This window comes from Megalops cyprinoides, chromosome 4, assembly GCF_013368585.1.
Source record: "Megalops cyprinoides isolate fMegCyp1 chromosome 4, fMegCyp1.pri, whole genome shotgun sequence".
Taxonomy (NCBI): Eukaryota; Metazoa; Chordata; class Actinopteri; order Elopiformes; family Megalopidae; genus Megalops; species Megalops cyprinoides.
Genome location: NC_050586.1, coordinates 30,102,501 through 30,213,978, shown reverse-complemented (window position 1 = coordinate 30,213,978; position 111,478 = coordinate 30,102,501). Strand labels below are relative to the sequence as shown.

At 44.2% G+C, this 111,478-nt stretch overlaps 10 protein-coding genes across 15 annotated transcripts in view; 5 read left to right on the top strand and 5 right to left on the bottom strand.

Annotated features, from left to right (window-relative positions):
- Positions 1 to 653: 653 nt before the first annotated feature.
- Positions 654 to 19,835, bottom strand: LOC118776263 (zinc finger FYVE domain-containing protein 16-like). Of its 3 annotated transcripts, none has more exons than XM_036526456.1 (18): positions 19,653 to 19,835; positions 17,656 to 17,755; positions 15,091 to 17,327; positions 13,883 to 13,979; positions 8,314 to 8,490; positions 7,314 to 7,453; positions 6,866 to 7,109; positions 6,431 to 6,553; positions 6,142 to 6,297; positions 5,716 to 5,940; positions 5,111 to 5,193; positions 4,713 to 4,817; positions 4,081 to 4,231; positions 3,366 to 3,446; positions 2,909 to 3,071; positions 2,513 to 2,618; positions 2,198 to 2,374; positions 654 to 1,780 (listed from the first exon to the last, which is right to left on the bottom strand). In XM_036526456.1, the coding sequence occupies exons 2-18, from the start codon at positions 17,723 to 17,725 to the stop codon at positions 1,619 to 1,621; spliced, it is 4,497 nt and encodes a 1,498-aa protein (XP_036382349.1). In that variant the 5' UTR covers positions 17,726 to 17,755; positions 19,653 to 19,835; the 3' UTR covers positions 654 to 1,618. The 3 variants fall into 3 exon arrangements, with proteins under 3 accessions (XP_036382349.1, XP_036382351.1, XP_036382350.1); XM_036526458.1 differs by having other exon boundaries at positions 15,091 to 17,324; XM_036526457.1 differs by lacking the exon at positions 19,653 to 19,835 and adding an exon at positions 18,246 to 18,290.
- Positions 19,836 to 22,190: 2,355 nt separating this feature from the next.
- ccdc125 (coiled-coil domain containing 125) lies at positions 22,191 to 31,227 on the bottom strand. Of its 3 annotated transcripts, none has more exons than XM_036527557.1 (12): positions 31,046 to 31,227; positions 29,497 to 29,860; positions 27,345 to 27,403; positions 26,787 to 26,873; positions 26,431 to 26,508; positions 25,932 to 26,017; positions 25,255 to 25,337; positions 24,863 to 24,978; positions 24,430 to 24,543; positions 23,864 to 24,026; positions 23,384 to 23,499; positions 22,191 to 22,795 (listed from the first exon to the last, which is right to left on the bottom strand). In XM_036527557.1, exons 2-12 carry the CDS (start codon positions 29,804 to 29,806, stop codon positions 22,496 to 22,498), a joined length of 1,512 nt encoding a protein of 503 aa, XP_036383450.1. In that variant the 5' UTR covers positions 29,807 to 29,860; positions 31,046 to 31,227; the 3' UTR covers positions 22,191 to 22,495. The 3 variants fall into 3 exon arrangements, with proteins under 3 accessions (XP_036383450.1, XP_036383452.1, XP_036383451.1); XM_036527559.1 differs by having other exon boundaries at positions 23,384 to 23,496; XM_036527558.1 differs by lacking the exon at positions 31,046 to 31,227 and adding an exon at positions 30,877 to 31,021.
- Positions 31,228 to 32,204: 977 nt separating this feature from the next.
- rad17 (RAD17 checkpoint clamp loader component) lies at positions 32,205 to 41,490 on the bottom strand. Its single transcript, XM_036527434.1, has 17 exons — positions 41,368 to 41,490; positions 40,521 to 40,621; positions 40,043 to 40,300; positions 39,789 to 39,872; positions 39,518 to 39,680; positions 39,034 to 39,170; positions 38,465 to 38,517; positions 38,016 to 38,141; positions 37,752 to 37,821; positions 37,057 to 37,168; positions 36,337 to 36,528; positions 36,007 to 36,092; positions 35,661 to 35,807; positions 34,972 to 35,118; positions 34,388 to 34,508; positions 33,239 to 33,296; positions 32,205 to 32,801 (listed from the first exon to the last, which is right to left on the bottom strand). The coding sequence occupies exons 2-17, from the start codon at positions 40,560 to 40,562 to the stop codon at positions 32,537 to 32,539; spliced, it is 2,061 nt and encodes a 686-aa protein (XP_036383327.1). The 5' UTR covers positions 40,563 to 40,621; positions 41,368 to 41,490; the 3' UTR covers positions 32,205 to 32,536.
- Positions 41,491 to 41,533: 43 nt separating this feature from the next.
- On the top strand, positions 41,534 to 45,801 carry ak6 (adenylate kinase 6). Its single transcript, XM_036527441.1, has 5 exons — positions 41,534 to 41,785; positions 42,366 to 42,458; positions 43,126 to 43,184; positions 43,889 to 44,034; positions 44,423 to 45,801. Exons 1-5 carry the CDS (start codon positions 41,749 to 41,751, stop codon positions 44,610 to 44,612), a joined length of 525 nt encoding a protein of 174 aa, XP_036383334.1. The 5' UTR covers positions 41,534 to 41,748; the 3' UTR covers positions 44,613 to 45,801.
- A 1,186-nt stretch (positions 45,802 to 46,987) lies between these two features.
- On the top strand, positions 46,988 to 55,086 carry marveld2b (MARVEL domain containing 2b). Of its 2 annotated transcripts, none has more exons than XM_036528116.1 (8): positions 46,988 to 47,198; positions 48,581 to 48,624; positions 49,204 to 50,372; positions 51,380 to 51,415; positions 51,882 to 52,021; positions 52,537 to 52,708; positions 53,133 to 53,183; positions 54,393 to 55,086. In XM_036528116.1, exons 3-8 carry the CDS (start codon positions 49,221 to 49,223, stop codon positions 54,510 to 54,512), a joined length of 1,671 nt encoding a protein of 556 aa, XP_036384009.1. In that variant the 5' UTR covers positions 46,988 to 47,198; positions 48,581 to 48,624; positions 49,204 to 49,220; the 3' UTR covers positions 54,513 to 55,086. The 2 variants fall into 2 exon arrangements, with proteins under 2 accessions (XP_036384009.1, XP_036384008.1); XM_036528115.1 differs by having other exon boundaries at positions 48,581 to 48,657.
- A 2,240-nt stretch (positions 55,087 to 57,326) lies between these two features.
- On the top strand, positions 57,327 to 67,544 carry oclnb (occludin b). The gene is made up of 9 exons (XM_036527723.1): positions 57,327 to 57,423; positions 58,927 to 59,039; positions 59,512 to 60,190; positions 60,621 to 60,785; positions 63,705 to 63,826; positions 65,249 to 65,437; positions 66,027 to 66,198; positions 66,843 to 66,884; positions 67,007 to 67,544. The coding sequence occupies exons 2-9, from the start codon at positions 58,984 to 58,986 to the stop codon at positions 67,103 to 67,105; spliced, it is 1,524 nt and encodes a 507-aa protein (XP_036383616.1). The 5' UTR covers positions 57,327 to 57,423; positions 58,927 to 58,983; the 3' UTR covers positions 67,106 to 67,544.
- Positions 67,545 to 68,914: 1,370 nt separating this feature from the next.
- gtf2h2 (general transcription factor IIH, polypeptide 2) lies at positions 68,915 to 74,173 on the top strand. Its single transcript, XM_036527117.1, has 15 exons — positions 68,915 to 69,048; positions 69,300 to 69,377; positions 69,809 to 69,845; positions 70,204 to 70,290; positions 70,389 to 70,439; positions 70,537 to 70,591; positions 70,783 to 70,888; positions 71,271 to 71,361; positions 71,558 to 71,645; positions 71,762 to 71,869; positions 72,269 to 72,332; positions 73,122 to 73,225; positions 73,654 to 73,756; positions 73,873 to 73,912; positions 74,007 to 74,173. The coding sequence occupies exons 1-15, from the start codon at positions 68,993 to 68,995 to the stop codon at positions 74,115 to 74,117; spliced, it is 1,179 nt and encodes a 392-aa protein (XP_036383010.1). The 5' UTR covers positions 68,915 to 68,992; the 3' UTR covers positions 74,118 to 74,173.
- A 1,813-nt stretch (positions 74,174 to 75,986) lies between these two features.
- erap1b (endoplasmic reticulum aminopeptidase 1b) lies at positions 75,987 to 85,499 on the bottom strand. The gene is made up of 19 exons (XM_036526941.1): positions 85,461 to 85,499; positions 84,422 to 84,984; positions 84,021 to 84,159; positions 83,539 to 83,673; positions 82,990 to 83,110; positions 82,294 to 82,448; positions 81,719 to 81,832; positions 81,197 to 81,328; positions 80,971 to 81,102; positions 80,538 to 80,621; positions 80,118 to 80,275; positions 79,733 to 79,812; positions 79,088 to 79,271; positions 78,613 to 78,769; positions 78,185 to 78,369; positions 77,527 to 77,688; positions 77,044 to 77,184; positions 76,823 to 76,904; positions 75,987 to 76,388 (listed from the first exon to the last, which is right to left on the bottom strand). Exons 2-19 carry the CDS (start codon positions 84,931 to 84,933, stop codon positions 76,209 to 76,211), a joined length of 2,853 nt encoding a protein of 950 aa, XP_036382834.1. The 5' UTR covers positions 84,934 to 84,984; positions 85,461 to 85,499; the 3' UTR covers positions 75,987 to 76,208.
- A 3,026-nt stretch (positions 85,500 to 88,525) lies between these two features.
- On the top strand, positions 88,526 to 97,899 carry naaladl1 (N-acetylated alpha-linked acidic dipeptidase like 1). Its single transcript, XM_036526811.1, has 19 exons — positions 88,526 to 88,734; positions 89,413 to 89,585; positions 90,687 to 90,808; positions 91,473 to 91,592; positions 91,803 to 91,995; positions 92,341 to 92,434; positions 92,595 to 92,699; positions 93,217 to 93,302; positions 94,111 to 94,230; positions 94,751 to 94,836; positions 94,973 to 95,036; positions 95,411 to 95,478; positions 95,930 to 96,021; positions 96,129 to 96,222; positions 96,383 to 96,464; positions 96,886 to 97,059; positions 97,280 to 97,367; positions 97,468 to 97,560; positions 97,722 to 97,899. Exons 1-19 carry the CDS (start codon positions 88,526 to 88,528, stop codon positions 97,897 to 97,899), a joined length of 2,241 nt encoding a protein of 746 aa, XP_036382704.1.
- Positions 97,900 to 102,003: 4,104 nt separating this feature from the next.
- Positions 102,004 to 111,478, bottom strand: part of LOC118776659 (protein FAM214B-like) — a 16,687-nt gene continuing 7,212 nt past the window's right edge. Inside the window, exons 3-11 of the mRNA XM_036527139.1 lie at positions 110,416 to 110,589; positions 109,507 to 109,702; positions 106,946 to 108,897; positions 105,620 to 105,678; positions 104,158 to 104,257; positions 103,657 to 103,815; positions 103,392 to 103,460; positions 102,977 to 103,176; positions 102,004 to 102,835 (exon numbers count right to left, since the gene is read on the bottom strand). Of these exons, the coding sequence (XP_036383032.1) occupies positions 102,682 to 102,835; positions 102,977 to 103,176; positions 103,392 to 103,460; positions 103,657 to 103,815; positions 104,158 to 104,257; positions 105,620 to 105,678; positions 106,946 to 108,703 (2,499 nt within the window). The 5' untranslated portion in view covers positions 108,704 to 108,897; positions 109,507 to 109,702; positions 110,416 to 110,589 and the 3' untranslated portion in view covers positions 102,004 to 102,681. The remainder of the gene's footprint in view (positions 102,836 to 102,976; positions 103,177 to 103,391; positions 103,461 to 103,656; positions 103,816 to 104,157; positions 104,258 to 105,619; positions 105,679 to 106,945; positions 108,898 to 109,506; positions 109,703 to 110,415; positions 110,590 to 111,478) is intronic.

Here is a 111,478-nt window from a genome sequence, read left to right as displayed (position 1 = left end):
TCTAGGAAAAACAGCTAAATTCTCTTCCACAGAGAACCAGACAATGATGTTGGTATAATCTCTCACCTTGTGCAACTTTAAGCATGTTATGGGGTGCTTCTCTATTGGTGACAGGTGTGATTTAGATAAAAATGTTCCGGTACCCCAATCTGGTAATGCAGCCTAAGCCAAATTAAGAGTCCTGAGAGGTGAACAATGGCAAAATCTTTCCAGTTTATGTCACACATAAAAAGTAGTGTTTTTATGGGATCTTAGGTCCTATTGGAGTCAAATGAATTTATTTCACATCAATTCTATTTGATCTGGCAGTCAGTTCCACAAGCCCATGGACACCTGCATTAATTTAGCATATTAATTAATTCAGTTACCTAATAAAGAGCTCAGATGGGCAACAAACCCAGAGCATCTCTGACACATGCATGATTATCTACCTGTACTTTAAAGTGAGCACAACAATTGCAGTTTCAACTTGATTGATTCAAACTCTTAAACTGTTGCTAGCACCTTAAAACTTCACAACAGGCTTTTAGGCTTTTCAATTCCATTTAACAATACAAAAAGTCAAATGAATTCTATGCTTTGTGAGCACAAATGAACTAATAAAGACTTTCAACTGATTTAAGAGACATTCTGAACACATAAGCAGTGTGCCCTGTCACTAGGGGGCACCCCAGTGTAAGTGAAATAGTGTTTATGTCTTGAAGAGCAAGGTTGCAGCAACTTTAAAATGATTTCACATCCTATCAAAAATATTCATTTTCTTTAATGCACAGATGTTTTGCAAAAATAGGTTTCAAGCTCCTTATGAAGAGCTTTATATAATTTCTCTTAGGCTTACATTTTCTGTAGTAATCACAAAAATAACAATACTGAGAAGCGTGTCAAGGCCCCTATTATTAGAACAGGAAAACTAATGATAATAGTAATAATAATCATCTTTGTCACGATCATAATAATAAATATTGTATTTTACCTGAAGAAAGAACAGTACATAAAAATATTTCTAAAATCAGGCTTAAATAACAACTTGCCACCACATTACGTAATATGCTGATGACAGTCTTGATTGCATTTCAGAACAAGATACCCAGCATCTCAACACTAATGGAAATATTCATAAAGAGTTGGTATGTAGCTTCTCTGTAAATCCTCTACCATTTTAAAGTGTACATTCACATCCTTGTTTTACATGTTTAAAAAGTAAAAAGCTAGATTCGCTGTTCCACACAATCATTGTTGAGTGCAGGTGAGCAGCTTGCACAGTGGCTACATTTGAATTACTTTCTCAGAATTTTCCTGTGAATGCAGCTGTACGTTTGTCAAAAGGCGAAATCCCCACCACCCACCGAGACGTCAGACACATTCTCCACTCTCCAGCCCTGTTAGGTTTTGTAGGGGAGAACTGTGTCTCCTCTGTGCAACATCAGAGTCAGGTTAATGTGAGGAAGCTCAATGCAGTCTCGTCTGTGCCCCTGCAGGCTGACCTCTGGTCAGTGTGTGGGGCTTTAGGCCCTTCCTGTCTGGCCCCAGCCTCCCTGCACGGCCTCTATGTGGGCCACCCTGGCAGGGCGTCACCCTTGGGCGTAATGTGTGAATGCGTCCCCCAGGATAGCTGGGCTCAGCAGAGGATCTCGGTGATGTAGAAGGTGAGCTCCATCTCTGTGGGCTCCTGCGGGACGCTGGCACTCCCCCCGTGGATCACCGGGATGAGGGAGCTGTCCAGATCATTCATGTAGCGCTGGGGCAGGAGACGGCCCCCCGAACCTGCCTGGTACTCCACCTGGGAGCCAGAGAGGGAGGGACACACACACACACACACACACACACACACACACACACACACACACACACACACACAGAGGGTTCATCACCACGATGGGCTGGCTTAGAAAATAAATTATAATAATAACCCATACTGAGAGTCAGAGAATTGACTCTGCAGACGCACAAAGTAATACCCAGCAATTTCAGCCATGAACGGAGGCATTAGATATTAAACCTGGGAATGTAATTACTTTAATTTTATCATTTTCAAAGTATGTATTCCTATCCTGATTTTGTACTTTGCTGCTTTTAATTCAGCTGTGAGTTTTGGCCCTGTATGAGGGCCTCAACTACATAAGCTGTCTAGGACACGAAGGTCAGACACACAGACAGACAGAGACAGACATCTCGACTGTCCCGTTGTCCTGGTTACCATGTCTGCGTCTGCGGAGACGCGGAGGGCGAGGCGGTTGATGCCACTGTCCTTCAGGACGGTGAGGTTGGGGCAGAGAGTGGCGCAGGCTGCCGTGGCGATCTCTCGGGGGAACTGTCCGTCAGGGGGCGGCGCGGCCGAGACGCAGCCACCCGGGTTCCTCAGCAGGTAAAACACCTGGGGGAGAGAAGAGTCAATGGGGGGGCAGAGTCTGTGTGCCTGTCCTTTTGCAGAAAAGCTGACTTCTGTGCGCTACAGCAAGAACATATGTACATACACGTGCGCGCACACACACACACACACACACACACACACCTCAGTGCACTTGATGACCTTTCCGTCCATCTCGAACTCTGCGTCCTGCTCCATCCGGACCCTGAGGGCCCCCTCCAGTGACCTCCCATCCACAGGACTGGACATTCTGTTGGACAAACGCATGTGATTGACTGCTTAATCCCGAAGGCTGGCAAATGGGAAGGAGACACAATTCCATTCCAGAACCAGATGAATGCACACTTAGTGATGTCGCACCCTCACGCTGGTTTGCTCTCAGTGATACTTACTCTAAAGCAATGTATGCAAAAGCAACCCCTACCTTTACGCTATTCACAAATCACTGATCAACCTTTATATTTAAATGAAAGAAGCATCCACTGGGTGACTAAACAGGCCGACAGGGTGCTGGCTGCGTCTTTTCTCGCGTCGCCGTACCCGCTGTTGGTGAGCAGCGGTCGGTCCACCCAGCATACGTTGATATTTTCCCGTGCCTCCTCAGAGTCAGCCCTACCGCAGGGGATCTGGAAGTCCCTCTGCTCCCGAATCGCCTGCCGCAGGGCCTCCATGGTGTCCGGCGGGATCTGAACCATCAGGCCGTCTGTTCAGAGAATTAAAAACCATAGACAGAACAGATAACACAATCTGTTCACATATAATAAATTATAATAATCTGTGCCGTGGCAGCACACTCAGATTATGCACAAATCAGCACATGTGGAGATCAGCAGCATCACATGCCAACATCGGAGTCGCATGCATGTTACACTCCGAGATGAGCAGTGTTGCAGAGCTGGTTATCAGAGCAATACAGCAGCTCTGCTCTTGTTTCAACACCGACACAGGGCTGATGCAAACAGTTTCACTGTCCTTTTTTTACTTCCCCACTCCTTACCTTCAACAATACTGGACTTGGCGATGAACCCTGAGGAGGCTTTTAGGGCCCCGTTGAACACCACAAAGCTGGCCCCTGTCACTGGAACACAAAAGAAAACGAAAGAAAAATGCTCCATGAGTCTATCCCTGGACTAGTCAGAGTGTTAGGGAAGAGACTGGAGAACCTGCTCCTTAAAGCAGGTCTGATTAGCCAGCCTTTCTCTTCCCAGGCCTTCAGGTACAGCAGTGCAGTGCAGTGGTAATTGCTCGTTCGACCCCTAGGTGGGGCACTGATAGCTACTTAGCTCTATATTTACTCAGGCAGTTCAAGTCATCTATATTGATAGCATTGTAGGCTGTGTAAGTTGTAGATAAGAGTATCTGCTAAGCAAATGAAATACAAGTTTTTGTACTTGTCTTTTTAAGTTGTAGTTGTTCTTTTTAAGTCACTCTAGAGATGAACATCTGCCATATAACAAAATAAAAATGGAAACATAACTGTAGTGTAATCTTTTCTTGTTTTATTTTTGAATCAGATGCATTGATGTGAATCCACTGTTTTCCTAGTGTATAAATATGTCAGATGTCTCTTTCTTCGTTATCTTCGTTATATAATCATTACCACAAGCTTAGTGCGCACCCCTATCCAGGCCAACACAGGCTCCTCCCAGCTGACATGTCACATTAGCACAGGTGAATTACCAAAGGCACACTTCCACGCTGTGCCCTCTTACCTTTCCTGGTCGTTCCCGGCATGCTGTTGGCTTGGGTCTGGTAGTTCCCATCGTCATTCTGGAAACAGACCAGGTGGGAGTCGGCCTCCCTGCTGAAACTGGCGCCCACACTAATCACATGCTCATTGGCCGAGTTCACCACTTTCAGCATCTGATACACGCACAAACACACACCTGGTTAATACACAGCTCTGCCTTATCAAGCCTTCATCTATATGGCTGAAAGACACAAAGGCAGTCAGAAATTCAGCACGACTATTTATGGGAAGTCTGAACCCCTGTGATACTGCAAGAACTGACGTGCTAGTTTTAGCTGGTGCCCCTAGAGGGTCAGCTTATCGCTCATCTTGTGACTGAGTTTGCTTTTTTCCATTGTTTCATGGAATATGCTGACCGCTGGCTTAGAGCCCCCCCTGGCTGTTAAAAGGACAGTCACATGTTGCTACCTCCCTGGAGGTCCATTGACAAATGGCCAAAATAAAGCCTTCCACCTCATTATCTACCCTGGTGGATTTAGCCATAGAGCAGTGGAAAGACCCACAGAAACCTGGACAGAGCCACAGCAATGTGCTGAAACGTAGGCAGGCCTAGGGGTGGGGTGGGGAGGAGAAGCAGGCCTCACTGCCCCTCACCTCAGTGACCTTTGCCTTGGGGATGTGGATGTAGCTGTTGCCCATCTCCATGTGTATGTGCAGACCTTCCACCACCGGCAGGCTGTACTGGTAGTTCCTGAGATCCTGCAGATGGAGAGAAGGTTTAGTACTGTCCTCACATACACTACCTTACAGCAACAACCACAAGAGCAGCAGCCTCAGTCACACCTCTGAAATATATCCTGTACAGCATTTGTACCTGCGGTAAACACAGGTTAACACCTGGCCTGGTTAAACCTCAATGAGTCATGTCTGTATGTCTTCCCTATGGAATATTCTCTCGGGCCACTTCAACGCAATTTGAATCCTGACATAATATATCCACTTCCGGACAGGAAGTGGTCAACGCTGGTCCGCCCGTAGCACGTGTCACTCACAGCGAGCAAGTTCATGATGGTGTGGCCCGTCTCCCCGAACACGGCCCGGCGGGACCTCACGCTCAGCAGAGGGCTGGGATAGGCTGTGGGGGACAAGGGGACACGAGGCGAGGGGTCACGTCAGGTCAAACGGGTCTATTGGGCTGAGTGCAAGCACAGGGTGGAGGAAACAAGATGTCTCTGGGGCGGCACTGTAGCACAGTGGTAAGGAGCAGGGCTCATAACCAAAAGGTTGCTGGTTCGATTTCCCACTAGGGCAATGCTGTTGTACCCTTGGGCCAGCTACTTAACCCATATATATCCCAGGTAAATATCCCGCTGTTTAAAAGGACAACATGCAAAAATTGTAACCTATGTAAGTCGCTCTAGATTAGAGCGTCTGCTAAATGAACGTAATTGAATGTAAAGACAGCAGAGGGAAGTCCATAAAATTAGAACTTAATTGTGCTTACAGCACTGATTATAGATATACTCAGAAACTCAATAAGTATACTTGATTTTTCCACAGCATGGGCTGCCCTCTTTTGTCTTTCTGATTGTCCTTCTGTTGATCAGGGCTCAGCAGGTCAGAGTCTGAGTGTGGAGTGACAGACGGTGACACCCACCGCTGTATTCGGCTCCTAGTCGGAGCAGCAGGCGAAGGGGGAACACTTTGGCCCAGGGTACCTCCAGTTTGTGGACCAGGACCCCACACAGGAAGGGGGCGGGGGGCACTGCGAGGCCCTCCAGGGGCTGGAGGGTGGGGGCGAAGAACAGGAAGCCGCCGTGCTCCCTGCTTCCCAGAAAACTCTCAGTGAATGTTACGCTCCCCAGGTCCTCCACAAACCTCCCTGTGAAGGAGAAAGACCTACATCTCAGATTCCCTCTAAAAGAAACTCCTGGAGCTCGGTCGAAGGTCGAAGGCAACAAGGAGTTGCATCATAAAACACATCTATGGTAACATGAAAAACTCAACCAGTTTATTTCCTACTCTGGCTAGGGGTTTGGGGTTCAGGAGGGGGTCTAATGGGTCCACTAGGATTGCTGCTTACCGCTCTGGGCGTCCTGATAAATACGGACATACAGGCTGAAGATGTCTTTGGGGACAGAGTTCTCTTCTGGGAGGCACACGATGACAAAAACCAACTCCTGCTGTCCCACTCCTTGTAGCCCACTGGAGCTGAAGCACCAGCACTTCCTGCCACAATCTGACACACAGGAAGTTACAAGAGCAGAATCAGCTGACATTCATGCATTATAATATCCCCTGGCTTACTTGACGTAAAAACACTGGAGACATATACCAAGTACACGAGGAAAGAAAACAATAGAAAAACTCACAGGAGACCAGTTTGATGTTGACCAGCAGGTTGGCACTGAGGACAAAGGTCAAAGGGCATGGCCCCCCTTCTTCTAGAAGGAGAAGGATTTGGTTGGGGGAGGGGCGTTCTTCAACTAGCACATCTGCAAGCACAGCACACACACAAACAGGGGCTGCCTCAGTTTTACGCTCACAAACCCGTGCTCTTGTACAAACTCCTAACTTTGCGTGCACACGCACACACACACACAGATGCATTCCATTTAGCAAACAATTACATCTGCATTAAAAAAATTCAGAGCATAATACCAACTGAGAATAAATCTGATCTGCTCTGATTGGACCAAAGGCGCATCCCTTATGATATTCCAATGATTCCAACCATTAGACTGCAGAGTGTACGTTAGCATGCAGGGAGCTGATTTCGGAAGCAGTCCTCCCAGCCCCCAGCCCACCTGCTCCACCGTCCTCCTCCGTGATGATGAGGAGAGGGGGCAGGCCCTCCTCGTCCTCAGGCAGCAGGCTGCCGGCCTTCCCCACACACCCCGCCACCCTGCACAGGAGGCTGTAGTCCCAGGGCCCGCTTATTGGCGGGCGGGGCACCCCCTCCGGGGCCCCCGCCGACCTGCCCGGGGCCCCCGCTGCCTCTGCACGGCCTCTGCGCGTCTCCGCCGGAAGAGGGGCCAGTTTGCTCTTAACCTGTGACCAAAGAGATGTGAATTTACTTCCCAGGGAAAAGGCTCCCAACAATGTTAGTTATAAATGAGTCAATAAAATTAGAGCACCACAATAAAAGTTATGAGTACTAATTATCCACCAAAAACCACATATTAGTTAAAACAAACAAGGTCAATAACTGATTCCTTTACAGCTTTCATTTGAAAATACAGTTCCCACTCTCACCACTGGGGGATCTAGTGTGACAGAGCTGAGATCTTGAGAGCCCCTCTTGCCCCCCGTGGAGAGTCTGGCGGTATCTGCGAGTTCCCCGTTCGGCAGAAGCCCGTCGGCGAACCATACACGCCTCTGCTCTCGAGGGAAACCTATGGTGGAAACAGTGACAGGAACAGGACTTAGAGAGCAAACACTGATGAACATGTCCTAAGATGCAATGCTTTGGCTGTGGGAAAACTCTACAATAGGCACACCATATTCTACACTGTATACTGTACTGTAGACTGCAATATACTGTGTTCTACTTCACACTCTACACTACACAGGCTGCGTTCTACACTACATTTTACATTTAATATACTGTATTACACATTACACTCAACACAATCAGTAACATCTACACTTTACATATCTTCATCATGGGTTGATAGTGTGGAGAGCTGAACCTTAATCATGGGTGGACCACTGATGTTGTAAGCAATGTCAGTCACCCAAAATAAGTAAGGCAATGTAATAACATGGCATCACTGCTCAACATGCATGTTAACACATGCTGCACATTTATTAAAACTACATAAGATAAATTCACATATTAAATCTACATTAAACACCTTCTGCATCTACATATATGCACTATGGAACAAGCCGCAGCTGTGAGGTAGTGTGTGAAGGAGTCTAATCTTACACTGCTAACACACTACACACTATTATACACTGCTACATTTAATCTTTATTAAACATCATATATATGGGCTATGGCAGTCTCCAGGGGTGAGGTGGTGTGTGAAAGAGTATCTTATCTGAATATATAGTATTATACAGATCTACACTTCACAGCCCAATCTATATTAAACATTTTATATATATGTGCATAAGTCTGCAGTATGAAGGAGTATAATCTCGTCTGAATACACAGTATTATAAAGATCTACAGTAAATCCACAGTAAGCATTACACATATGTGTCTACAGCTGTGAGGAGGGACGTGGGAGGTGTGAGGGGGGCGTACCCTCGCTGCCGGGCTGCTTGAGGACGGAGACGGGCACCATGACGGTGGGCGGGGGCGAGTTGAGGGTCCCGGAGGCGCGGGCCTGCTGCATGGGCGGGATGGTGGAGCAGTACTCTGACGGGACGTTGGGGTTGGGGCTGGGGCCTGTGGGGCTCATCATTCTCTCAAAGGCCTGGACTACAACACACAGCAGCGGGAGACAGGACGGTCACAACAGGGGCGGGGCGGGGCGGGGCGGGGCGGGGCGGCTCTGCATTAAGGGTGGAGATGGGTGAGGAGATACGCCTCATTTTGCTATGACAGTGGGACAGAGGGGGAGGAGAGAGGGTACTGAATGCAGGACTGAGGAGGTTTTTAATATATTATGAGGGTAAGACTGGGGGGGAGTTATTATAACTCAATATTTAATAAATGCAGAACTGCTGGGGTTATTATTACTCAGTATGCAATGCATACAGGACTGGGAGATTATTGTAACTCAGTATGTAATACACTGCACTGAACTTCGCCGCACAATGAATGCAGGACGGGTGCAGCAGCTCCCAACATCAATGGGTGAAGAGGAAAAAAAAAACAGCTCTTCCCGTAACATTTGATAAAAAAATCCCAGGCTCACCTTGTTTCCCCAGTACTGAGCAATATCATGTTGCAATATCGATCTCAGTATCATGATCCAAGCCTATTTCTGTTGCTCCCAGGAGACAGCTGCACAGAGAGGGGAGGAGCGCGGCATGGTGTGGGGTCTGAGCCCGGACACAAAGAGAAACAACTTGGGACTGATCACATGCCCTTGTGGAGCCAGCTGTGACTGTGATGAAACTGGACTGTGATGACAATTAATGCTACTGTTTCCCCGACAATAACAGCTCACAGAGTGTGAGGAGACAGACTGACAGGGATTTAAAGCAGCTACAACAGACATCACAGTGCTCTCTTAGCCAATGCTGATAACATGCTTCGAGCGACCAATTCAAGGCTGTGCCATCCGGCAACAGGCAGCTGTGTGTCAAAGTAGTCAGTTATTAGGACTCGCAGCCACAAGGTTATGCGTTTGAATCCCCGATGCATAATTTCTATTTCACCCCGAGCAAGACAACCTGAATGTTTCAAGAAAATATCCAACGGTATAATTGGACGCTGAAATGCTAGTGGTGCGAGACACCCTGGAAAAGGCGGTTTGCTAAAGCAAATGGTAGAAACGACATTACCGCCAGACTAGCCCTCCAGGCTATGCCCTCTCCAGGTCCCAGTGCTGCCCAAATTTAAACCTGGCCTCCAGCTCCTTTTTTGCCATATTCATGAGCACGGTCTTAATTTGGTGCTGCCAGTGTTCGGCACCACAGCACAGACCGAATATCCTGCCCTGCCACACCCACAGGCAGGCTGAACATAGAAATTAAGATCTGACGGCACAGCCGAGGTTCCCTATCCCAGTAGCAACAATATCTGACCTAGTTTGTTTTCATTCCCCACCCTGGTTCCAAAATCATAAACAACATTGATCACAAAGGCTGTAATATACACGTTCTAAACACCTCTGCCTCGGCACAGACAGACACGCAGAGAGGCATGCGGCTCTCTCCCATTCACAGATCTCTGCTCCTTACCTTATCTCTGTCCTCCCTCACCCAGCGAGGGTCCGGTTACAAGTGGAGTTTTAGCTGCTGTGTTATCTATGCAAGTGCAGAGAGTGAGTGCTGCCAGCCTCCCCATACTAATGAGAGGAAAAAAAGAAAGAAAGGGATAGAGGAGAAGGGGAAAGAAAGGAGACACAGAGACAGAGAGATGAACAAAGACAGAGATGGAGACAGAGAGAGGTGAGGACAGAGACAGAGGGAAATAAGAGAGATGGGAACAGAGAGATAGAAACAGAGGGGGACCCTGTCCTGGTGTAATGCTGCTCAGCAGATCTCGCAATAGTAAAGTGCTCCCGTTTAAAGCAATCACGACAACGTCCCGGTACCGACAGAGAGAGAGACGAATCTGCCGTCTGCTGTGCTGGCTGTGACCGAGCAGACGGTGGAAGAGATTCTGTGGTGCGTGCACGCGCACACACACACACACACACACACACACACACACACACACACACACAGACACACATACAGAGACACACACACACACACACACACACACACACACACAGACACACATACAGAGACACACACACACACAGACACTCACAAGTTTCAGGAGCCACAGAGGATCCAAGTTCATTCTGCGCGGCTGGATGTGAGTGAGGCAGAGTCACTGTGTGTGTGTGTGTGTGTGTGTGTGTGGGGTTGATGGTGCGTGTGATGCACAGAGGGTGGTGGTAGCATGTGTCCTTGGCCGAGGGGAGTGTCTGTGTGGCTCAGTGCAGAGTCTCACCTGGTGCTGCAGGGTGAACACACACACACACACACACACACACACACACACACTTTATTTGTGAACAGTCAGGGGGATGGCATCGCTGTGACACACATTCCTTATAATATCTTAGTACATTATCATACCTCTAATATATCAACACCTACAACCATAGATATTCATGAGCACTTCACTTAATTGATTTTAGGTTATAATTACATTCAGACAGCACTACTGCTCTTCAGATCCTGCACAGTCCACAGGATAAGGTATACAAAACACTGGTGCCTTTTGTAATGGGGAGTCTATTTGACATATACAAATACATATATACAAACACATCCTTAGCAGTACATACATGACATACAAACAGACTTCCAAAGGTACCCTTGTTTTGGTTTATCTCTCAGCCTTACAATTCTCTCAGCCATCCAAGACAGAGGCTTCAGATGTGCGTGTGTGTCTGTGTGTGTGTGTGTGTGTGTGTGTGTGTGTATGTGTGTGTGTGTGTGTGTGTGTGTGTTTGTGTGTGTGCGTGTGTGTGTTTGTGCGCATGCGTGATGGGAGGTGGTGCAGCAGACACTCAAAAAACAGTCTACAGCTGAAAATATCCAATGTTTTTGATACCAACATTCACCTTCTTATAAATCCAATGCTTTTGCTATCCCCTGATCTACAAACTGAGTGCGCAACGATTCACTGACCTGGATGCAGCGCTTGTAATGAAGGTACATACGGGTAAACAACAGCCTGACAACCACTGGAATTGTTTGTGGGGAAGAACCATTAGTAACATGTACAAACAAAACACACAATAACTCCTCTGATATAAACGCGTCTGCACAGAAAACATATGCCAGAAGAATCAAAGCGCCATGACTGAGATTAACCCATACAAGCCCATGTGACTTAAATAAAGACACACTGAAAGCAGGATAGCTGTAATGTGCTGAGTGGTTGGATGGGGCACCCCTGTCCTACACTGACCCCTCCGTATGATCACATAACACAGACTGTGTCAGAGCGCCCCAGAGGGGGGCCAGGAGACAGGATGCTTGCCATGGTCCCACAGACAGCTCTGACCGTGTTTGTGCCAGATGGTCTCTCCCCAGAATCCTTCAGTGTGTCAGCAAAGTCTCGCCCCAAAGACTATTTTTATACATCATCACAAAGCCAGGAGTCCTGAGACTCAACACCAACCACAGCTGCAACCAGACACACGTCAATGGGCTGCGTCTGAGCGCATCTGAGGATTTCACTGACCACCGCACGCTGAGAGACGACCTCAGGCACAACTGGCAATCCCAAAATTTGGTGTAAAAAGAGCGATAAAACTAAGGAGAGATTAACTGGTTGGACTGAGAAGGCCACATCATCAACTTTGCTCACAACAGCAGCACATGGGATCTGGAGTTGGGACTGCAGTGTAATATGGGATTGGGACCGTAGTCTGATACTGCCAACGACCACACCTCTTAAAGCACAGTGTTCCCATCACCCCACTGATGCATTGGCGTTGCCTCGGCTTTCCTTCAAGATATGGAAACACAACACTGCTGTTGAATTCAAGCCCTCCACATGTTCCATGATATTTGAACATGCGGAGGGCTTAATTCCATGACAGTCCATGATGTTCCAACCTTTTAAGGACTGTTGAAAACTTACGAACGCAAACACATTATTTACAAAGAGAGTCACATAGCGCTTGTGACTGTCGTTAAAGGTTAAAGCCAACCACATCTGTCTCAGAGTAATACAGCGTGACTGAAACATCAGGCCAGCACTGAGGCTTTCAGCGGGGAAAAAAACCCCCTTAGGTAAAACCATCAGCCTTCTTGTTCAAACATGACAGCTGCAGTAATGTGATGAGCTTGGGGGATTCGTTTGAAGACGCCACCCCCTGGAAGGTATAACAATGAGTGAATGAGTCCACAGAGCTCAGGAATGCCGCTTGGCACGGCCCGGTTTGCGTCTCTCGCTCTCTGATGTGAGCGCCCGGCGTCTGGAGCTGCTCCTTTTATCAGAACGCAGGCAGGCATCTGGACCACAGTGACGCACGTTATGACCGCTCACAAAGACACCCGCACAAACCACCCCTCCCGAACCCGCAGACACCAGCCCCACAGAGCAGCATTACTGAAGTAATCACATTTGAAAGGCACTTACAAAATAGGTTAATAAAACTGTGACCCAGAGTCCATTCACCCCGATTATTCCTGGGTACAAACTGTATGGTCGGTACTGAAAAAAATAAATAAATAAACGCTTTAAATATAATTTCAGTGAGATGCCTCCCCGCTGTCCCTCAAACTGTGACAACTGTAAACAATTTTTTTTCTTTGTTGAGAAGATCGGAAAGCATCAGAAATCAAGCATCATAGTTATATTCTTGGAAAGTTTGCGATTTCCAATTTATCTGCATTTTGTCCGTGAGAGTAGGACATGCATCTGTTTGACCCTTCCAGGTAGAGTACTAGTGTATTATCTAAATTAAGAGTTAAAGAGAGCCAGATTCAATCCATCCTGCTCTGTAATTTTTCTTTGACCTTGAGGAACAATTTTAGATCTCCTACATTTTCCATTACTGAGAACTTTTTTTTTGTTGTTCAACAGTTTTTTTTGAGTAGCACAACATTATAACCCCTATTTAAAATGTGTTATTCAAAGCTGAGAGCCTAAAAGCCCAAAATGGGACATTTGCATCACAGAAGTCACGAGCCTTTTAAATGAGAAACAAGGTGTTTTTTCTGAACTGTAAACAGTTGGATTACAACATCATAGCGTAGAACACTTTGTAAAACCTCACTTGGCTGATTCCAGGCCAGCTTTACAGCGTGTGAGACATGACTGCCCCTTTCAGTACTCCCAGTGGAGGGGGGGGGGGGCAGCACATTAGAGATGAGTTTACACATCCCTGCCCTTGTCCTCATCTCGAACTCATTCAAGGCTGCGGACGAGATGCCGGCAGTTAAAAACGCAGCATTCATCACTCCCTGCGCTGGCCGTGAAAGACACACTATGAATATGACTAAGAATGAACTATGAATAACCACAGAAGACAAGAGAAACAGCGCAGACAAGTCTGTACCAATGACTAATGTACTACATAACAATGATCTGACGGCAAGCTCAAGAACCACATGGTCAAACGCTCAGACCGACGCTGGTCCTGGGATGCTGGGAGGCGGCGGGAGCAGAATGACAAGGAAAGCCTCACCTCTGTGAATGGTCTCGTAGCAGACGACGCAGACCCGGGCAGTCCTCTCCAGGTACTTCAGCCGGCACTTCCGGCCGCAGCACGTGGTGCAGTACACCTGCCGGGTAAATGCATGTGAGGCGACGTGAGAGGTTAAGGGGGCAGTTTCAGCTCACCTGCACAAACTCGCTTGCGCCTGAAAAGCCGGGCCGAAAAACTGACCGGAGCCGCTTCAATTCGGGCGACTTAAGGACACAGCAGGACCCTGCCTTCTCGGTGCGCACAGGCCTAAGCGGTAACCGGGAGCACCCCTGGCACGCCGGCCTTCGATCATCGCCCCTGAGTGCCTTAACTACAGCACTGCGGCTCAGCACTTCTTCTGTGAGAGGTGTGAGCGCAGACACACGGGAGGCACTAAAAATACCACCTGCTTAGTAAGCCTATTTTTACCCACCCGGCTCCTTTAGAATATTAGCTGCAAGAGAGGAACGATATAACACACGACTTCAGTGCCACAGAGAGGCGTGACGTAGGGGCCCGGCGGCCCCCCGGCTGCACGTAAATGCGCAGAATAATGGATCCGCAGCCTGCCAAGGCTCGGCTAAAAATAGCCTTGCCTGCCCGGCACAGCAGTGAACTACAGCCCCGCTGTCCGTTCACACAGGTGAACCCAAAGCAGGGTGCAGGGAAAATGGCATACAGTCTGATAATTAGGAGAATGAATTAATTGATTAATTTACTCACGTGTGCATGCATGTACCTTAGGGATGTTTTGAGAAAGAATTCTAAAAACTCTGGAAAAAAAAAAAAAAAAAAACTGAAAAAAAAAAAAGTTTTCTCCATTTTCTTTTAACAGGCATTTGGATACTGATCCATCAATGACTTCATGGTAAAATACCTGAAAAATCAAAAATTCCACTCTACTAAGAGCCCATTGTTGGGCTGTACAGTTGGCTTACTTTTGCCAGATAACTCCTGACACTACTCACACAACATTTAACGACACATTTCAGCTAACTCTAGACACATAACATTATAGAAGGCCTGAAAAGTGACTACGGTGTCAGCTCATCCTCTGTGTTAGAATGAAACAGTTTATCAGGACAACTTAGTTCTAACCTCGTAACCTCATAACCTAAGTAGCTAACATCATAAACAAATAGGAATCTGCATTTACATCTAGTTCTGTTACCTTTAAAAGGACATGTGAGTAATGGAAATGGAATTACCTTGCCACAAGCCCGGCAGTGGTGCCTCCTCCTGGTGAAGGTGAACCTCTGCGTGCAGTTCATGCAGTTTGGAGCCTCTGAGTCAGGCACCCAGGAGGGCGGTCTCGACCCCACACCTTGGTCGTCACTCACTGGCCAGTCCAGGGCGGCGGTCTCCTCCCTCACGGTGTCCTCCGGGGTGCAGGGGGAGGGCGGGGGCTCTGAAACCTCTTCACAGTAGAAGCTGTTCTTGTAGCGGTCTTGATGAGCGTGACTAGGGCTGGTTGCGCTGTGGCTGGAGACATCTCCACCGAGGACAGCAGCAGGGGGCGGAGTGTGGACCTCATTCGCTGTGGCCTCATTGACCGCCGGACCGTCCAAGTTCTCGCTCCTTTCACGGCCGTCAGATTCCCTGGTTGGTGACATTTGAGGAGGCTGGCTGAACTGAAGCTGCTTGGGTCTCGCCCCTCCGAAATAGGGGTGCTGGCTGGCAACAGGACGCACCTGGCCTGGAGAGCTACAGGACTCCTTCTCCTGGTTGCTCCTGTCCAAAAGTTCCACTTCACAGGGGCTTTGGTCCAGAGAAGGAGAGGAAAAGTAGGAGTCTTCATCGCCCGTCGCCTCTGATGGAGGCTTTGCATCAAACCCTTCAGCGTCTGATCCTGTGGCGTTCCTAAACTCCCTCTTCTCGAAACTGCTGTCCTTGTAATCTGGCGACAAGTCACGTGATTCCTCCAGGTCTCCGTTCATTTCTGAGAACCCTTCATCTGCGTGCTTCTCCACGGGCCTCCCTGAGGTGTCGCTCTCAGCCTGCTCCTTCAAGAAGCCATCCAGGTCCTCGTCCGTCACCAGCACACGTGCTCGCTCGCTTTCGGGCAGGGAATCGTCCACGAAAGCGAAGTCTGGCAAGGGTTCAGGACTCAGGGACCCATCTGGGGGCGAAGACCCCTCCGATTCCACCTTTTCTACCAGAGACAAACAGGCCTTGGGGGTTTCAAGGGATGTGGGGGTTGGGTTGAGGTGGGAAACCGGTGTCACTTTGGGGCACGCTTCAGAGACTGATTCATCTGCATTGCTTTCAGGGGCAGCGAGGACTCCAGCATGGCTCACATTGTTCACAGCATCATCCACAGAAAAAACCCTCTGGACCTGAACCTCTGTAAGAGAGGAGTCTGCCACTAAACAGGGGTCAGAGGCCACGCCCTCCTCCTCTTCTCCCATCCCCATTCTCTCAGCAGAGTCAATGAGAGAGCCACACATGGACACAGCAGCAGAGGGGTAGGATAGGATGCAGTCCGGTTCTTTGGGAGGACATGAGGAGGGAATACACGAATCCTCCAAGGGTGCGCTGGGTGATGGGCTGTCCAAGCCGCCCCCATGGCCCAATCGTCTGCCCTGGTTCAGCTCCTGCTGCTCTTCATCACTTTTCTGCTCTCCTGTCTCCTCTGCCCCTCTGTGTTCAGGTGTGTCAACCACACCGTCCCTCTCCTCAACACCTTCGCCTTGAAGGTCTAGGCTAACAGCCTCTGCACTGGGAGGCACCCCATCAGCCTCAAGATGCTCACCGTTTTGGAGAACCTCTACCTTCTCCTCCTCCTCCACCTCTTCATCCCTCTCAGAAGATCCCAAGGCTTCCGATTGGCTCACTCTGGCCACATCCTGAAGTTCACCAACACTTTCAGCAGTTGCAGTGGGCAGAATGATATCGAGCAGGCCGAGGGAAGCCAAATGCCCTTCAGTGCCAGCATGGCCATTTCCCTCTTCTTGGGACGCTTGTCCCAGCCAACTCTCTCCAGTTTTCAGAGAGTCCACAGACGGAGACACCACCGGGGAGTCAAAGTCCACCAGGAGCCCCTCCTGCAGCTGTCTTTCAGCAATGTCCAGCTCCTTGAAGGCGTCATGGCCGTTGGCTTGGAACAGGAGTGAGGGGCCAGTGTCACTCACCAGGTCACACACAGGCTTTTGGGCCCCGTCGGGGCAGGGTGGCACGCTGCCGTTAGCCGTCCTGCAGTCAACGGAGGAGAGGAGGTCAACGCCCGTCAGACGCTTCCCCTCCGCCTCCTCTTCTCCGGGGTAGAGGCTGCAGGTTGGCACGGGATCAGAGTATGTCACCGAGGAGCCGTACCTCAAGGAGTTCACGTCAGGGACAGCACTGGGTGGCGAAGAAGTTTCAGGAACGAAGCACTGAGAATTGTGGGATGGGCCTGGGAAGACGGAGGAACACGGTATTGCTGCTGTTGCTCTGCAGTTGAGCTCTTCTGAAAGCGAACAGAGAAATGCAAAAATACAGAAACAGGCTGAAAATGTGGAACAGAAAGTTACATCTGCTAATGCGCAAGCATTCCCATACTGCAATATGTGAACAAATAAAACAATTAAAAGCATAATATTTGTTATCTGTGTGTATTTAGGTTTACTGATTTTATGGTGGTTATTCATACTACAGAAATAGGTGAAATGTTGCAGAGGCATTTTTTAGAATTGCTCCCTTGTATGTCACTTCCTGCCTTACCTGTTTTCACAGCTTTTTCAAATACATTTTTCTCAATGCAGCCATAGCATTCCCTTCCTTCTGAGAACTCCTACCTGCATTCTGCTCAAAGTCATCCAGGAGCCTGTCCAAGTCGCACACGGCTGCCCTGAAGAACCTGTCCATCCTCACAGGCACGGGAGACTGTGCTCAGGCCTTTTTGTTGCACGAGGGAAAAAAACACCGGAGATCAAATGACCTTTCACCTCTGCCTATATAAGACTTCCAACAGGCTAGATTCCTTTCAGGATGGAACCAAGCAGGAAGTGTTTGCTTGTTGTTGGCTGCTGTTGTTGAGTCTACTGCACTCAGAGGAAACGCGGACCTCCCAAACCCAGCCAATGCACCCGCCTTTACTGCGGCAGCCTCCTTCAGTTAAAAATCCCCTACACAAGGTTTGCCAAAATATCTGTCTGTTCACTACCATCAGTGCAGGTGCTGTGTGGATCCTCTAATTTAATAAGCTGTGCCTACTGTCAGCCCATCATGATAACATAAAGATCAGTGGAGCACCAGCTCTGAACTGACGCATGTGACCTAGCAGCATATCGCTCCCATTGCTGGGCCAACGTTAGCCACAGTATTTATGAACTAAACAAAAGTACTACAGAGTTTTACAGTTTCTTTCAACATGAATTATACTCACTCGTTCCGTCCGCACAGAATTGGTAAACAGATTGGTGAACTTCCAAAAAACACAAAAGGTGGAAAAAAATAAAATAAACAGGCTTACTGTGGATAAAAATCACTAATTCCTCCCGCTTTCCCCACATCTCAGGGGACCGTCTGGTTCGGCAGTTTGGCACAAATTTGCCTGCTGACATTCTGAAAAAAGGAGCTCTGCTTTTCAGATTACGAAGAACCGTAATCAAAGCTCTGTGAAAACAAGGCTGAGTCACCAGACAATCAGCAATGGGATCAGCTATAGGCCAGGGACTGACATCAATTCAACCTGACAAAAATTTTTCGCTCATGACGGAACAGCCCGACGGGTAAAAGCAGGGCAAAAGACCAAGAGCTACAACAACTTAAACTTAAATGTTTAGCTAGCCATGAAGCGATTGCTGGTGACTTATCATTATTTTATTGCTAAAGCAATAGATTGCACCAGGACAAAATTACACTCCTTCCCATCTGCTAATGTAACGATTTATGCAGAATTTGATTCTTCTGCTACTGAGACACTATTCCCTTCATTTAATCAATAAATGACTCACAAAAGTGACACCTGCTCGACTTAAACTCATGGGCAGCAAAGAACAGAATACCCCGTAGTCTATGAACATTAATCCCAATGGGCAGATCACATCCGTAAACAGCAAAACTATAAAGTTTAAAAACAATCACTGACACGTTTAAAAAACGCGTGAATGTGAAAACGTAAAATGATTATACTGTGTCCGCTGTACCATTATATTTTAGTAACAACGTTATAAAATAAATGGGTTAACTAATTTAGTTAGCTAATCTAGATGTAGTTTCGCGCACTGTATTGTTTCATCATATAGCTAAATTACTGTTCATGCATTCTCATCTAATTAGCTAATCCGAGTATATATTATATATATAATATATATATATTAAACGCTAGCATCTTAACCGGCATTTCTACATTATAAAAAACGAATTTAAGTATGACATTGTAAATTAAATTATCTAAAGGGAATTATCAAAAGCAAATCCCGAGAAATGTTACAATATACGGAGAGGCTACCAAAACCCAACAGCACTAATGACTTGTTTTGATTTTACCTGGCTGTGTGGAAACTTCATTTTCATAGCTAACTAGCGTGCCAGTCTACATAAAATATCCTATCTAATAAAGTTAAAGAGCCATGGTAGAGACGTTATTTAGACTAAGTTAGCTATCTTACGTTAGGTGTCTTCTAAAGCGAAAAACGAACGTCAGAAAGAGGAAGAAACTGATATGGCGTATATCGATAATCTGTTATCCCTAGTCTAGTTAGTTAGCTCACTGGCTAACAATCGAGGTCCAACTAACCGCAGCTAGCTTGCCACTTTTTAAACAAAACAAATGTACTGATTAGATTACCAGAAATTGCTTCATTGTCTTGGTTTCTTGTTTCGTCCTCGGTTTCCTCAGTCTTCAAAATATAAGGTCAGATCTGTCAGGTTTTCCTCCCTGATTTAACGTTAACTAGCTATAGTGTTCCAATGACAGACTTGGAGTTTTGCTTAAATCCCCATGATAGCTAGCTAGCTAACAACCATCTTGGATGTGGTATGTCAAACCGGCGAAGTTAAACAGAAAACACAGTAGCGCCGTTCTTAAAGCGACAGTACACTACTTTTTTCCATGTGAACTGACACATAACCGTTAGTAACAAATCCTGACTTTATTTTGAATTCTATAAGGTTGCAAGATAGCTATTTGAGTAAAACCTTAATGAAGTCATTTAAGATGAGTGGGACATAAATCATGTGGCACACACATCATTTGTTGAGTCAGTCACAGTTAAATGATTGAAAGCAGTCAGTATGACAAACATAACAGTATCAGAATCCTTACAGTTTCTTTTCCATAAATATATAGGTTACGGATTCCCCTTCTATTCTATTGCAACATACACGTACTCATACGTCCGCGGACAGGCTTAATATAGGCCCCCATGGGAGTCCATTAGTAACATGGTCTCTTAGAGCGTTGTTTGATCTCCGCAGTAAATCAATCCTGACAGTTTGCTTTGTCATGAGCCATGGATTAAAAACGGGCGCTAAGCAGATCCACCAGTCTTAATTTGAAACAGATAAATCAGGCTAGTCATCGATTACAGTAATCAGTCCATACATAAACTGGCACCCCAAAGATAGTCAGGTCTGCGCAGCGCTTACTATGAATTGAGGCCCATTAAAATAGGTTTGGAAAATACACTCTCTAAGGTCACGAGGGTTTTCAAAACGTGACTTTTTTTCGTGCCAATCTGCAGTAAGCACCAAACTTTTTTGCGACCCTGATCGTTTCAGAATGTGAACAGAGGAAAAGTGAGGATAATCCTGAAGAAAATCCTTAGTTTTCAACACTTATTAATATATTGTGGAGGTTCTTTTGCACTAAATTAAATTATAAAAGCAACTGATAATTTTTTCATACGCTTTATCACATGACATTTCATAACTTTCTTGCGTGGTTCCCATTTTTTTCTAACATGACGTAGGCCTATTTTCTATTTTCAGGGATCATCTGAACACACGAAAGAACTTCCTATTTGTGATTCCCTTACGAAGGATTTGTGCTAATAATAACCACAATATTCCGAAACTAGCATATAAAGTTTTATTGATGAACCGACCAGTCAGACACACATACATTACACATATCAAAAACAATACTTGACTCAAATGAGAGGAACATACATAAAGTCCACTTGATTTCTCTTTTGTTTGGCTGTTTTTTTTTTTTTATTCATTTTAATATGTACAGTACATTCCCTGTGTCTCTTATATGAAATTTCACTTAATTTGTTTTTAATCTTGTCTTAAATGTCCCCTGGTTAGTGTTAACATTGAGTTCCAAAACAACAGCAAAGACCACAAATATTGTGAACCCCCAAAATCAAATTAATGATGCTGAAATAAATGAAGTATGAACAGGCAAGGTTTTGGACACAAAGAGATTAATTTCATATAACTTGTAGGCAATTCTGTCTTAGGCAGTAATGTGATGTAGTGGTAAGGAGCATGTTTGTAACCCGAATGCTGCTGGTTCAATACCCTGGTGGGCCACTGCTGTTGTACCCTTGTACAAGGTACTTAATAATATATCCCACTGTATAAAAGAATAATGTCAAAATTGTAAAATATGTAATTCACCCAGGATAAGAGCATCTGTTAAGATAATGTAATGATCACAAACTACACATGTTCATAAACTGATCAGAGATCAGTTGTACTTCATGGCTTTTATCATTAATGATCTCATTCCATTCACCTTGGTTGTGTTGTTGTGTCACCTTTATTGAAACTGTTTATTCGTCCTCCATTCCATCCAGCACAATCAAAATGAGCAGACACAGAAATGAGGATGTAATATCATAATCTCATTAAAACAAGTTGTCAAAACCAAAAAGGTAAAATACTTTAACACATCAGCAGGAATGTTCAAATGCAGGATTTCCAAAGCTATATATTTTATAATATGCACCATGGTTAAGGAGAGGGTTTACAGTGTCAACAAGGATTTGTATTTTCAATCTACTTTTTTAACTGGCACAATATCTGTCTTATTTATAGTTTAATCTTAGTCCAGCTGGCAAGATTTAAGAACTGAAATACATCAGGAATGCCCTTGTACCAAGGAAAACAAGTACCATTCAGAACCATATATCAAGAAACAAAGGAGCTCTTGGTTCACTGAACAGAACCTAAAACACTCCACAATTGTCAGACACTTATGCAAAGCTTTTTGATTGTGGTCAATGTGAAATGTGAGTAAAGCTTTTAAATACCAGTTTAAAATATTAACATCTTTAAAACACATAATGACAATTTTTCAACCCACGAAAAAACAACAAAAAAACAAATATGAAAATGGATGCGTTAGATACATGGCTGTCTCGACCACCCGGGGGGGGGGGTGTGTATAGCTGTCATGTGATGTACCAGGCGGCGTGGGGGCAGAGCTGGGTAGCTCTCTGCGATCCTCCAGAGACACCTCCCACAGCTGACATCTGTTGCAAGGTAAGAGGCAGCACAGCGGGTTCTGTGGTGCGCTCACAGCTGTCACTCTGTAGGAAGGGGTAGAATGTGTTCCTGAGCACACAGAGGTATAAATAGCAGCCCTTCAACCTGGCTCGCACTTCTGTTTCTCCTTCTCCTCCACTGCTCCACCATTGTCCCTGAGTTGTCAGGAGGAGGTCCTCGAACCCGCCATCACCCTCAGCTTTCTCCTCCGCACGCAGTGGCGGTGGCCGCGCACTCCACGGGCGGCTCCCCTGTTTCTAGGCATTGCGCGTGGGCGCCCGTGTCCTCTCCAGGGTCCCCCTGGGCGTCTGGGGTTTTGGAGGGCGGGGTGCGCGAGCCGCCACCGCCCTGCCCCTCTTGCCTGGTCTCCTGGCCGCGTGTAGCGCAGTCCTGTCCTTTGACCTGCAGCAGACGCCGCTCCAGCTCCTCCGCGTTGCGGGCCAGCATGTAGCTCACCTTCCTCTGGTGGGCCAGGGCCTCCTCCTTGTCATTCAGCTGCATGGAGAGGGAGCCCACTCAACAACCAAGCCGGTACACCAAGGGAATACCAACACACAAATTTTACAGGCCTATCAAACTCTATACTTGTGAAAAATGTGGGAGAGAAGAGATCAATGTTCTGAATAAATGAGTACTTCTCTATTATTTCCTTTGTTATTCAAGGACAAAATATGCAGAACATGTGCCCATAATTGGAGTGGTATAAATATTAAATGAATCTAGTTATATACAGGGGATCTGGACAGTGACTGTAATATAGCATCTGGGATTCAGGTAATTGTCATCACATCTTCTGAGCCCTGCCTGCTGCTTTGTAGATTAGAATTAAGAGCCCAACCCTCAATTATGAATTCATAGCCCTATACACTACTCAGGAGCTTAGTTTAAAGTCCTAACCACTAACCTGTAGTTCTGGTTAGGTCAAATCCCAACCTAGCATTCCTCAGTGCTGAGTTTAGAGCCAAATACACAACTCACGTAAAGCTCAACACACTATTCCACTCTTTAGAGCAGAGCTTGAGGACTGCATCTTACGGGCTCATTGTACTATAGTTTGGAATGGTGAAATACTGAGGTACACACCAGGTCAACCAGGTTGTGCAGCGTCTCAGCCGGGTCGTCTGAAATCTTGACCCCGGTGTTCTGCAGCATGCCCCTCAGCCTCTGAGCCATGCTGCCCGAGCCCCCCTTCACCGCTGCTGAAGGAGAAAGATTTCACTGGACCAACACTCACAGCCGAGTGTTCTCATTCACACATTGTCAGTGGAACAGACACTCAAACAGTTATCATCTCTCACACACCCGCATGCTGCCGCTGTCCTGAACTCTCACACACCATCACACATGTGCACTCTGACTTCTTATGCACTCACAAACACACACACACACACACACACACACATGCATGCACACACTGGCACTGGCACACATACTCACACTGTCACACATCATATACTCTCTCACCCACTGTCACCATAGGGACTAATTAGGATCCATTTACTCTGCAGATGCAGTAAATCCATAACAGCTTCATTCACACAGCTGCACTGCGTCTCTGCCCACCTTCCTCCTTGCGAGCCTGGGGCGTGTCCTTGCGGAGGTACCCCTCCGTTTCGGCCAGACGCAGGACGTGCTCGCTCTTCCTCTTCAGCTGCTGCTCGAAGGCGATCCGGAACGCGTCGGCCATCACATAGGCCTCCTCCTTCCTCCTCCTCTGTACCTCCAGCTGCAATGCATAGACCCTCAAAGGTTAGGATCTAAATCAAAGGTTGCCCAAACAAATCCACTCTGTTCCAGTGCAGTTCCCACCTCCCTGCACACCACCTAGCAACCCTCCCCCCCTCCACACTCTCACCACTCCAAAAATGTGCACACTTTAAAACAATGCTATCATCAATATAATCAGATGGAAACAACTAAGGCTATACTGAGATATCTGTGCACAGACTTACATTCCAAATTTTCACAAAACTTGAGTAATGCCAAAAGTAGTACCATGCGGCATATATCAGCTATTTGAAATAAAGGGGGGAAAGATAAAGAAGAACACAGCAAAAATATTTCCTATATATTTCAAGTTGTTCTGGAACAGATGTTTGGACATCAGATGCGGGGCTGGGGAGTATTACCTCCTGTTTGAGCTGCAGGACCTGTTTTCGGCTGGCAGCTGCAGTCCTGGCACAAGGACAGGGGCACGTGTCTCTCACGCTGGCACTGCAGTGGCACGCCCCCAGCACTGCCAGCTAGGGCACAGAGAGGGGGCATCACACACGCCATACATCACAGGATGACTGAGACTCTTCAGAGTGCATACTGATTGGGGCCCAGGGACAGCTAGGTTGTAACAGCATGTTAGTGTTATAGCCCTTTCTGTCCCTAGTTCTCATTCATTTTCTCCATTCCCATTTTCTTCCCCCTCTGTCCACCCATACTTCCTTCCTCCACTGTCATTCCTTTTGCTTTTTTCAAGTATATTTTCATATTTGCTGCCAGGGCCCAGCTCCAGCAGTACTGCTCCAGCAGCTGTGTGACATCCCCCCCCATCCTTTATGTTCCTCTCACCTCCAGGGCTGTCCCATCTCTCCCCAGGTTGTTGCGAGGGGGCAGGGACCCCTGAAAGGCCTTCTGCTCCGGAACACTCAACATGGCTAAGAGCTCTAGGCACTGCTGACTGAGGGCTGCAAGACCCCAACCACCCCCCCCCATACACACACATTACTACACATCTTATATCTACAAACAGAGAAATTATGTAAGATCTTTGAGCATGTGGGCCTTTCACGGTTAGTAAACTCATAATGCATAATCATTTAGGATACAGCAGCATGACATGCCCCAAAGTATGCCTACTTTAAAGACAAATGAGAATTATGTTACACATGCATTTATGCACAGGTTAATCAGCCTGAAATGCCACATGGTGGACAAAGCATGCAGAGTCTTGGGACACCTACAGGAGTTTTCTGATCTCAGCTCCTGCATTTCTCTCGCTCTGTCGCTGACCGTGTTGCTAAGGGCTTTGTTTTCGCTGCACACTCTGTCCCACGAAAAGACAACAGAAGAACACAGTGAAACATACAAGTGCTTGAATACGCAGTTCAGATCATCAAAAATGCAAAGGGCGTGCAAACTTTGGGTGGGTTGCCTGAAGAAGACATCAGCTAAACAGACTGCCAGCTCCACAAGCCAGTTCATATCTGTGCTGTTTTTACATTGTGGTGCACAATGTACCAAACTCACCAACTTAACATGCACCTCATAATTAACGTCTGTTGAAATGCAAAGGTTGCCATTCCTTCTGTATTTTCAGGCAAAGCAAAGATCAGTCAAGATCCTCACTGATGTTTACCTACGGCAATGTTCATCACTTAATTCAAGCTATTTCACAAAGCCTCAGTACATATTTTCCTTGAAACTAACTCTTTTACTACCAATCAACTAGTGAGTAGTAACCTAAAATGCTCCTAATGCTCCATGTAACCTAAAAATCTCAACCACAAAAAAAAACCCCCAATTGCATTCATCCACTTTCTCAGAAATGTTTCCTGATAATCTGGCAGAATGATGGTGAAACAACAGCAGTCTCAACAGTCTGCTTTAGGGCTCGACAGGTCACTGAATCGAAACGCACCTGTCATATTTCTCCTTCCAGGACTGCTCAAAGTTCTTGAACTGCACCTGGTTGAAGGTGATTTCCCACTGTAAAGCGTTCACCTCCTGAGGGAGAAATTAAACCTGAACCAGGAGCGATAGGTTGAATACATTTACGGGCTGTTTTGACTAACTCTTTTTACTATCTGAGGTCAGCCACGTAGCTGTATGTTGAGTGAAATGAATGCAGGTCTTGCACTCGAGAACAGCTAAAAAGGCAGTGTTCATTTGGTGACTACTTACAAGAAAAAAAAACTGTATTTGTAGTTTTACAACTATCATTGTTCAAATAATTCAAGTAAGAAATAAAGCATGGTAAACAAACATCAAGTGAAAGTAATCAAGCCCTTGTTTGAGCTATGTCATTTAAAATGACAGCTCTGCAAAGCCCAACCCCTTTTGCAAACAAAAGAAATGACATAGCACAGCAACACAGCCATCTCCTCAACACCGTGTCAACGTTACAAAAAGGCAATCACCTTTTCTAGGGCCTTGTTCCTCTCCTCACTCTTCTGCAGGAGAGTTTTGGTGTGAGAGGTTGCTTTGTCAAACACTGCCTTCAGGGCAAGGAGTGGAAGAAAAACAAAAACATGATCAGTTGAGCTCACAACACATGCTTCAAGAAGAGCAGCAATGTCACATGGTTGCAGTGGCTAGGGAACTGGACCTGCAGGTTCAAATCCAGTTTGAGCCACTGCTACTGTCACCCCGAGCAAGGTACATTACCTGATTTGCTTTAGCACATACTTAGCTGTATAAATTTGTCTGTTAAATGTAAGAACAACAAAACGTAAATGTTGCAGAGATGTTTGATTCCATTGGTGAGGTAACGTACTCGACTCTGCAGGATCTTCAGTGCTTCATGCTTGCCCTCCAGGTGGCGCTGTGTAGCCTCCAGTTCACAGCGCAGGAGCTCCACCTCCTATCAGACAGGAGGAGTCAATCAAAAACAAACACCTGCAAATGTACCTTTTTAGTGACCTTTACAGCCAACTGCTAGCTGACAGTTGTAAAGAAAACATTGGGCATTAATTGTGTTTACCATCACTCGATTGAGATAGTTACATCACTTGTAACTGGCTTCTTATTACAAACAAATATGAAACACATCATTTTCACACTGAGAGTCTCAGAGTCTCAGGAGGCACCAGCTGGACTGAGGTTATCATAATTCTCCACTTTGGCCATGTGCATAACTGCTTAAACAGATAAATATGAATCCAGCACAGTACAAGCACCAGCTAGCAGTAAAGGTTCTGCTCTACACTACCAGACAGCAGTACTACAACAAGGTCACAATGACTGACGTTCAACTGAGAGCCAGAGCAAATGAGCAAAGCACACCTCTGGTTCTGTTTTTGTCATACAGCAGAAAGGTAGTCCACATGCTCACCTCTGTGACCTCCTGAACTCTCTGCCTTAGTTCTTCATTGGAAAGATCACTGAGGGATTCTGGGAAAAAAGCAGATATGAGTAAATGGATGTTTTTTTTAGTTTGATACTTTACCATTCATATGTACTTTCTTTTGTACCTAAACACATTCTTCTTGCACCTCTTACTGTATGCAGTACTTTATATCTTGAGGGCTTTATTAGTCACTCCAGATGAGTGTCCATGAAATGAACAAATAAGAAAAATAACAAATGTTAGAGCAATATGACATGAAAGTGTGGCTCCAAGGACAAGGGTCTTAAACCAAAACCAGAATTTGTAGTTTAAAATGTTTAAGTCTGAAATCATATACTGTAAAATGTTACATTTGCGTTGACGTCCACCGAGTTCTAAAGTCCACAGCCTGCTGGCACAAACCCACAGAGCCGTGCTGTTGCTAACAAAACAAGCTCTTTCTAAAAGCCTTCTGGTTAGTGACTGGCTGCCGTGATGACTCAGGTGGGTAAACAGAGGAGCTCCAGCAGAAAGGAGACTGAGGAGGAGAGCTGGGAGACAGACAATCTTCAGATCCTGCCCTTAATTCAGACAGCAGAGAGGCTAGTGATGGAAACGATGTTCAGTAATAGATAGAGACTGCTGTTGTTGGTGCTTGTTTTGGTAAGGCATGAAGCAGCACCAAGGTTAGATATTGTTACTAAACAAACTGCAAAGCAAATAGGGGTAACAGGATCTACAGTCAAAATAACTTCTGATGAAAAAAATCTGACATCTCTGCTTCAGTATATAAAGGTGCCTTTGGAAGTTGGCTTAAATGATGGAAAAGGTGATGACAAACTGCTGTTTAATAGTTCTTTCATGTCAGACACAGCTGTTCAATGTCAAAACAAAGAGAGGGTGAGGAACAAAATGTCAGAAAAGAATAGACTGTGTTTTAGGAGCAAACAGTGTGTGATTGAACACTTAGCAATCAGCACTCAAGCATAGACAAAACCATGTTTCTTAAAAAGGTGTTTAAATCTGCCTCTTTCAGGAAATCAGTGTTTTTTTTGTAAGATCATTAAGATAGATATTTTGACTGTTCAGGATTCTGCAACTACACAAAAACACACACTGCTGCTTGCTGTAGGAGTCTCTACCTGTTCTCCATCTGCATACCTGCACAGTAGCTGCTTAAATAAGCACATCCACTTGCTCCACTTGAATGAACCTTATTATTAATGAGCGATAAGCATTGGTCACATGGTCAGGGAGGTATCAGTCATTACAACTGGACTTGTGGACTGAAATAATACAAGTAGCATTCATGAATCAGTTTTTAAATACATTTCCCTGTTTTGTAATGTGTCATGCAGTAATGTAATATAAAAGGTGTACAGACCTCTCCTGCTCTGTTTATTTATGAGAGGCGTGTCACACAGTGTGCAAATGAAAACATGCCAATTGCTCATTCCACAGTGGCACAGAAGACACTCCTGCTTCTGCTCAGCCCACCATTGCCTGAGTATGGTGCTGGGTGGCGAGATGAGAGAGGCAGATTCTAGACCAGGCAGTGGGAACATGACTAAAAACCCAAGCTACAGTGACGAACCCAGGCCATTGTGAAAAACACCATTAGTAAGTGCCTGTGCTCAGCGGCATGGATAGTCGTGCTACGTAAACACACTGGCGTTTCCATGGTGTCTGGGGTGAGGCAAGGCCAGCTGTGCTGTAACTGGTTTGCTGCTCAGCAGTCAGGGACGTGGCACACAGTTTGACAAGTCGTGGGAACAAATGTCAGAAACAGCAGTAATGACTCCATGCTAAGCCCAAAGTGAATGAAATTATTCTGACTGCATTAAAGCTAATACAATCCGAGAGCCCATCACATTCTAAATGCTGAGCTGAAAAAAAATTGTTACATCTTTAGCTTTGTCTTTGGTCACTGGTCAATGAAGAGGTGGCCTAATCGTGACAAACAAGCCATTAAAAGATTTAAACCCTAAAGCAAATAAAGTGGTTTGTGTTTGATTTGTTCGATCAGTCGCAGAACATCACAGGAGTCTTCCACTCTTTCTAAGAGGGGAAAGCCACACATCTAAATCCACCTACAGTCGCTGCATCCTTAGTGATTAGTGATTGATGACTGCATTCGGCCAATGGCGAGGCAGCCTACCTGCGCTGCTCAATCTCCAGGAGGCGCGTGGTCTCTCCGCCTCTAGCTCCTGCCGGAACACTGTGTACAGGGCACTGCAAGACGTCCAGGAGAAGGCCACGCTGCCATTGTCACTGGCCCTCTTCAGCAGCCCTGGTGAGGGCAGCCTCTCCGGGGCCTCCCCCCGGGCCCCTCCGCTGCGTGTCCGCCGCCTCCTCTCGTACAGGCCCCCCGGCTTCCTGCCCAACCCGTCCCCCAGGTCCCCCTCTGCCATGTCATCCTCAGGTGTCCTGCTCATCACCTCTGAGACCTGCTCGCCGCCAGCATGCATGGTCGGTCACTCTTTATTCCCCAGCGGTCTCCTGGAAAAGGCCACTGACAGCCTCTGAAACATTTTATTTCAATATGAATAATAATAAACTGAATTACACGCTCAGATGACAAAACAGAGCTGTTGTTTAAAAACGCACATTGGTTTGGTTGCAAACAAAGCAGTTGCACTAATTGTGGATAAAAGTGGACACACTGTACACAACAGCACGCACAGAGCCATGGTCAACTCAATAAATAATACACTTAACTGAAACCAACACATACTCTTGTTTTTTTTTTTTAGTTCTGAAAACTCAACCATTTACACAGGCACTCCATGAAAACAACATGTCTGTCATGTCCTTTATGCAAATCTCATCAACGGGGCATTTCTCTCTAAAATGTGTCCTTTACCTGCCTCTAGCTTGACTAGTTTCTGTTGCCTTTTATACCCTCTGTCTGTATCTCAGCTATGGCCTGACTCAACACTGAACAGACATTATACCATGTATAGCATACAATTTCCATTCCCCTTCTGGTTCTACAAAAATATTAAACCCTACGATTTAGAATATAGACCATGTCAACAAACAGGATTGTCAGATCGTCTGTACTACACCATTTAATATTAAACTAATTAAGTTGTAATGGTATTTTTTTAAGATATTAGTTCTTATGACAGCATATTATTGTATAATATGCGAGTTACTGTGCTATATGCGAGTTACTGTTATGTACGCTTCAGTTCTATGCAAGAACAGCAATACGGCGCTAAATACACAGCTTTCCTCTGGTCGAAAAGTGTGCGTATACAATTATTCGCCATTTTATCTCATCATGCATTGAATAACAGCATTTACGTTATGTCGTTCATATATTAACTCTGACAGCCACTTCATGCAGAGCTAACGGGTTTTTAAAAATTCAGTCCACATTGAATATGCTTGCATGAAACAGCCGCACCTACTTTGGCTAAAACATTCATTTCGATTTTAGTATCGGACACATTCGGAATAGGCTACATCTTTTTTTTTTTTCTTTTGGAGATTATTTTCCTCAATCAAACTATCAGGAGCGACAACCACGTACTAGCTGTACTTTACCCATTTCGCTTCCCCACAGCAAGTTAAGTTTCCTTCGATATGTTTTTGCGTTTTCATAGTTTTGTCATAGTTTGAATACTACTTGAGCGCGACAGATTTTTATCTTACACCCACCTGTCCTACGTGTCAAGCAGGTAGTTGAACTATCTGCTTACCTGGCGCCCCTTCAGTATTAATAAACCACAAAGCCCAAAGTTTCCATTTTTTCGTGAAAAGAGAAACCCCGAAGGAAGGAACTCGGTGCCGGTTTAGGTACGGTAGACCCTACGGAAAAAACACCACCTTTCCGGCGACTGGACTGCTTATCCACTCCGGCACAGCAGCAGGCGGCAGTGCTGGCCTTTCACGTAGAGTAAATGAAAGTCCGTGTTAGCCGCAGTTGCAAACCCTTGACGTACGTGTCGCCCTTGTTCCATTGACGGGTCAGCTTGGACAATGGTCAGGAAACTTGTTTACGTTACGCGCTGTTTATCCACAGCAAAGTTATTATCAGTTATTATTACGTTAATAATAAAGTTTTTTTTTTCATTACGAAGATAAATGTTGCGAGCTGTAGCCTGGCCATTTTATTAAAGCTGCTGTGCAGCATTTCTGAATTCCTGCTTTCATATATTACCATCGCCGGGACAGCAACACATGGCATTATGTAACAGGTAAATTTAACAAAGATGTGCGCAACAGCAGACAGACTACAGAGTAAAATGTCATCTTTGAATAGAGATAATGAAATGAGATGTACAGAAAGTACCAACAGGGCAGTCTGCGAACTAAACGGAATGACTGAATACTTAATGATTTACTTTTATATGTATGCCCTGCAAACACCGAAAAGCACCATTTAACGCTTACAAACAGTGCACTTTTATCACATCTCAAATTACCTTCAAATGATGTCAGAAAATAAAAATATTGTGTTATGAATTTTCTTCACAGGCAACCCTTATTTCAAGCTGTGAGTACTTTTTATGCATTTGCAGGGGCAGCAACAGAGCTTAAACATGGCTGATCATATTTCTTCCTCAAATGAAAAACAGTTTATTTACAGACAGACAGGTACACTGCTTTTAACCTGTGACCCAAGAGTCAACACAGAAAGAGACATTAAAAGCTTTAAACCCTAAAGCAATTAAAGTCATTCTTTATATCATTTGGGGAACAAAAATAGAAAAACAAAGGTGAAATTATTAATATAAAACACTCTCTTCAACAGTCCCAGAACATCACTGGAATCCCCCCCCCCCCATTTCAGAGAGGAAGGCCACACATCTAAATCTTGTTTTTCCATCAGACTAACAAGAAAAAAAGACAAGCACTTGGCAGAAGCACAGAGAACAAACATAAATACTGTATTTGCAAACCTAGAAATATTCCCCCCCGAGTCTATGTTGACAGGCAGCCAACTACCCTAGAGACACACCTCGTTCTGCATCAACTACAGGGATTCACAGTTTTTTGTTGCCTTACAAAATGTGTGCCTTCACAGGAGCATCTAAGTAATAATTATCAAACACCCCCCCCAATCCACCAAAATAATATTGCTAACAATCACAACTTGGGAAATGGCTATGTGTAACATCAATGCTGGGGGAAGTGGAAATGGCAGAGTCTTTGTGCTTGGCTTTTTTTCAGAAGGCACTGTCAGTCAGTTAGTCGCTGTCGTACTCCTCGATGACAAACTCCTCGCTCTCCAGCAGGGCTTGGGAGGTGGTGGGCTGAGGCTGGCTGGCTGGCAGGTCACCCGCTGCGCCCTGGCTACCGGCCAGGGCAGAGTCGTCGGAGCCGTCTGGCTCCCCCGGCCCGGAGCTGGAGGAAACGATGGGCGCGAGAGGCGGGACGGCCGGCTCTTCCTCCTCCTCGCTGTCAATGTCCAGCATCCCCGGGTCTCTGTCAGTCAGTGCTTCAAGCTTCAATCTGCAGAGAGAGGCCAAGAGAGCAGCATGCTCGTGGTTAGCTTCAGGCCAGATGTGTTGAACGAGCTCTGCTCTCATTCATTTCTGTTATGTCAAATTATTGCTAGCAGAATTAGGCAAACTGACGCTTAAATTGATTTAAAGTAAGATTTACTACAAACTATCACACGGACGTATTTAAATTCAGTTAAGAAAACAGAAAGTTCAAGCCAAAACCATCAGCAGATGGTGTTGCCAAGACTTGACAAAGAATTTAGACTGGGAAAGCTTTCTTAATAACATCTTTCACTTCAGTTTGACTTATGTCCTAAGATTCATTAAAAGCAGCAAACTCCTCTCATCTGTGTGTTGTAGCACCACAGGGCCCTGCATCATCATAGGATAAGGCAGCACTGGACCTAGTCTGTGGCAGGTCTTCACACCTGCTGTTCCACATACCTGCCAGGATATCTCCTGAGAGGAAGGCGTCCCACGTCCTGAATGAAAGCAATCTGAGCTGCTCGAGAGATAGTGAGAGAGAAAGAGGGGGGACAGACCCAGCTGACATTAGCTACACAGCCCAGCAGTCTCCCACCAATAAGTGAACTGCTTTTACAGTATTGTCTCACCCGCAACCGACTGCTGAGTTATGTGAGCAGAAATGCAACCTAAGAAACAAACTGTGACCTCAAGAATGAAACGTAGGTGAGGTGTCCACGCTCTTTCAGGATAACAGCACATTTCACACAAACGCCACCAGCCCAGTCCTTCTCAGTACTGGCACCCATGACTGCAGCACAAGGCTGGCATCTACAGTTCACTGATTTTCTCTTGCCAGGATTAAGTGTACTGCTGGAAATCATCTGCATTGTGTGTTGATAAGATCAATGTTCTGAATCCACCAGTCAGGAGCTGCAACAAGAAGTTAGCTTGAGCTTCCCATAGCATTCCGATGCAAATCTAAGCATTTCTGTGCTGTCAACTAACCTGAGGCTGCTGCCAGCTTCCATGTTTTGAATATGATTTCCATTAGATAATCGGGAGAAAAAACACTGCAGTACTAGTTTTGGAACTGGAAATTAACCTTTGCATTTGGAAGATGAGATCTATTTATGACTGTGTGACAATTACTTGTACATTTGACCAGGTCCCTGCATAACCAACGTGCTGCATTGCCTCTGACTTTTGAAGATGATATGATATTACAGGCATCTCTCTTTGATCCTCTGAACCACGGCATGCAACTATAGGATGTTTCTACCATACAGAAAATTCCTGATATTCTAGAGATTGCAACAGAAACTGATGATTACTGCAATATGCTGGCACTACAGACCAGGGGATTTCTGCATAGCACAAAAACAAGCAGAGTTTGAGTATAAATTCAAGATAATCATAATCATAATGATTTATGTGTATGTATTTTAATAATTTACAGAAAAACAAAGTGAAATAATAAAATAAAATAAAACAGTAAAATGATAATTCATAAAATAATGGAAAGACATTAAACAACAGCACAGGTGCTGGAAGGGGCATTCATGGTTTCCTGAGGGAGATGGGTGACTGGATGGGAGGAAGTGGGGAGGGCCACTGAAGGGGCATTACCTTGGTTCCTCATGGGGTTGGTGAGCTGGGCGAGGTATGGCAGCAGCTCTGTGTGAAGGCTCAGCGGTGTGAGGCAATAGCTGTTGAACAGGGACTGGGCAGCCTGGCAGTTCTCCCGGTACTGTGACATCATAACAGGTGATGCGGTCAGAGACACACAGCATGCTTTAAGAGGTTCTTGTGACTGTTTTCATCAAATATACAATATTTAAAGCTACCAATTGCCCCTAAACATAATTAAAAAAATCAGCGAGTCTCTTCTTGGCCAAAAACACATGAAGAGATCATATATAGGTCAGAATTATAATCAAAGTGTACAATTGTGTAAAATTTATACTGTCCCAATCACAGACTGTGGTCCTAACCTAACTGGAGGGATTACAGCTGTAAAACCTCATGCCCAGTCTGAACAGCTGTGTCCCTGAACGTCAGCATTAGGAGGAAGACAAGACAGACACTATTTGTGTAGCAATCGAGGATACCTGCCAAATGCACACATCCACTGTTCCACAAATACATTTATGCGGCATTTAAACATTCATCCATGCCTGTGTGTGGGTGTGTGTGTGAGTAAGAAACCGCACCTTCTTATCGACCAACAGCCAGTGAGGCTTGTGCAGAGGTCTGAAGCCTATGGAGCCCTGGCTGTCAGCTCTTGCCCGGGACGAGTTGGAGTGAATCAGCCCCCTGGTGGCCACGGAAGAACCATACTCCCTCATGGTGGAGCGAGACTGCAGAGAGAACAGCAGCATGAAAAGCTTCTGTCCCAAAACCACTGACCTCTGACCGGTATTAAGCTTATATACTGAATTGTTTAGTTTATGATAGGAGCTGATCCTGGATTGGGACTGGAAGTGCCCTCCCCATGTGCACTATGGCCAAGTCTCCAGGTAAGTGTGACATGACAGGCCAAACAGTCACCTTTGATGAAAGCAAATAAATAGCATTATGTAATACATAAAGGAAATGCATATAAACTTTTCCCGAGAACGAATTCTGTTTAATTCTACCAAGGGAAACTTGGCTGATTTCTTGAAAGTTGTTATGCTGAAATTTTGATTGGGGGAAATGTCTGGCAGCTAGAAGAAGCCGTGAGATGTCATATATACAACCAGAGCAACTCAGCAGTTTGAATGCATTCTTTAATATGATGCTGTGTTTATAATGTAGTTGTATATTTGTAACTAGGATTTGCACAATTAAACAATCAAACTGCTAATGGACGATTCTATTCTGCAGGGAGGTTGGAGCCGGGGGGTGTCGGGGTTCTTACGCTCCAGTCTGCTGTGAGGAAGTCAGAATCGGACAGGTACTCGCTGGCCCGTGCCACATCATCCATGTCAGAGAAAAAGTCTAGGTAGTTCTGCTGCAGGTACAGGTTGAAGAGCTCGCCAGACATGTGGGACTTCTCCACCACCAGCTGAGCCCGGAGAAGAGAGAGAATGGAGGAAAAACATGCAATTTCAGTGAGTTTTGTGTGTAAGACAGTGTAAATGTGTGTGTTTGTATGTGTGTATAAAGAAATGTATAGATGTGGGAGCATGTGTGTATCTGTATGAGACAGTGTATACATGGAATGTGTGTGTGACAGTGTTTATGTCTGTTCGCATGTCTCCTACCTCCGGGTCCACCAGCAGGGTGTCTCTTTGATGTTCTGATAGATGTGCAGGTAGACTGGGCCCTTTTGCATCAGTGTCATTCTCTCCTGTCAATCATAAAACAACAGTGTCTGTTACTATGATCTCATCCATCCAGTCCTCCAGGAAAGCGACTCAGAAGCCCAGCTTTCATTCCTTGCTATGCTTGGGATCTACCTGGAGACTGAGTCAGATAACTCAGAGGTAAAAATCCTTTCACAAATCTCTCACTCTGAGCTCCTTCTACAGCCACCTGCACAGACGGCAGAGTGGCGGGCAGGCAGAGGTCAGCTGCACAGGTGTCCCGCTTACGTTTGCAATAGAGAATCTTCCCCAGCGCCCTGAACAAGAAGAGGGACGCGTCCTTGCCCCCGATGGCCTGGTCAGAGTCCCGTCTGTCCGAGCCTTTGGAGGACTTGCCCTTGCCTCTGGGTTTGGAGAGGCCTTTGGAGGACAATGCCTTCCCTTTCTTTGGAGCCCACAGGCTGCCCTCCAGTGAGAAGTCTGAACATGCAGAGAAACCAGGGTTTAGAGCACAGAGCGCGACATGACATTACCCCTCACCACCTGCCAGAGAGGAGCAATGGCTGGCAATCACATACGAAACATGGCAGCCGCTTTCTAATTTCAAGATGTTGATGACTGTGCATCATGCTGAGGTCAAGTCATTCTGAAGCAATCGCAAGTGAGGAATACATAGACATGATGTGGGCAGGTCATGGGTTTGCTCGTAACGACTAAGCGGGCAAACGTTACATATGCATAGAAGATGTACAGACACATGACTGCACAGCACACGGAATCAGTCAGTCAAGCATGATGGCCAACCATATGAATGCAGACAGATTTCCATCATAACATTACATTATGTTTACAATATTTATAAGGCCCTATCCCTGGTGACATAATTATTACATATATGCAGCTGAATATTTTCCAGAGCAATTAAAGTTAAGCTTATGGGTACAATCACAGTGCTCTATCGGAGACTGAACTTTTTCCAACAGCTAAGTGGTGATATGGCGCCCTCACCTGTGAGAGAGGAGAACTGCAGGCTGTTGATCGCGCTGCGGATGTCACCAGAGCTCCCGGTGCAGAGGAGGTCCAATACGGCCTTGTCAGGCACTGACACCCTGCCTCCACTCTGGGGTTCAGCACGTGAGAGACAGAATTTCAGCACGGCTACATCTCTACACACACGCTTCTTTAACACAGGCTTACATCAAGTCACCTTTTCTAAATAAAAGCTGGAAAATGATTTATTAAAGCCAGGCTGCCAAAGCCTGCAGTGATCCTCCAAAACATTTGACCACCTGATATAACTAATCCCTGCCTTCACTGTAACAATTTAGCTTCTCTCTCCAGTCCTGATGTTATTACTAGTTTAAAGAGAGCTGGGAAACACTCTAGACTATGGCCTTCCAGGACCAGTGGAGATGGAGTGGGGCTTCATGAACCCCAAAACTGGTGGAGCCATTATGCCATCAGTGACTTGCTACTTTGAATCAATCGTAATGTTTTGCTGTCAAGAGCAGTTTTTTTGATTGCTTTATAAACGTCTGTCTTTGAAAGCACAGAGTAGCTCCAATAATGGTGTAGATAACGAGACTTTACTCTTTCATCAGGGAAGGGAGGGAGTGGACCTGTCCTTCAGACTGGACCTTCTACATGAAACTGAAGCAACCTAGCGCACCACATCCCCTCTCCAGTAGGGGGAGCACTCTCACCTTGCCTGCTTCCTGGGCCACGATCCGACTCAGCACCTTCATCATGCTGGTGGGAGCCACGGGGTTAAAACTATGGGGGAAAAAAAACAAACAGAGCAACTCTATCAAACAGCACGTGCCATAACAAGAATCCACAATTACCATCATCACTGTATTTTTATTCAGACTCTGGCTTTGGCTATGTCTCCTTCTCCAGCTCAAGTGCAGTTCTGTGTACCGATAGTGCTGATGATGCTTACAATGAAGAGTGATGCTCCCACCCACCTTATGTTGCAGACGCCCAGCTCTTCCTGCACATCCCTGGGAAAGAGCCGTCTGGAGCTGCTGTCTCCACTGAGGCTGTCGGAGATGATGAAGACCAGAGGACACCTGCCTGTCGTTACAAACCTCCTGAAGAATATACCAAACACACAGAGTGAGACACCACCCGCTTCTCTCAGAACCTCCAGACAAAAAAAAAAAAACATGTCAACTCCATGGCTGCTACCTGTGCTGCTGCTTAGAAAATTGATTATGCCATTCAACAAAATACTGAATCGTAAGTCTGCAGTGGGCGTGGCATGGCCTGCATTGATCTTTCAGCAATTCACATGTTTCAATGAGACAGAAGTGCTGGTTTACACGAAACTAAAACAAACAAGTTAAAGACGACCGTGGAGATTAAAACAATAATAATGAGCCCAATCAGGGCACTGAAAAACAAGCATAATCACCTCAGAATGCCATGCAGGGATGCTGGCTGTCTGTAGAACTGGTTTGGGAGATCCTGCCAAACAGAGGGACATGACTAAAAAAATGACTAAACAAACATGTGCACACATTTTAGCTCCCAGCTAAGAGCATTAAACACTGCAATGAAAACATTACACAAACACAGTGGACTCTGGTATACACAGAAACAGAAAGTATTACAGATGGTAGCCTTAAGGACACAGCAAAAATTGTTCATGACCAAAAAAAGCACAAGAGCCACATTTACTCTAAGGTTTGTCCAAATCCACTGGCTCACAGGGGAAGATTTTACTGATGTACAACTACAAGCCCTTGACAGAATACTAGTCCTTGCATCGCATCACAGTCACTTTGCAGACACTCATCCAGAGTTTCAAAGTTTTACATTTCATGTGTTTGAACAGCTGAGTATTTCTTGAGGTAATTTGGGCTGGCTAACTTGCCCAAGGGTACAACAGCAGTGGCCCATATGGGAAATGAAACCGCAAACTTTAGGGTTCTAAGCCCTGCTCCTTCCCACCACACCACACCACCGCAGTCCACCACTCACCTCGACCAGGATGACCTTCCTGTCCAGGGTCCCGCTCTCGCCAATCATCTGCAGGCGGCTGTACTTATTGGCCCTGAGCAGGAACTCCTGGAAAGCCGCTGTCTGCGAGACACCGTGGAAACCGTTGAACCGTGACTCTGCCATGTGAAAACAGATCAACAGTGTCAAGTTTAAGGAAGTATAGCGGAACAATTTTTTAAAAATCATGAACTGGGAAAACGGGAATTTTTATTTTCATTAAACGGGAAATAAAAATCGTAAACTGAAGTATTACAAAAAAATCTTAATATGTAACACTGTTACCTATTCCATTATATGGAAAATAATGACAGAGTTGTGGCCTAACAGTTAAAACCCTTAATGAATCTTACAACCTTATATTTCCTGAGTCAATTAAGTTAATTATACTGCACTAAAAGTATGACCAAACCTGCAATCCAATTTTGTACCCAGTCAGATATTCCAGATCTGTGTAGGTGCTCACCAGGGTCAACGGTCTCTTTGAAGGAGTCTTCGGTCCTGAACTCTGAGACAGTGGTGGGATTGTACCACTCCTGAACACGACAGCCCAGTTCTTGGGCCAGGACCTGAATAGTAGCGGTCTTTCCACATCCCGAGGGACCAGTCAGTAAGAGTACGGCACCACCCTGTGGAGGATTAACAAGTAATTTGTGGTCACAATCTTCACCATCGTGTTGTGGAGGGGTTCAGTCAATCTGTGTATCACTGCAATTGAACTGGACCAAGCAGGCCACCTTGTTCTCTGACTTGTGGTCCAAGTGTGACTTCAGCCAGTTCTCAACCTCCTCGATCTTCTTTTTGTGCACGGCCAATTCTGCCTGCAGAGACAAATGGACACAAAAACCAAGCTGTGGGTTTATTTCTGGGGATGGGGGTACCACAAAAGCAGTGTGTGCCATTACTGCAGATAGGTTGCAGCCTACAACATAACTGATCTGACAGCAAGGTCTGCTGGTCAACTGGTCTGCACAGCAAGGGCACGGGATACCTGTGATGTCGGGGAGTGCTTGTCCACCCAGGGCTCATCCTGACCCCCCTGACTTAAGTCTCTACCAGAGGGACACTGGGGCTCCGAGGCCTGACAAATGGCTCTCCTCTTTGAAGGCCGCTGGCTGTTGCCATCAGCAGCGGAAGGCCGCGATTTGCTCTTAGTCTCTCCAGAGCTTGCACCCTTTTTCAAGTGGAAGGAGTTCAAATCGGAGCCACTGAACAGGTCACCAAAGGATGGCTCCACCCAGCTACTTAGCTGGAATGAGAAATGTAACAGCATGAACCTTTGCAGAGATTTACAATAATGCAGCTGACTGTTAGTACAGCTCCCTCTGAATTTTGCCGGTTAAAAACAAAATGTCATTATAAATATTGCATTTCGGTGAATTTAGTACAATAGTACACATTTAGTTAATGTGTGAATACGTTAAGGGACACAAAGTACGTGAATACGGAAAATGACCTTACAGACTTACTTTATTGGAGGATACCTTCCTTCCAAGAGAAAGTTTTGACATTCTTATCTCCAGTGATGCCCATCCACACAGCCTCGGGTGAAGACTTCAGCAGCAAGCAGCTAGAAGAATTCTGAAGTTATTACTTCACGCACACCACCATCACATTATTAGTAGTATCAAAAATAAACCGTTAGATTACTGCAGCTTTCGCCAAGAACAAATATTTTCCTGCTGGTTCAAAAAAGGAGCAACCAACGTGTTTATATTTTACTCAATCATTACTTTTCCGAAATCAAAACAATTTATAACCTTCGCATAATGCAATTAACCTTCGCATAATTGATACCCTGGTAGCTAAATTAGCTAAATAAACAAAAGTTCAACCGCGACATGTTACGCGAGCACACAAATCTGCCGACCACTCCCCCCAGTATTTGAAAGTGTTAGCACTTTAACTAGAATAAACAATCTTAACGTATTTCGTTATTAGTTCACTAGGATGGTTAAATTGCCAGTATTTCTGCAGTTTCCAACACTGATCACGCATTTGCTGTTTCCTTGGAGCCTCTGTCAAATGTGACATTATTCTGATGACGTTATCTTCCAAACCAACTCACAACTTGTCGTAGCACTACTTGTTCAATATTTGCCGGTTTGTAGTGAGGAAACTTACGGTAGCTAACCGACTGTAAAGCGTGGGGGTTGTCAATCTCAGGCTTGAGGCACTTCTTACACTTATAAATTTATATCCTCTATATGGAAATAACCATGTTAACGATAACTAAGTATGATACGAACAACGCTAGCTACTTGCTACTGTGCTAACAACATTAGTTTGTTGATTTCAGTTTAAATCTGAACCTACCTTATTTTGCATTTAAAATGCAACGGATTGCAATGGTCACATTACAAATACACAACTCTGCTATTCAAATTAAAGAGATAACCGACATCAATTTTCGAACAGGTAAAAACAACTTTCCCTTTAATAATGTGGTCCTCTCTGCAGTGTTGCGCAGAATGATGACGTTTGTCTGTATGACGTCACGAAATCTTCACTTGAGGCACGCGCCACGCATGTTGATAGAGATTTACTTGTAATTTACTAGTGTGCGTTGTTGATTTCTTTGCTTTTACGTAAATAACTATTTAAATTGACTCTAGTTGTATTGGTATCTCGTATAGAATAATTGACCCCACCCTAAAGGTAAACCCCCCGTTGCTTTCTGTGAAGTCGCGTGCAGCAATGAAAATCGTGAAAAGACCAAACATACTTCTGACAGGTGAGACTTTTGTTAATAGCCGTGGCATTATTAATTTGTGACACTGCCCATACTATTTATCAACTCGATGTTCGTGAAAGCTGTCTAAACTCAGAAACAACTTCGCAAACCAATCGCACTTCTACTAGACTATAGCTACACTAGCTGTACACGTGATTGAGTGTCAGAGTTGGCCAAGGTTAGGCAACTGCCTTGTAAAATTTCCAGTGTTTAATTAAAAGATCCAGCTTATCAAGTTACTTTTTCCGCCTGGCCGAAACTGCAGGTTTTATCTAGGTCCAGGCCGTGCGAGTTGAATAGTTGGCTAGCGATGACGAGAGTTGCTAGCAATCAAGCAATAGAGATGTCCCGCATCAGATTCTCAGATGCTGAAGCAATTTAATTTTGGTAATGTTGAACATTCTCTGATTTGGAAGCAATTTCGACACTTCATGCCTTTCACAAAGGGAGTATATACCTCCTTACTTTCACTGTGCTGTGTTGATCCACATGCTGTAGAATTCAGTGGCAATGCAGCTGTGCGGAGAAAAACTCTATGATACATGAAATGTTGATAAGACTTCGCCTGTGTTGTTTGAAGGTACTCCTGGAGTGGGAAAAACCACTCTGGGAAAGGAGCTGGCGCAGCGAACGGGCCTGACCTACGTCAACGTGGGCGACCTGGCGCAGGAAGGTAAGCAATTGTACTTGAGAAGGAGGCAAATAGGTTTTAAAAAGGGCTCCATAATGCTTTGTCAGAATACACAGTTCTGCTTTCTTTGCTCTTTTACACTGGATTTAAAAATGATGTCATTTGTTGGCTGACCTTTTTTGTGCAACATTTTATGAATTCCATAATTCCAATTATTGAGTTCTATTTTTGGTGGAACTTTGCTTGAGAATTCAAGGGTAAAATCTCTCACTTGGGATTTGCACTGAAGACTTTCACATCCAGATCACAGTACTATAATCGCTACATACTGCACTACATCTACATTTCATCTAGCTTGAGTGGAGTGAACTCATATTGCCAGGAGAATTCATCTCTTAGACAAGAGTAGATGCAGGAACTGAAGTGCACAAATCTGAAGAAAAGCTGTGGTCACAGCATTTCTGTATAACCAAATAGTCCACTTGATGCATACTTCATTGAAAATTCTATTTCTGCCATTGTAGAAGCAAAATGTATTCTAATTTTCTGGTTCCTTTTGAAAATTATTTAAGGGATAAAGTCTCAGCAAAGGAGACCACACAGGAATTTCCAGGTATGAGCCAGAGCCTCCAAGAAGAGGATGGAAGGAAAGAATGAGCTGAATATCTGGTGGTATTAGAACACCCGTGGTGTGGTTTTGTGTTTTCAGGGCAGCTGTATGATGGTTTTGATGACGAATACCAATGCCCTATCTTGGATGAGGACCGGGTGAGTACAAGCACTGTGTGTAATTTTCCAAATAACTTCTCCTTTCCTCATGATTATAAAGTGCACAAACTGTCGAGATTATGTAGTAACAGTGATCAGCTTGTTAGTGGATAAGTTTCATGGGAAGCACACCCCCAAAATTATCCAAAAGTTGTAGTACATCAGGATAACCATGCATTTTCATTGGTTTGAAAGACTAAGTTCCAGCATTAAATATTTGAGAGATTGATAAATGCTGGAACAGACTTTTGCCAGGATACTGTATGTAAATGATGGCATAGTAACCTAAGTGCTGGCTTAGGTAAACTCAGCAGTGAAATGACTGTCAGTGAATGGAAAAATTGTCTCATCAGTTACACATTACGATAGCTGGGACATGAGAACAATGTGTAAATCTTTGCTGGGAGTGTGTAATATATGATGCATATTACACATATTTTTGTTCCTGTGTTTTTTCCCTCAGTGCTACATAGTTTCACTGGCATAAATGGTTTCTTGATTGGCTGATGGGCACTGAAAGATACAAATTCATCCACATGATATTAAGATCAGAGAATGTGTGCAGTTGATTAAGTTTTATCAGTTGCAGTTGATGTAGTTTTATCGTTATAAAAAAACAGCATAGAGCTGTTTAGCCAACTAGTAGTTACAAGGCCCAAGGATTTGTTCCATTGGCTCAGACCTGGTCACGCTGTGTATTCCAGGTGGTGGACGAGCTGGAAGACAGGATGGGTGATGGAGGGATGATTGTGGATTACCATGGCTGTGACTTCTTTCCCGAGCGCTGGTTTCACATTGTCTTCGTTCTGCGTACAGACAACACTGTCCTCTACAATCGTCTGGAGAGCAGGTCAGTGTTAGCTCCACTTTCCTCTTTTTTTTTAACAAATCATTTTTCATTACTTTCAACAATGCATTTATTAATGTCAACAATTTAGTGAAAGCAGTATAGTTTAAGAAGCAAAGAAGGGAGCCCTTGCTCCAGTTTGGTACATAAAGTGAAAGGCAAACTAAAATGCACTTGGATTCCAATGAGAACTGGATTGCAGTCTTCTGTATCTGTCTGTACTGTGTCTGTAGCCAGGTTTCACCCAGTACATTCTTGAGGTGCTTCCATTACAGGCTTTCTGAGGAGAATAGCAAAGAAGAAATAAGTATCTGCTGGAATGATGAATCGGACACACTTCCACACTCACGGAAAACTCTTGAAGAACGCATTGTGTCTTTTTTTTCTCAAGGGGATACACAGGGAAGAAGCTTCAGGACAACATCCAGTGTGAGATATTCCAGACCATCTACGAGGAGGCCATGGAGGCCTACAAGGAGGAGATCGTCCACCAGCTGCCCAGCAACGAGCCTGAGGACCTGGAGAGGAATCTGGACCAGATAGTGCAGTGGATAGAGCAATGGATGAAGGACAATAATTAATGATTTCCTCACAACACCATCATACATTACAGCTCAGCAGCTCAGAAACAGACAGGGGTACACCAGCATCTGTTCAGAGAGACAGTTTTAGTTGTGATGTCACTGAGGAGCAATGTCCCCATATGGTGTGCAAACGAAGATGTAATACCCGGTCATTAACCAATATATATCTGCAAGCACCAGGGCTATGACCGATAAAGATTACTTTTCAGTGTGATTGTAGGTAGAAATACTATATTCCCACAAATCCAGCATATTTCAACTTGCAAATAAGCATGCGTTGACACTGTCCTCAGTTTACATGTGCTTTGGTATAGGGGAAAGGATTATCGAAAATGGACTTGTGTATCAGCCACCTGCTGCTTCCGCTGTTTATCAGCATGAAACTGTGCCTGCACTCTCCAAGCTGTAAGCATAAAGTTGCATTCAATCTTAGCACTTTTGTTAACATTATAAGTGACTTGATATATTTATACACAGCATTCCAGAGTTCATTTGTTGATTAAAAATAATGAAGTGATAATTGGTATCGTATTAAAAGACACTTGTAGCTAGATGTTTACGAATGCAGCAGCAGTAGAATCTCATCCACGTAATGGCAATATGTATGGCAATATATCCCATCCTCCCTTCCTCATTCTATAGCGTATTTTCTGAACTTTTCCATGTTAATTCACTTATTTTGGAGAACAGCTTGGAAATTTCTTGTTTTTGCATTATCTAGTGTTGTTAGAACTTTTTCAAAATAGATATTGCAAACATTTGTCTCCCCAGCTTTTTTTGGCAGCCACAACAGTTAGCTTGCAAGTAAGTTATGACCCAATATTCCTTGCAGAGGAGTATTCCAAATGAGGTGTTTACATTAATCAATAATAATAATAACAAGAAGAGTGTCCAACATGTCCTGCTGGGCTTATTCATAATTGGAAAACTGACTCATTCAAGTTACAGTTAGTTAGATCAGTTATCAGTTAAATTTATGTCTTGAGAAGTTCACTATTTTATAATGTACTACACAATAGCAGATGCTGAAATTGGAGGTCACTTTCATATAATGCAGTATTCAGATTGTATGTGTCAACTGCTGTTCTAATGTTTCCATGAAACACTTGGAGGTTAAACAAGGAAGAATATCATTCTGTTGGTAAGCTTTGTATAATTCTTTGTACCTCACATTAAATACTTAATACAGTGGAATTCATGACCTTGGTGTCTGTACGTTTTTTGGTTTTGTTGAGTCTGAATAGTATTTATTATGCGGCAGAAGCTCTTATTCATAGTGACTTTTATAGTATATGTACATTTACGTGGTTGGATATTTAATGAAACACGTCAGCATTAGAACTTCAGGTTCTAAGACACGTTTGATAATATAACACAAAAGTGTCATTGTTACAACACATGACTAAATATGATTTTTGTATTTTTCACACTTCATGTGTTTTGCAAACCTTATCTTTTAGCCCATATTGCTCATGTTCACCTCATATTATTACTATTATTTATTATTTTTTGGTCATATGACTGGAAGGTTGTAAGGTCAAATCCCAGGAAGTCACTGTGGTCTGACTGTCTGTGTTGCTTCAGTGAAAATAAGGGGGGGAAATGAATACAAACATCAAACATGCAAGCTGTTTAATGGAAGTGTCTGGTAAGAAAAATAATGGAAGGATGATGTAATGTTTTACCTTTTTTGTGGTCTCCACTGTTAAAGTATTTCTGAGATATGGTTGCACTGTTCCAGGAAAAATTCAAGAAATTGCTGGTGAACAGGAAGTCAATTATGTTAAACCATGAGAAGTGAGGGCATTTCACATATTTAGGAAACTGCACAATTCTAAACACAACAGTCACCAGGGAGAGGAAATATAGAGGAAGCCAGAAACAATGAACGTTGTGTTATCAGAAAGACCTTGCGGCGAATTTCGAAGATCAAAAAGAGATGGAATACTTAAGTTACATTGCACTGCGTTCTGCTATTTATTAAAGACCTTTGGACACTCATAAAACTGGTTTATACTATGTTGATGACATATGCGGTTTATCAGAATAGAATGGACACAATTTACTTTTTTGGGATGTTCACAATTTAACTAATCATAGTCAAGATCCAAGCCTTTTCTGCGTTAAATGGATTGATGTAAAAAGCGATTTATATTTACTGTCCAAAATCACTTTCCAGAATGGCTTTGGAGCTTTAAATTCTATCAGGACATCTATATTCTGTATAAACTCGTAATATTACAGTTCTGCGATTGTATACGGAGTTCACTTCATTAAAATAAACAGGAACCAAACAAACAATAACTTTTGTACTGTGCCCAGACACTCTTACAGACAGAAGAGAGAACGATACTCGTTTCCACGATGTCACATTAGTCACGAGTTTCACTTCCACATGGATTACCTGATCGTCATGATCTCAGGTAGTTTCTACAGTTTTCCCGGCCAGGTAGGTTGACTTGGATGTAAGGGACTTGCGTCACTCTCAGGGATGGGTCGGTCACGTGGTCGGATTCCTGTCGCTTGTAAGAGTATGTTTGGTGGAAGGTAAACGGACGGAAGGAAAAGCCAATTTTCTAACAGGTAGGAGAGGTTTTTATTTTCCCTTAAAGCAGCTGCACAAGATTTAGCAAAATAACTATTTACCGTGATCAAGTAATTATAAGACAGTTCTTAAACGATTAGGGATATTTGTGTTTGAAATACTTCAGTTTTCTAGTCTCTTGGTGAAGTTTCTAATTCGATTCACTGGTCGCAAAAGGTTGCCATATTTGTTGTTAAACCTGTTATTTACGAGTGTGTCCAGTGTGGTCCCATAACACTCATAATTCTCAGTAGAATTCGTCGTAGTGTCTGTGCTAAAAACAAACAATAATTTGGAACGAAAATAGATTTCAGCTTTATGTTAAGTAAATGGTAACCCACTCAATGGAGCACAACCCGTCGACTGTGGTTATCGTCGCTTTGGAACTTTGTAATGGTGCCGAATTCAACCTTTTACTTAATATCCGTCTTTTTCGTTTGTGATTCGTTTTATCTGTCTGGTAATCTCTATTATTAGACAGTCAAATGGGAAAACGTCGATCGCTAAGTCTGTCTGTTGTAGGAGAAGAAAGTCTTCCGCTGAATAAGTTTTATCTACGTGTCTATCTATGTGATTTATAAGCAAGCCAAAAGTCGATATTCATACTAATTGTATGAATTGAAAATATGAATAGGTTGAAATTTATATTCCCTTCACCATGCACTAACGATTCTTTTTTGCTACCCTGCGAGGGGATGGGGATCACCGTCAATGAGCACAGCGCTATTAGCAGTGAGGGAGAAGTAAAATTGAAGATGACCCTCCTGTTGGTGGCATTTGGTGCCCCGGGTTGTAATTTTACAAGTGTAACTGTTAACTGCTTTATTGCGATTGAAGGTTTTACTGATACAATACAGATTTGGATTCGCTCATTCAAATGATATTCATGGAGGTGTTTTGATAACAACACTAATGAAAACATTTTTTGGCTTCATAAATGTTTGCTTATATTACAGATATGTAGATTTTTTTATAATTTAAAACATCGATCAGCGCCAAAACATCAAGTTTATTGATCTGTTTCTACTGTTCTCAAAAGCACACATTTCTATAATTGTTTCCTATGAAAAATGTTTTGTTCCTCACAATGAAATCGAAAAAAAAAATCTTTGTGTTTTATTGACAAGTACAGTGTTGTGAATGGTTTATATGGGGATAAGATGGGGATCATTGTCACTGAGCACAGTGTCTTTTATGAGAGGAACTGTAGAGATTTTGTTGAACCTGGAAAATGTCATGATACAGATTTTTCTTGTCTCCAGTTTAGACTTGAAATTTTATTTCAAGTTGTCATATGGAGTCAAGCCTTTTTACAACAAAATGGATGAGATGATTTTGAGAGTAGGTCATTGTGAATGTAACTCCCCCTCTGTCCTTTCAGGTGGCTGAACCAAGCACAGTTTGCAAACTGAGCCGCAAGGCAATGTAAGTCTTGCTGAGTGACTGCATGTGAGAGAGGTATTTAAAGCAAGCACATTTTTAAATTTGTTGTTAAGACTAACATGCTAAATAATGCGCCGCTATGCATTACATTCTCTCCAGGGGTGAAGGCTGGGTTTTCTGACTAGTTGCTAGTTGTTTAGAACTCTCTTTTGGGTCTTTTATATTCTGGGCACCTGCTTGAAGGGTTTGAATCATATGAAGGGGTACAGGGAGGGATACTGTATGGTTATCTTAAAATGGTGACTCTAACCAACTTTCAATTGACTGTGGGTGAAAACTGTTTTTTCTTCATGACTTTTGGTGATCTGGTGGTGAGATCTGGGTCCTTCTGTCAAATTTCCAGTGGTTTTACCTTTGTATTCCAGACATTTTACTGGAAGTCTCATTTAAGGCCATTTGTATGCAGAAGTTGTTTGAGCTTTGGATCTCAGCAGGGCCTCTGGTCCTTGGCGACACTAGCCGCATTGTTCTTGCAACCTGTTTGGGAGCCCCTTTGATTGAAGCTTTTGCAAGTGGTAACAGCCTCCACGTGTGACTCTCTCTCTCCCCCTGTAACTCCAGGGCTGAGAACAATCTCCATGTCTTCTGGAGGAGGGTCGTCCGCCCGCTTTGACCGGGTGCGAGACCTGCCGCACTATGACCAGGTGCCCATCGGGTCGCTGAGGCGGGAGGATGAGCCGCGCCACCTGGAGGAGCTGAGGGGCTCCGAGCTGGCGCTGAGCTCCGACCCACTCCCGCCCCCTCCACTCCCCGAGCACCCGCCGGTGGGGCCGGAGTTCTACCCCAGCGACAGCGAGGACAACATCGACGCCCTCGACATCAAGCCCGTCCGCCGCTTCATCCCGGACTCTGTGAAGAACTTCTTCCGGGGCAGCAACCGGAGCAGCAAGCAGTGGTCCATGCCCGCGTCAGAGAACAACAACACCACCTCCGAGGGGGTGCGCTGCTCCCCTCCCCACACGCCCGCCGCCCCTGGCTCCTACCGGGACCCGTACGGGGGGTCGGGGGGCAGCTACAGCTCCCGCAAAGAGCGGGAGGCCATGCTGCTGGGTGACCCCCTGGAGTCCATTGACGGGCGCACCGTCCAGACGGCCCTGACCTACAGCGAGCGGGTGGAGGCCTACCATCAGCGCTACGCCTACATGAAGTCGTGGGCGGGGCTGTTGCGCATCCTGGGCTGCGTAGAGCTGCTGCTGGGCGCGGCTGTCTTCGCCTGCGTCTGCGCGTACGTCCACAAGGACAACGAGTGGTACAACATGTTCGGCTACTCGCAGCCGCAGATGTACGGGTACATGGGCCAGGGGGGAGGCGTCGGGGCCGGGGCCTATTACACGGGGCCCAAGACGCCCTTCATCCTGGTGGTGGCGGGGCTGGCCTGGGTGGTGACGGTCATACTGCTGGTCCTGGGCATGACCATGTACTACCGCACCATCCTGCTGGACTCCAACTGGTGGCCCCTCACCGAGTTCATCATCAACCTGGCACTGGCCATCCTCTACATGGCAGCGGGCATTGTGTACGTGCGAGACATCAACCGGGGCGGGCTCTGCTCCTACCCCGTCTTCAACAACGGCATCAACGGGGCCTTCTGCCGCGCGGAGGCCGGCCAGACGGCCGCCATAATCTTCCTCTTCGTCACCATGCTGGTGTACCTGATCGGCGCCATCGTGTGCCTGAAGCTGTGGAGGCACGAGGCAGCCCGCCGGCTTAGGGAGAGCCTGGAGGTCGAGGTGAGACCGCGCTCCTTTTCAGGTGTCTGGGTGACGGCATGGGTGGAATAGGTCAACAGATTCAGTAGTTTGAGTACTTTTCACCATGGCTGGAGGAAGCAGCCTTACAAACAGCTGTGTCCCTTACTAACCGACTTGGTCACTTGTTGAGGAACCCTTCCCCAAGTAATGATAATTCATGAAAACATTCTTTGAAACAACACTTCACTAGTAGATAATCAACAAGAAAGCAAAAAAGTAGTCCTAAGTCCTGAGCTGGTGCATATTTAAGTCTCGTTTTAAGTATGAGGTTGGAAGTAGCTGAATTACTTTATATATAAAACTCACTATAGCAGCAGTGTAGCATAGTGGTTAAGGAGCAGGACTCGTAACCAAAAGGTTGCCGGTTCAGTTCCCCGTTGGTGCACTGCTGCTGTACATGGTACTTAACTCACAGTTACCTCAGTAATCTAGCTGTATAAATGGATAATATGGTTAAACAACTGTAACCAGTGTAAGCTGTTCTGAATAAGAGCATCTGCTAAATGCCCATAATGTAATGTAATGTAACATTAAAATAAGGGGAGTAACCATTGTAGACCTGGATGAAAGCAGAGAGCATCTGCAATAACTTATTGTCCCAGTTGTTTGCATCAGCTAGTGAGCTATCTGGTTGCCATGGGTGGTTGCTATATATGTAGATGCTGATGTCATCCCTTAGCAACTGGAAGAGGCACAGGTACTCTGTGTCTTGTACAGTTTGCACCTGCTCTTCCTTTTGTATTTTTCTTGAGTCTGAATGTTCCAGATGTTCTGGTGTACTGGTTCCATTAATGTAAATGACAGTATATCTGTCAACATGGAAAGTCCTTCATAGTATTTATCCTTTCACTATGTCTGTAATTGAGTGAATCATCTCTGTATGTACTGGTATCATTTAAGGACCGCTTACAGTTAAAATATATGCTCTGTGGTTTGTTAAAAAAAACCTGAATGCTTTTTAAAATGAGATTTCCTTTTCTTTTTAGATGAAAACAACAGCATCTTCTGTTCCAAGATCCTTGGTAACTTTTTTGTTTTATGTGTTAAACATCAAGTGTTTGAGACAAACATTAAATAAGAATTCATCAGAAATTATCATTATCAAGCTGGATTAAATTAAGATCTGAGGTGCATAATTCACGATATAACAGAATATTCCAGTAAGATTTTATATCAGTTTCAGGTTTATGACAGCATAAGGAAGAAAACTAGTGGTGCTTTCCAGACAACTATGTTTCATATCTTGGAGGCAAATTAGATAGACCTGATTTACATGGAGTTGCAGTAATGCTTGGGAAACACTTTTTTCTTTTCCCTGGTTTTGTACTCAGTCTGTCTTTGACTATTTAATTAATATACTTGGTGACAGTGTATTTCTGTGCCTAGACTCAGAGGTACATCTACTAATACACAGATAACAGTGTAGTAGAGTGTAGAGTTTCTGTGTTAATGTGTGTCTTCATGGTGTCCTCTGCATGGTCTTATCAGGTTGTTGCAGGTTCAGTGCCTTCAGAGCAGATCCAACCTGTTGTCCAAGCTCCGCCCCCAGTGATGCAGCCAGAAATCCTGAGCGGGCACATCCCTGCTGGGCATATTCCCAAACCTCTGATCATGCCAGACTATGTTGCGTGAGTGTCTTCCTCCGCATGTGAAAGCACTGCTGTTATCTGTCTGATTAGGACTCACATTGCTGTCTGAAGTCAAAGCATTTCGCAAACCCACCTCTTCATGCCAGCTGCTTTCTGTGATGGAACAAGGCATTCCACCTGCTTCTGTGTGCTGGTTGTTCGGTCCAACACCAGAGACTTGTGGGTTCCCAGTTGACTTAAATGAGAAGTTGTCGAAAATTGTGCCCATGTCCTCAGTTGGCACCCAATAGTAGGGGTAGATAGGAGTAGTATATTGGGAACCTAACAGATTGGAAGAGTCACCAGTACTGTGATTTTTGGCTGGGGTTTGGGCTGGGGTTGAGATGTGGGTAGGGATGTTCCTTTAGTCCAACATTCTGCACATAATCTTGAAATGTCTGCCAAATTTGATCTTGTACTCCATGCCAAGACAAAGAGGGAGCTGGCTTAAATGACTCTGTTGCATAGACATAGACTCAGTAAATTTAGTATGTTCTTCTGTCTCCCCCCTGCAGGAAGTACCCCACCATCCGTACGGATGAGGAACGGGACCGCTACAAGGCGGTGTTCAACGACCAGTACGCCGAGTACAAGGAGCTGCACGCCGAGGTTCAGGCCGTGCTCAGGAAGTTTGACGAGATGGATGGCATGATGCGCAACCTGCCCCAGCAACCCATCAGTCAAATGGTCATTATTCCTCTCTCAGTCTGTCAGCTTTCCGTCACCCTTTCATCCCCATTAAAAAACAGTAACGTAGCAGTCAACACATTATAAATGCTCAATTTTGTTTTTATCTGGTTGAGGTTACCCAGTTTCATAATGAATTATCAAAGATGAAAAATAAATGAATAGTTTTTAAATCCTTTTATGTTTTGCTAGGCAGCTTCTTTTCCCTCATTCAATGAGAAAGACACTTATGTAGCTGCCTAGCAGTTTTTCTCGATGAGTCTGTCTCTCCTTTGAAATAAAATAGATCTGGCTTAGCTTGTCAGACATAGCAAATGTAACTGTGGTTGGCAGAGATCCAACACTATGGTCCTTGCATTTATAGATTGAAACAAGAAAAAAATCCCCATGTCCAGTGAGAATAAAGGCTTGCTTTCTTTTTCAGGAACACGACCGAATCAACAACATCCTGCAGGAATATCAGAGAAAAAAGACTGTAAGTCAGTCATTGTTAGGTTTTTAATTAGCAGTAGCCCTTTAAGTGCAGTCACGTTTGAAAGGGAAAAAACGCTGCTTCTGTATCCCTCCCTGCTCTCCCCTTTAGTCTTTGTACCTCTGCCAGCTGGAGTGGTGCCTGTCTGTATGCAGTATGCATGTGCACATGTGTGACCGTGTGCTTGCTAATATGTGATTGTGTGTGTGTGTGTGTGTGTGTATCATGATGCGATCTGTCAATACCTGCCATTGGCATCTGCTGGTGATATTGTTTTGGTGGCTCAGAGGGCTTCACTCCTGTAATTGAGAACAAAAGGTGTGGGAATGATGGGGGAGGGGTGGAGGGGTTCATTTTGAGTCTCCTGGCAGACTCTCTCATAGGACTCACAGTATTGTCTCCTGGGAAGAAACAGACACAACGCTGAAGGGAAAGAGCAGGCCTTAGAGGCACTTCTGAGTTCCATGCCACTTCTGAGTTCAAAACCATACAGTGAAAGCTTGCTGTTATTGCTTTCACCAGCACATGAAATGTCCTACAGGTACCTACAGATGAAATTTCCCCATAGCTAATTCTATAAGGAAAATGGAAAATGGAAGTGTAACATTATACCACTGTCTAAATGACAAGTGCATAATTAACCTAAGAAGGAAACCATACTTTACAGATTGTGAAGCATTTGCTATGCGTCTTGAGTTGAAATATATGTTGTGTCAAATTTCTCATAGATCACTGAACAGGTGGCACCTGCACTTTGATGCTTTCACCAGTAATTAGAGATTGATGCATTGTTTTCCCCTGACAATAGAAGCACCTGTTTGTAGCCACTGTTTTATTTCTCACGTGGAGGTCACAGATCTGTGACCGCTGGAGAAATTTCTCACACTCGCAGCTTCGCTGTTTCTTTTCTTCCTCACTTCATGTGTATGCATTGCTGAAAGCCGTTTGGTTCTGAAATGCATGTGATAAGTGCACGCTCCTTCACTGAGCAAATGATTCTCTTGTGCTCTGCTGTTGGACTTTTTAGCCAGATGCTGAGCTCCTTAATTTTCTCAGTACTTGTAGTAGCCACTGTATTCAGCAAAAATAAATAAAGCACCGGTCATGTTTCTTCTGTTGGTGTGACAGAGGGGAGAACCAGGCACGCTTTGAAGTCACAGCTCATAGTTTCAGGCTCTCCAATGATGTGCCTGTGCTTTGGCTTTTCGGCAGGACCCTGCTTTCCTGGAAAAGAAGGAGCGCTGTGAGTACCTAAAGAGTAAGCTCTCCCACATCAAGCAGAAGATCCAGGAGTACAACAAGGTCATGGACTGGAACGACGGCTACAGCTAGAGGCGGTCAGAAGGCGCTGCTCGTGGCGACAGAGGCAGGCTCCAATCTTCTGGGATGGATTAGGGATCTCCGTATCGCGCCCACTACCTGCAGTGATCAGCTGTTTACCTTCTGCTGCTACACAAAGATGTGGAAGTGCACCTGTTGTGTGGAGAGAGTAAATGTTCCTCTCTCAGAGGATTGAGAAAGAGAGTACATTCCTGATAGTGTGAACATGGAAAAAGGAATGGAGATTTTTTTTTTTCCCCTCTTGCTATCCCCTCTGAAGGCTCTAAGATTGCGTGTCATATGCTGAATGTGTGTTAGCTGCAAGACCCAGCATGTTTCCATATGGAATTTCTGACCAAACTCCAGAGGCCAGCTAAGAGGTCCAAATGAAACACTTTATGTCTGTTTCGACACCAAATCTTTCTTGCGGAGAATATTACGTTTATTTAAGAGGGGAGGGATGGTTGTCCTATCAACTTGCTTGTAGTTTTAATTTTACCTGTCTGTACATCTGAGAAATGTCTTTTGAGCCTTTTTTCTGTTTTAGGGAAGAGCTCTGCAGGTTTGTTTTTGTAATGCCATGGTTGTGAAGAGTCTTAATTTTTTTGTTTATTCAGTCCATTACTGAAAATATTTAACACATGGCAGTTTGGAATAATTAGGACAGTACATGATCTGTGAACAATCAAGACTTTAAATGGAGATGGACCAAAAGGCTGTGCAGCTTTGAAGAGTCAAGGTTGCAGACCTTGACATGGGATGGTTATCCAGTATCTTGAACATACTTATCCCTTTCAGGTTAAGTATGTGAAATCATGTTCATATGGTCTGTAATGTTTCATTCTCAGAAGGACAGTAGAGATTACATCCAAGATTCTCAAAAGTTCAACAGTGAAATGTTCATATTTGTGATGTGTTCATTCTCTGCCCCAGTATCTGTTTCTTATATTATACGTGTGCTGCCTTCCTTGTGTTGAAAATATTTTGAAGTGGAATTAGTTTTTTGATTTGTTTTGTCTTAAGTGGCTTATTTCTATATTTTCATCAGAATTTGAAGTTATCTGAATGAGTTCAGGGTTTTACAAGTGCTCCAAGCAAGTCATTTTTGTATGAAGTACTTTGAAACCAATATTTCTGTATATTCTTTGATCTGATGTAGGCAGAAATACTTATGCTCTCTAGAACTAGCTTCACTCTACTCTTTATTTTCTCCTTTTGATTATTTTCTTTGAGAAGGAGAACACAACTTGCCATGCATTGGAACATCTGTGTTGTTTAATTCACTTTTTTGGTATTTGTATTTTCTACATGTTTGCTGATTGTGTAAATAGACAAGCCTGTGAAAACTGAACAAAGCTGTCTATTGTCTTGTGTGATTTGCTATTGATTGTTCACATCCTGAAACCCTGGCACACGATGGACATTCTTGCCCCTGTTTTGAAAACAAACCTTACCTGTTAGGCACAACACTGAAACTATGCCGACAAATGTTGCATGCTGGAAAAAAGGAAAACGTTATGTTTTTTTACTAATGGGTTTGGGTTAATTAATCATCAGTAAACTCTTGTACCTCGCTTTTCCATCCAGGGGTATAAATATACTTAAAAGAATTATTACTCTGGTGGAGGTACATGTGTCTCACACATGTCTGGGGGAGGTACATGTGTCTCACATGTCAACACTTCACAATGTCTGTGTCTGTAATGCATTAGAGAATGTATGTGCAATACAGGGTAGCTTGCGCAGGACTCTTTTTTTATAGTAATTTAGGTAAGGTAGGGCATAACAGCAGGTCTCATCAAAGACGTGAACCCATAACCTGCCGGTTGTACTTAAATCATTCTCTGGACTAGCCCTGCAGTTGTTGTGCTGTCCCCTCAAAGCTTTATACCAAACATTTCTCCAAGTCTCGAAAGATACCTTGGCAGAGCAGCATAATGATGATTTGTTTTAATTTCATTATACCGCAACTGGTGAACACACGAAACCCTCGCCATGAATGGTAAACTGGTCATAAGTTTGTTACAGATGATGTCATTATCGTCTAACACAGAACCGTATAATAACTTTTTGGGGTTTTTTCTCCTGGCTGGAAGTAGTAGGAACAATCCTTTTATTTTTCCTGTCCTTGACTTGCTGGGCAACATGCACGACCAGTTCTTTTTGTAGGGGACAGGGAAGATGGCGAAGTCATAGTTCTGGAATCCAAAGCAGTTTCTGGTTTTGCAGCTTAGTCCGAGAGGTGTCATCTTTCAACCCGTGATCAGTTTCAGGAAGCAGAAGGGTGTGAGGAAACAAGCGTGTAGTGCGGGGTTTCAGGCTTTGTCATTATTCGGGCTACTATAATAAACTATTCTAGTTTAGTGAACGCTTAATCACAAGTGCTTCAAACACCCGTGTTGATATACAATATTCTGTCCGAATTCTTGTTGTATATTTGAATATACTGAGTATACTGATTCAGATATTGCTGAAAAACAACTACAAAACAGATAAAATTTGTTTTGTATAACCCAATAAAATTTACAGGGATACACAGTAAATCGCCATTACTGCTATTAAAAAGCTATGGAAAAAAAAACTGAAAAAGCTGAATTTTGAAACAAAAATACGAAAAGCTCACAGGAAGCTTTGGAATGTGTGGTACACAAAGCGACTGAACTGTAAAACCAGTTAGTTTGCTTTCGCATACGCAGTGTCAAAATAAAAAAAGAGCGCTAGTTTCAGTGCAACGTAAATTGTGTCGCCAATTAGAGGTTGGAAAACAAGGAAGCCAACTCCTATTTGTCACCTCCGGGCGGAGCGATCATAGCCCCGAGGACGGCGTAGCAGTGATGCGCTCTAAGGTGTGTCCCACATTATTAACATACGAGCTTCTGCACAGGCGAGCGCGCTCAGGTGTTTCGGACTAGGCGTAAGTCAGGTAAGTGTAATTTTTTTCTCCGTCAATAACTCTAAAGTGATTGCTTTTCACTGATCCGACTTCAAATTTGGAATGAGTTCATTTGCTGTTGTAGTTTCCGTCAATGCTCAGTTTTAATCTGAATACACATCTTAATTGTTAATGTTTATTGATTTATCGTTGAATGAGTAGAATTATTAAATCGGTTATTTATCCCACACTGTTGGCTATACTCTTATGCATTTTGTATTTTATTTAGGGTACTTTGTGTGTTTTTGTTTACTGAAAGCAAGTTCTTCTCAGTAAAGGGCAGGGCGGAACAATTTCATTAAAACCCGACTTAAACGGACTAGAACGCTTGTCTTTTTTTTATTTGTTTTAAAGAACAGTGAATCGGCTTATTCTGGACATATTTCCCATCTTTGCCAATGCAGATCGGTTAATTGTCTGAACTCAGTGAACAGAACAACTCATGTAGGTGATTAAAAGATGTGAAATTGTACACAATAGATGCAGCGCTGTTCTCAAAACATGTTCTGCGTTCTTGGAAATGGACTGCGTCACATTGAAAGTATTAATGTAGACTTTTCATTACTGAGTTCGGTTCATTCCGGTTTTTGACAGTTTAGATGGATACTTTTACGAAGTGGTAAGTTAATACTTCAGTTTATTGTAAACTTAAACAAACGTTAATGTCCTGGTTGGATTTCTTTTCATTCATATCTGGGTTTCTTAATGATCCATTTCTATCGATTAAATTACTAAATTACTATCTACGATTAAATACTGAATTTTTACACGAGGACAACTGCTTGAAAATTAGCAGGTGTACACGTTTAGTTTACTTTTATGAAGATTATGAATAAAAACCGGCAAGTACCCACAGGTGGAGGTCTCACGGAAAAGCTGGTATCTTTTTCCAGACATTCTGATTTATACGTGGCTATTTTAACTGTACTTGTTTCGGACATTATTAATTAAGACCTTCTCCCACGGAAAAATAAACCACATGCCAAATCTAGCGTATTTCTGCTGTGCTGTGAATTTTCCACACCTGAAAAGGTCAAGTGAAAGACCCACATGCTCTTATACAAACACTATGCCTTTATTATGCTGTAACAAAGTGCAATGGATGTTTGCCCAATACAAATCTTGTAGGGGTCTTTCAAGTGTTTTGGCATTCATGCCCCACTTCAGTGTTTCATCTTATCTTACGGTGACATAAGTATAATAAAAATGTGATTCAGCATAAAAACGAGGCAGATTTCAGCTAATAATCACATTTTGTGCCAGTACTTGCTTTGACATTTTTCGTATTATTACTGTTTCATGCTAATAACTTAATAACACACATACCAAAAATGAGGACATTCTGTGGTTTACTGAGGGTATTGCTGCATAGGAACATACTTATTGTCAGGTTTGGCTGTTGTGCAAAGTTGGCTATCATCTGGCTATCATCAGCTGTACAGTCCTCTCCTATATCCAGTGTTTTAGCTTGTGGTTTGTCTCTGTGTTTAACAGAACTTTAAGAAGACTCTGTGCTAGTGGAGGGTGTGAAGACACTCTGTGGAATTCAGCATGACCACAGGTCACAAAGGCAGCCCCCCTCCCTATCAGCCCGGGAGCGGCAGACAGTGAGTCCCTGTTGGCACTTCATCTCTGTGATTCTCTTTGAGATTCATCTTGTCTGCTGTAGCTTCACTATGGATAGATCTCTCATGCCTTGGAGTTGAAGCACTCTAATGATGACAGGAAGTTTTCTTTGGCCCCCAGACCTCATATCATTATTTATTTGCTTTCCAGACACCTTCATCCAGACTATCATGGCTTCAAGCTTTTTAATGTTTTTTTTTTTTTGTCCATTAATACAGCTGGATATGTACTAGAGCAAGTCAGGTTAAACTCCTTGCTCAAGCATAGGACAGCAGTACCCCACCTGGGAATTGACAGGCTTGGGTTACAGGCTTAGCTTTGTGACCGTCACCCCCGAACTATCTTTACTACACTCTTACCTCTCCTCTTAACCCATCACTTCCTGTGAACTTATCTTTCTCTCTTGCTATCTCTCTCACTTGTTCTTCCCATGGTTCCTTCTTTCCTCTGCAGCCATGGCAGCAGACACAGAGAGCGGTCGCGGACCCACTCCTACTACCCTCACGACGAGTTCCTGCACTTTTACCGCTGGACCTCACCGCCCGGCGTGATGAAGATCATGGCCATCATCATCATCATCCTCTGTGTGGCCATCTTCGCTTGCGTGGCCTCCACCCTGGCCTGGGACATGGACATGGGGCTCACGGGCTTCGGGGGGATAGGGGGCGTGGGGACAGGGGTTGGCGGAGGGAGCTATGCTGGTGGAGGTTATGGCGGTAGCTACGGGGGCAGTTACGGAAGCAGCTACGGGGGCAGCTACGGAGGCTATGGCGGAATCGGAGGTAACTACACTGACCCGTTGACGGGCAAGGGCTTCATCATCGCCATAGCGGCCATCACCTTCATCGCTGTGCTGATCATCTTCATCCTGGTGGTGTCCAGGCAGAACGTGTCCCGCTCGCGGCGTTTCTACCTGGCAACCATCATTATCGGCGCCATTCTGTCCATCCTCATGCTCATATCCACCATCGTCTACCTGGTGGCCATCAACCCCACTGCCCAGACCTCAGGAACTGTCTACTACAACCAGATTATAGCTCTGTGTGCCCAGTACCAGAACCAGAATGCCCAGCCCTCCGGCATCTTCATCAACCAGTACCTGTACCACTACTGTGTGGTGGAGCCCCAGGAGGTAAGAGCTTGTAGCAAGCTGGAGTCTGTAACTGGCTTTCCATTACCTCATCCAGCACCCTCAGACCAGACTTGCTGCTCTGAGTCTATGTTTAAAGATTTTTCTATATTTTGGCATCTGTAAAAATTAAATTGGTCATTTTTACAGACTGGCAGTGTCAAATTTTGCATAATTAAAGCGTGCCTCTCTAGACTGAGATTTCACTTATTGCTATTAGCTCTACAGTTGTCCCATTTGGGGAAAAATGAATGGCTTTTATACATTTTTTGTTGCTGTTTTTTCATTCATTTATTCAAATTACAAGTTGTCCTCAGCTGACCTACGTTAAATCTCTCTTAAGCAGAGTGTTTTTGACATGCAAAGATGTGTGAAAGCACTTGGGCTGTGGCATTGTTTTGATGGTACATTTCTTGGTGTCCTCTATTCCCAGGCCATTGCTGTTGTGTTCGGCTTCCTGGTGACCATTGGCCTCATCATCCTTGTGGTCTTTGCCGCGAAGACGCGGGCGAAGATCAGACGTCACGGGAAGGACAACATTCTGTGGGAGGAGGTGAAAGTCGTCAACGATGGCCTGTCCCACGATGTAGGCGAGTGGGTGAGTAGGGGTGCCAAGATGCAAAGGGAACAGCATTGTAGGGCTGCAGTCACTCATCTGTGCCAGGGCCAACATCACTCTTTCCTTTGAGTTATCTTTTCTGTATGTAATTGGCCGTGTATGATTCTCCATTTATACCATTTCAAAAAAGCTGTACTTGACCAGCTACAATAGATTTGAATTTTGTCCATATATCAAGATGCATTTTTCCAGCCACCACTGCTGGTTTCTATTTTCCACTCTTGTTTCCTTTTGTATTGGGATTGTCTGTACACCAAGGATGGTCCTACAATCAAAGCTGAAAATTCAAGAGTTGTAAGAGCCATGTGATGCAGTTGTTGAATCATTTGATTTGCCTCAGTACTTAATTGTTGTTTCCGTGCTGTACTCTTATATGATACCACCACGAAAGACCATTCTGGGCATTTGACTTAACCTTGCGCAAGTGATAGCACCCTTAAGTGTTCTGTTTTAGGTGACTATTTGGCACAATGCCAATTCTCATTTTGTTTGTTTTATGATTTGGCAGTGGACTTGAGGGTTGATAGTGATACTCCGGCTTATTTCCCTTCCTGATTTTCACTGGGTGTAAAAAAATGCAGCGTGTTGTGATTTCTGTCACTTGGTGATTTCAACCGTACCAGGGAGAAGAGTCCGTTAGTAGCCATGGATGCACCAAAATGTGCACCCCCAAAATCACATGTCTGACTTGTGGAACACAGATACCCAGCCAAACTCACAGCTCTCTTCAAAGCATCTGCAGTTTCATGGCACCAAGGGCAGTTCACCATCCAGTGTACCTTTTTTTATTATTATATTTCAGCTTTTCATTTTCTTGAAAAGTGATTGAACATTAAAACCCCTGGTTGGGTATTAACATAGTTGTACCAAGGACAATCCCTGTCAAGCCATTAAGACATTAAAAGCCCTGATTCTTGGGATGAACCAAATGCATTCTCTGGATTTTATCCTTAGTGCCTTTTTGGAGCGGACTCAGCAGATGATGCATCTGGGTTGCAGTGGTCATGCGCAGCCTTGCAGTATGCGGGTGTCAGACTCCTGCAGGCTGCTCCTCCTCATTCCCAGCAGTGCAGCCCCAGCGGGGTGTGAGGGAGGCAGACAGGGGTGTTTGCTGAGAGGCGCGACGGCTCAGGTGCACTAGACCTGTTTGCCGTGAGCCTCCAGCATCTGTCAGGGAGGGAGAGGGAGAGGTAGGGGGAGGGGAAGGGGGAGGGGTGAAGGGGGAATTTTGTGTCCAGTTTCTAGGTGTGGCTTGCTGAGGCAGTTTCACTTGTGCACTGATCCTTGTCAGTATGAAGTCAGTAATTCATCTTCACATAACAACAGGGATACTTTCTTTTTCCTGGACTTTGCATTTAAGCAAAAACTGTCAATACTCCTAATTCGCATGTAAATATAGAGCAATACAATGGCTTTTTATTTTCTGTATTTAAAGGAAAAGAAATTATACTAAATTGAATCTACGGAGGAATAAACAGTTACTGGTATGTTGTAAATAGTTTGCAATCCATTCACATGTGAAAATGAGAGGGAAGAAATTTTGGTCATTTTAGGCCATGTTTACCAAATTAGTATCAGATCACCCATGTTACCTAAACACATCTTGTAATTTCAGCGAGTAAGCATGCAATTTCTAAAAACGTATGTGCAAATCCCTTTTATTTAATACCATGCTAGGGTCATACTCAGCTGTTGGACAAATTTCTGTTTAGTGTGTAATCTGTGTGTAGCTTGCTGTACTATATACCCTGCCTTAGCAAAACTAACTGTGAAGTGTATTCATACACTGCTAATGCTGATAGGTGAGGAGTATGTTGCCTTTCTCTCGCTTTCTCACTAGATAGCCACCGGAGAAACTGTCAAACATGCCAATCCAGCACATCCAGAGCAAAAGGAAATCTTAGGTCAAGGGCTGTTTGAAACTTCTGTCATATTTAGAAGAGAGTGATTTTCAGAGTCGGCCTTTCAGAGAATCTGCGTTAACGGTTGGTGTTTCGGTTAAATGCCTTCATTTCGAGCTGCGATACTGTCTCTGGAATCTGAGCTGAGAGGAGAACATTGAGGAAGCAGGGGAACCGGTTGAGCTTGGATTCATACTGGCTGTTCATACAGGCTGTTTACCATACAGACGCTCTCGAAACGCAGATGCGGAGCTAACTGGGTCATTCTGGTTAAGTCCAGGAGAGGTGTTTATCGGGAGAGTGGTGGCCATGGTGCCAGACTGTGCTTCAGCCCCTGTTGATTCATCTATTCTGTCCTCCTGGAATGTCCATGTGCTGTAACCAGGATGTTGTCATAACTGCTGTTATGAGGAAGCTCCAGTACCGGTGATCACTTGGGCAACACCTTGTGTCAAAGTTTATGTTCACAGAAATAACATATGTCAGAAAGTCATCACAAACACAAATATATGTATGTCTTAGAGTGTACGGACAGCAAAAACATTCTATTATTATATAGAAACTGAAAATGTCCATGCTAGCTGTTTGAAGCCCAACCATCACTGAAATTAAACAGTCATGTAAAACATTCCATATCATGTTATTAAACTTTATATGTGACTGTTTGTGCGGCTTCAGTTCTAACCACAACAGAACCACAAAGGCACAAGGTCAACAGAATGCAATCAGGAACTCATCAATGTGTGACACTTTAGAATAGGCACTGTGCAGATCCACATATCTTCATATTATATGTATGTGGTGTTGTAATCTTCTGTGTCCACTCTCAACCCATCCTGATGGTATAAATACCAGCTGATGTGTGTAGTCCTCTGAGGGATGCTCACAAACAAGCAGGCTGCCTTTTTACTTTTGATGATAGATTTTGCGGATATCCATCCCTAACTTCTACTTTGCATTGCCAGACTTGTGCAACTGTCCTCTCTCCCTTATGCAGGTGAACAATGTGTCTGGAATGCCAGAGGTATTGGTGAGCAGTTACAATGACAAGCTAGGAGGGTCCCGGATTCTCCTGGATGACAACAGCACGGATTACACCAAGCCCCCATACAGCTCAGAGTGAGTGCACAACGGCTCCAGCTTTCAGAAACATTACAGTCGAGACTGAGTCTCCCATCTGCTTAAATGAAGTTACATCCCAATGCTAGCAGGATAGAAAACCCCAGCTACGCAACATGAACATAGCCGGCATTAGTACTATAACTAAGGTCCTTTGAATACATCAGGGATCTTATCGAATAGCATGTAGATTGAATTTGTTCTTGTCTTTAGGACCTTTGAGTAACCCAAGAATCTTATCGCATTGTGTAGATGGAATTTGTGGTTGTGTTCTAGGGTGAAAAGCTACACATTTACTATGCTGATTCAACAGTTTTTATGGCATGACAATGGGCACACAAAGCAGACATAGAGCATGGGATCAGCTATCTAGCTGATTGAATCTGGAAAGAAGACAGGTGTGTGTGTGTGTGTGTGTTTTACAGTGATTATTTATCTGCGATCCACTTCACCATGCCAGACTCAAACCCTCCAAGCTGGAGTATGGAGAAGTGAAAGTAGCACAGTTCCAGTGCAGAAAGGCCACGTATAACATTCCAGCACTGTGGGCTGGGCAGAGATATCACAAACATATAGCTCCATAAACCGGCTGTGTCTCGCTTTGTTCTCCATGCCTCACCCCTCCCTCCTGTCTCAGCCGGTAGCAGCCAGACTGGGGTCACATGATCCCTGGTGTGATTTTACATTTCGCCCACAAACCCGTATATAGTTGAAAACTGTTTTTCAATGGGATGTTATATAACCCTTGGATGATGAGGATGAAGTAGATATGTCTGTCTTGAGCTTCATTCTAAATTTAAGAGTGGCCTGTTATCTGCAACTTGCTGCTTCTTGCTTTGCCAGCTCTGTTAAAATGAAACAAATAAAATGTGTCAGATTAATTTTAATCAAGCTTTTGGGAGTCTTTTCAGAATCACTGTAGTGCTTTCTGGAATGCTGAAGGTTTTTTTCCGTTGCTTTTAGTGCTCATTAATGACCTGAAATCTTTGAGTTCTGGAATGTTTGGAATGTACGCGACTACACTGTATAGTCATGCAGGAAGACTTGATATTCCACCCTCCTCCAGAGTCTGTTTTGCAAAAAGATGATGTGTTTATATTTGAAAACATATAGTATCCTGGGTCACCTTTTATTGATATTGTTTGGAGTACAATCCAAGCTATGAAGTTTATATGATCATCATACATTTGATTCCTGTCTATCAAATAACTTGCCTTAAAAATGAAAGGTATCTAAATATAAAGCCTGCTACAGTAAGCCTTAATATATATATATATATATATATATATATATATGTAGGGGTCTGTGTTTTCAGAATCAGTGTTATATCCTCCAAAAATGGGCCATTTGTTTGAAATCTGAAAACATGAAAGGAATCCTCTAAAGTGACGTGTGTGTTTGCGTGTGTTGTCCTCCGTCTAGGCCCCCAGAACAGGATCTGCCTCTGTTTAGTCCAGCCTACAGCAGCCCCTCTGACATGCCCAGCTCTGTAAGCAAGCCCAACAAGAAACGCCCAGGTCGTGCCCGTCGCATTGACGGCCAGGACTACGACACGGACTACGCCACCGGCGCTGAGTCGGGAGAGGAGCTGGACGACAACGATTTTGACAGGTGAGGGGCTTGAGACTGAGAACTGAAGACTGATGTCCAAATCCGCAAGTGGAGTGAGAGCAGTGAGCGAGTGAGGAGGAGGAAGGAACACGCTTCAGGAGGAAAGGGAAAGGTGTTATTTTGGAGTGCATTCGAGACAAACTCTGCTGTCATTTGGAAACTGAGGGACTGTACAGAAGTTAAATTAGACAAATGTGCAGGAAGGGATTTGGGCTGGCCATGGGGATAAAGCGTAGCAATGGAGGGAGGGGAAAGCTGTCTTTGTCTAAGGCAAGATAACAAAGATTACCTGAGAGCAGAGGAGAATGCAGGGTTGGGGTGGGGGGACAGAGGCTTGTTTGTTTTAAACTGGAGGGCAGAGGAGCGGGAAAGGGAACTGGGGTCTTATTAACCTTGTGTGGGGAAATGATTCCCCGGCAGGGGAAAGGAGCCATATTTGCTTTTGTTCTCATTTTTTACTCTAACCCCCCAAATAAGAATGGTCTCTGTCTCCATTTTGAAAAGAAAGACTTGGGATCCAACACTTTGGTCCAGTGTAACTTATGGAGAACTGATCATGCATCTCTGTCCCTGTCTTTCTACATTCCAGTGAGTTCCCCCCCATTACCAATGAACAGGACCGGCTGGACTATAAGCGGGAGTTTGAAAGGGACCTCCAGGAGTACAAGGGCCTGCAGTCTAATCTTGATGACATCAACAGGAGGCTTGCAGAGGTGGACCGTGAGCTGGATGTCCTTCATGAGGGCAGCCCGCAATACCTGGTGAGATTGGGAGCGGTGGGGGGGCACTCAGTCTACCATGAAAAGCAGAGTGTCAGTATTACGGCCTGGCAGCATTGTAGTAGCCTGTGGTGCTGCTGTTTTTCCAGCAGGACAGGTTGGCTAAGTGTTGACAAGGCAGTGGTAGAGATCTCAACCTTTGCAAAGAACAATGAGCGACTGTGATGTCTGTGATATGGAAATTCATCACAGAACAAAGTAGGGGCAGCGGGTGTTTTGAAGCACAGTCCTTGCCTTTAAGTCTTAAGATGTCTGCTACCATGTTATGAATTTGCTTATCATCGTAGGCTAGCTCTAGTTGAGACCAGAATGTGTTGATATGTTTTTTTTTTTCACGTGAGTCCATGATAATGTTATGTGACAGTGATGTATATAAATAACCACACAAAAAACTGTGAATGAAAAAATGAAATGGTCCAAAGTTACTGATTTCACTGTAACCAAAGTGATGATTCTTAAGATTCTATGATTCTTGCATTGTACCCCCACAATAGAGATTACATTTACCACATCACATGCCTTGATTTTATTGCTATGTCAGTTTATTCCTAATTTAATAATATTACATGATCTTAATATTCTTAATGGTTTCATGATTTATTTATTTTTATTTTTCATATAAACAGGATGCGATGGATGAGTACACCCAACTGAGGAACCAGAAGAAGGTACAGTATATATCTGAACTGGTTCTGCAAAGCAATCACACCAACTGCTGTACAGATCAGGCGGTCCACATTAATATTCCAAAAGCAACTACAAGAGTTAACCACTCTTTCTTCCTCCTCAGTCTGCAGACTACCAGATGAAGAAGAGGAGATGCAAATATCTCAAGGCCAAGCTGGCTCACATCAAGAGGAGGGTCAGTGGGTATGACCACAGAGCGTGACCTGCCTGACGCTTTTCACTCAGAAACCACACTGCATGTCTTTTTTGTGGGCTGCACTGTCAGATTTTTGGACTTGAGAAGAGAGGAGGGACCTCCATCATAGCCTTGAGAAGATGTCTTGCCAATTTAAGCTTCTGAATGTGTCAATATATGTGTTTTAAAAGGCTTTTATTTTTCAATGACAGATCAACTTTCTTTCCTTTTCCACAAATTCTTACAAATTTAAACATGTTCCTTTGTGTCTCTTAGGGTTTTTCAATTCCTTGCTGTTATGCTGTTATGGAGTTCTGTTGCATAGTATCTGTAAGGAAACAGCACTTTTATACTTATCTTCCATTGAAAGAATTATACATGGAAAAAAAATTCCCCTCTAACTTGTCAATCCTTTATGGAAGAGCAATTGTGGTTTATTGGAAAGTTTTTTAAATGGGACATTTTAACTTGCTGTCAATTGGTACCTTAGAATTCTATTTTCAGTCTGACAGAAAAAAAATTATATTTCCATGTACTAACTGTAAAAGCCATTAGCAAATACTTTTATTGTCATTTGCACAAATATGAAAATCATGTCATTCAGTATTGTTGCTATAAGTTGTTTTTAATATTGAAAGGATTTTTAACAAGTGAAATGTAAATGCATACATATACTCCTTGGTTGCTTCCTTTATCCCATGTTTTAGACCTTCATTCTATAATTTTAAAGAAACAAATGAAATGTGATCTTGTAATTTTTACTGAATTTTGAAAAATATTGAATTTTGTAAATATGCAGATATGTAGTCTAGAAAATAATGTGTTGACATTTACATTTTTAAAATAAAAGTCTCCCAATTAAATAGGATTTTCATATGTTTTCTTAATATTTTGTACACATTCTTGATTGATTAATGTGGATTTTCTGATAAGATTATTGAAAAGAAAATACAGAGTAAAAACATTTTTACGCTGTGAGGATGGTGTAATGTGTAATTTTATATCTTGTAAATATGGAGGTTTCAATAAAAAATAAAGAGTAAATACGACTATTGTCTGTGATTAATCAATATTATACGAGGCGACATGAATTCTTAACGGGCATTTTTACTTTTTTTTTTACACAGACCTAGATGCTAAGCATCTATTTTTTTTGAATTGTCAAATGCAAACATCACTCCAGGTGAATGATTGTTTTTCAGTAAGTCTGGGTATGTCTTTGGTTTAAATGACAAATTGTTGTTTACGATAGATGTTATAAAATAAATACAATTTTTTATAAACTGCCCATTGACTACTCATTGCTATTCGACACGAGACGGTAAGACCTCTGTACGTTATGGCTCGATGTAGGTACCCATGATATCGGAACAGTATGTTAGACAGCTCTTGTACACCGAGGGCACAGTTGCAGTGAACACAGTTGCAGAGTGTGAGACGGTACGTGTAGCTAAAGTAGCTCTGTTTTAAATGTCAGTATGTCTTATTTTAGCTAACACATAGATATAATGTTATGACATTAACTAGCAGTTTAAAACAGGACTTCTTGTTGTACGTGCTCAGCGTATTTTTTATTACAACAATATATTGTTTCATGTCCCCGGCTATGTAATATGTTGTAGCTAAATAACTAGAAAGCTATATCCTCTGCAGTCAGTCATCGTCTAAAACTTTTCCTACGTAAAGTTACCCTGACTAACTCTGGCTAACTACATACGTTGATTATTATTTGATTTGTTTCAGTGAGTGGTAGTGTTTATTTTAGAGGAGCTTAGAATTTTATGACGCTGTAGGATACAGCAGTTGCTATCAGCTAGCTAAAGAGCTACGGTACAGTTGAGGGGCTACACGATTTGTCTTGGGCTTCTGTCTAGACCACCTTGTCGTTTACGGCTGTCAGAAAGACCGAAGAGAATGGACGAAGAACCAGAAAGAGCGAAGCGGTGGGAAGGAGGCTATGAACGAACATGGTGAGTTCCCCCGACACATCGATGTCACCAACTTTGCTCAACCTTGGAATTCAAGTAATGCCTTCTTAATAATATGCAGTCAAGCATGTGTATGCACGACTTTCACTGATCTGGCAATGTGGGAAGCGTTGTAGCTAGATAGACAGTGTGATTTTGATTTGGGGTCATTTCCCGATTTGATTTATGGAGGATATGTTGTCTGCGGACCAGTGTGTGCAGGTGTTGACCTGATCATTTGTTCTGGTGTGTAGGGAGGTTCTCAAAGAGGATGAGACTGGATCTCTCAAAGCCTCTGTGGAAGACATTCTCTTCCAAACCAAGAGGAAAAGGTAGGGAAGGGGCATCCTTATGTGTCTAAAGGGCTGTGCAAAGGGCTTACACAGACCTCTGTGGTAGCTTTAGTGGATTAATATAGTGCTTAATATTTGTGTGGGTTTAAAAATAACAATAGACAAATAACTAACCAATGACATCATTGTGTTGTATTTATTTTCTTGTGCTTTTGCAGTCTGTCTTACAATACATTATGGGGAGTATGAATATGAATACAGCAGATAGTCAATCCACATTGCTTTATAAGATCTCTGCCTCTGTAGAGATAAAAGAGGGATAGTGCTGGTCACATATATCAACGTCACAAAGTCAAAATTAAATTCATGAGTAGCACGTCACTGTGGTTCCGACTCAATGTCACAACGATTTGTTCTAAAACGGTGGCTGCCATAACGTTTCTGCTTGATGTCATCTGTTTTCTCTCCAGAGTGTTCGAAAGCCATGGACAGGTCCGGCTTGGGATGGTGAGTCACGTCATGTGCTCTTCAAATCTCTGAAAGGTGTTGGCAGAACATTGTAAAGGAAATCATAACCACCATCCCTGGAATGACAGAAATAAACATTAGGATTCTTTTGAGAAGAACCTGGCTTGAGTCGGTGATCCTGTATGAGATAGTGTTCCCTGTTCTGTTCAGTCAGGTAGATTACAGGTCTAACCATAGCTTTCTTCCGGTTAGAGCTATCAGAGCAGCTCTGTTTGCTTTGCACTAAACAGGGTTTGGAGGTGTGTGAATGACCAAATTGATAGAGATGTGTACAAGTTACTGGAATTCAAATGGGACATTCTGGTTTCTAGGATACATGGTATTCTCCTTGTTACAGATGCGCCACATGTTTGTGGTCATTGACACCTCCAGGACAATGGAAGACCAGGATCTGAAGCCTAACAGGCTAACTTCGGCTCTGAAGGTAAGGGACAAGCCACCTGTCTCTCTTTATTTTTACAGAGCTATGAACCACTCAGAATTGTTATAATATTTTGACTGTGTTCTTTTTGCTCTCAATAGCTGATGGAATATTTTGTGGAGGAGTACTTTGACCAGAACCCCATTAGTCAGGTAAGCTAATTCAGAAAGTTACACTTTTTGTTTTAGTAGAAATGATGTTCAGGTCCCTCTAGAAGTGATTATAACAAGCTCTCATCTCCCTCCTTAGATAGGGATCATCACCACCAAGAACAAGAGAGCAGAGAAACTGACCGACTTGGCTGGTGAGTAATCCTCAGGTTTGATGAGCCAGAGAAAGTGGTTGGACATTGGCCTGTAGAAGCCACTGACTTGGCACTGACATGTACCAGGGTTACATTTTCAAATACATACTTACTTACCAGAAGACTCTTTAAGACTTTGTGTCCCATGGCATTAATGCATGAACATGCTCTACTTTGCGCTGCATTAACAGGGAACCCAAAGAAGCACATCTCCGCCCTCAAGAAAGCTGTGGACACCACGTGTGTTGGGGAGCCCTCCCTGTACAACGCCCTGACCCTGGCCATGCAGACACTCAAGTACTTCAAGCAAAGGGTTTGGGGTGTGGGAAAGGGGGACACATTTGCTGAGCCACTGGGTTCTGCTGAGCCACTGGGTTCTATGAGAAACTGAATGCCTTAATGATGTCAGAGTTTTTTTGTATAAATACATTTTACAGGCTTTTTCTCATCTTACATTTGTCACAAGATGAGGAAGATTAGGGAGAGGAAGGAAAATGCACCAGCATGCTTAATGACCACATGCACAATGGCCTGTGGGTCACCAGCATTGTTGCTCGCGATAGCAGTTATGAATTATCTGGCATGTGAAACACCATGATATTAGTAAATTTGCTAATGCAGTTTGTGATATTTGACCTGTGATTCCTGCCCTGAGGACTGAGTTTGCTTTTCCTTGCAGACACATGCCTGGCCACACCAGCAGAGAAGTCCTGGTCATCTTCAGCAGCCTCACCACCTGCGACCCTGCCAACATCTACGAGCTAATCAAGGTAATGGCTCGGGGTCACGACTGGGACGTCTGTTTTTTGTGGCTTCTTTTTTCTGTTGATCGCAGGTGTCATAATCCTTTTTACCAAACACTTCTTTTAGCGAATACTAAAAGCCAAAAACACCTTTAGTTATTCCATCGTAGTTTGTGATAGTCCTGAGTAAGTATTACTGTGGTATTGGTGTCGTCCCTCACAGACTCTGAAAGGGCTGAAGATTCGCGTGTCTGTGATTGGCCTGTCAGCAGAGGTGCGGGTGTGTACGGTCCTGACGAGAGAGACAGGGGGTGAGGACCCTTTCATAAGTACTCAGCTGGAAATTAAATGAAGAAATCGTTGTTCACCAAAAACAGGAAATGTTTCTTTATTACTTGAGACAATGCTTTCTCTGTTTTGGCCACAGGAACCTATCACGTGATTCTGGATGAGAGCCACTTCCGGGAATTGCTGATACACTATGTCAAGCCTCCTCCCGCCAGCTCAACCTCTGAGTGCTCGCTTATACGCATGGGTTAGTCCCAGGCATAAAATACACTTCCTAGAGTGGTTCTGTTCAGTAAAGTCTAAGGTCTAATCTAACTGGAATTCTGTACATTCAGATGTGGATTTTTTTTAGCTTCTGTGATTCTAGAATGTCAAGTGGATTACTCATCAGTCAGTGTCCCTTCAGGAAGCACCGTTTTTGACTACACAGTTTTATATGAACAAAGAAAAAAGGACCAATCTGTTGACTCTATATCTTTGGCCAGGCTGAGCCTTCACAGGTGATAATAATAAGAGATGGATTAGGATTGCATTTTCCTTCTGCAGTAGTAGTGACCCTGCACATTTACAGCAGATATCTGCTGTGCCTGTTTGCTGTGTAACAATGTTTCTTCTTTTTTATTCTCTTACTCTTTTATTCTCTTAGGCTTTCCTCAGCACACGATAGCCTCTGTATCAGACCAGGACTCCAAGCCATCCTTCAGCATGTCGTGAGTGATTCAAAAACAGTTTCAAAAACCACTCCATACTGCCTTCATGCACAAAGTAAATATCACATCACAGCATTACACCACACCATGTTTACCTCTTCCGCCTGCAGCATTTGTATTCATCTTTTAATGTCAAACATTTAGGCTTGCTATGAGTTATTGTTTTTGTTTTCACAGATTGAATCGCCACCCATTTCGCATACATGATTGTTTTTGTTGTATTACATATAATATTTTATTTTGAATGTTTACTGATGGTATATACTCAGGATGATGGCCTACAATCAGGCTGTGAAGATCAAAAATAATACAAAAATTATGAAAAATGTCAATAATATGAAACACCTTGACCAGTTTTGACCAGAGTAAAATTAAGACTAATTAAAATGTAATCCTGGAAAATGTATCCATGTTATAAATTATTCTGAATAAATTGTCCTGGATTATGACTGGCTATAACAGTAATAACAACTTTGAGTTTTTCTGAGTGTCACTTATTTGAGACTGGCAGTACATTCCTGAAGAGTAAGAACAGGGCGAGTTCAGAGAATTCTTGCCATCTAGTGGCAACGTAAGGGTGCTGTCACAATTCAGGAGGAGGCGCTTAACAGGGAGAGCATGAGGAGCTTTAGAGCCGCTGTGCCTCAGCCAAAAAATGCGCTCTGGTTGAGGAAAATGCATGTCATACTGCACAGGTGGTGTGTTTAATGTCATACATTGTCGTTTTAAAATAATTACATTAAAAAAAATGTTTTTAGAGTGTATTGAATCTCAGTCTCCTCCCCACAGGCACCTGGATAGCAGTAGTGGCCCTGGCCTGACCCTGGGTGGGTACTACTGCCCACAGTGCCGTGCCAAGTACACAGAGCTGCCCGTGGAGTGTAAAGTCTGTGGTAGGTTTGCCTCCTTTCACTTCCTGTGTGACTGCTCCCTGTTAATGCGGGGTGTGCTTGTGGAGCAGAGGGACTGGTGCTGCTTCACACAAAGGTCTTACTTAGATACTTAATCGCTATTAGATGGTGTAAAAGACTTCATGACTTCAGTCATAGCTGTCTGTTAACATGTTTCAGACTGTTAAAGCCATTTGTAGTCGTTCATAATCTCTTATTACCATTAAGAGCATGTTGTGTATCGTAACAGTATGTCATGCTCCGGGACAGTTCATCTGTTGTAACAAGCGTGTATATGCATAATGGGCATGAATGCCCAATAAATATGTTTATGATTAGTTATGGTCCAGATTTGTAATCTGTGCTGATGATAAAACCAGCGTGCCGTTCACCACTGACACCAATTTGTGTGTGGGACACCTGTCTTGCAGGTCTGACGCTAGTGTCCGCTCCTCACCTGGCCAGATCTTTCCATCACCTCTTCCCTCTGGATGCCTTTCAGGAATCACCCCTGGATGACTATGAAGGGGAGAGGTGTGGCATCTCAAACCCTTATTTTATTATTGTCTGTATTAAAGCTGTTTGCTCTTTCATGGTCAGTCTTTTGCCAGATAAGTGTATAGTGTCATGCATGCAATCCTCTCTTCCAGATTTTGCCAAGGTTGCCAAGGGGAACTGAAAGACAAAAGTGTAATTATTACCTCTTTGCAATATTTTTTCACAAAGATATTTTTGGCAAAACAAAATTTTAAAATGTCTCCTTGTATTTCTGTGCATACTACAGGTGTTTACTTGTCCGGTGTGTAGCAGCGTGTTCTGTGTGGAGTGCGACCTCTTCATCCATGAGACCTTGCACTGCTGCCCCTCCTGCATACATAGACAGACTGCCCCCTGATGCCAGGAGGACCAACTGCAGGACACAATGCAGTGACTTGTTGGTGCAGACCCATATAAGGGCAGGGTGCTGGGATAGGTCAGCCTTCACATGGGCTTCACTGAAGCTGGGTGCTGAGGAAAATGTACGGTTACAGCAACTGTCTGGTCTTACCTCTGCCAGCTGAGAAGAGAAAGCTGCCTTTTTTTCCTTTGTGGATGTGGACTCATTCATAATCAAACAGTTGTACATTGTGTCTGCTTTCCCAAAAAGGAAAGAGTGACTTTTTAACAAGGACTGAAACTCAAAATGCTATTGGGACAAAGCCAAAGCTGTTTCAAAGTGAAGTTTAGTGCCCTCTGCTGGACTGATGTACTCTAATATTCTAACTGATGAATGGACCAAACTTCAGACATGACACCTGTCAATAAATGCTTTTTTTGTTATATTTTTTTAATCAATTTTTGCTCATTGCCTCTACAGCTTATGAAAAATAAGCTACTTCATATTTTGACAAACACACTTCATTTTAAAAAAATGTAATTTATTTTCTTCAGATGATCTACAATCCCAAACTTATTCCTACGCAACGTGAAGCATATTTGCAAAGATCACACACATACTTCAGATATCTTTTATGTACAAGTACCAATTTAGATGTCACATCACCATTTTCAGATTAATTTAGATGGCTAAACTGCAAGGGACATTCTGGAATCTACCCAGGACTACCCACACATTTATACCTGTATGCATTACAGTAAGAGCAATGGGACCTTAGATGAACTCAGAAAGTCTGGACTCAGGATCTCATATTTAACATCTCATCCAAAAGATGGCAGCTCCCGTTACACTGAGTTACACCCCACCACTGTACTAGAAAATTAGTTTCTATTTGCCCCCTGCTGGCCAGCTAACACCACTTCCAGCTGGAAGGCATTATGCAGGAATTGTGGAGAGGCTGACTTTGAAACCACTAAAAAGTACTTCAGTTGCAACTTTCTAATGGAAAACAGTAATCTCTTATTTTGACTGATAAAAATGTGTACTGAAACCTCGATTCAATAGCATAAAACCTCTTTTCAGTACATTTCAAAGAAACCAAGGAACATTTATTCACAGGAAAATTGGGTTTGCAGTTAGACCAGAAATAAAATGTTACAAAGAAAAGCTTCACACCAGAAAAACCACACCACACACCCATCTGCTCATGCACACTGCTGCTGAAAGATCAATTCTTTTTTAGTTTGTAAAACATTGTTGGTAAAATGCTTTTCAAGAGCTTGTAAAAATACTGGTTATCATTATATTTACTCAGGGCAGGTTTATCATGTCTTCTGTAGAAAGATGCAAAATAACCAACAAAAAATATACTTCATTAAATAAATTAAGCTTGGCTGTCACTTAATAGTTTTACACCAAAACACCCAAGGAAAACCATAAATCCACTGGTTCAATTTGGGTGACAAAAAAAGACTCCATGCTTCAGTTCAAGCAAGATTTAAAATGAATGGATGAGGTGAAATGGTCTGTGTGTGAGATTTTCAGTACAGCTATATTAGAAAAACTGAAGTGCGTAAAAAAGACAAAGGCAAAATCATCAAGCACATCACACTCGAAACAGAACTCGAAAACGCTGGTTACTGGAAAATACCCCTGAGCACTTCCTGCCTTATGAGTATTGTCTCCAAGACAACAGTAGAACCACCTGCCAGCATCTCTCTCATGAACAATTATAAGGAGAGATCAGGGGCCGTACATATGAAAAAATCATTGTTGAAAGTATGAAGTATCAGTCTGAAAGTGTGTAAAATCTTAGAATAGCTGGAAGGCTTCTCAGACTGAAGAATGTGCCAAAGACTGACTTATTCTTTTAGTGCAGAAGAGAACTCTTAGAGCCTCAAACAACTTGACCTAAGACATTTTCTTTTTCGATATTCAGTCAAAACTAACCTCTAGAATCTGGGGTACCATATTCACTTTGGTGGGGAGGGGCTTAATTATGATTTGTGGATATTTTATATCGAAAGGGATGATTTAACCGATGAGGTGAGTCTGCCGTAGCAGTTTCCTGGCTGCAGGGGAAGCTAAAAGCGTTGCTGCCGCCAGGAATCAGACCCCCGCTTGCCCTGGGCTCCGGCACTGTGGTCCATGCCTGTCCAGCCAGGCCTGGATCAGCGGCAGGTTCTTGTCCGTCCAGCGGATGTTCTCCTCGATGCTCTCCAGGGCCTGCTGGATGCAGCGCAGCCCTGATCCTGTCTCCTCCCGCAGAGAGGCGAAGAAGCCTCGAACCTGCAGCCACATGTGGAGGGTTACTACTGAGCATGCACCCTCGCTCACATTAATAAAGACACCTTGCCCAGCAGAAAACTCATACGCAGTCACACAATGTACAAAATCCCTTGCACACTAAACAAACTAGAGCACACATCACACAGACAGCACAAACTACAGACCAGAGGATGCCCTACAGACAGCTCCCACTGAGCAAATACACCAGAGAACAGCCAACACTAACACACACATACATCTCTTATACAAAACACATGAGAGAATACCCTTCACACACGCTCTCATACTAAACACAAGGAATCAGGCCTCACAAACAGCACGCACACCACTTAGACAGGAACACCCCTCACTAACTGCAGAAGAAGAGTGACTGCCTCATTAGCTAAGCCTAATTATGTCTAATGAAACACACAGGAAGATCTTGGGTACTGTACCTCCTCCAGCATTTCCCTAGTGGAGTACTGATTGGTTACTCCAATCACCATGTGTGAAATGGAGTGAGAGCCAAGGTCAAACCTGGAGGGACAAAGAGGGATCAAGGTCACAGCATGGTCAGGGTAAATATTATAATCTCACAGGTGTTCGGAGAGAGGGACAGACAGAGAGACAGAGAGAGATAAGAGTGGGGTGGGGGCAGGCTGAGGGGTAGACCCACTTCTTCACCAGGGTTTCCCAGTTGGCCCTTAGGAAGTCCCAGGCATGCTTGTAGCCCTTGGGGTTTTTACTGACAGGGACCACGACGTAGGGCAGGTCCTGAGTCTTCATCACCTCGCCTAACAGACTCTGTTCCATCATCCTGAACAGTGAGAAAGTGAAAGGGGGAGAAAGAGACAAAGATGGTTGAGTGAAAGACTGTAAAAGAGAAGGGATATGAATGCTTCCCATTTGTTATGCTGACTTGGCAACCCTGATGACGCAATGCGCATTGTAAACTCATGCCAATTGGGCACAATTTGAATTTTAGAGAGAGACAAATGGAGACAGCTGACAATGAATGACAAGCTGTCAGAGTGAGGGACAGAAATAGACAGCCAGAGAGACATGCACACAGAATGACAGAGTTCATGTGAGAGTCCATAAGAGTGACAATAAGACACCCAGGGGGTGGCAATGGGGTGTGGCTTCACCAGCGACCCACCACTTCAGCTTGTCAGACAGCGGGCTGATGGAGAGGGCTGACTTGATCCGGCTCTTCACTGAGGTGTACAGCGAATGGCGGTATTTCTCAAACAGGAAGTCCCACCCCTCCGGAGTGCGTGCTCCCACTGCAAACACCGCCAAGCTGACATCATTGGGAAGGCTAGGAACACAGAACAAAGACAGAGCAGAGTTTATAAAGTTTTTAACTGCTCTCTGTGTCTTGTTTTCCCACAGGAAAAGCCTTTGAATTATCTGTAACTACTACTTTGTGTGTTTTTTTTCCACAGGCTAACAACAGTAGCTCACAAAGCTCACTGAGGTAAACAGAATACTTAAAAAACTTTTCAAGGCCATTTTTGAATTGGCAGTTGAGTACTATCTGTCCTCCATTGTGATGTTGGCATCAAGTTGGCTTTTAGTTCTGGTTCTGGGTGGTTTTCCATCACCTCTTCATCGTAATGACCCAGGTAAGCACAGCTTGCTAGCATTTCTAGTGCTGGCCTATGTTGAAGAGCACTGGATTCCAGACAGGCCAGCCTCGGCTTAGCAGAAACAGGGTCAGGGGGTGCCAAAATATGTCATGTGACCCTTTTTTCTGTGAGACTGGAATCTTAGGGACACATCTCTGTTCAAAGGTGAGCACAGTGATTGCTGACCTCATGTTGCCGTCGGACTCTTTCCACTTGTGGAAGAGCTCAGTGGCAGTGGTGACACAAGGCTGGTAGCCGCGCACGCAGGCAAACATTAGCAGGTAGCTACGCAGCATCCTCTGCGACACAGTGCCGTCATCCGTCCAAGACTGACGGTCGATCAGGTCCTGGAACAGGGTCACGATGTAGCTCTGCAGCGAAGTGACATACGCTGTCTTATCTGACCATAACTCAAACACAACACAGTGACATACACCATCTCCTCTGACCATGCCTCAAATGCCACAATCACGAAGACCATCTCATCTGACTATATCCTGAACATAGTAACATTTAATTAATTACTTAATATTCAAGTTTAATTTTACTAGTTAACTGGGAAATTTTCCTTTCACAGTGATGACCTGAAAACATGCTCTGCCATAACCTCTGACCTTCATCTGGTTCTCCAGGTCCTCCATGTCTCTCTTCTCCATCAGTTTATACAGAGGCACCAGCTCACTGAGGCCCTGTGTCACCGGCATGATCTCTGTCTCTTGGCTCAGGTACAGCGACAGGTCCAGCGCTTTGTCCAGGGGCACCTTCCCAACGCTGGAGATGGCAGGAAGGACCAAACATGACCACATTTAAACTGGCGCCATGTCCCACTCAACGTAACAATGGCCACCCTAAGGTCACTGACACTTCTTCAATAATTGACACCACATGTCGTTGTCTGAGGTGCTATTTGGTAACCCTGGTATTCAGTTCATTGCAGTTCTACTGTGGTCCAGGTGTGTTTGTGTTTTGGACATTTACCTTTTTCTCTGAGCCTCCAAACCTGGAAATATGTATCCCCTCCATGGCCCTTCACATACACCAATCCCCAGCCCCCACCTGCACCCTCCTGCACCTGTCTCTATGGCTCACCTGACCAGCTGGAAGATGTTATTGATGAGGCTGGCTCTGTCATTGCTGCTGAGGGCTGTGTGGTTGTGCAGAAGCAGGTTGATCAGGGCGTCCCAGCCCTGCCCCTCATAGTGGACGATGTAGTACCCACTCATGTCCACGTTAAATTTGATCCACTCCACTTCTTCAGGCAGGTACAGCACATCTGCAGGAGGAAGACAGGGGCTATTTTAAGTTCTGGAGGCAAAAGACCCAGTGCACATAACGTTCTTCACCTTATCTTATGAACATTGTGGCTACATCAACAGACAATGTCTTATTTCGATTCAAGGCTTTTAATAGTAAAACAGTTCTGAAATAGTATTACTAAAATTTAAGAAACCATTTTCTCATTTTAAAACCATGCATACAATTGCTTTCTAAAATGAACATGGATCCCATTTTTTTCCATCAATGAGAAGGTATGAAAAACTGGACTGAACTGGAATAGCAATCGTTTCAAAAAACAATTTTCTCATTTTGTCTGAGAGAAACTGGAGAACATGGTTTTGAAAAGACTTCAGAATCTAACGCACTCTTATTTTACTCTTATTTACAATATATACACTTTTCCTCTGAGACCTCAGCCAGCTTTCTGCTGTGCAGTGAAAGAGGAAAGATGTGCACCTGTCTTGGTCTTCAGCAGGAAGCGATGCACAGTACTGGAGTGACTGGTAATGTAGGTCAAAGGAACTTGCCACAGAAACCTGAGGAAAATCAACAAACATGATCTCTGACCCTTAGTGATACAGCCTCAGGATATATGACCACAAGCACACTGAGCAATATTTGACACTATTTATTTGACTGACAGGTGACCTTATTCCAGGTGACTTGCACTGCTGCATAAGCTTAAATTGCACGTCTCCAGTTTTACAGCTGGATGTTTACTGAAGTAATCTGGGGTAAGTACTTTGCTCAAGGGCACGACTGCAGTTCTGTACCCAGGCATCAAACCTGCAACCTCCTTGTTAAAAGCGCAGTTCCTTAACCCCTCGCGCGCAGGTCTTACCCGGATGCCTGAGTGGGGTCCTCGCTTTTGAGGTACCTCTCCTGGCTCAGTCTGACCTCCCGACCTCTGACCTCAACAGTGATGAGAGGAAACCCCTCCTGCAAGGTCCAGGTGTCCATCATCGCCCGCACGTCCAGCTCATCCTCCTCAAACCACTTCTACAGGGCCACACAGACAGGCAGCCATCACGTCATGGGCTGACCAGCTATGTTCTGTCCATGGCTAAAAATTTTACTGCTCACATGGGAATATCTACCAGGATGGAATCCTCCCATAGCAAACCAAGCTAGAAAAGGTGATGAGGACTTGGAATTGTTCTATATTACTGTCCCATCTCTTCTCTGGAGACAGAATCCATCATGACTGCAATGGGTTGGGGCAGAGGTTAGGGGAACGGGGGCAGGGTGTATAATCACTTACTGAAGCTGCTGAGTGGGATTTCTTCTGAGAACAAAACCCATCTCCTCTCAGTCTCCCCTCATCCAGGTCATCTGACTGGCAGATCTGATGTGGGAGAAACACAGTTCAAATTCGCCACTGTTGCACTTAACAGTCTGGTTATCCACTCTTTGGCATTCTCACACTGTTTTCACACTGCAAAGCTGTTTTTATGCAAATGGACATGCAAAGCTCAGTGCTGTCCATGGTGTCATGTTACATGGGTGGACAAATAAATGAATTTAAATAAACACAAGATGGCAGGACAAATAATGTTAAGAAATGTAATGCTGTATATACAAATGAATGGATGGGTGAATTAATGAGTGAATGAGTGAATGAATGAACGAATTAACCAATTCATGTGCTTCTCAGGACTATCCAAAAGAGCTCCAGCCCCCATCGTGGTGCTCACATTAGTCAAGCTGTCCCAGAGGTGGGCGTTGACAGTGTTCTGGTAGCTATAGCGCCGCAGGTAGCGCACAATCCCCGTTTTAAAGGCCTCAGGAGTCAGGTAGTCTCTCAGCATATTCAGAATACAGGCTCCCTGGAAGACACAAAACAGACCAACAATACATAATTGGACTCATGAACAGGATGGTATCAGAGTGGAGACAGCGGGGTGACTCTGTAGAAGGTACCTTTTCATAGGAGACATCATCAAACATCTCCTGGATCTGGGCGGGGTTTTCCACAGGGGTGGAGACGGGGTGGGAGGAGCTTAGGGCATCCACTTCCATGGCCTCAAAACACTTCCCCAGAAAATAATCCTCCTGAAGGTAAACAGAGAGGAAAAGATAATCAAGGAAGTCCTAGAGCCATTGCTACTGTTCTTTCATAGTTAAAGCAGCCGTGGTCTTCTCTCTATGCAAATTCTGGCAAGTACTTACATCTGTTTTGCATTTATAGGGGTGTTTATGAAGTACCAAGGTGTCATGCCACCACTTTGGTAATCTACAGGAAAAATGACCTCCACAAAATGTCTTCAGAAACCCAATGTAAATTTTGTGAAGTGAAATATCAGATTGTAAAAAGCACTGGCTTTGAAATACCTGCTTTTTTTACAAGCCTCTAGTCACACGCCCAGAGATCCATCCCTATCAGGCTGTGTAAATGTGCATGATAACATAGTTTGGTACATTTGGCCAGTCAACCAGTCTCACCACTTGCAGCTCAGGGTTGGTGATGTTGACAGACACAAACTCCATGAACTTGGCAAAGCCCTCGTTAAGCCATAGGTCATTCCACCACTGCATGGTCACCAGGTTACCAAACCACTGCAACAGAAAGGGGGGGGGGGGACACAATAATAACACCAGAAGGGTAACACAGCAGGTGATGTGTATATGTTTGGAATACAGGATGGAGGAACCACTTCCTCTGTAACTTCCAGGGTCACAGACAGACAACTGTCTGTCCCTTAGTGGTTGAGTACATGACCCACAGTTTACAGGTTCACTTCCCAGGTGGGGTACTGCAGTTGTATTCTGAAGATGGTGTTTTTACCCTGTTTCAGTTTAAAAACCCAGATGCATAAATGGATGATCAGTAATAGATGCAAACTGTGTGAGTCATCCCGGATACAGGTGTCCATTAAGCAAATTACAATAACATGACCATTTTTAAAGTCTTTGGTGTGACTCTAGGGAGGGGGGAGGTTGAACCAACACCCTTCTGGTGAGGTTAAGGTCCACCCTAACACAGGCAGTATGGGGATATGTACGGACGGCTGAATAACCTGATGGGCCAGCTCATGTGCGATGATCATGGTGATCCCCAGCTTATCAGAGGCAGAGGATTTGTTGGGGTCGAAGAGGAGGGCAGACTCCCTGTAGGTCGTCAGACCCCAGTTCTCCATGGCGCCCGACTGGAAGTCAGGGATGGCAGCGAGATCTACAGCACCAAACAGGACAAATCTGGGTTAGGCCCCACACAATGACTTCAAAAATCACCTCACCAAGATGTTCACTGCCCATGTCTTAAGTTAGCTGGAGTTCATAGACAAAGCTTGTGGTGCAGTGATCATGGCACTGTATCACGGGTGATCACCTAACTGACTATATATTAGAGTGGATAGCACTGATAGACACTGTTCTCTGTGAACATCTGACAATTTGAGGATATGACTGTATCAGTGGCATCGAATAGAGTTTAATCAGCAATGCACAGGAGTATAAGGAGAGTTAAGTGTAAAACTATAGAGTCTGAACACAACAGGAGCCTGTCAGTCTGCAAACCAACCCAACACAGTACAATTTTAAATTCCTCAGGAGTTCACTCACAAACACAAAAGTGTACCCCACAGTACAATGAAACATCATCCACTGTGCATCGTCACTCTTATTACAGACAAACATAATGCTTCAAACAAAACATGCACATGCTCCACACCCCAAACTCTACAACCTGCATTTACGCGCCATTCTCTGCTCACCTTGTTTGGGGAGTGGGTACGGGATGTCAAAGTAATCATCGTAGAAATCCAGGAGCCGTACTGCAGCATCCAGTGCAAACTCTGCCTGATCGATCTTCTCGGGCACGGCATACACCGATATCTGCCACGAGGCCACAAGTATGTATATATGCATGAATGAATGAATAAATGTGTGAAGTGAACAATGCATGATTAAACAAATGCAAAAAGAAAGTGAGAATGAAAAAATTAAATTGAGGAATTAATGACAGGCAAAAGTAACAGCTCACTCACTGATGATGATGAATAATGAAATTAAACAGCGTGTAAATATGTCTAATGAGTTTGAGATTGTCAGCTTTCATGGACAGTGCTTGTAAGGTCTGAAGTGTTAATGAATGTAAATGTCAAGACCATTTTTTTGAGCACTCGGTGTGAAGGACATCAATGGATTGAAGAAGAGCTTGCAACAACCAATCTCAATTCAATCCCAACCTCATCTCTACCACTTACAGTAAAATTTCTCATCTGATCCAGAACAAACGTGTCTATGATAGTTATACTATGTACCTTTACTCCATGCTGGCTGTTCTTGCTGATAGACAGGAAGTCCGACACAATGAAGGCCACCAGGTAGGTGCTCATCTTCACACTCATGTCAAAATGGTCCTCCAGCAGGTCGTCAGCCAGTTGCACTGTCTTCAGCTGGGGGTAGGAGATAATGCATTATGAGCCTCACTTCTTGCCCTGGTCACATGACAGGGGATCCATAGAGATACTAATCAGTCATCAGTGACAGAATATCTGTGGTGGTCAAATGTCACCACAGTTCAGAAATCCCTCCTTCCCACCATTCTGGCAATAGGGCTTGCCAGACCAAATGAATAATGACAAGACACATGCGTCTTTCTTGTCTAAAAATGTGTGTGTGCTGTACATGTGTGCAGCTGTGGGGACATGCATATGTGCGCAAGAATATGTTTTAATGTGTGTGTGTGCTCATGTGAGAATGTTAGCTGTGTGTTGCCTAGTGCAGGCTTTGCTCAGCACACCTTGGGCATGTTGGACAGTGCGATGTGCCGGGCCTCTCTGCGGATCCGGATGGAGAAGTTTGCCTTAAAGGCTGGCTCATCAAAGCAGGGAAAGGCAGCACGGGCACTCGTGGGCTCAAACTGGGTGGAGGCCACAACCCTGAGAGCACAGCAGGTGACTGTGTCAGTGCAAAGGCAGGCAGCACAGTCTCCACTAATCTTAGCATGCCAGGCATGTTCAGAAATGACCTGTGCCAGCAAGCACCAATTCAACATACAGCACATTTACAGAGAGGTTTTATTTCGCACCAAGCTCAAGGTAGTACTCTGGAGAGATTTCTGACCATTAAAGGTTAAAAAAGTGAAAAGTGTATTCATCTTTCAGCTGCTGACATGAAGGGAAATGCAAATGGATGTCTCACCTGACCTCGCCCTCACGTGTACGGTATGTGCTTTTGTAAAAACCATGAAAGCTCTCGGAGAGGTTTGCAGCGAACTCCATGTGCACGGTGTACTGCCTTCCCTTGGTAAAAGTGACATCATCTGAGAGGAGAGCCACTTGTTGGAAAGCAGGGTACTCCAGAACTTGCAGTGGCTGGACTCTGCCATGTTCCAGAAGTGCCACCTTGGAGATCCGGAGGTCCTTGCTGTGCAGAACTATGAACTGGGTGTCCTGTAGGACCTCCAGCTGGAGCTGAACGATCCCAGTAAAGTCGAGAGAGGTCAGGTTGGGGTGAATGAGAAGGTCGTAGTGCAGCGGCGTCACCGTTTCTGGAAGCCTCATTTTGTCCCATGGAAACGGTTGACCGTTAGTTGCGACAGGAGACGCTGCCTCGCCTTGCTCCGTAGCCGCAAGGGAGAAAGCGGGACAGGTGAGCAGGAATGCTGTGAGAACACTGACCATCGTTCTCTGTAGGGGAAGCCTCCTAGCCATGACCTTCCCGTGTCAGAATCTCCTTACTGCTGTCTGAACTACAGCGCGTCCCTGCAATTAGAAACAGAAAAAAACAACCACAATATGCATGTAATTACCTATCATCTATGTGCAAAACAGCATAATAGCAAATCATCATTAACTAAGTTCGTTTCAGCTCATTTCATTATTACAGTAGCAGTCAATTATGACGAGCAGCACAGCCAGTTAGGCACGTAGCTCAGTTAAAGCGCATAATCATTATCTTTGGTAATGCACACATTTAGCCGTGTGGGCGGTTAAAAATACCATTCAGCGAAGACTCGGACAATTATATTCAGTTCTGATAGCGACAGGCTCATGACAATGCATGTTTCACTTTGTTTCGATTTTAGCTTCGGCACTTGTATCACTCTCTACTTCCACTACTGGAACTCACTCGAAAACTTAGTTAAACCAAAACTGTTTTTGCACAGCATACATTACACGACAAATTGCACATGATTTTGATAGGTATCTAATTTTAACGTTACCTTCGAATTGCTCACCTGTGCAGCAAGGAAATGAATGATTTAACCAACGGCAAGCGCAAATGCGAAAGTGAAAATAAAACTACGAATATGCATGCTGGGACAACTGAAATATACTTTGAAGTGCAATTTGCTGTAACAGAAAATTCCCAAAGACTCCTGCTATTCAAATTCAGCCTACAGATGAGTAATTTTGTCAGTGAAATACATTTTTATATTTAACACTCTCTTTCACTCTCTGTCTTCACAGGAAGTGACGCCGTCGCTGCTGAATTTGCAGTACATAAGACTGGCCACCAGACCTCTCCATTGCTCACACAGTAAAATAAAGGTGTGAACTGCGAAAGCAGTGATAAAATCATTAGCCCCTTTGTTCCGGTTATACTATGCTGCCCCACAGTGAAATATGCTGTTATTCGTCATGTAGTGTCAGGTACCACAGTACTCTGGATTTAAAGTCTGTAACAAGTAAAAAGAACATATCTAGGGTGAAAACCCACACTTAGATTACAAATCATCTTTGACAGGAAACCATGGAACTGGAATTGTACAGCTGGAATCCCCTGTGTGCTACTGTTACCTAAAGAGAATGTGTACCTTATAGACTCATAGAGTCTATAAGAGTAATTTAAACTGGATATTTCCATATCGCTGATATGCCCCTTTCCTCTTAAGCATATCACAATCAAGAGACACTCAAGGTCCTTCAGGATAATTTTGGCCTACAAGATTAGCTTTCATCTACTGTTTATCTTCATCCAGAGTGGAGTGAATACTCCCATCACTTGCAGTTATCCTTCAGCCTGGATGGCTAGCATATTTCAAGAAGCTGATCACCTTTTGGGGTCTTTTTTGTTTGTTTTTAGCATTCAATCTGTTTTTTTTCTCTCTCTCTCTTTTTTAAATTCCCTTTGGAAACAGAGCACTGGAAAGCGATCTGTGACAATATTACTGTAAAGAATGCAAAATCTTGACAAAAATGTTGATTGTTTGATTGATGACTTCAAGTTCCTGTTCATCTTGAAACCCCATTGAGATTGAGGCCTGTTTACCTGCAACCTTGAACCATTATGGCTATTCAGTTAGTTTTGAATGGGTGCTAGCTTATGAAAATGATCCCAAATGAGGCGCCAGGGAAATGTGGCCGAAATATGAAATTTGGCCAAAATCTGACTCATCACATTAACAGTTAACAACATACGCTTGTACTGTAGGAAGACGCATATACTAACATGGAACTGTAACAGCAACAACTTTTGAGTGCATTTTGTTTTATATTTTGTAAATGTACTGAAAACAACATATGAGTGCACAGTATTGCATAAAGACACAAGTCATTTCTACATTCAAGTGGCAACAGACACATTGTTCAGAAATAAATCCAGGTGAGCCATATCACAAATTTTGAGTTTCACTCTTGACTAACAGATCACATTCACTGTAGTGCATACAACTGTAACAACAACAACAAGACATGAGTGTATAGTATAGCATTGTATTAAGACACTTTCTACATTCAAATGAGGTAGAACAAATAAAGTCTATAACAGCCATGATGGAGTCCATGTTCTTTCTTGACTTGCCACTAAGTTTGGCACACATGAGGCTTTGGTTGATAAAGCAATGTAGCAATCTCAGCCACAGAGCCACAGCAGCCAATCTAGCGCTCCAGCCAATCCAACCCAGTCTCCACCTCCATAAATGTCCTTTTAAGTTTGGCTAATATCCATATCATAGCAATGCAGATGTATCTGTCTCCTACTCTGTAAAAGTCAAAAACATGGTGCTACATCTTTGCTCTTAACAGTAGGATAGCCCCTGAATGGCGAGCTTAGTTGGGCTGAATGGCCTGTTCTTGTCATAATATTTCTTATGTTCTGACGGCGAGCCCAGTGGGAATGTTGTGTTGAAGCTATTATGGTTTGTCTTAAAATGCCTCCACTAGTTATATTCTTTTGTCACCGATACGCACTCATTGCATGGTAAACACACGGGCCTCGCACTAAATGATAAACGCATACTGTCCATTGACTAGTAAATTGCTTGTTTTCTGTGTCAACTTGTCATGTTTTGAAAAAAGAAAGTGACATTTTGGTGGCGAAACTAGCTAGCGACAGGTGCCGAAAGAGTGCACTGGGGGCAATGGAGATTGGAAAGTTTGAAATGTTTAGAGATGAGAAGTTAGTCGAAAGCAGAACGTGGCAGCTCGATCAGCTAGGGATGGCTTGTTTACACTGATTGGAGTTGCACAAGCAGGAATAATTCTCACACAGGACCATACAGAAATTATAAACAGGAATTTTTTTATTTTTCTTATCATTACTTGAAAATAACTACTTAAAGGGCCAGTACAAATTACTTCACCACCCTGGGCCTATTTGAATAGGCCTGCTCTAGATGTTTACAGGCTTCTTTTATTATTTCCAAAAATATTGCACTGGTCCAATACAGTTCCCATGACAAACTGTCTCCTTTTCCCAATGTTAAATATTTGAAGGGTGTTATTTTTGTCAGTTTTTTTTAAACATAACCCCAGTATAAGAACCTCTGTTATAATAACATTAAAGTATTTTAGGCAAAGTTGGACCGAGGCTGGTCCAAGTGCTGGTCCAAGTGCAAAAATGTGGTAGTATTACTGACCACACAAAATAATAGTGACAGCATGAACAGGATTTTTATCATTATTATTCACAATAGTGGTCAACATTTACCAAAGTAGCTCATAAAGAAGACAAATTTTGAAAATATTTAAACAATCGCAATGGAAAAATCAGGTAAAATATTTTTCCTAGCATGGCATACCTGACAATTCAGGTACAGTTTTGCTTGATTTTGCACGTCATTGGGTTGTTTCTTTGTCGACAGCTGTGTGTAATATTCGCATAACATTTTTGGGGGGGTCAGTGTGGGGGTAAAGTCCGACCCTGCCTCCGAAGATCATTAATCAGTAAACTTTATTGTGGGGATGAGCTCCTGTTGTCGGGGTTGGGGTTTTTATGGACTTTGTCAGAACTGCGTTTCCTCTCCAATAAAAGACTTGGAGTCTCAGCCACAGAGCTCTGTCAATTGCTAGGCTGGGCAGCATGGGAGGCATACTGAAAAAGGTCCTTCTCTATGGGCTCCTGGGGGCTGCTGTCTTCACCGTGGGCATGCTGCTGGGGCACTTTGCCATCCAGAAGGGCGGGGAGTCCACCCCGGAGTGGCTGAGGGATGTGTCCCGGGACGTGGATGAGCCCCTCATCGAGCGCTTCATCACGGAGGTGGACAATGCTCAGATACGGGAGAACCTCAGGTGACTGCAACACAGCTCTTGGTGGGGTGTGCCACAGTGTTAGGAATTGCCATGAATTATGCCTTTTAATTGCTTACCCACTGTACTATGTTTAGATGGATGGAATAAGAATCTGACAGGTAGACAGACAGACAAGCATCATAATAACAAATAATTTACTGCAATAAGAATACTATAATGACATGAATATGTGACGTTATCTATCTATTTATCTATCTATCTATCTATCTATCTGTCTATCTATCTATCTATCTATCTATTTTGTGTCCAGTTCTGTCTGATAAAGCAACACTATAGACAAGGGTGGCACATCATAAATCGCCAAATTAGTGCAATATATCAATGCTATGTTTCAATTTTATCTCATAGCTTGCATTGTTTTCTGTGCCATGATGGAAGCATGACTCATTGATTGATTGATTGCATTGATTGATTGTATGATTGATTACATTTCCATAATTAATTCTCTGTACTTCACATCCATTTCAGCGCTGATATACCTGAATGATACCCTCAATGAATTGACCATACTCTGAGCTTACCCTGAATGACCATACTTGAAAGACAGCCACGTGCACCAGATGTAAAGTTTGAAGTGTGTGCCTTTTGAATGTGAGACGTTCCTCTGTGCTCCCTGTGTGAGTTTTATCTGCTGCCTCCCCTCCCCTCCTCCCTCAGGGAGCTGACCAGCACCCCCCACATGGCCACCACGGAGGGGGACGAGAGGACGGTGCAGTATATGCTGAAGCGGTGGCAGGACCCCGACACCGGCCTGGACGATGCATGGAGGGAGGAGTACAAGGTGTACCTGTCCTTTCCCAACAAGACCACACCTAACAAGGTGACCGTGGGTGAGTGCGGCATGTGCGTCTGCTGTCAGCGTGTTCTCTCCTTTTGCACTGTGCATGCTGGGAACTGATGTAAATGAAGTACTCTGTGACTGCTCCTTTGTTAAGGATTCTGTCTTAAGTCGCACTGACAATGTCTGACTGCTGTGATCAACTCTGTGTACTTTACGCTTATTTCAGAACATACACGTTTTTAAAAGATGCTTCATTAACAAGTATTTTTCATACTATTCACTGTGCCCTGAGTTCAATCAAAAATTGTCCTTCTGCTTAACTTAAAACGAAATGCAAGTATTACTTCCCAAATTGTTTACCCATAATGAAAATAAACTACATGTAGTGTATTGACAAATATTTTGTTTAGCCCAATAATATATTGTAAATACAATTAAAATATATTGGTGCAATTCAGAAATAATCACAATATACTGAAATGGTGATACTTTACATATTTTATGCAAAAATTCACATATTTTAAATATATTGGTTGAGGTAAAATATATTCTCTAAAATACATTCTCAGTATATTATCTTTTTCATTTTGGTAGTGAGTTCAGAAATCACCAAAACGAATAAATTGTTTGAATTGAATAAAGAGAAAAAGCATTTATTTTCTTAAATCAAAGTTAAAGAACGTTGTCTGAATACAGGGGTTAACTGTGTCCTCTACCACCACCAAAGCGTCCTCATTCATGAGTTATAAATGATACATGCCCATGTGCAGATACGTATTGATGGTATATGCTTTCTGCAATAAGATGTCTGAATTGTGCAGTTAAGCTATAAATGTTAACATTATTTCACAGGAAAGTCTATGAGTGTAAGTCATGTTGACCATTTGATAATTTTGCCAGGGTTTGTGTGAAATACCATTTGCTATCAGTATTTGGAATCTGAGGTGTTTAAAATTTAAGCTGATTTCTAATTTAAGATGTTTACACCATGAGAATGACCAACCAGCTAGAAATAAAAACATGTTTATTGCCAGCAATAAGAATGTAAGGACTTATTGTGACGTTTTATGTCACATTCACTCTCAGGTGTTTAATGACACAACATCATTCTTATCGCAATTGTCATTTTGCCCTGTGATGTGTGTCAAAGTGTCCCCCACCTCCGAGGTTCTCTTCACGGCGAGAGAAAAGGAGAAAGTTTATGAACCTGACCAGAGCCACCCAGACGTGGTCCAGCCTTATGCAGCGTATGCTCCTGCTGGACACCCGAAGGTACCCTACTACTAGAGCACCTAAGGGAATACTGTACATCTCCACTCATACATCACCAGGCACAACCACCCAAATGACTTGCCGGCATACAGCACCTTCAGCCATGCCAAATAAAAGTCCTAAAGAAATACTTTAATCTATCTAGTTACAACCAAAGACCCACAGGTGGTTTTGTTTACCCCTTATCAGTTTCCATAATGAATGATGTAACATATTTCTTATCTGTTTGATCTCATCATTGAAGCCTAACAAAAGCTGTTTGAAAGGAGCATTTACGACTGGCGGCTGTAAGGCCATAACCTTTCATATCCACCTTAAAAGAGGGACGTGTTATCTCATGTTGTAAAACGTCATACAGGCACATTGACCTTCCCAGCTCAGGAAAGTGAGCAATTGAATTAGCTATCCCGTAAGTCTTTTCAGATAAAGATCATTCTGGTGCATATAATCAGATAACGTTCAGATATGATCCCTGTTGGACTGAGTGACACTCAATAAAATGATGCAGCAAATATTATCATGAGAAACAGCCAAAGGAGATACCAGGTGTGAGACAGACAATGCTGGGCTTCATTAATAGACATTCTCGTAATCTAAATGTGGTAAGGAGGGTTGCACAAGTTTTGTTATGTGTCTTTTGATTGACTTGTTCTTGGATGTACAGGGGAAGCTTGTGTATGCCAACCAGGGCAAGGTCAGCGATTATGAGTTCCTGAATTCTACCATGAACCTGGCAGGCACAATTGCCATTGTAAGATATGGAGGAGCAGGAAGAGCGGCAAAGGTAAGACAGCTCATTGATTGTTAGTATACTGTGATGTCACTGATGGGGGCTTGCCACTGATTGGTTAGAAAGGCACCACATTCATGATGAATCTCATAATGAACCAGACAAATTGCCAAATATGTGTGTCTTTACGCCAGTTGTGAACAATCTGGTATTGAGCCAGTAAAGGGTCATTTTGATGGGTGCTAACTGGCATCTTCTGCCCAGGCGATCAACGCTGCCCCATTTGGAGTGATTGGGGTGCTGGTGTACACGGATCCCATGGACATAAATGATGGCAGGATGTCTGACGTAAATGAGACCTACCCCCACTCCTGGTACATGCCACCATCAGGGGTTGAGAGGGGATCATTCAACACCCATTTTGGGGACTTGCGGACACCTTACCTCGCTGCAAAAGGTGACTGCCTGTGACAGTCTTTCAATTGTACCACATGATACTCTGTAAAAAAAAAAAAAAAAAAACTCCATGGAGATATGGAAGGAGGGTGCATGTGTGAATGGGAATTTTTTATTACATTGTACATTAAAAAGAATCTACCACAAGTTTTAACAAAGTAATAGATTTCATTAAGGACAAAAAGGATTTTATGCTTGTTGACCTTTGTTGAAACAGAACCTGTGTGAGTGCCTCTAGAGAGTGCCTCTAGAAGTAGATCATCTTCAGATGATATTATGGGATTTCTGGGATATTCTCACATATCAGCACTTAAAGTACATTTTGCCATCTTTTCTTTTCATGCAGAGCACACTTACCGGATTCCAGAAGCTGACATCACAGGGCTCCCGCCCATACCAACGCAGCCAATCGGGTTTGAGGATGCCTACACTTTGATCTGGTCAGCAGACTTGGGACACTGCTTTGCCATTTCAGACTTAAGAGCTGAATTATGATTTGTTAGAACATTGCCACATCCAAGAAACACAACTCCACAAGGGACATTCAGGAGTGTGATTGGGGTTTGATCTCATTCCAGCTGATTTTATTGGTTGTTGCAGTGAACTGGATGGACCGGCAGCCCCGAGCGACTGGCATGGGGCATTCAACTGTACATACAATGTGGGAGGACCAGGATTCAGAGCCACATCCAGATTCAATAACAGGTACAGTTATAACATATGCTTGCTTTGATTGCTCAGTTTTGTTCTTAAACAGTTACTTTGCATTACAGCGTATCATTTATAAGCTTACGGAGGGTCAAAATGTGAATCAGCTCTCTAGTAGGTTTTGAGAATTCCTCCATCTATGCAAGACAGCACTTCATTCATATGTCCTGCTTTTTTAAATGACTGTGTTGATCTTAACTTCCTGCTGTGGAGCCTATCATCTTCTGAGGAAGTGCAGGGTGGTAGGTGTTCATCATCCTAGTGCTTTCGGCTTTGACAGCCTCAGCTCACTTGCATCAGTCATATTTACAGCGGCCATAATTCCAGGTGGTGTAGTGTTTAAGTAACTAGTTTTTTAATCAAAAGGCTGCAGCACTGGTTGACAGGCAGGTGCACTGAACAAGGTACCTAAAATGAATTACTTACTTTCAATAAATATCCGGTTGTATCGATCAGTATGTAATATAAGCAATGCAAATGGTCCTGAGGTCCTGAGACCTCTGCTCTCTTCCAGTGATGTGAACCTGGACATTTACAACAAGGGCGAGCTGAGGAATTCGTCCAATGTGATGGGCATTATTCGAGGCAGTGTGGAGCCAGGTCAGTCCATTCTCTTTGAAATGTTTCACATAGCACATTTCACTCTGGCACATTCTCGATCATTGTGGATTAAAGCCTAATGTTAGGATTTGTTGTGGAAGGGGCAGCTGTTTTTGTGTAAGTCTCACATTTGGTTATTGTAGATGAAGCGAGTCCCACTGAAATAATGCAAAATCCACAGCTAAGCGGGAACCTGAAGGACTAAGCAAATGCAGTGGTTAGGATGTGTGTGTGCTTGTGATTTTGTCAGGACCACACACTCTTTGTGTATGCATGCACTTTTGTTTTGGGTTTTATCCGACGTGGCGTTTTTTTTTATCAATTGACACTGGCATACAGTGGTTTATTTGGGCTCACCACAACCATAGGTCATTTGTATGTTCTGTTTGTGTCACTGGATCTTGCAAAATGGCATTTTCTGAGTCACCTCTTGAATGTCAGTTTTGCCACCACGCCATTATTTTTAAATAAAAATAAACTAAACATCTAACCCACTGTGGCTCTGGTGGCTGGGGAGCCCAGATAATAGAGATGGTCCTGTGACGAGTTCCCCAGTGTCAGTGAGTTAATCTTTTGCTACCTTGGACTGGGAGGTCTCCGTCATACCACTATTTTGGGGTTTGTTGGTTTGGGTTTTTCCATAGGCCTACCCTCCATACAACACCCTTTCACACCCTTTCGCCTAGCTGTTCCTTTCCCAGCCATTTTCATCCTTTTTTGTCAAACCAGGGAAAGTAGTACCTAGTACCAGTGGGCATGTCTGTGCTTATATGTATGTGAGTGTTTGTGTATGTGTGCGTTCTCTTAGACAGATACATCATCTACGGAAACCACAGGGACAGCTGGGTGAACGGTGCCATTGACCCTAGCAGCGGCACGTCAGTCATGCTGGAGATCACCAGGGTGCTGGGCAAGATGGTGAAGGAAGGTAAGACACTGAGCCTGGAGGCTGTGAAACTGTGAGGCCCTCAAACTGCCAGAGAACAGGGACTGAGCAAAACCCAGGGACATTAAAAACGCTGTAAAATGAGGCTTGAGTAGGTGATCATACAGATGATCCATATCACTTAACTGTGAACCCAACAAGGGAAAAGAATTTCCTGGTAAAGGAATCCAGTTCATGATGACACAACTTACTTACTGGAATCGGATTTACAAAAGTAGGACAGCTGGGGTTGCCTTTGGCTTTGAGGCTGAGGATGGGATGGGATCAGCCCCTTTCCCCAGAAGGTATTGGCTCCCAGAGGCCAGATGCTAGGAAGGTGCAGAAGAAAGTGGTGGAGGTGGGCAGGTAGGAGAAAAAAGCAAGAAGTGAAGTAAAGAGAGAAAAAAAAAACAATTTATCATATTTAAATTCTGGTACAGAAATTGTCTTAACTTCCAAATGAACATTTGAACCTGAGATGAGGGTTATGCAGACTCAAACCACAGACTGGTGATTTTTGCAGGGAAATGGAGGCCCCGTAGATCCATTATCTTCGGCAGCTGGGGGGCAGAGGAGTTTGGACTGATAGGGTCCGCTGAATACACAGAGGTATTTTTTTTATTTGAAAATATGGAAGCCAAACTTAATGCCATACTGCTGCCCTGTCAGACGGGGCATGGAGGCTGATAGTGAAAGAGAAATTCTTAATGGAGAAGTTCTTAACCCCTCTATTTTTTTCCTGCAGGAATATTACAGCAAACTGAGGGATCGCACAGTGGCCTACATAAATGTTGACATCTCAGTGTTTGGTGAGAGTGGTGACACCACACAATTGGTCACACCGCCATCTCAGATATGCCATAGCCTCACATTATAATCCCATGTTTCAAGTTTTGGACATAATTTACTCAAAATAAATAATAGTAATTGCAGTTCCACTACATTCAAGGAAATATTTTACATTATTGCCTGTGTAATTGAAAATGTAGGCATTATCTAATTGCAGAAATACATTTTATTACACTGTACTTACTGCTTGGAAACCCTTAAATACTTAACTCAGACTCAGTAACAGAGGTATGATGCTGCTTTAATGTAAAGAGAGACTAGAAGAACTGAGAAGAAGAGAAACCACATGACTTCGTGTACCAAGATATTCCTTTATCAATGTTCCATGCTATAGCCAATGCCACCCTGAGGGTCCAGGGGTCCCCAGCTGCCCAGAGTGTGGTCTTCACTGCCACCAAGCAGGTGAGAGGCCACCATCCTCTCTGGTGAAAAGATTTATTTATCATATAGAATGGCATGTCATAATACTGGGAAGAACTGTAACCAGCAGTTTTACCACTTGTTAGTCCATTGCCTGGAGGTGCTGTCAAGCATCTTTGCCATAAATGGTGTGCACTTGATGTGCACAAAACATCATGATAAAGATGACTGACAGAACCTTCAAACAATGGATAAGCATTACATCACATTATCATCATTTAACAGACACTCTCATCCAGAGCAACTTACATAGGTTACAAGTCTTACATGTTATCAATTTATACAGATGGATATTTGCTGAGGAAATTGTGCCCAATGGTACCACAGCAGTGCTCCAGCAGGGAACTGAACCAGAAACCTTTTAGTTACCTTTTGGTTATTTTGGTTAAGTGTCAGGCTTGGAGAACTTATGGAGTATCATTTGTACCTCCAGGTGAAGACACCTGGATCCAACCCCACGTCTGTTTATGACAACTGGATTCGCTATTTCAACCGGACCAGCCCCACCCACGGAGTGGTTCCCAAGTGCGTCCTCCTCATCGAGCTCTCACCACACTTTCCATGATCCTCCTCTGTGACTGTCTCCTCAAAGGCTTGATTGGCTAATTCCACTTCACCTCTTTCTCCTTCAGTGTGGCGTTTCTGACTGGGGCAGGAAGTGACTACGCCGCCTTTATCCACTTCCTGGGCATCACCTCCATGGATATCGCTTACACGTATGACAGGGTGAGGATCATATAGACTCGCCTCATGACCAATAACAACACAGGACATGAGGACTCAAAGGACATTTCCTGGTGCTTGTTTACTGGTATTTTTAATGGAGACTGGAAATTAAATCCAGCTTGGTTAATATTGGTGTTTGCTGTCTTATTTTGTCTGGTAGAGTAAAACCAAAGCTCGGATCTACCCTGCATACCACACTGCCTACGACACCTTCAACTACAGTGCCCAGTATATAGACCCAGGTGAGACATCACTTCCAGGGCAGTTACATCATGTGGATAAAGGGAATTCCTGAGGTCAAAATAAGACACTGAGTATGCAAGTTCTGATATGATTTTGACAAAATATCAAAAAATGATGTAGAGGAGTATGATTACCTGGAGCTCATGGCTGAAGATCTATGTTTTTGGGGGATGATGATGCAGCACATAGCAATTGGCACCTTGCCAGTTGCAGATTGTAACTTGAATCATTGCAGTAATGTAGACACTCAGTGAGGGAAAATGGGAGATCAGAATTAAATGTCCCATTGAATACAGCCTAACAGTATACGCTGTCTAATAGTTCTATGTCTCTGGGCATGCAGCGCCCATTTGTACAAAGGAGCCAGAGCTAATCAGAATGGGTAGCTACAGCATATCTCTCTCTCTCTCTCTGGCTCAGGGTTCACCAGCCACCAGACTGTGGCAAGGACTGCAGGGAATGTGTTGCTGCGATTGGCTGACAGCCTCCTTGTGCCCTTCAGCAGCACTGACTATGCCGAGAGCCTAGAGCAGTACCTCAGCACCGCCCTGCAGAACTTCAACGACAGGCTGGCACAGAAGGGCATCTCCATGGGTGAGGTCATGTGAAACCGGGTTGGGTGGAGCTTGAGGGGGCAGACAGAGAGAATGGGAGAGGAGGGAGAATGTGAGTGATAGGAGGAAAGCGATTGCACAGTGTGAGGGAGGAGAAGAGCCACAGGCAGGCATGTGAACATCAGGGGAGGATGGAAACAGCACTGGAGAAATTCCGTCATCACATCCACCAACAGAATCCTAAATGTTTCACATTCCAGAGCCATTAAAGAACGCTGTCACAAAGTTCCGCACGGCAGCCACCAGCCTAGAAAAGCTAATCCAGGAGTCTGACCTTGCCAATGAGACGTGAGTGAGGTCCCGGCTTCTTTCTGCCTTCCCTGGTTGCTTATGGCTGTGAGCTCTTGCACCATTAGGTTCCTCTAACCACCTCCTTGTTCTCTGGCAGGCCCCTGAAGGTCCGCAGGATCAATGACCAACTCATGCTGCTAGAACGGGCTTTCCTGGACCCCTTGGCGTTCCCTGACAAATTTGGATTCAGGTACTGTATGGGGATTCTGTGTTTTTTATTTTCTCTGGACTGTGAACCGCAACTATCAAAAACAATCCTCAGAGCCAGCTGTCCTTCTGTACTACAAAAGCCTCCCCTCACCTCTTTTCACTACTCAGGGTGATCTGATCTTCCTCTCTCTCCTCCCTCAGGCATGTGATCTGGGCCTCCAAGTCATCCTCGGTGGCCACCTTCCCGGGACTTGCCGACGCCTTTGCCCATGCCCAGGAGACCGACCTGCGGCAAGACTGGGACCAGGTGCACAAACACCTGTCCATTGTGACGCAGGCCATCGAGGGCGCTGCCCACACCCTGGAGGAGGTCATCTAGGACGAAGTCCATTCCTATCACAGAGAGACTGCTTGACACACGCACAGTTTGTCTCTACCTGTTTATGATATTGATATTCACAGCATCTGAATGACAAACCATCTTCCCTTAAAATGGCGCTGTTATTTTAATGATCTAAGTCAGAGAACCTCCTTTGTAAATATTTTACAGAACATTTGTCAAGGAATGAAAATTTTGTACCATATCTACTTTTCTGGACTTTTTTCCTGAAACAACCAAATGCATTATTATGTCAAATTAGTATTTTGACTCATACAAAAGTACAGGCTGTTTTTTATAAGTGTGATATACAGTCTTTTTATAATAAGAAAACACGTCCAGATATGGAGAAGACATCAAAACTTCATAACATGCTGCAGACATGCTGAATGTTTTCAATGATTTTATTTTCATATTTTGATTGGTAAGATTGTTTTGGAAATTCATACTGAGTGTTAATTTATGGATGTAAATGAAATGTCTGTAATGTTTGGATTGATATATTCATTTGACTCATGTTGAAGTGAGTGTGATCAGTGACCTATGGCAAGGTGAGGAGCCAGTTTTCCCTGCTAATGCATCAGCTCCCCTGCCAACCCATCAGAACCACTGAAATGAACGCTCACTTTCTGTTGAAACAAAACAGACACAAAAACATTTAATCTGTAGACAAACTGACATTTTGATCAATAAAGTATCTAAAGCTTCAGCAGTTCTTCCCTTTAATTTCATGCAAAGTGTAGCAGACGATGATGAAACACACGATTCCCCGCAGGTTTGCGCTTAAACACAGATAGAAATAAATCATCTGATCAGTCACATTTCACACCATGAATGCAATTTGCAGTCACAGCTAAAGGGGCTTCAGATTTGTGAGCGATTAATAATTAATCAGAAAGGTTTTGATGTATGGAGAGGTCCTCCCTCCTCTAGCTCTTGCGGCTGTAACTACATCACTGCACTGATGAGTTCTCATGGGGGCTTCAGCCCTCTGCTCTGCAAAGACTCATTTCTGTTCGACGTACGATTTAAGGCAGCTTGAAGTGAAGACGTTTGCTCTAGTTCAAAGCCTTACAAAAATCACACACAGTATCTTATTAGATCCCTGTTAGCTTGAACCCAGGACTAAACCCAACATTTTGGATGTGGCAATTAGCCTAACACTGCTATAGATCTAGTTATGTCACGTCTGGTCTGCGTCTGTGCGATATTCCTGCATTGCTGTACTCAGTGTGCTATATACCATGTATCTGCTAAGCAGACATGATTTTCACAGTTCACCTTTTCTATTTACAAAAGATTGATATGTAAAAATAACACACATACACTTATAGAGCCTTAAGTTTGGTTAAGTGCCTAGGTACAAAGGGTATATGTCTCATCTGGGAATCAAACCTGCAACCCACAGTGGAGAAGCCCAACTCCTTAATTGCTGCACCAGGACAATTCTGAGGATCACTGAGGACCAAACTGTAAGATTATAGTAACTTCTGACCAGACATGGTTCAGAATAAGAGAACTGTTGAACCTGACAGCCTTATTATCCTACTTACAAAGAAAGCTCCACACCTCTGGCACCACGTTACAGTTGGAGCCAAGAGCAATTGATTAAGGCAGGCGACAGCCATCAATTGTAGAATACAACCGGGAGTGGGAAATTGGCAGCCACCACCAGACAAAGGAGCCTTTAGCATCAAAAGACTGATTTGCATTAGGAGCATAGGTTGATGTTGCAACAGTGTAAACCTATTGTCTGTTGCCATTTACTTCATGGTATAAAAGGCCGATCACGGTAACAGTTCTCCGAGTTAAAGCTTCACAGGCAGAAATGCTGCTGGAATCCATCTCCACCAAATAAAGCTTTTCTCCAAGTGTGCATTTGGTCCGGTTCATTTACTTTTAAAATTACAAGAAACCAAACGACCACTATTCCGTTGATGTTCCACCTGAGTCCAAGATGCATTTACAGTCCAATGTCCACCATTCACAAATAAATACTGACCACAAGGCAGATGAACAGTCATCATTTCTTTTGAAACCTTTATTTTGTATACAGAGAGAGACCAGCTGCAGGCATTTACTCTTGGCAAGGTTGAAACAAAACAGGGTGTTCTTGTGTTCGGAGACAGCTGGCAGGTGGGAGAGCCTTCAGATTTCTGACCCAGTGACGAGATACAAGACTTCCAAAACAAAGCTCCTGTCACAAGCAGACCTTGCTCCTTTGAAAAACATCAACAGATTTGGCACATCCAAGTAGACAAGGTGTTGATTGCTCTTTTAAATATTGCTTTGACAAGTCGAAGGTTTCTCCGATTATTTCTGACAGGTGGGGTTTTTTTCTTTCCCGGTTGAAAACAGCACGTTTGTCTTGGCTAAGCCTGGCAGTGTAGGTGTCTGCCTGCAAACTGTGGATAGGTAAGACTGAGAAATAAGAATAAAAATCACTGCTAGTTATACAGGCTGTGTTTGACTCAGTGTGCTGTGCAGTACTGTACCCTTCCATGTCACAAAAATGAATAAAGGTGCCCGTTTTCTATGTATGTGAAGCAGACTTTTCAACATCATTCAACCAATTCAGCAGACTGCACTGACAGGGGGAAATACCAGTTTCCTGTATAGCTCAACACAATAGCAAAGCACAGGCAGAGCGAACTACACTTGGAAACATTATGCTGTGCAACCCTAAGATATAACACTTTTTGAAAAGTCCCCCTTCTTAAAAAAAACAAACAAAAACTTTAGTTCTACAACACATATTCGCAAATGCAAGTGCAGCCAGATTTGTGGAAGATGCCTCAAAGCAAATGTCCATGCTTAAATATGTGGGGCATTTCTGTACTGTATCAAATTGTGATCTAACGCTGCAACAGAAGACTTGCTTGTATCCTGACCATTATAAATAGCACACTGAAGAGACACCATCTTTAGCAAACTCTGTATTCATCAGGGTCTTCTGTAGGTCTGTTGTGAATACACATGTCCAGTGCTGTGCAGGTGACTTTGTGTTGTAATACCACCTGCTCAATTGAAGGCTTATCTTCTTGTGCTGTATTCAGTCACACAGAAAAGTATTTTGACCAGTAAACCAACATGGGGTCCTAGTAAATGGCAATCACTTTCAGTATAAATCACTTTCAATTGCTAATTTTGAAAAGAAAATGTAATAATCTATAAACCATTTCAGATTATTTCAAAACTGTCAAAGCAGATTTCAAAGCACCATTTTCCTTGAACACATTTTGAAAACATGTGCAAAAACAACGCTTGGACATGTTTAGTCCTGTACTCAAAAATCCATAATTGTGATTCTTTTTTTCATTTAGTTAACATTGGTAATCAAAAAGTGATTTATTTGGTCTTTATGTGTTTAAGTGTTTCATCAAAAGAGGTCCCCTGTGGCTTGTTCTCTTGGCTGATTCTGTTTTTGCCAATCTCAGGTTTGAACATTGTCAGATATGCAGGGAGCATAAATACAAGTCAAGGGCAGGCCAGGAGGTGCATTTGTAACTGTGACCACCAACATATATGCATATATAAGGGTGCAGGTGAGTCACTCAAGATCATATTTTCTGATGCCTGCAGGTCCTTAACCTCATGCTGATTATCCTGTCAGGTAACTGCCAATTTTCATGCTTTCAATCAATACTGATTTGTGATTGCACGCATACTTTTTTGCACTGTGTTTCTGTACCTTGTTATTGATGTCCTATGGGAGTAACTAAGATCACACCCAGGGTCAAATGAACAGAACTCCCATAACCAAAGCGTTTGATCTTTTTCCCCAGCAGTCCCAGACACCGGTGTTACTTGCCAGTCACGGAGGTTCATCCTTTAAATATAAACAATTTTTTTTCCCCTATTTTAAATCCCCAACCGCCCTCCCCCCTCCCTTCTTGGAACCCCTCCCCCCTTCTTCTTACCACCCCTCCACAAACACACTCTCTACACTGTCCCCCCAAATAAATCACACTCACTAACTGTGCAGCATATTGCTTTAAGACATCTGCAAATAAATTAAATACTACTGCTTGCTTTCCCACTGCTCGGACTGTTAACAGAATGATCTAATGCACAAAGTTCTTCAGTCTGTCTGCAACGGGGGGGGGCTGGGACAAACAGTGGTAGATCCCATCACACAGCCCTCAGAGTCACTCTGTATGGGACTTCGCCAAAGAGGAAGATGTTTGGACAACATGGCAGCATGTGTGTCAAATGATGGCACCCCTTCATTTGTGTGGCCTGTGAGGTCACTCCACCCCACAGAGCTGACTCCTGTAGGTTTACTCCTGCGTGAAACCGCAAATAACGACACTCCACGGTCCTTCTGCACTCTCACCCATTCCCAGGCTCTTAAAGGGGAACCATTTCCCCTCTGTTATGTCCCAGTGGTGGATCTTCTCTCTCAGACAGCAGGGAGTCCATGAGAGGGGAGGGATGCCGCGTGTGTAGTTGAGCGACTGGTTCAGGGTGTGCGGTTGTTATTGGTCCACTTGACAGGGGGCCAGGCCCAAGCCTGGGGTTGCAGTCTGGGGGGTTGGGTATGCAGACAGAACGAAGGGCACTTGCTCTAACTATAAAAATGGCACTAAGAAGAGGACTTTGTTACAAGGCATGCATGTTAACACTGAAACCAAAGAGAATTTTGTGATGTGATGTATGTGTGTGCGTGTGTGTTTGTCTTTCAAGTTTCCTTGGTTTATTGTGTTTTTGTCCTTATATGAACAGTCGCTATCTGTCCCCTGTCTGCCAGCAATGACCTCCAGGGAGCAGCAATGGCTGGGTTCAGACCCTGGGAGAGTATTTTGGGTTTCTTGGCACCTCGGTGAAGGACTTCTGCTCATAGGGGATCCCCGTGTCCACCTCGATGGATTTGCGGGAGAATAGCAGCCGGATATCATCGTGCAAGTAGATTTTCCCAGATTTGGAGCTCTGGAATCTGAAAGATTTAGGGTGAGTTTCATTCACTGCTAGCACAGAGAGAAAGTGTGTGAGAAGCTGATGAATAAATAATAAGACCCTGACTTGGAATAAGTATATTGGAGCATACAGAAAAAACACAGTGAGATAAAAAGCACACCTGAGGTGTATCAGGTAGCAGAGGATCTTCTTCCTGTCCGTGGCCCCTCCTTCTGACTTCTCTCCTTTCCCCTCCCCCTCCTCCACTGGCACCAGGAAGATACGATGGCGCAGGAAAGTCATATGATTGACAGGCATGTCCCCGAAGTTATACGTCACCAGGAACATCTTAACCACTGTTTTGTTGGGGTTGAATAAGGTCTGCAGGGGTGGCGGAAAAGCACTAGAATTAACTCACTGTGAAAAATATGACATTTATGAGCACACTGAGAAAAAGAATATGGTATTTGCATCCCTCATGCTGAGAAGCTCAAGTGAATTTGAATGCGACAGAGAGAAACAGTGTGAGAGAGATTCAGAAACTGTCACAGAGAGACAGAGAAAAACAGAAAGAGAAATGGAGACAAGTCTCTTACCACTTGGATGGTCCCTGCTTTGGGTACACTGTACCCTTTCTTTCCCAGTGGCTCCAGGTAGATCACACCCTGAAACAACACAAGCGCTGATATACCAGGGGCATGTGCTAACAACCACTCACATACATACATATCCACACACACACACACACACACACACACACACACACACACACACACACACACACAGACACACACAGACACACACAGACACACACAGACACACACAGACACACACAGACACGCACACACACAGCAGCGTTACCAGGAAGGGTGACGGTGCGCTGTGCTCAGAGATGTCATAATAGGTGACCTGGACGGGCAGGGTGGCGTGCTGCGGGCAGTAAGAGCCGCTCGCCCCAATCTCTGCAGTGAAGCCCTCGATCCGGCCCGATGGGGAGAAGCGGCCCTTCAGGATGGACTCCTGGACAGACAGCAGGACACAGTGAGTACTCACACATTACAGGCCCCTCTTTCACTGCATGCCGTTTCATAACCTACCAAGAGGCCTACAACTTATCATTGTATGTGTGAGTGTACATGTGTATGCATACATGTGTATGTGCAAGCGTCTCTGTGTGTTTGTGTGTGTGTGCACATGAGTGTGTGAGTGTACGAAAGGCATCTGTATGAGTATGAGTGTGAGTGCATTCGCGTGTGTATGCACATACTTGCGTGCGTGTGTGAGTGTGTGTGTGTGTGTGTGTTTGTGTGGATGAGAAGAGAGGGTGGGAGTAGGTAGATCCGTTGACATGCACATCATCACCTCAAAGTTTCCCAGGAGGGCGTGGCTGACGGAGGCGGAGGGCCAGCTGGAGCGCCCAGAGCGACAGGGCTCCGATCGCCGCCCACTGCGCAGCTGACGTCTGGACAGGGAGAGAGGACAATCAGCACAGACAGAAAGGCACATTCACTCACTGCATACCGGAGAGCCCCAGAGAGGCTCGGACTCAGTCCTACAAGCATCAGTAACTGTGCTAAGGAGCTGCAGCTGAACTGGAGGAACAGTGGAAGCCCTTGGGATGGAAAAGAGTGGCCACGTGATCCCTACTGTGGATGGAGCTACCAGGTGCTACCAATCAAAACACGTTAAATTCCATAGCCAAACACTATGATTGGGTGAACCCATAAGGTCACTGATTGCAGATGACAGCTCCACCCATTTTGGAGTTCATAAAGCCTCACTCTCCCAACACTGTGAAACCCTACTCCCTCTAATCCCCTGTGAATGTGCATGACTCCGGCTGGGTTTCCATGGCAGCAGTACCAGATGTAAGCAATTCATTGTTGCACAGGAAGAAGAGTAGAGGTGAAATCCCTGTTTATGCCAGGAATCTTTGGGGAGGACCAATAATAATTATATACATTTTTTTCCACCCTGTTTCCATTGGAACATCTCTGAGCAACTGGTTCTCATTAAGGATTTCTTCTTGCCTGTTCCAGAGTTGTGGGAGGAGTAGGGTACTGCAGGAAATCCAAATCTGCTGGTGAACTGAATGTGGGGAATACTACTAGGTAACCAACACACGCACATGCACACCACATAATGGGTGGAGCTCCTCTATGCTGTCAATCACTAACTTGTATGACTGTGAACCAATGAAAAGACTTTGATGTCCAGAGCAGAACACTGGTTGACTGGTTCAAATCAGTGAGTCACTGATGACACATGCTGGCTCCATCCAGTCAGGGCCTCATGAATCCCAACACTCTTCCTGTTCACAGACCATGCCTGAGACAGCGGTCAGTATCCAGACAACAACAAGTGAGGGATGTATAACTGCTGCCATTTGAACTTTTGGGACACTGAACATTTCTTGGGAGTTGTCATGCAATATGGAGCACCCAGCCTGGCTAACAATTTAGGGGATACATTACATGAACCTGCTAGCTTTATTGGAAAGTACTCATTCATTCAGTGTGAAACATGTATAGCAGTGAAACTTAGTTAACATAGACCCCTTAAAGGCACCCTCACTTTCGCATATATTTTACCTTCTGCTGAAACCAGGAGTTCAATGAACAGTCAACTACCATGGAAAGAGGGTGCACTTGTGGAAAGTACTACATACAGGTATACTACACACACTAAATAAAAGTGTGTATCTAGGTAAAACACTACATACAAGTACCACTATAAAATAAAACTGAGAAAACATGAGCGCAACAGTAGGTTCCCTCCCTGAAGTGGCAGCTTTTTTCAGCAAGTGAAGTGAAAGTGAACTCACGATTTCAGCCGGGTCCCGCAGCTCAGTCTCCTTCCTGCTCTGGTGCCATCTGTGGCGCTCTGCGATGAAAAGGATCCCGTTCAGAGCCAGATCAGTAAAACCCTGACCCTACTGAAAGGGTTAAACATGCTCTGTGTTTGGTGGCTCGGGTCCTGTTCATTCAGTGCTCCGTGCTTCGGGATGGTGCGTTTGATTGGCCTCATGAAAATGTTTCAGACCTTACGGTCACAAACTTTTCACATCATTTTAACATAATGTACCCATTATGAAACTTAATATTTTAGTATTTAAGACAGCGATCATCAAAGAAATTTGTGACAGAGGGCATTCTTTAGGAAAAATGTGAGTTGTGGTGGATATTACTGTATGAAGAGAAGAGTAATCAAGAAGAGGTCACCTAGGGAAACCGTGTTAGGAACAATGATGTGTGTTTAAAATGAGCTGCAGTATATGTATATGTTTACTGAACTTTTGTAAGCAATTCCTATTACTTAAAATAACACACAGCAAATAATGATATTCACCACCCACTGCCCCAGAGGCAGAGAGGACAATATAATAATGTGGCGTAGTAATTATTTGGCAAATGTTTTGTATTGTTATGACAGAAATGAATATAAACACAACCACCCCGTGAATGTGCACCCCATTTTATAGAACTGCAATAAATCTAAGCTATCTTATCTGTAATAGTTGTTCTTTCTGCATGTGTCTGCATATGTCACCCACAGCAAGGCAGTGCCATGCTTACCTGCAGAAACTGACTGACCCCAAATGCACATGCACTGTCAAAGTTCAGGCCATTCATGGTCACTCTGACTAGGCCTGCCTCAGCGTTGCCTGGCTGCCGTTGGGCGTACCACAGTGACCATCAGCTGGGCCCTGGACCCGGCACGGATATGACCCTGCCCTGCATGACCTAAGTCTCCCTCCAAATTTAAAGTCAAATTCGAATTCAACCCCCTCTCACTGCTTTCTTGCTGACTCTGTCTCTCTACCGCTCTATCTCTTGCTCTCGTTGCATTTCCTACAGGTCACTTCAAACAAATCAAGGTGGAGTATGAGAGAATTCTGAGCCAGTCACTCATAACCACTGAATTGTGTTTGAGATCAAATACCCTAAAATAAAAAATAAAATCAAGCTTGACCTGATAGTGGCATCACATCTGGTGAGTTAATGAAATTTAAACTCTGCTTTCGGTGGTATAAAAACAACTAATTATGAATCTGAGGCCTCCATTGATCTGAACCAGCTTTTTAATGAACCGTTCATTGGCATGAGACCCACACAGATCCAGTCAGACTCAGTGGCAGCAGTTAACTCACCTTGGGCCTCTCGCGAGCGGAGGGCAGGAGGTGGTTCCAGAAGGGGGCGCCCTTGGCGTCTGTGCTGCGACAGGCTCCAAGGCCCAGGCCGGGGGCCAGCAGTGCCAGGCGGCTCCGCTTGGAGGTAGATGGGCCCTCGTCCTCTGAGCAGGAGTCCCCTGTGTCGCTGGAGGACAGGAGCCTCTTCTTGGCAGGGCAGGAGGTACCAGACCCACAGGGGGACGTGGTGCCCCCTGGGAGGAGTGTTTGAGGGCCACAGGGGGTCTTCTCTGAGGAGGGGAGGCCGTTGGTGGAGTCCGCCTGGGTAGCCCTCCGTTCTGGAGACGATTCTAGGCCTTCCACCCAGTCCCTTGCCTCATTGGGGCCCAGGTGGTCCGTGGGTAGAGAGTCCCCTAGGTGATGGAGTGTCCGATCGGCCTGGAGCCCTGTTAAGCTCTCATTGTAACAGTCCTCACCGCTGTGCTGCCCTGGAGTGCAGCTTGGAGCTCTGCCCGCTGGTGGGGGCTCAGTCCTGGGCAAGAGGCCGAGGGTCATGGGGTCACGGGTTTGGGAAGAGTGCAGAGCCTGGAGATCGGCCAGAGGCTCAGATCTGGGGGACAATGGGGAGTGGAGATCGGTCTGGGACTGGGATCTGGGAGACAGGGGAGAATGGTGGTCATTCAGGGGCTGAGATCTGGGAGACAGGGGAGACTGAAGGTCAGTCAGGGGCTGGGATCTGGGGGACAGGGGAGAATGGTGGTCATTCAGGGGCTGAGATCTGGGAGACAAGGGAGACTGAAGGTCAGTCAGGGGCTGAGATCTGGGGGACAGGGGAGAATGGTGGTCATTCAGGGGCTGAGATCTGGGGGACAGGGGAGAATGGAGGTCATTCAGGGGCTGAGATCTGGGAGACAGGGGAGAATGGAGGTCATTCAGGGGCTGAGATTTGGGGGACAGTGGAGAATGGAGGTCATTCAGGGGCTGAGATCTGGGAGACAGAGGAGACTGAAGGTCAGTCAGGGGCTGAGATCTGGGGGACAGGGGAGACTGAAAGTCAGTCAGGGGCTGAAATCTGGGGGACAGTGGTGAGTGGAAATCGGTCTGGGACTGGGATCTGGGAGAGGGTGGGGCTCCAAGTTCAATGAAGGGCTGTGCCCTGGGCAGGGCCGCGTTCTGGAGGTCGGCCTGCAGCTGGGACCTGGGGGAAAGTGGAGAGTGTGGCTCAGCTAGGAGCTGAGGCCGAGGGAAGAGTGGGCTCTGGGCATCGGGGACAGGTCTGTGGTGGTTGTGCAGTGCGGGGCGTCTGCCGGGGGTGGGGGAGGTTGGGAGGGGGGGCGTTGCCTGTCCATTTGGGCTGTGGTTTGGTGCGCAGTCTCTGTGCTCTATCACGCTCGCGGCCGTGTGGGAAAAGTGCTGTCCAGGGCCGCACAGCACGTCACCGTCCGACTCCTCCTCCTGCGATGACTCGGCACACGATTGACCTGTCAGGTGGGGGCGCTTGTGATTCGCCAGGGCCCCCTCCAGACCCCTCTTCACCCCAGGCCTCGAGGCCCGCTGTCCGTCAAGGGGGTCAATGTAGCCCCCCCTCTGGGAGAAGATTGACAGCTGGTACACCTTCTGCAGTTTGATCTCCTCCTCCCCGAAGGGTCGCAGAGGCCCCGGTCTCGCCCCGGGGTCCACGGCCGCTCTCTGGGCGCCAGGGAGCGGCAGGGCCCCCTCCTGGGCTGGGAGGTCCACCGGGGCATCCTTGCGTGCTACTTCCACGTGAATGTGTCGCATAGTTCCTTCGTTCGACTGATTGTGATCTGCTTGTGTGCACCAGGGTCAAGTAAAAATGTACAAATGGGAAAAAAAGTGCAAAAAGATTGACACAGGGCGACTCTCGCTTAGAGAGTGCTCGTGCCTAAAGAGTCACTGCTCTGCTGCCAGTCTGACAGAGACGCGTCCCTACAGGGAGCACAGAAGCACAGCACCTGTAACAGATCCACACACACAGAGGGGAGAAGAGTTAGGAGAGACAGTGCTGAATGCATGTTGTTTCAAAGCACTGGATTGGCTAAATTTGAAAATTCTGCCATTTTCAAATGTAAGTTCTGGCCACTTATCACACATGTTAATCATTTTCATATATGGACACTTAATCATGGGTATTTTGAAACAGATTTTTTTCATTTTTTTTTCAAACATTTTATGCTTATAGCTCCAGACACATGTACTGGCAAGCAAGGCAGCTTATGATAATAAATTAGATGAGTTGTATGTATGCTGTGGTGAGTATATGCATTATGTCAAAGATTAGGGAAAACAGAATCTTAATACCCGCCAAGTTTCAGTAGAGGTATCAGTGAGTACACGAAGGATCACAGTCTCTCAACCAACATGCAAGACATACAACACCAGACATCTTTAGGATTACAAAGATTGCACGCTTTGCCTCTCTTGAATTTTCCGTTAAGAACATTTTTAGATATGGTCCCTGTCACCAACAGTACTGTGTGACACCTTTTCCAGTGAGATTAGAATCTCATGGCACCCTCTCTGGTTATGTAGGGAAATGGCCAAAGTATTTGGGGAGTATTTACCCCTCCTGTCCTCCAACTCTCTCCTGGCTGTGCCGCATCTGCCCCACGGTGGAGTTCTGCTCCCCTGCCTCTACCCCAGGTGCCCATCCATCCCCGCAGCTGCCTCTCCGAACCAGAAACAGCATCCCCAGACAGCAGGCGAGGAGTGCGGGAATAGAAGGGGGGTGTCGTTCAACACCTTCCCAGGACACACCACCTGTGGGGACATACACCGCATGACTCATCAGCTCATTGATATACATTACATACATACATACAAGCACCTAAGAGGCAGCATTGAACCACACAATTAAACACCACTCTAGCACAAATCACAATAGACTCTGGACTGCAGGTCCATTCTGGTGTTGGTACCGGCTGGATTCAAGCCTCAGGTATCTGCGAGTACTGGACTAAATATGTAATAAAGGTACAGCCCTTGGGCTAGTCTGCTGATGCCATTCCAAAGGTCAAAGACTTAAACTGCAATTTGGCTCAAAATGTAATCATGTACCAAGGATCAGGTTAATTATATACAATAGCAGTAAACAATAGGTACTTGTAAGCTTTTTAAAGTCTGCATACAATCTTCTGCTTAGAGAAGAATTCATACATTATGTACAGTACCAATCAAAAGCTCGGACACACCTGATAAAGATAATGGAAAACATGCATTCAAAGACATTTTGATCTAAAGACTTATGCTTAAATGCTTGAAATTTGTTTCTTAGACAAATATAAATAGTGAAGTTGATACCTATGTATGAATTTCTTTCCAAAAAAATTCAAGTTCTGTGTTCCAGGCTTTTGTTTTTACTTTCAGCACTAGACTGACTGACAGTGTGCCTGTTGTTTCAGTCAGTATCAAATTCATCCAGCACGAGGCACTAGCTGATCTGTCTGGCGAAAAGCGCTGTGAGCCGGACTCACCGAAGGCTGGTCGTCAGTGAGGTGGCAGTTTGCTGGCGGGAACGGCGTGCTGACAGGAAGTGACTCTCTGCAAGCTCCTCCTCGATACAGGCATCATCCAGACACGCCCCTCCCAGGCGTCTTCGCGTGGGGTTCCACTCGCGGCCCTCATTATGTCACGGGCATTCCAGAACACTGGGAAGGAGGAGGGGACACGTCAAACAAACAGTCAACCAATAGGTGTGACTGGGACAGATCAATATCACAGCAAGTGGCTTCCCCTCTGATAACTCCCTGCAGTGGACTTTGGTGGCATAAAAAAATCCTATTGAGACAAATGAAGTTCAGCTCATTTAAAAAGAGGAAGCAATTCTGAGTGTCATTTCACACATAGTGAAAGACCATCAGGCCCAACCTCATGTTGTGATAACATCGAGTCTGACAACATTACAAAACACCACCCTGCTCCTCAAAGCAGTCCATTGCCCCACACTGCCCTCTGGGGTGTTACAAAATCTACTGTCTTTGTAACACCCCGGCTGTGTAAACACTACCACCATCACTCTAAAATCCTCCCAGGACCTCACTGCAGGTCAGTGTGAGAAACATACGGATGTCTGAGGCATCTGATCAATATGATTACACTATTCATGTTTACAGTATTCATGTGACACGCCTATGAAGAGTGACCTGCATAAGCATTCACGCTGAAGTAATTCAGGTAAAGTATGTTACTCAAGGGAAAGCAGTAATGGCCCACCTGAAATTCCATCTTCTGGTTACCCTTCCGGCTCCCAAACTCCTATTCCACATCGCTGTCTGTTAGAGTCAGACCAATATTCAGCTGCTGTTACTACAGGGCCCACGTGCTAATGTATTGAAAATGTTTCCTGCTGTTGTGCTCAAAGTTTTACCACATTGCCAGGTTGCCCCTCTCCCTTTACACCCTTCCTGCACTCCCTGTACATTACATTACATTACAGCGGCTCTTAACTTAAACTACTTATAATTTTGCCATGCTGTCCATTCATGCTCTTTGATATTTACTGAGGCAATGTAGATGCGTACAACAAGTGTGCAACAG

Coding starts and splice junctions, on each gene's coding strand:
- marveld2b (XM_036528116.1), top strand. CDS start 49,221: ATGTCTTCTGGAGGAGGGTCGTCCGCCCGCTTTGACCGGGTGCGAGAC. Junction 52,022..52,536: donor ATCATGCCAGACTATGTTGC/GTGAGTGTCTTC, acceptor TCCCCCCTGCAG/GAAGTACCCCACCATCCGTA. Junction 52,709..53,132: donor AGCAACCCATCAGTCAAATG/GTCATTATTCCT, acceptor TTTCTTTTTCAG/GAACACGACCGAATCAACAA.
- rad17 (XM_036527434.1), bottom strand. CDS start 40,562: ATGTCAAAACTTTCTCTTGGAAGGAAGGTATCCTCCAATAAA. Junction 39,681..39,788: donor ACCACAAGTCAGAGAACAAG/GTGGCCTGCTTG, acceptor AATCCTCCACAG/GGTGGTGCCGTACTCTTACT. Junction 36,529..37,056: donor GCAGTTCTCCTCTCTCACAG/GTGAGGGCGCCA, acceptor CTGCATGTTCAG/ACTTCTCACTGGAGGGCAGC.
- LOC118776263 (XM_036526456.1), bottom strand. CDS start 17,725: ATGGACAGGTTCTTCAGGGCAGCCGTGTGCGACTTGGACAGGCTCCTG. Junction 2,619..2,908: donor CCGCTGCTCACCAACAGCGG/GTACGGCGACGC, acceptor TTTGTCCAACAG/AATGTCCAGTCCTGTGGATG. Junction 1,781..2,197: donor TCTCCGCAGACGCAGACATG/GTAACCAGGACA, acceptor TCTGGCTCCCAG/GTGGAGTACCAGGCAGGTTC.
- naaladl1 (XM_036526811.1), top strand. CDS start 88,526: ATGGGAGGCATACTGAAAAAGGTCCTTCTCTATGGGCTCCTGGGGGCT. Junction 91,593..91,802: donor GAGCAGGAAGAGCGGCAAAG/GTAAGACAGCTC, acceptor TCTTCTGCCCAG/GCGATCAACGCTGCCCCATT. Junction 91,996..92,340: donor ACCTTACCTCGCTGCAAAAG/GTGACTGCCTGT, acceptor CTTTTCATGCAG/AGCACACTTACCGGATTCCA.
- gtf2h2 (XM_036527117.1), top strand. CDS start 68,993: ATGGACGAAGAACCAGAAAGAGCGAAGCGGTGGGAAGGAGGCTATGAA. Junction 70,291..70,388: donor GGCTAACTTCGGCTCTGAAG/GTAAGGGACAAG, acceptor TGCTCTCAATAG/CTGATGGAATATTTTGTGGA. Junction 70,592..70,782: donor GAAACTGACCGACTTGGCTG/GTGAGTAATCCT, acceptor CTGCATTAACAG/GGAACCCAAAGAAGCACATC.
- oclnb (XM_036527723.1), top strand. CDS start 58,984: ATGACCACAGGTCACAAAGGCAGCCCCCCTCCCTATCAGCCCGGGAGC. Junction 63,827..65,248: donor AAGCCCCCATACAGCTCAGA/GTGAGTGCACAA, acceptor TCCTCCGTCTAG/GCCCCCAGAACAGGATCTGC. Junction 66,199..66,842: donor AGGGCAGCCCGCAATACCTG/GTGAGATTGGGA, acceptor TCATATAAACAG/GATGCGATGGATGAGTACAC.
- erap1b (XM_036526941.1), bottom strand. CDS start 84,933: ATGGCTAGGAGGCTTCCCCTACAGAGAACGATGGTCAGTGTTCTCACA. Junction 83,111..83,538: donor ACAGCCAGCATGGAGTAAAG/GTACATAGTATA, acceptor GCCTCGTGGCAG/ATATCGGTGTATGCCGTGCC. Junction 80,622..80,970: donor TCTGGGACAGCTTGACTAAT/GTGAGCACCACG, acceptor CTCCCACATCAG/ATCTGCCAGTCAGATGACCT.
- ccdc125 (XM_036527557.1), bottom strand. CDS start 29,806: ATGCATGCTGGCGGCGAGCAGGTCTCAGAGGTGATGAGCAGGACACCT. Junction 27,404..29,496: donor CTGGAGATTGAGCAGCGCAG/GTAGGCTGCCTC, acceptor CTTTTTTCCCAG/AATCCCTCAGTGATCTTTCC. Junction 24,544..24,862: donor GAGATGGGACAGCCCTGGAG/GTGAGAGGAACA, acceptor TCTGTGCCCTAG/CTGGCAGTGCTGGGGGCGTG.
- ak6 (XM_036527441.1), top strand. CDS start 41,749: ATGAAAATCGTGAAAAGACCAAACATACTTCTGACAG. Junction 41,786..42,365: donor ACCAAACATACTTCTGACAG/GTGAGACTTTTG, acceptor TGTTGTTTGAAG/GTACTCCTGGAGTGGGAAAA. Junction 43,185..43,888: donor CTATCTTGGATGAGGACCGG/GTGAGTACAAGC, acceptor TGTGTATTCCAG/GTGGTGGACGAGCTGGAAGA.